Below are 123,967 nucleotides of genomic sequence, written 5' to 3' on the forward strand. Positions count from 1 at the left end.
GCTATCTGTGAATGATCATTTATAATCCTTTGATTCAAATCACAAAGTTACCTTCTTCTGTCATATATTTTTCTGTCTTTTGCTTCACTATGACTGTCATTTTGAAACATTTAATGAACTTGTGGTAAGTGGTCCACCTTCTGGAGCTATTACTCAGTCTCCTGTTATTACATTATCAACATACTCTTACATATGTCGTGGAACCACCAACATTATCAGTGCAGATCAAGCAATACTGTATGCTTTCAGTTGACAACCAAACTTATCGGTAATAAGTTCCATACATACACTCACAGTGGGCAATAACCTGCACTTCTTTCTTCATTCACATCTGCTATACAACGATGTTCTCTGTGCTTGTCAGAAACTCACTGTTAGTGTATCTATAACAAAGAACTGTATTTGTGTGTTTCAGCATAAGGTAGAGGTGATCAAAAATTCCGCTAAACTGGCAAAGCTGCCTGCCCAACAGGTTCTAAGACTGTGTCTCCTGAGATACACACAATACTGTCTCCTTTCAAAGAAAATGACCAAACAAATGACTCAGCCATATTTTGCCAATAAATAAACATTTATACTCAAGATGGGTAATATAAAATCTTTAATCTACTTCATCCACAGACATTAAGTCTGAATAATTGTACAAGGAATGCGGCACTCTCACATATGGGTCATAAGTCCATTTTGGAAACACACGTTTATACAAATTCATGAGAACAGTATCCTGTGATTTAAGCTGGCCATCGAAGACACACTTCATATGTCCATGAGTACCTGGAAATAACAAAAAGCTCGATTATCAAATAATATTTATTGTTTATAATATTTATGAAGATAAAAAACAAACTTTAAATTTAATTTCTTCATCAGATACTAAATGGAGGTGGTACGCATGGAGGATATAGAAAAATTTAAGTATTTACTCTTTGCTTGTAGACTAACTGACATTTTCCAATTGAAGTATTGGGTGCATCAAACAATTTTATAAGCAAATAGGTTAAACAACATAATTTCTACATAATAATTTATATCATTTTATAATACTGAGGCCCAATTACAATAATTATCACTAAAATATGTGGCTTTGGTCATCTAAACGCAGCTATGCACACAGCACGTATCTCTAGTCATGGGATTTTGGGGTCTACCCAGCGAGAAGACGACCAGATGTCCTCAACATTGTCATCATCAAGGGAATCAACCACAATAGTGTGGTCAGCATGCATGCAGCACTCTCCCTGGACCATGTGCCAGTCATCTTGATCACAAACACTAACATCCTGCCAGCAAATCACTGTGGCCTAGATCTCTGAGGAAATGGACATGTTCATGGCAAATTTCACACCAGTGGACGATCCCGCTGACAATGACCATATGAGGCTTGTGGCAGAATGTCTCACTGCTTTCCTCAGCCATCGCGCAGAAGACAACGCAATACGGCCCATTACCATTGAGTAAGTGCAGCTTCAACATCACTGCTGTAACAGCAAGAAAGCATATGGACAAGCCATCAATACTAACCAACTGCTGAAATAACTAACAGCCGACCATCTGCAGTCTTAAATCAGGTGCTGCTTAGCAGTGAATTTCCAACATGCTGGAAACATGCTGAGATAGTTGAACTTCCGAAGCCAGGCAAAGACACCAGCCTGGCAAGGAATTACTACCCCATCAGCCTACTACCAACACTGTCGAAAATCTTTGAGCAGCTATACCTGATGCACCTGCTGACTCGCCTAGAAGCAGAAGCCATACTCCCTGATGAGGAGTTTGGTTTTCATCGGCAATACTCATCAACAGACCAGCTACTGTGCCTAACAGAGGAAGTGTTCACAGCAGTTGACCGACATGAGTATTTGATGATCTTCTGCTCAATGTGTCACGTGCCTTTGATTGATTGTGGCCTGACTGTCTCCTGTACAAGCTACTCATGCTGCGAATACCTGTGTCGCACATGAGTCTCCTCCAGAGTTATCTTGGAGGAAAGTCGTTTCACGACGGGGCAGGGAATTTTCCATGGAGTACTGAAAACTTACAGGAGTATCTCAAGGGCTGGTCATCGGCTCAGTACTTTACTCCCTGTACACAAGCCGTGACTCCCTTACAACTTGGGCCATGAAGTGGAGGCTGGTTTACAACGATGAGAAGAGTCAGGTGCTGATCACTGCTCATTGGCACATCAGTCCAAACATGCCCACAGACTCGGTGAGGAGTGACCCTGTACCATGAGGTGCTACAGCAAAGTAATTTGGCGTCACATTAGACAGGAAGCTAACATGGCGACAACATGTTGAGAACATCACAGGAAAAGCACTGGGCAGAATGAGGTTGCTCTACCCAGTACTAAGCCCCACCACCATGCTGCCAGAACATGCCGGTCTCATGCTGTACAAAGTCACCATACGACCACTACTAGAATATGTGGCAGTTGTATGGGGCAATACAGGTGACAGCAACCACAAGAGACTTCGAACGTTCCAGGATAGAGCACTCCAGATGGCATTCTATCTTCCAAGGTACTTCCCCACCGAGAAGCTGCATCACATCACTGACATCAAGATGTTGAGAGACAGGACCTACGATGTGGCAGCCACCTCCTACAAAAGCACTGAGACATATGGGAGCTCAACTGCAAACCACACTGGCACATATCACCTTGACGGCCAGACATGCTGTGCAGATGATTCACCACAGTACAGCCAAATAAGTAACAGTTCCACGAAGCAGGAACAGTATAAACAATCAGTAGCTTCCACACTAACAAATAGCCACAACCAACAGGAACAAAAGCAAGAGGCTTTTATAAACTACAACAATTGCAAGAAGAAACAACCTGGCAGTTTCTTCCAACATAATGAGAATAATGAGAGAGAGAGAGAGAGAGAGAGAGAGAGAGAGAGAGAGAGAGAGAGAGAGAGAGAGAGGGGGGGGGGAGGGGGGGGGAGGGGGGGGGAGGGGGGGAGGGAGATATGGTAATGTGTCATGCACATAATGAATTGTGCATGACTTAGAGATCCGACTCTTCTTTCCTTCTTCCTCTTTTCTCTCCTCTGCACCCCTACATTTTTCCTATTCTGTTATAAGCTACAATGAAGAAAATTATATCCAGACATTATTTTACAAAGCTTGACACATTACCTGTAAAGACTGTTTCACTAATTGGGAACCAACAGCTTTCACTGTCTGTTGACATTTCATATTTTTGAAAGATGCTGATCAACAAATATGTTACTGACGTTTCTTGTTTTGGAAAAACAGAATGACAAAAGATTAAGGTTTAATGTCACAGACAAAATATGATCATTAGTAACAGAACGCAAATGCAGAACACACTGATGGGCAGAAATGTGACCAGACTTTTTCACAATGTAACATCCTGTCATTTCGCTTAAGCAATCTAGGGATATCAATGAATCTTGATGGTCAGATAGGTGGCGGGATTTTAACTTTGCTTCTCAAATACAAGTGCTGTGAGAAACAATGAACCCCTACCTCAGTTTTGAATTGAATTTTTATAAGGGAAAGGAATATTATACTAATGAATTTTTCAGAATGGAGACAAATAAGGAATGTGGTAACTATCTGGAAACGAACCCCCCCCCCCCCTTTCCGCATACACACAACAGTCACTGAAAGGGTATGAAGAAATGAAGAAAGAAAAGTTCTAAAGATGAAGCTTGGACAGCACTGAAGTTCTGTAACTTTCTTATTTCACAGGTAGGTGTGACAGAATACAAGCATTTCCAGTCCTAGTATATGTTTAATGTGCCACGCTCACCTTAGACTAATATCTCATTTATGAATTATTTTTCGTTTTCAGACTTACCTAGAGGCTCTTTGATATGTCCTCGCCGACCATATTTTGTATGAAGCTCGACAGGCTTAAACCAGTTTATATCTTCTCTGTTAAAAAACATATACCTCACGACTGCAGACCTCTTGTTCACCTTGATTGGATGTCCACTAAGGACAATTCTTTTCACAACAATCCTATCGGGATTTATGGACAACACACTACCAATTCCAACAAGCATCTGAAAAATATCATTACACATACACTGAAACAAATAATCAGATACAACTTTACTGTGTTTTCATATCCATATTTGTTAATGTGAGGGTGTACTTTTGCATAAGTATCTATGGAGCTAACACTTGGTTCAAGAATCATAAAAGAAGGTTGTATACATGGAAGAAGCCTAGAGAAACTGGAAGGTGTCAGATAGATTATATAATGGTAAGACGGAGATTTAGGAACCGGGTTTTAAATTGTAAGACATTTCCAGGGGCAGATGTGGACTCTGACCACAATCTATTGGTTATGAACTGTAGATTAAAACTGAAGAAACTGCAAAAAGGTGGGAATTTAACAAGATGGGACCTGGATAAACTAAAAGAACCAGAGGTTGTAGAGAGTTTCAGGGAGAGAATTAGGGAACGATTGACAAGAATGGGGAAAGAAATCCAGTAGAAGAAGAATGGGTAGCTTTGAGAGATGAAATAGTGAAAGCAGCAGAGGGTCAAGTAGGTAAAAAGACGAGGGCTAATAGAAATCCTTGGGTAACAGAAGAAATATTGAATTTAATTGATGAAAGGAGAAAATATAAAAATGCAGTAAATGAAGCAGGCAAAGAGGAATAAAAACATCTCAAAAATGAGATCAACAGGAAGTGCAAAATGGCTAAGCAGGGTTGGCTACAGGACAAATGTAAGGATGTAGAAGCATGTATCATGAGGGGTAAGATAGATACTGCCTACAGGAAAATTAAAGAGACCTTTGGAGAAAAAAGAACCACTTGCATGAATATCAAGAGCTCAGATGGAAACTCAGTTCTAAGCAAAGAAGGGAAAGCAGAAAGGTGGAAGGAATTTATAGAGGATCTACACAAGGGTGATGTTCTTGACGACAATATTATGAAAATTGAAGAGGAGGTAGAAGATGATATGGGAGATATGATACTAATTGAAGAGTTTGACAGAGCACTGAAAGACCTAAGTTGAAACAAGGCCCCGGGAGTAGACAACATTATATTAGAACTACTGATAGCCTTGGGAGAGCCAGCAATGACAAAACTCTATCATCTCATGAGCAAGATGTATGAGACAGGCGAATTACCCTCAGACTTCAAGAATAATATAATAATTCCAATCCCAAAGAAAGCAGGTGTTGACAGATGTGAAAATTACCGAACTATCAGTTTAATAAGTCACAGCTGCAAAATACTAACACGAATTCTTTACAGATGAATGGAAAAACTGGTAGAAGCCGACCGTCGTGAAAATCAGTTTGGATTCCGTAGAAATGTTGGAACACATGAGGCAATACTGACCCTACTACTTATCTTAGAGAATAGATAGAGGGAAGGCAAGCCTACCTTTCTAGCATTTGTAGACTTAGAGAAAGCTTTTGACAATGTTGACTGGAATACTCTCTTTCAAATCCTAAAGGTGGCAGGGGTAAAATACAGGGAGCAAAAGGCTATTTACAATTTGTACAGAAACCAGATGGCAGTTATAAGAGTTGAGGGGCATGAAAGGGAAGCAGTGGTTGGGAAGGGAGTGAGACAGGGTTGTAGCCTATCCCGATGTTATTCAATCTGTATATTGAGCAAGCAGTAAAGGAAACAAAAGAAAAATTCGGAGTAGGTATTAAAATCCATGGAGAAGAAATAAAAACTTTGAGGTTTTCCGATGACATTGTAATTCTGTCAGAGACAGCAAAGAACTTGGAAGAGCAGTTGAACGAAATGGACAGTGCCTTGAAAGGAGAATATAAGATGAGCATCAACAAAAGCAAAATGAGGATAATGGAATGTAGTCGAATTAAGTCGCGTGATACTGAGGGAATTAGATTAGGAAATGAGACGCTTAAAGTAGTAAAGGAGTTTTGCTATTTGGGGAGCAAAATAACTGATGATGATCGAAATAGAGAAGATATAAAATGTAGACTGGCAATGGCAAGGAAAGCGTTCCTGAAGAAGAGAAATTTGTTAACATTGAGTATTGATTTAAGTGTCAGGATGTCGTTTCTGAAAGTATTTGTATGGACTGTGGCCATGTATAGGAGTGAAACATGGACGATAAATAGTTTGGACAAGAAGAGAATAGAAGTTTTCGAAATGTGGTGCTACAGAAGAATGCTGAAGATTAGATGGGTAGATCACATAACTAATGAGGAGGTACTGAACAAAACTGGGGAGAAGAGGGGTTTGTGGCACAACTTGACTAGAAGAAGGGATCGGCTGGTAGGGCATATTCTGAGGCATCAAGGGATCACCAATTTAGTATTGGAGGGCAGCGTGGAGGGTAAAAATTGTAGAGGGAGACCAAGAGATGAATACACTACACAGATTCAAAAGGATGTAGGTTGCAGTAGGTACTGGGAGATGATGAAGCTTGCACAGGATAGAGTAGCATGGAGAGCTGCATCAAACCAGTCTCTGGACTGAAGACCCCAACAACAACAACAACAACAACAACAACAACAACCTATGGAGACAGATTTTAATTTATTACACGATACTCAAATTTCAAGTATAAAGCAATGGAAACAAAAGAAACTTATTTTCAATAGTATAACACACATTTAAATAAAACAATGAAAAGAACAATGTCATTCATATCAGTACAAACACAGAATATTAACATCCCATCTAAGAAATGAAACAAGAACAATAAAACACTCTACCTAAGAATAGAAACAAGAACAATATAACACCCAGTCTAAGAATAGAAACAAGAACAATCTCCATGGATTGAGGATTGATAAGTAGACTTCAGTTTAGGACATTGCTTCAGAAACTGGCCGGTATATATAAGGCTAGGAAGCATTGAATGGGAAAGAAATAATTTAAAAATTAGTGACATTGAGACCAGTTGATATGAACTGCTTTGAGGATGGCTGTGTGTTCACAGAATAAATCAGCATTTGTAAATATGTTCGCCTCATGTCACAAAACTGGAAGAGGAGAGGGGAAGGTGATACGCAGGAAGTTGGAATCTGATCCACCTGTTATGTTTTCGGCACCCAAGAATAACTAACATTTTCACTCTTTCATTCTATATCTAATGCAGATGCATTCGTAATAGGTAATGTATACAGGAGCGTAAAATTGATATTTGCATTAAGTCTCATTTAAACTTATAGTTATTTGTTTATATTTGTCTACCTGATTACTATGATGCATTTGATTTTACTTGCAGCCTGAGTTATTAAAAATTACAGCTAACCGAAGTTACGATAATGTCATACAACGGCAAAATACCGTGAGCAAAAAAGCCGTAGAGGAGGTATTGTTACTAATCATTCAAAAGCAGACATTTCTGACTTTCCAAGAACATATTTGGAATTATCTGAAATCAATTAACTTATGCAATAATTGACATAAAAAAAAAATCAGGATCCTCAAAATTTTAATCACCTATTTTGCTTAAATGAGTGTAGTATTGCCACTATAACTTTGCTGATGCATTTTTTTTCTGAATCAGACAATACCTCTTACTAATTAATTCAGTAATTAAGATTTGAAATAATTTAGGCTCATACAATACTTATTTAGAAATGGATGCCAACTAAACAGGGGATTTCAGATGACACGTAATAATAATGTTCCATGTAGTTTTATGAATTACTTACCTGAAACATTTTTCATAAACCATATGTGCAATATAGTAAAATCTAAACTAGCCAAATTTCAAAGCATTAAGTATTTTCATAAATCACATGTGCTTACATTTGTCTTTAAATAGCCACCCTTGGCCAAAATTGGCAGTCTGCACCTGGAGGTCATACCAATAATACATTATGTCAGTTCATGAAAAAGTCGGCAAATGGCCAGCACACTGATAACATCATTATGTCGTTCCATGTAAAACTCTGCTGCCACTATTTTTATGTGCAACAGATATGTCGCCTAATGTAAAGTGTCTCCAATTGTGAAATATCTTTGCTCCGTAACACCTTGTGTGAAACAGTAAATGTAATTTCAGAGTGCATATATCACATCACTATTAACTGGACAGTATTATTAATGCTGATGATCTTACTAAAAATTATTTGTGTGCACTGTTAATTTCAAGTGTCCATCTCTGTACATTATGCCATTGTGAACTTTAACCAATACTGTGATGCTGTTTAATGATTGCGTGATTCCTCTTCTGCATGTATATGCAAAGGAAGAGAGATGTGTCCTTTTACCTGTATAAACTGTGAATTGTAAAGCTGGAACTGGCCATCAACTATGGCATAGTGGCAAATAAAATACAATGAACCACCTTTAAAAATTATTTTTGGCCAATGTACATCTCTTGGCATTCTCCCTAAAAACATCAATTTCCAGGATTTTTTTTTTTCCAGTACAGCAAGATATGAAAATTCAAGTTTCATCAAAGTTGGGCGCAACATCAAACAATAGGTAAGCATTCTGTCACAGAGAGATGCCATAGCATGTGTCACAGTAATGTTAACGCTCCCAGATTATTTCACTCTGTTGTAATCTGTCCACAGTTATGACAGACGGTAACAGAGTGACATGTCAGAACTCAAACCTGGTCACCGTTATTTAGTTATCCATTAGTGAACCGATTATCAACTTAGAGAAACGTGGCACAAATTTTACTTATAAAAATGAATTCCTTAAGTTATGGATCTAGATGATGAAAACAGATCATGAAGCCAGAACAGATGAAGTGCTGAATGTTCGTTTACTCCAGCATATGTACTCTATGTCTGCCTCTCCATGATGAAAGGCACTGCTGAGTGAAATGAGAATAGATGTTTATTTTGCCCTCAGATGACTGATCAAGTATTCAGCAGCAAACAAACCAGATACATGGAAAATGTTGTTGAAGAGAGAGATGGTGTCAATGGTGACTAGCAAGCCATGTGCTGGGCTTCAGAAAGGATAAGGACTAAATGAGCCACAATATGGTTTGTGTACCTCACATACAGATGAAACTTTTGAGCAACTGGATGCAGATAATAATCAAACAAAATAGAGAATATTCAGTGGGTGCTTACAAGAAACCAACAACTGCATAGTTATGATTGTTAAGGTTATGGATACTTAAACTATGATAACAATATGGAGTATTTTGTCAACTTTTATTGTGATAGTTATGCACTATGTACATTACCAGAAACATTGCAGTGATTATCAGTGCAGCAATTGTAACACATGATTGTGAAAAATGGCAGTTATTTTAGAAACTGCTTCTCTTGGTCATTTAGAATATTATAAGTTGAATTTGGTTCCTAGAGTACTGAAATCTGAAACCTAACACTACATAATGAAGGAATTATCCGAATGGGATGGGAACTGGTAGACGTGAAATGATTACAACTCCACAAAAACTGGATGATTTATTCAAGACAAAGAGCTCACAAATTTGGAAAGTCAATAACACATTGGTCAATGTCTGGCCCTTATGCAAGCAGTTATTCATCTTAGCATCAGTTGATAAAGTTTTTGGGTATCCTCCTGATGGATACCATGCCAAATTCTGTCCAATTGGCACATCTGGGCATCAAAATCCCGAGCTTGTTGGAGGGCCCTGCCCATAATGTTCCAAACGTTCTCAGTTGGGGAGCTCTCTGGTGACCTTGGTGGTCAAACTAGGCTTTGGTAACCATAAAGACAAGCAGACAGGCATTACCTTGCTGAAATGTAAGCCCAGATTGGCTTGTCATGACAATCAATAAAAAATGGGGAGTGGAATATTGTTGATACAATGCTGTGCTGTAGGGGAGTCACAGATGACAACCAACGGGATCCCACTATGAAAAGAAATGCCACCCCAGACTCCTCATTGTCAGGTCATATGATGGGCAACTGTCAGGTTCGTACCCCAAAGCTATCTGGAGTGTCTCCAGACACATCTTTGCTGGTCACTGGGGACCAATTTGAAGCAGAACTCATCACTGAAAAGAATTCCTCTCCAGCCAATGAGATTCTCAGCTGAAGACTGGAATAGAAGGGAGAACCAATAGAGGTACTCAAGGTACCCTCCGCCACACACCGTCAGGTGGCTTGCGGAGTATGGATGTTGATGTAGATGTAGATGATATGCCTGAAGGTGCCCCAGACAGTGGTGGGGCATGTATCTGACTGCTGCTCACCGTACAACCTGACAACCAGGAGTGATGGTCTAGGATGCCATTTCATTTCATTTCACAGCATCACCCCTTTTGTTGTCATTCATGCCACCCTTGCAGCACAGCAGTATATCGACAATATTCGATGCCCCATTTTGTTGTCTTTTTATGTTTCAGCAAGACAATGCCCACCTGAACATAGCGAGTTTCTACTGTTTTTCTTCATGCCAAACCCTACCTTGGCCATACTGGTCATCAGATCTCTTCCCAATTGAGAACATTTGGAGCGTTATGGGCAGCAAACTCCAACTATCTCAGGATTTTTATGATCTAATGCACTAGTTGGACAGAATTTGGCATGATATCCCTCAGGAGAACACCCAACAAATCTATCAATTAATGCCCAGTCAAATAACTGCTTACATAAAGGCCAGTGGTGGACCAACACATTATGGACTTCATAAATTTTGAAGCTCTTTCTCTTGAATAAATCATCCCATTTTTCTGAAAGTGTACTCATTTGTCTGTCTGTTCCACGTACATCATATCTCTCAATTTCCATCCAACTTGGATAACTCCTTCGTAGTGCATCATTTTTATATCTTCGAGTGTACATTTCTATTAAAAAAAATTAAAATAAAAGTGTGCAATTTCAAGGTCTAAAATTATTAATCTGGTATTCAACGTAAAAATCAAGATTAAGAACATTGTGTCCAGAGCTTTGGTACCTTCATGTGAAACAAATTTGCAGTCTAAACCAAAAAGAATGGAGAGAGCTTTTTATAAATGCAAGAAGTATGGAACCGTCTATCATTAAAAAAAATCCAATTTTCACTATGCAATAATTAATGAATCTGTAACTGTGGGTGATACAATTCCTAACATCATACGTGACATATTACCACAGAAAGTTTCAGTTATCAACAAACGGGCTCCAAAAATCTAAAGCATGAATAGTTCACTGAAGTTCAGTAACCCCCAACAAAACAATTATGATTAATAACTCAATACTTAATTTCAAGTTGAAAAAATATGTTCACACAGTGCGAACCTGAACTCCATCAACAGAACCTGAACTCCATCAACAAAATTTCGGAGGTTGTTGAGGGATATTTTCTGACTCTCTTAATATAACGGAACTGTGGCCTCCAGGTATTGCTCCGAAAACATCTGCCCAACAGGCCAAATGTCAGCAGTATATGGTGTGTTTCTTATCTAGAAACAAACTTCTACCTTTTATTCACATCATTTGCTATTGTTGTATTTGGAGCCTATAAAAAAATACATATGAGTTACTCAAACCATTGTTTCCCGTTCATGGTAGATGGCACTATAATCGACAAATATCAAGTGTGCCTGTTTTTGTAATTACAAACCGAACATTTGATTCTACATTTCATTTATGTTGTAAATGTAAACCTTTGTGTTCTAATAGTTGATTTTTATGTTTGAAATTTACTTTAGTGTTGCAAATTTGACTGTACAATCCAGTATTGTCAGTCATTTTAATGTCTGTTTCGAAACACAGTTTAGTGTGATCCAGGAACAATGACGTGGATATAATAGTTTTCTGTTCCCATAATGATGCTTGATACTGGTGATTCCCCTTGCCTCTCACCATATAGATGTTTGATTTTGTCGAGTCAATTCACATTGCTGTTCCTGGTCACACTAAATGTAGTTTCTAACCAATCTCTGAAACAGCTAACCGTACTGTATAATCAAATTTACTGAAGTAAATTTCAAACATAAGCATTAACCATTAGAACACAAAGGTTTATATCTGCATCGTAAATGAAATGTAAAATAAAATGTGTCGGTTTGTAATAGTAAAAATTGGCACACTCGATATTTGTTGATTACTATGTGATCTACCACGAATGGGAAACAATGTTTTGAGTAAACTGTATATATTTTCTGATGTAGAATTTGAATATGCTATAAAAATAGGAAACACACCTGGCCCTTCCCACGAAGGAGGGGTATTAGGAGGTGGACAGCTGTAGCACACACATATGTCCTCTTTACTAATACTAACTTTTCATTTATAAATTTTTTTGTATGATGCATCATTTCTGAGATATTTAGTTGTCTCAAGTTAAAACAAACACTAAAATGTTACACTGTTGTTTCTTTCTTATAATTTCAATGTTGGTCTTTCTTACAAGGCATGAAAATTCAAAACTGTTGAGAGACCAAAGTTGTTGTCATGCTCTTTAGTACGAAGAATGATTTGATGCACCTCTCCATGCTACTCTATCCCGTGGAGGCCTCTTCATCTCTGAGTAATTACTGCAACTTACAACCCTCTGAATCTGCTTACTGTATTCATCTCTTGGTCTCCCTCTATGATTTTTACCCTCCACACTTTCCTCCAGTACTAAATTGGTGATCCCTTCATGTCTCAGAATGTGTCCTACCTAAGAATCCCTTCTTCTAGTCAGGCTGTGCAACAAAGTTCTTTTCCACCAATTCGATTCAGTAGCTTCTCATCAGTTGGGTAGATCAGGTAACTAATCTCCGGAATTCTTCTGTAGCACCACACTTCAAAAGCTTCTAATCTCTTCTTTCCTAAATTGTTTATCATCCATGTTTCACTTCCATACATGGATACCTTCAGAAGAGACTTCCTGACACCTAAATCTATACTTGATGTTAATAAATTTCTCTTCTTCAGAAATGATTTTCTTGAAATTGCCATATCCTCTCTACTTCATCCATCATCAGTCACTTTGCTCCCCAAATAGCAAAATTCATCTGCTGCTTTGTGTCTCATTTCCTAATCTAACTCCCTGAGCATCACCTGATTAATTCAACTTCATTCCATTATCCTCATTTTTACTTTTGTTGATGTTCATCTTATATCCTCCTTTCAAGACACTGTCCATTCCGTTCAACTGCTCTTCCAAGTCCTCTGCTGTCTCTGACAGAATTACAATGTCACTGGCAAACCTCGATGTTTTTACTTCTTCTCTCTGGATTTTAATTCCTACTCCTAATTTTTCTTTTGTTTCTTTTACTGCTTGCTCAGTATACAGATTGAATAACATCCAGGACAACCTATAAGTGTATCTCACTCCCTTCTCAACCACTGCTTCCCTTGCATGCCCCTTGACTCTTACGACTGCCAACTGGTTTCTGCATGAACTGTAAACAGCCTTTCACTCCCTGTATTTTACCGCTGCCACCAGTAGAATTTGAATGAAAGCATCCCAGACAACACTGTCAAAAGCTTTCTCTAAGTCTACAAATGCTCTAAATGTAAGTTTGCCTTTCCTTAACCTATCTTCCAAGATAAGTTACATAGTCAGTATTGCCTCTCATGTTCCTAATTTTCTCCAGCATGCAAACTGATCTTCACCAATGTCTGCTTCCACCAGTTTTTCCATTCTTCTGTAAAGAATTCATGTTAGTATTTTGCAACTGTCACTTATTTAATTGAAAGTTTGGTAATTTTCACTTCTGTCAGCACCAGCTTTCTTTGGTATTGGAATTATTACACTCTTCTTGAACTCTGAGGGTATTTCACCATCTCATACATCTTGCTCACCAGATGGAAGACTTTTGTCATGGCTGGCTCTCCTAAGGTGATCAGTAGTTCTAATGAAAGTCGTCTACTCCTGGGGCCTTGTTTTGACTTAGATCTTCCAGAGCTGTGTCAAATTCCTCACGCAGTATCATACCTCCCCATCTCCATTGACGTCCTCTTCCATTTCCATAAAGTTGCCCGCAAGTACATCTCCCTTGTATAGACCCTCTATATACTCCTTCAACCTTTCTGCTTTCCCTTCTTTGTTTAGGACTGGTTTAATTTTCTTTTTTCTAAATGTCTCTTTAATTTTCCCATAGGCAGTGTCTATCTTGCCACTAGTGATATATGCTTCTAAATCCTTATATTTGTTCTCTAGCCATTCCTGCTAAGCCATTTTGCACTTCCTGTCAATCTCATTTTTTAGACATTTGTATTTCCTTTCACCTGCATTATTTGCTGCAGTTTTATATTTTCTCCTTTTATCAATTAAATTCGATATCTCCTGTGTTGTCCAAGGATTTCTCTCTTCTTCTTACCTTGTGATCCTCTGCTGACTTCACTATTTCATCTCGCAAAGCTACCCATTCTTCTTCTACTGTATTCCTTTCCCCTGTCCTTGTCAATTGTCCCCTAATACTTCCTCTGAAACACACTACAACCTCTGGTTCTTTCAGTTTCTAGAGGTCCCACCTACTTAAATTCCCACCTTTTTGCAGTTTCTTCAGTTTTAATTTACATTTCATAAGCAATTAATTATGGTCACAGTCCACATCTGCTCCTGGAAATTTAGTACAATTTCCGCCAATATCCAAACAAAATTTAATAAGTAATTTAATTCTAAGTAAAATGTGACATTTTCTTAAACTTTATGATAGTATGCAAGGTACCTGGCACAGTTACTTATATACTTACTTGAGTTCCCTGTTTTGTTTCCTTAAAAGCAAGTACAGGACATGGCGGAAATATGATGGGTGCGTACATACTCGCAACCACAGTGGTATCTGGTTGGAAGAAGCGCTCATACTGGAACAAGACAGAATATTGCAAATATATGTGAATTTTAATGTATTTATTTTATGTGTAATGATGAGAGTCATAATGTCCTCTCTTGCATTTAACAAGTCATCTTTCATAATAATCTCTATGCTTAAAAGTACCACACAGCACACCAAAACTATAAACTGTCTGATAAGTGAGCAGTAAATGTCCAGCTCTGGGGAAGAGAACATGAGGGACATCCAGCACAAATTCAGGTGTATTGTACGGCATGTGTTGGAGAGACTGGTGCCACAGAAGATACTGACTGGGAAGAACCATTCAAGGTTCAATAACAATATTAGGATGCTACTACGCTACGAAAACAAAGAGAGAGCTGGCAAATAAAAGTTGAACAGAGTAAACAAAAATGTAAGGACAATTATGTGAGATTTCTGCAATGATTGCAACAACAAGATCTTACTTGCTCAGTTGTCAGAAACCCCTGAAAAGATTTGGTTCTATGAAAACACAGCAAAGGGAACAATATCACTTATCAAAATGCTCACTGAATATAATGGTGCTGAAATGGAAGATGATAAAATGAAGAGTGGAATATTAAATTCTGTCATCTAAAACTATTTTAATAATTAACTTCACAGTGCATTTCTTACATTCAAATATTGAACAAAGACAAAAATTACAGTACAGAAACAAGTGAGGAGGAGGTGGCTTCTATTGCGTCTCTCTCCCAAGAATAATCAACTGTCCTCCAGCGTTTTGGTGGACACTGATAATTTCAGTTTTGCAATGAGTACATGGAGCTAGACCAAACAAATACTGTTTATTACACATTTCATGCAACTCCCAGTGTCAAGGAAAAATGTCAATTTGTTTCTCACTACAAACACAATGTTTTCTGAAGTAGCATCTCATTTGCCCATTCAACAGAACGACTCCAAAATAGTCTAGTTGAGCAGAATCTGTTTAAGGTGACTCCACCTATAAAATACAAAAACAAAACAGTAAATCACTGAAATCAATTTCTTATAATATTATGGAACATCCATTGTGCTTGTATACAATGACTATAGTGTTGGCAGAACAATTCCTATGTAGGAATTAACATAATCTAGAATGAATCTTTCACTAGGCAGCAAGATATTTGCTGGTTTGAATCTTTCTGGTAGATTAAAACTCTTTGCGGAACCAGGACACAAATCCAGAACTTTGGCTTTCGGGGGAAATGCTCCTACAAACTGGTCACTACTCATGATCCGCCCTCACAGCTTCAATTCCATGACTACCTCTCTCCTACATTCCAAGCTTCAAAACTGCGCACACTCCACTGCTAAGTGGAAGACTCATTTACGACGCCTGTGCTATCCTGTCTTCTGGGAGTGCCGGTCCAGAAAAGTATGCAGAAGTGTTTCTGTTAAGTTTTGAAAATGCAAGAGAGGTACTGGCAGAATTGAACCTACAACAACAGGTGTTGGATTTTCGCTAGGTAGCCCAGATGCCAAGAGCATTCACTGTATAAGGCTAGGTCCCAGGTTAGTATACCCAGACCAGCACACCATTTTAACTTGCCAGAAAGCTTCAATCAGCACGAAATCATTTTAAGCACATTCTGGACATTTGTGCTGACACATTTGTTGATACTTTAAGGTGTATGTAAATTATTATCTCATCTGCTGTTTTAAAACAGGCTTTATTTTTCACTACCAATAGCGTTAATTGAATATCATTGAGTGCAAGTGCTTTGGAACTTGTAGCATGAAATTGGAGGGAGGAGATTAGTGTCTAACATCCTGTTGACACTGAGGTTGTTAGAGATGGAACACAAGCTCGGATTGTGGAAGGATGAAGGAGGAACGCAGCCATGCCTTTTCAAAGGAACCATTCCTGTATTTGCTTTTAGTGATTTAGAGAAATAACAGAAAACCTAAATCAGGATGGCCAGATACGGGTTTGAACCATTGTCCTCCTCAATGCAAATGCAGTGTGCTAACCATTGTGACACCTCACTCGGTAGCATGAAACCGTTTTGATGTGTGTCAAAACACTTAATGAGGTCCCAGGCATTTGTCACTTGTGATATTCAAATGAACACAACCAGCAGTGAAAATTAAGATCATTTTTTTTAAGCAGTGGCTGAGGTGGTGGTGTACCTACACCTTAAAAACTCAAGCAAAATCATTTATGTAAGTACCACTCACATCTAACAATTTAATCTGTTCACTCATGAGATCCAGAAGGCAGCAGGTAGCAGAACTCAAATTGAAGATGTCTTCCTTGATTGTCAGAAAGCCTCAGATACTGTTCCATACCACTGCCTCATAAACAAAATACAGTGAAACCCCACTTTTATGCTTTTCAGAGGACTTTAAAAAAATGGTGTAAAATGCGGGAAAATGTAAAATGTGGGAAATAACATTTTAAGCTGTAAAAGCTACGTATAGGATACCCACCTTGCACTTTATGTATGTGCGAGTAATAGGCATCAAAATACTCTTGTCAGGCACTTGTTTACTAATACAGGCTTATTATTATCTAATAAGAATTGCTGATATAATGGGAACTGATAAGTGGGAAGCAGAAACGTTTGATTCAATTTCATACGTCATAACCAATGTTTTTGGAATGCCTGCAGCTGTCATTCAGTATTGAAATAATGAAACACTGCAACACTTACATATTGTTTCATGCTTAGCACAGTGTGTTTCAAGACTTTTTTCTCGATATCAAGTGCAAATATTTACATAAGTATTTTTTGTGGTGTTTCCATGTGTGTTGTCCTGCGTCTCTTGAAGTGTAGTCGTCTTTTTGAGGTTACCCGGTACTGTGCCGCCTCAGTTATGTAGAAAACCACACACATGCAAATTATCACTCATTTTTTTCTGTGTAACATCACAAAAAACACATTTGTAAATATTCCACTTAACAACAAGAATAGATTCTCGGAACACATTTTGCTCAGCCTGAAAATATATGTAATTCGCGCTGTGTTTAAACCGAAAACATTTGAGCAATGCAAGCTGAATGAAGGTGTCAACATGCGCTACAAGTGGCCAAAAGATGAAGCTTGCTAAACATGGTTTGACAGAGATGTGATGATGATTGTAACAATCACAAAACTGTGCATGAACTGTACAGAGTGTTTGGAAATGGTTTTGATTGGTCATGATATCTTTATTTGAACAAACAGTTACTCCTATCAGCCACCACACAGAGTAGAGTTTGGTATTGGTACCAGTTTAAATCCGCTGAGTAGAGCATGCTGGTGTCAAGAAACTTGGCCATATAATGTATGTAAACATTACTTGATGTCCAACATCATGCCAATGACATTTTACGTAAATTTTTTCTCCACAAACATTTTTTCATAAAGTGTAAATCACGGGAAAATTATGTATTGAATATAATAGAGGGAAACATTCCACGTGGGAAAAATATATATAAAAACAGAGATGCTGTAACTTACCAAATGAGAAAGACTTGGTATGTTGATAGAGACAATAAAGACACACACAAACACACACACAAATTTCAAGCTTTGGCAACCCAAGGCTTCCCTCTCCTTCCCTCTTTCCTGATGAAACAACCTTGGGTTGCGAAAGCTTGAAATTTGTGTGTGTGTATGTGTGTTTTTTTATTGCCTCCATCAACATACCAACACTTTTTCGTTTGAAAATTATGTATTTGTTGACATAAAATTGGGTGCGAATTAACACTGTGGACACATGAAATTTGATGGGAGCAATAAAAATGTCATTAACTGCAGGAAAACATTAATTGCAGGAACGTAAAAGTGGGGTTATACTGTACGTACATATGTTATCACAACAGATATGTGACAGCGATGATGACCTCACAGCAAACAGAACTCAATTCGAGATAACCGAGAGACTGGTTCCGTATTAGATTTATGATATGATGGAGAGAAAATTGCTTAATGCCAGAGTATGTAAGTGCCAAACTGCAACTGCCACAGCCAAATTGTGACACCCAGCCAGTCCTAGGATATTTCTGGAGTTAATATGAGAGCAAACTCATCTAAAGTATGTGACAGAAATGATACAGTAAAGAGTTTGACAGCCTCGATGAGTTCTTAGGTAACATTTCTCTGCTCTGTAACAGAGTACACACTGCAATCTAGTGTGTGTTTTCCTAAAACTAAGTGCAATACAGAGACTCAGATCAGACATCTGCCTTTTGCAAGAAGAGCACTATAAACTGAGATATTAGTACGCCTCTTAGAATTTCAACTTGTCGCTTGTTACCATACAAACCATACAATGTGTAGCTTGGCGGCTATGGAGGAAAACAAAGCATGGACAGCACAGTTCATAGTATACAAGTAGTGAGAGCTAGAGACCAAGTTTCAAGTCCCATTCCAGCACACAATATTAATGTGCCGCAGGAATGAACTTTTTTTTCGTTCAACTTAAGAAGATCAAGCATGATAAAGCCTAATGATGAAGTATACTGTTGAGCAGGGTGCTGAATATTTACTACTCATTCCCCATTGCCAGATGCACCTACACAACATTAAATCAAATCCAGCAACTGTCAAGACTATTACATTCTTCTCTGCAATTTTAAATTTCTTTATATGTGTAATTTTAGTCAGCCTAAAATGACAAAAACTGACACAAAACATAACAGCACTTTCTTATACTGCTGTTGGGAGCAAATGGTTTTATCATACATGAAATAACAGAACTTATTACTCCAAAAATCTCACCTTGTGCTTGGTACCATTAGTGTGTTGGCTGAATATCGGACATGCTTTGAAACGACGGTAGCCACAATGGATTATGAGTTGCTCCTTTGACTTTATAGGTAACTGGCCACCCAGAGTATTTGGTCGCTTTAACACTACATTTAGCAGTGACATTTTTTGTTCATGTGGCAACAATCCAAAAATAGTCAATGGGTCAGAGGATTTATGGGATTCAACGAAATGCCGTGGAACATTCTTCACATGTACAGTTATGTACCATCCAACCTTCAACAGAAAGGAAATATGTTTAAATATTTCTCAACATGATCCTTTTTGCAAAAATACAAGAGAATATATACGACAGAATTCTTGCACTGGTACGTTTTCATTTGCTGAATGGTTATAGAACCATTTCTGAAGTAGGATTTATTTGCAAATATAAATATCTAAGACAGAAGCTATGATTGTGCATAAGGAGGGCTACATCATAATATATTTTAAATTACTTGAATTATGTAAAACAGATTAGAAAATTTGAATCAATGAAAAACTTACCATTGATATAATACTTCATGTAGCTGGAGAGATTTTAAAATTTTGTGCTGGTTTGGATTAACAACTGTAGATGAGCAAATTACAGTAAACCTTACAAATAGTGCAGCAAGATTCGTACTGAATTATTTTACACAGAAATGCTATCATCATCTCTCCCTATTTCACACTTTATTGCCCATAGAAACGAGATTACATTATTATATGGAGAAGTTCACTTCCTGAATTTTCCAAAATCAAGCAAATTCTCGAAGTAGTTAATTCCAGTTCAGTTTAAAAAAAGTAAATAATTATGAATAATGCCAACAATATGATTATGTTATCAATGCCTTGACTTGTTTACAACAATATTTAGTTTAGTCAGTCAGTTGTGTATTCTGTAGATTACATTCACAACTGTTGTGACGTGGAACATATTAACTGAACATATACTTTTAAAAAGAAAGAAAAATATTTACATGGCTATATGCTTTCTTTATAAATGAATTATTATGTATATTAATGAATTAATATATTGCATAAAAGAAGCACTGTCATGTATTTTATTTTCATGGACAGATTGTCTAAGAGTTTTACAACTGCATATTTCATCTTATTCAGTGATGAAGTTCCATTTGCTAAATGATAAGCACACCATTTTTCTTTTTAGTGTTGTTCTTCAAAATATCTTTATTACTTTCAAACTCAGATGTATTGTTGACAATATTCCATAAGACATAATTAAAATATGCAAAATATGTTAGCTTACAGATTTCCATATTCACAAAGTTGATGCTTATTTTACGGCAAAAGTAACCAAATCTTAGGTTTCAGCATGTTTACTATATGCTTTTTCCAGTTTAAGTTATCATCACAATGCACACTTAAGAATTTAGATATTTGCAGCCTTTTATTATTTCTTGTTGGTATACTCCGTTAATAGTAGGTGGGATATTCAAAAAAATACAAAAGCTGATATATTCAACTATAATTTAAAATTGTGTGCCTAGTAACATATTATAGATCATCTCATCATTTCAGTTTGTGAAATACGACAGTCTGCAACATTTCATACAAATACTAACATCATTTTATGTACTTGCAACAGAATCATCAAATGCTGAAACAATAAATACACCTAGCAGCAAAGCACTGTATTTGTAATGTCAGTAAACTAATCATTTTGATTTTCTAGCCGAACTTATATAATTATACTAAATGTATCTTTTTGATTTTCATTCACTTTCTGTTTTAAAAAAAATGCAACAAGTGAAGTACCCTTCTTATTAAACTTTTATCTTGCGACTGTCTTCATGTAATAGGGTATATATGTGGACATGAAAAAGAATTTCCAGTTTTTGCCAGATTGCCTGTTTAAAATTACACTTTTTCCCAGGTGTAAATGCATCATACCGTTGGTGATTTTTTCTCTGTTAAGTAACAGTACACGGATCCTGGAAGCTGTAAAACTTATCAGTCCTTTGAAAGGTGAAGGTTCTATACCTAGCACTTTAGGAAATGAAACCCAGAAAAAAACAATGTATTTTGGAAAGATCTTTGAAGCGTGGCAAAACTTAAACTGCACATTTTTATATTATGGAAGTATAAACTGAAGTTCCATCAAATGATATCGCTGGCTAATGACAGCAGATATTCAGAGCACAGTGTGCTGAATGATATTATTTTTTTCATTCTTTTCTTATCTATAAGCTACATGTACAGTGAATGAGTTACAGGTAAATTAAAGAGTTGTTTTATGGTAAGGATAATGTTTTGATACATCGTTAAATACCTGTATGACACAAAGTAAGAAATACACTCTTCAGTTTATTAATTCCTGTATCTTCACCCCTTTTGTTTCGAGAAGTGGTAGCGTACGGACATATGCTTGGATCCATCATCCCAGCATTGTTAAAAATGTGAATTTCAACTGTTCATTAAAAGTGTTATAAAAAGTAATTGGAAAAGCAAAATTTATTCTCATGGTTAAGAGGTCAACTCCTATCTGTTCGTCTTTTCACTCACCACCGAGATCCTGCATCAAGAGGTTCGGTGTAGACAAGAAGAATTTATGCAGTATCTGGAGGAGTGTTCCTTGACCTTGAATATATTGATATTAAAGGTCTGCTGATATTGGTTTCACTTAAAGGCTGATATTGGTTTCACTTAAAGTTCACCCAGGATTGTGCACAGATTCATAAATTACCTTCAAATTTCTTTCAACTATTCTTTCCAATCAATTTTTCCAATTATTCAAGCAATTATTAATCAGTTTCCATCATGCCACGTACCTATTCAACTGAAAACGTGATGTAGTCGGCTAATAGTAACATCGTTGTTAAGTAACGCGAACACACAAATAGGAAAAGTTAATGGGAAGGGCATAGCCAAGATTTTGACAAAGGGGATGGTGGTTCGATTTGTTAAAGACAATCTTACAGAAAGGCATGTTTTTAATTTATTCTGTAAATTTCCATAAAGAACAAAAACCAATTTATTCAAAAATGAACTCTGAGCTTTCACCAAGTGGGGATATAATCTTGTCACTTATGAGAACTGTATTTTGGCAAACCACTAAGAAGCAGTCATGTTCCAATCTTGCTTCACCCTCCAAGGTCATTTTGCACTCTTCTTTAAGTATGGTTTTGAGCTGAGGAAACAACCAGGGGCAGATGGGAACTAACTTTTTGGGAAACCTTCATTATTACTGAAAGGACTTTTGAAATAAAGAGATCTCTGTTTGACAGAGAAGGTAGAACAAATTTTGGTGGTGAAAATGCAAAGGATCTGGAATTATTCAACCTTACATTTTCCCAAATTTCCTAATTTACTTATGCATCTGCAACATCTTGCAAATGTAAGAAAGATCATTTTCTGCATGAAAGAAGGTCCCAGCAGACAAATGCAAAAGCCTAAGCCAGAAGTCCCCAAAGAGGAGCTCGGTTTGCCTTTGATGCAGCTCTTTTCATTTAAGCAGAATTGCTGATCTCTAATGGAACTGAAATATGTTATGAAGGAAAGGAATTCAGAAAGAACTGGCTTTGGCCTACAGCACCAAGCTGACCCTGCCACTTCCCCCTAAATTGAGAAGCAGCCTGCTGAAAAAACTCTTTTACAAATGAACAAACTATAGAATGTGCTGTCATCACATACCTCTTCCGCTCTTCACAAATCCTTCCCCATCCTTCTGGATTGGAATTGGTTTTCACAACTGAGTTACCACCTGTGATCAGATTGGATGGTACTTAGCAATATAAATGCAACCATGGCCGTTTGGGTGATAGTTTGTTGACCAATGCGATTTTTGGGTAATGCAGACAAATCAAAGTGTACTTTTATACACTGATTTTAATTTAATGTTATCTGTAATGATATTTATTGCTCTGCTGCCTCGTGAAATACTGAAACATTTCAGCCCAAAAGTCCTACCAGCCTCCAATTAATGACTCCAGTGTTCACATTAAACTGCTAATAGATAGGTAATTAGGCTATTGCAGTAGTGATACATATTTTTAACTTGCCAAAGCCAGTCCCTCTCTTCTTTCTTGGTACAAACTTATGCATAAACTATCGCTTAAATCTCTAGCTGGCCTTGCTGACTAATGGTAGCGTGTAGATATTCATCTATGTTACTACAAGCAACCAGCTCATGTATAATTTGATTTAGGTGATGGGGAGGGGGGTCTGGACCCACTGTACAGCTACAAGGAAAGCTAAGCTTTCACATATAATATTGGTCTTTTTTGCGTGTGTTCCCTTTCAGATACATCAAACACAAATGTGCCAGCAAAATTTTAAATAATGACATAAATGGCTGGTCTTATGGCCCCAAAATTTTTCTAAGTAGCTGGTCCTCAGCTTTAAGTTTTGAATGAAAGTCTAATGCTGTGTGTGATTTAAGAAACACATCACAGTTTCTTACACGTAACAATTTACCTTGCGTGAACGGAAATTTACTTTGAAAGTAACACTCAAGCCTCCATTCGCAATATTTTCCTCTGAGCTGTTAGAAATGTTAAAAGTTGGGACATCAAGATCATCAAAACAAGGCCCATGAGAAAGACGCATCAAAAGCAGTTCCTTGTTACTAAGTACTGCACAGTCTTTGACACATTTTGCTGTCAACAGACACTTGTGTGTGCACTGTGATTCATTGTTTGTTTCATTGCTGCAGTATTATTCTGCAGCAGTGGCTAGAGTAAAATTCTTTGTTGGCATATCAGCTTCTACCAATCAAAATTACAAAAATTTAACTGAAAACTAAAACTATGAAAAATTTCAGAAATTGTAAAAAATTCCTGGATTTTTCCCAGATTTCCCAGTTGTCTCAGGCTGTATGCACCCTGAGTAAGGATGCATTTCCTTGTCCTCTGTAATTTTAGTTATAACAATGACTTTATTTATGTTCATTTATATTTTTATTTAGAGCCAACTGGTCCATATTCCTTTACTAATTACGTATACAGAGTTTGTTTACCTTTCAGCTATTTTACTACACTGGGAAGCGACTGGTTTGGTAATGTGTCAATTTTGCACCATCACTACGCTATTATATACACATTTGCATTAACAAGCCGAGCCTTGCAATCTAAATTTCTTATTATATAGTCCAATTACTGTTTCTGCATAATGCAAAGCATCTGCTGTATTATACTTTATATCGTCATGGTCTGCCGTCACCAAGCATTTTGCTCTCCAATGATAACTCTGCGCCTGACTCAAAGACATCCAAAAATAGGAGGTAATGAAGCCATCTTCAGCCTAGCAGGAGTTTTAATACCAGTGAACATTAAAATTGTATTTATTCAAGCTTTTTAATGTGCTCCTGCTGAGGTCATTGTGATGTGTTCGGTATCCTAACAGTTAGCTTTTGGAATATTAAAGTTCAGTCATTTTGTTGTTGTTGTGTTCAGTCCTGAGACTGGTTTGATGTAACTCTCCATGCTACTCTACCCTGTGCAAGCTTCTTCATCTCCCAGTACCTACTGCAACCTACATCCTTCTGAACCTGCTTGGTGTATTCATCTCTTGGGCTCCCTCTACGATTTTTACCCTCCACACTGCCCTCCAATAATAAATTGGTGATCCCTTGACGCCTCAGAACATGTCCTAGCAACCGATCCCTTCTTCTAGTCAAGTTGTGCCACAAATTTCTCTTCTCCCCAATTTTGTTCAATACCTCCTCATTAGTTATGTGATCTACCCATCTAATCTTCAGCATTCTTCTGTAGCACCACATTTCGAAAGCTTCTATTCTCTTCTTGTCTAAACTATTTATCGTCAATGTTTCACTTCCATACATGGCTACACTCCATACAAATACTTTCAGAAACGACTTCCTAACACTTAAATCAATACTCTATGTTAACATATTTCTCTTCTTCAGAAACGCTTTCCTTCCCATTGCCAGTCTACATTTTATATCCTCTCTACTTCGACCATCATCTGTTATTTTGCTCCCCAAATAGCAAAACTCCTTTACTACTTTAAGTGTCTCATTTCCTAATCTAATACCCTCAACATCACCTGACTTAGTTCGACTACATTCCATTATCGTTTTGCTTTTGTTGACGTTCATCTTATATCCTCCCTTCAAGACACCATCCATTCCGTTCAAATGCTCTTCCAAGTCCTTTGCTGTCTCTGACAGAATTACAATGTCATCGGCGAACCTCAAAGTTTTTATTTCTTCTCCATGGATTTTAATACCTACACCGAATTTTTCTTTTGTTTCCTTCACTGCTTGCTCAATAAACAGATTGAATAACATCGGGGAGAGGCTACAACCCTGTCTTACTCCCTTCCCAACCACTGCTTCCCTTTCATGCCCCTCAACTCTTATAACTGCCATTTGGTTTCTGTACAAATTGTAAATAGCCTTTACCTCCCTGTATATTACCCCTGCCACCTTTAGGATTTGAAAGAGAGTATTCCAGTCAACATTGTCAAAAGCTTTCTCTAAGTCTACAAATGCTAGAAACGTAGGTTTGCCTTTCCTTAATCTAGCCTCCAAGATAAGCCGTTGAGTCAGTATTGCCTCACATGTTCCAATATTTCTACGGAATCCAAACTGATCTTCCTCCAGGTCAGCTTGTACTAGTTTTTCCATTCGTCTGTAAAGAATCCGAGTTAGTATTTTGCAGCCGTGACTTATTAAACTGATAGTTCGGTGATTTTCACATCTGTCAACACCTGCTTTCTTTGAGATTGGGATTATTATATTCTTCTTGAAGTCTGAGGGTTTTTCGCCTGTCTCATACATCTTGCTCACCAGATGGCCGTCAGTAGTTCTAATGGAATGTTGTCTACTCTGGGGGCCTTGTTTCGACTCAGGTCTTTCAGTGCTCTGTCGAACTCTTCACGCAGTATCATATCTCCCATTTCATATTCATCTACCTCCTCTTCCATTTCCATAATATTGTCCTCAAGTACATCGCCCTTGTATAGACCCTCTATATACTCCTTCCACCTTTCTGCTTTCCCTTCTTTGCTTAGAACTGGGTTTCCATCTGAGCTCTTGATATTCATACAAGTGGTTCTCTTAACTCCAAAGGTCTCCTTAATTTTCCTGTAGGCAATATCTATCTTACCCCTAGTGAGATAAGCCTCTACATCCTTACATTTATCCTCTAGCCATCCCTGCTTAGCCATTTTGCACTTCCTGTCGATCTCATTTTTGAGACGTTTGTATTCCTTTTTGCTTGCTTCATTTACTGCATTTTTATATTTTCTCCTTTCATGAATTAAATTCAATATGTCTTCTGCTACCCAAGGACTTCTACTAGCCCTCGTCTTTTTACCTACTTGATCCTCTGCTGCCTTCACTACTTCATCCCTCAAAGCTACCCATTCTTCTTCTACTGTATTTCTTTCCCCCATTCCTGCCATTTGTTCTCTTACCCTCTCCCTGAAACTCTGTACAACCTCTGGTTTAGTTAGTTTATCCAGGTCCCATCTCCTTAAATTCCCACCTTTATTTTATTACTACACATTCATTCTTTGAGGGATATATTACAGCTGCGCAAAGTCAGATAAAAAGCTATGGGTATGGTAAACTTTCTGATAAATGAAGATACCTTACTTAAGATCAATGATATCTTATCAATATTTAGGAAAAATCATACATTAAGTGAGGAAAAATGCTATGACATCAGTACCATGAAGTAATTTATTTCAGTAATATCTTTTCAACTTACCAGAGCTCCCTCCATATCATCTTCCTTCAAAAGCCTTTTTCGCATTCTTTCAAAATTTTCAAATTGGAAAATACGAGCATAGTCCTGAGGCAAATTCTCTTTCGGATCCCATGGTGATGTCCGAAATGACTGCAGGCCTCGATACTTTTGAAATCGTGTTCTTGCTGGTATGTCCTGCGGAGTGTCACGTTCATCAGGGAAAATTTTATCTTCTCGGGCTTCTAAAATTTTATGAAATGGATACATATAAATTTGAAGCTAAAAGTTATAGCTGCGTTATACACTGATAAAGCAAGATTTTTAAAAAAAAGGGGGTGGGGGGGGGGGGGGGGGGGGGAGGAGACAGTGGATGGGTGGCTGTATTTTTCTGTGAAACCAGAATTTTAGTTGCCATCTAAAATACAATGAAATTCATTATGAAAAAATTTGTCACATAGTAAACTGTGCTTGTAAATTATATTGATCACATCTGTTGTTTACACCATTATAGCCCTTGTCTAATGGTTGTGTTGCATCTGGTGACATAAAATGGATACTATTTTCTCATCCTACTTTCATTAGTTTTTGAGTAAAGGAGAGGTGTTATTTCCAACTCTAACTTCTAATACATCCCACTAAATTTGCAATCTCTTTGTTAATTTATTAGGTGTTACATAAGAAAAAACATTAGTTGCATTTTACATTGTTTCTTTGAGTTACAGATTGAGAAATATTAAGATAGTGACTTCTAACACTTTGCTGCCGGCCATGTAAACTGCGTCATTTCTTAGAATGCCAGCATTTTTTGCTAATATTGTACATTTGTTTTACAGAAAACTAGCCAACATTTTGTTGTGGTACTAACTTTTTATGAAAGCCAGCATCATCATCTTCCAGAAAATGTATATGCAGCTCCTTTGATCATTTCGTTTTTTTTTTTTTTTTCCTTATATTTTTAATGATTGTAAGGTTTTACAAAATATACAAAAGTTTACGGAAATGAATAACATGTTTTACTGACATTTTATTCCTCATAATCTGTGGTTTTACATCCATTAACAGAAAACTGGTATCCTAAGTCCATAAATATTCACACAAAATTTCGTCATCTGTAAGAGAGCATGAAGCCATGCCCATTTACTTATGTACTCAACGAGCAGACGCCACTTTCTACCTGCGTGGGTTCATACAGCGAATGTGATCTATCGGCCGTTTGAGGAACTAAATGTATGCGATCTGTCAGCTGTTTTGGACACTACATGTACCAAGTACGGCAATGAAGGCTGATCGAGCCCGTCAATAAACGTGATTTCACATTTAAAAGTAGGAGAAAGCAGATCATGTTAAATGATGTGATCGGCACTCCACAGAAATTCCCGCATCCCGTCAATTGACGTGATTGGAACTCAAGGTGTTAAACTCACAAATGATGAATCTACCACTATATCTTATTATTTAATTTCTTGAATATTAATTAGTACAACATCCCCACATTATTTCATTGCTTTTCTTTGAACTCCAAATACATGAATATTGATTTCGTTGTTTTTGACTCAAAAGGCACAAAGTAAATAATAAAATTAATAATAATAATAATAATAATAATAATAATAATAATAACCCACTATCCGACATGCTAAATAATACAAATTATGGATACAATATTACTGGAACATACGCACACAAAATCACACATTTGCTATACATGGATGATCTAAAACTACTGGCAGCAACAAATCAACAACTCAACCAATTACTAAAGATAACAGAAGTATTCAGCAATGATATAAATATGGCTTTTGAAACAGACAAATGTAAGAAAAATAGCATAGTCAAGGGAAAGACACTAAACAAGAAGATTACATATTGGATAACCACAACGACTGCATAGAAGCGATGGAAAAAACAGATGCCTATAAATATCTAGGATACAGACAAAAAATAGCAATAGATAATACAAATATTAAAGAAGAACTAAAAGAAAAATACAGACAAAGACTAACAAAAATACTGAAAACAGAATTGACAGCAAGAAACAAGACAAAAGCTATAAATACTTATGCTATAACAATATTGACCTACTCATTTGGAGTAGTGAAATGGAGTAACACAGACCTAGAAGCACTCAATACACTTACACGATCACAATGCCACAAATATAGAATACATCACATACATTCAGCAACAAAAAGATTCACATTAAGCAAAAAGGAAGGAGGAAGGGGATTTATCGACATAAAAAACCTACATTATGGACAGGTAGACAATTTAAGAAAATTCTTTATAGAACGAGCAGAAACTAGCAAAATACACAAAGTGATCACTCATATAAATACATCGGCTACACCACTACAATTTTATAACCACCTCTACAACCCTTTAGATCACATAACATCAACAGATACGAAGAAAGTAAATTGGAAAAAGAAAACACTACATGGCAAGCACCCGTATCATCTAACACAGCCACACATGGATCAAGACGCATCCAACACATGGCTAAGAAAAGGCAATATATACAGTGAGTTGGAAGGATTCATGATTGCAATACAGGATCAAACAATAAACACCAGATATTACAGCAAGCATATTATTAAAGATCCCAATACCACAACAGATAAATGCAGACTTTGCAAACAACAAATAGAAACAGTAGATCACATCACAAGCGGATGTACAATACTAGCAAATACAGAATACCCCAGAAGACATGACAATGTAGCAAAAATAATACAACAACAACTTGCCATACAACATAATCTAATAAAACAACACGTTCCCACATACAAGTATGCACCACAAAATGTACTGGAGAATAATGAATACAAATTATACTGGAACAGAACCATTATAACAGATAAAACAACACCACATAACAAACCTGACATCATACTCACCAATAAAAAGAAGAAATTAACACAGCTAATCGAAATATCCATACCCAATACAACAAATATACAGAAGAAAACAGGAGAAAAAATTGAAAAATACATCCAACTGGCTGAGGAAGTCAAGGACATGTGGCATCAGGATAAAGTTGACATTATACCGATTATACATCAACTACAGGAGTCATACCACACAATATCCACCAGTACATCAACGCAATACAGCTACATCCAAACTTATATATACAACTACAGAAATCTGTAATTATTGATACCTGTTCAATTACCCGAAAGTTCCTAAATGCAATGTAACATATACCGTACAGTTAAAAGGAAGTCACGCTTGATCAAGATCCGCGTCACTTTCCATTTTTAACCAGACATAACGTCTGAGAAAGAAAAGAAATAATAATGATAATCTGAAATGTTAAGGAACAGCTAACAACTTTGAAAATTTTTTCTCTAACCAAACTTCAGGCTTAACGTGTATGTGAAATGGAGAATCAAGTTCCTGAATAAATTAATCCTATACAACATGCCTATGTAGTTATTTTGTACAATCTGCTTTCTACAGTAAGTAGTGAAGAGCATCAGTTACATGGTGAACCACATCTTCACTCTGACCACTTCCTATTTCTGTCACCATACCACATATCACCAAAACTGCTTTCTAACTACCGCTTTGTATGAGTTATCTATTCAGCTCTTCTGTCACAAGCACTGTTATCCACTTGCCATATACAGAATAAATAATTCCCAACTGTTTGGAATCACATTCTGTCGCACACACTACTTAATTACTTTATGTTTTTCATGACATGCATCTCAACAATGGCAATTAAATAAACACTTCAATCTCACTTCTAGTTTCATGTTTTTATTACATAAATATAGCACTAAAAACACTGTAGCAGAATATTATCAAGGGTTTTCATGAAAAAATTGCTGTGGAATTGCAATGATGGCAGGCAGAGGTGACAGCACAGTAAACGTAGTTGCACTGCACAATAATACTTACAGCTGAATAAAGTAGAGAAATACACACCTTTTAATTTTTTTAATGTTTCTTTTTCTTCCTCCATGTCCATTTTTTCATCATATTTTTCAGCATCCTCTCCTGCTTCAGACACTGATACTGTTTCATACTCATCTTCATTTTCTTCATAATCATTCTCTGAACTCATTTCTGATTGAGCATCCATTGCTGGATTCTCACTGATATCACTTTCATCATCACTGTCAACTTCTGTAATTTAGGACCCCAAAATGGTTTACAATTTGGATTATACACAAAAACATTACTAACAGATAATAACAAATCACACAGTGAAAGAATACATTTGGGATGTCAAAAGGAAAAAGTGGAAGAATATCACACCTGCATCACAGTCCGGAATCCAAGCAGCTTGATAGTCAGACATGCCTTTTGGCACTCTCTTAACCAACCGCTGGGCCTTTTGCTCCTTCTCAGCTTCAGCTATTTCTTCTGCAGTGGGCCATGTTTGTTCTGCATCCAATGGATCTATAGGATTTTCACTCAGTAGTGACTCCTACAGTGTTATCGAAGATGTCAGAAACAGAGTGACAAAGAATTGTAAAAACTAAAACTACCACTGAATAATGAAGCAAACTTAGCAACAAACAAAACTTAGAATCTAGTTCTCACTAAACTATTTTGTAGGAATACTGATAACTACACCATCTATTTATGAAACGTATTTGTTTAACATCCATCTACTGTAACCACAAAATCCACATAAATATCAAAAATGGCACAGGTAGAAGGGAAAAACTCTTTTCTACACAAATTGTAGAGAGTTCTCACAGCACAAAATTCATCAGTTCGTAACTGACTATTTTGTGTTGCTACTGTCCCTGCCCCATTTGTGCTGGAAAACATGACCCACTTCTCTCTCTGGGCACAGCTCCCAATCTTAATCTTTCGGTTTTATAGCAAAGAAAGGTGGGGTCTGGGATATTTTTTTTTTTTTTTTGTTATATCTCACCTTCAGATCCACAAATATCCACAAATGAAACTCCTGCACTTTGCAGAACAGTATGGATCTGAGGATGAACTGTAGCAAAGACCGAATCCACTTATTCTAACGAAACATACCACGTGCCTTCCTCCAAGTGTTCTCTGAGGTATCATATCATTAATATGAAATTATGATTTTATGCTGACAAATAACAGATTCGTCTTCACATTCTCAAAGCAGTGGTCACTGCCTTTATTCCAGCGACATTGTGCTGCTGTTTAAGGCGAGGCCCCTGTGGGTATATTCTATGACCTTTCCAAGATCTTTGGTTATGTGAACCATCTATAGTCCTACATGGCTAAATCCAAACAGTCCCAGAATTACGTTGTGTATCTAACAGCTTCTTTGAGTAACAAAAATTTAAATTTCAGTGTTTCATATACTTAGTAACGGAACTTAAAAATTTAAAATGCTGTCATACTTTACTCACTGAGAGCTACAATCTAATGCTAAAGGTTTAACATAATAAGTTAAGAATTAAAGTTAGAAACTGTGTATATGTCTTGAGGCACCGTAACTCATCACACACAAATTACCTATCCACACTATGTTCATCCAATATTTGAGATTGAGAGCACTTTATGACTTCCAATAAACTTACACATAATTTCAAACCTTTCTGATACTTTCTCTCATTGACACCACCACAAAATAATTAAAGGAATAAGTTTATTGCTTACTACTTTGGCATCAAGCAGTACATTTTGCTTTAGTATTTCTTCACTATTAACTCTATTTGCAACACTTTTGTGACCCACATACACTGAGCTGACAAAAATCATGGGATACCCCCTAATATATCAGACCACCTTTTGCACAGCGTAATGCTGCATCTCGACATGGGAGGGGCTCAACGAGTTGTTGGAAGTCCCCTGCAGAAACAGTGGGCTATGCTGCCCATGTAGACACAGCCTATACTGCTATGGAGCCACCACCAATTTTCACACTGCCTTATAGACAACTTGGGTCCATGGCTTTGTGGGGTCTGTGCCACACTCAAACCCTACCATCAGCTCTTACCAACTGAAATCAAGACATGTGTGAGCAGGCCATGTTTTCCAGTCATCTGGGGTCCAACCGATATGGTCATGAGCCCAGGAGAGGTGCTGCAGGCTATGTTGTGCTGTTAGCAAAGGCACTTTTGTCAGCCATCGGAACTTCATTTCTACTTGAAACTGGAATTTCTTGTGATTTCTACTATTCAGCAATCTGACCACCAGACTCATCCACAGACTTTGCTAACTGCTGTAGCAGTGGCAATACTAGTCGAGTCACTGAAGTTACATATATTTCTGTTTCTGTCTTCTTTTGTGGAGGAATAAACTGTGCTGCTTACTCACGTCTTCTGTTATCTGTTGTACCTCCATCATGGATACAATAAATTACTGGTGGCAGAGGCTGGTTGCTCTATTGTCTTCTATTTTCTGGCACTACTTCACTATCTCCACAACTGTATTGCCAGAGCAGAAGTGGCACCCTCTAATTTTCCAGTACTGTGTCTGATCACCTCCGATGGAGGACTGCCATTCAATATTTTTATTTCTTTATTTTTTCCCTGTTTCAGGAGTGAACAGTGTTTAGCTTTAAGTTTGAGGGAGCTCTTTTTTGGTGGATATTCTTGTCACAACTTGTTGCTTATTCTTTTCTGGGCTTGGCCATTCCACATGAGAAACCTGTATCATTATGTGAGCTGCTTAAGTTTCAGTCGATGCAATTCGCACAACTGATGGACAAGGTGACATTGTTATTGGAGGACTGACAGCTCCTGCAGCAAGCCCTTCTTCAACGCATCGCCCAGGCTGACGTCAATGGCAGCAGACACTGATCGACTCCACCATTCCACAAATTTGACGTTGCTGCAGAGGAACAGGTCAAATACAAACTGCAGCTGTTTCAACACTTTGTACCCTACAACATTTCAGGTGATACAACAAAAAAAACCTAAAAATAGACATAAATTGCCATATCCTCAATGAAAATTCCTTGTGGAATTTATTTCTGAAAAGCAATTGATGGTCTCCACAACTCAAACAGATTAAAAACATTATACATCAAACACACAAGTAGATCACTAATAATTGCCGATGATTATTACATACATGTTCTTCTGTCTTTAAGAAAGGATAGGAAACAATATTATACAAAAATGCAGCAATTTATACATGTACCTGCTTAGATGGATCTGCTTCTTCCAGCAAACGTGTTTCTGACTCTGAATGTTTCTTATGGGCTACAGAAATGGGGTATGGGTCTGATGGAGCCTCAATTTTTTCCATCTGGAAATCACCCCAATTGGGAATATGAAGCAAACCATTTACTGACAGTGCATGACCACGCAGATATCCTGACACCTTCAATGTGCCATGGTCCCCCTCCTGAAATGGGGAGAACAATCACATAAAATTCATCTGTTTGTATTAATATGTTACTGAACTCAGGTAATGATCAAACTTTTATTGAACTTACAGAACAAACAGGAAGAAGTTAAGCTTTAATACAGTAGATTATGACAGAAGTATGAAGTTTGGGGAAATGGATTATCAGTTTGCAGTAAATACTCATTAATGGCCATGGTTTTAAACCTTTTCAATAACTTCCAAAATATTTTTCATTCTGGTTTTCATGGATGAAAATAAACAACTTCTAGAATGGTTGCAAACTAAGATTTTTTGACAAATGGCATAAACAAATGCATTCAAAAGCATTTCCTGCTTACTTTTATTTTTTTCTGTAAATTACAGAGTTGATATGTGGATGAATGGGTGTATAAAGTTTCTGGCTTTAGATTTCTATGAGGCTTCATGCAACCAAATTACTCTTTTCATTTCTAACATTAGAATAATTATGTTCCCGATTTGATGAAATTTGGACAACCCATATATTAAAAAGAAACATGCAGCAAACATTACTATCTTAACAAAGGCATATGATTATTTAAATTACTCGTGTTCCATCTTTGCTTGTATAACTGTAGTTAATTTAGAACACTGCTATAAGCTACAATCTAGTCCACTAGTATACACCACATTTAATATGAACCGCAATAATGATACAATTATTAGCAAACATGGGCCAAAAACTGGTATACATATACAGGTGTACCAATCCACATTAAACAACCAGACATATGGCAATGAATACATGAAAATAAACCGAGACATGTTGTTACCTGTGAATCTGCAACAAATTCTATTTCTTCCACCAGCATATGTGGCCGACGGTCACGATAAGTAACTGAGCGAAGCTTCTGGCTCCCAGCACGGCGTAATACATTCAGTGCCTCATCACACTTATCTAGTGCCATTATTTTCATATCTGGCAGCCAACGAGAGAAGATCTTTTGCAGATGGTTCTTCCTATCATGCTGTTTCTGAAGCAAACCACTAAAATATCTCAGAACAATTATTTAAACAACCATCTGCTAAACTGTATGTTTTAAAAATAAGTATAACAACAATGAAATGTAAAAATTGCACTATACTTGGAAACCATGGCTGTAATCAATAATATATTTATGGACTTTAATCTGAACTACTTTTCTCAAATTGATTTTTTGTGCAAGTTTCTAACTTTGTTAGATCCCAAGTTACAAGCAATATGTGAATATGTATTTATTAGTGTTTTGTTTAGTGTAAATGCAAACCAGTCTCTTTGTTCACAGCATAATTTAATTTAAACGATAAGAATTTGCAAGAGAGGAAAAGGAAAACATGGAGACACTTCTATTACAAGCTACAGACTAGAAAAAGTAAACAAAGAAGGAGAAGATGATGATAACATGTACATCAGTAAATAAGAAGTATAAAGGTATGAATTCTTACTGAATATATACCTAAGAAGAAAGAAAGATAATGTGGCATGTCAAGAGGCGTTACTGTCTCAAATCTCACCTTCAATGTCACAGATGTTACCTACATTATCATAACTCTTTTTGGGTGCTGAAGAACGTATGTGTGCACAAAAAACTATCTGCAAATTTTGGAACTGAAATGTTGAGAATGTTACCATGATAAGGGCACTCAGACATGTGCTTTCAAGATATACCCTCTTACATAACAGACTAAGCATTTACACTACAGTCTCTTGACTATTTCTGTCCCTTAACCAACTGGTGCACTACATGTCACTGCCAATGCTAATTCCCTCTACACTAACATCCACAAAGCCTATGGCCTTTCCACCAATGAACATCACCTTCCCAGTACCCGACTGACTCCAAAATTACAACCTCTTTCCTGCTCATCATGACCACCTATATGTTCACCCACAATTACTTCTATCTGAAGGCAGCACCAACAAACAGATCTGTGGTATAGGCATTGTCACCCGCATGGCACCATCTTATGCTAACCTAATCATGAGCCATCTAAAAGAATCCTTCCTAGAAACCCAGAATCCCAAAACATTGACCTAGTTCAGATTCACTGATGACATATTTATGATCTGGATTGAGAATGAGGAACACCTATTCAAATTAACCTCCATCTCATGGATGGCTTCATAAGTACCACCATCCACATCAAACCTATCAATAATGAACAATACTTCCACTGTGATAACAACTGCCCATTCCATACCAACAAGTGCCTCCACACAGTGTTGCCACCCATAGTTGCTGCATCTGCAGGGACGAGCAGTCCCTTTCCAATTATGCTGAGAGCTTTATTGAGGTCCTCACAGACTGAAATTACTCTCCACTTATTGTCCATAAACATATCTCTGGTGCCTTGTGTCTCCATCACCTACCATTTCTTACATGCCTAATGACCAGCCACAACGGGAGGTACTCCATGACTCATTACCACCCAGGAATAGGCCAACTGAATCATGTTCTCCACCAAGTTATCGATTACCTCTTGTTATATCCTGAAATGAGTCATATCATCCCAACACCTCCCAAAGCAGTATTCCACTGTCCATCCTTAACCCCCCCCCCCCCCCCCCCCCCCGCTCTAACCCAATGGCTTACATCTGCAGTAGACCTAGATGCAAGATCTGTTCCATACATTCATTCCTGTCAATGCATTTCTTTTCCCACCAAAGGCAGGGTCACCTGTAAATTCAACTATGTAGTCTACCAACTTGGCAGTATTCCACATGGGAATGACCACTAAAAAGTTATCTGTCTGCATGAATACTTATCACCAAACTGTGGTCAAGAAACAGCTGGACCATCCAGTTGCCAAGCATGCCACGCTACATTCGACTTCAAAAACTACTTTGCAGCCTGGTGCATCTGGATTCTCCCATCGAAATGAGCTTTATGCATTGCACAGGTAGGAGCTCTCCCTCATTCATGTAACCTTCCTGGTCTTAACCTTCCCTAGTCCCTGTCCCCAACCTACTTCTATGCCCTCCTGCTCCCACTCCAGACTCTCACAATCCTTCTACCCCCACCTCATATCACCTGTATAATTTTTTCCTTCTCTACTACAATCTTCCCCCTTTTTCCCTCAAACACAGCCTCACGAAGTTACATCTAGCACCCCTCCCACCTGCCCACTCTCAAAAGGCAGCATTGCAGCTTTTTCCACACACATACCCTGCTAACCGACTCCCTCACCATACCACACCATTCCTGTATCCTCATTATCAACTCCAGCTGATCTCACAACAGTCGGGCCATAACACCCAGACATCAGGGATAACAGAGGCTGTCGCCTTTTTTCTCTCTCTTTCTTTTTTTACAACAAAAAACTGCAGTCTTTCTTTAAATGTGCCTGCCTGCAGCTCAGCATTGCCTTTCTGTAGCGAGTGGCACTCTATCTGAATTCAACTGTTATTCCATACTATATTTTATGTAGTTTATTTGGAACATTTCATAGAAATGATTGAAGCATAAACCTCACTGCTCGCAACTGCTACAAATATTTCTGCTGGACAAGAAAATGAGTTGCTCTGACTTTTCTAAATGAAAACAATAGTATATGGAGCAGGATGGTTCTCATAGTAAACTTGTCCTTAGTGGTGATGCAACATTTTTGTGAATAGTACAATGAACAGACATAATATGTGAATTTATGGCACAGACATTTGTGGAAATTAATCCATTGTGTGTAAGCTCACAACAGGAACTAATGAACTGAGAAGCACCAATGTATTATGAACCATATGTTAGGCAAGCATGAGTTATTGAAAATGTTACTTTTTCTGAAATAAAGAAGGCATACTATATTCCAGAGTACTGGTTGTTATAAAGTTGATGAATGTAGAAATAAATGAGTGTTTATTAATTCAAACTGAAATCAGAAAATATAATTTTTCATATTGTATGTGCTCAATAATAATACTGTGATAATACACACTTCATCTCATGTCATCATCTTTTCCTTTCCCTGGTTGCTATATGTGTTATGGCAATGGTAGTCACAGTTGGTGGCTGCGTGCCCTTCCTCACGCCCCCCCCCCCCCCCCCCCCCACCCCTCCCAGGACTGAGTCGGTGTACCCCATCTGTCTGTGTCTAGAGTAATATCACATTCAAGTTTGAGAATGTTTGTCATGAAATACTGTATGTTTTATGCAGAAAGTTTTGGTTAGCAAAACTAAATTTTACGCAGACAACACTTATTAACTGTGTGGAGGGTAGGGGGGGGGGGGGGGGGGGTGGAGAATAGTACATCTAGAAAGATGCCTTCAATTTTGATCCCATGGTGGCATATGCCACCTGGGGGACAGTAGACGCCTTTAACAGGGAATGCTCACAGTCAGAAGGCTCAGTGTGGTGCAAATGTGTGCAGCAAGCAGGCAACCATGCCATGGGGATGCACTCGTGCTTCCTGCAGCCTACTGCGAGTTTGATGGCAGCCAAACTGTGGCCTTCTGAGTGGCAGGATGGTCCTTTCAAGAGAATTGTGACGCATGATGGACATGATGCATCATGCTGTCCAACAATGCTGGTAGCAGTGGACATGAGAACATTCTCATGCCCATAGGCGAGGCTTTGGACATCCACCCTGCACAGACACCTGAAAGGATCGTCATATTGTAAGGACAATGGTGGCAAATTGTACAGCTAGCACAGATAAGAGTGCTTGTGAACCCAGAAGTGTCAACACAGACTGTTGCGCACCACTTAGGTGCAGCGGGAGTACAGGCATGCAAACTTGTAGCTCACTTTCCAATCACTCAACAGCATTTACATGCATGGTTTGAATGGTGCCATCAGAGAATCACTTTGAAGATGGAATGCTGCACCATGGTCTTCAGCGATAAAATCAGATTCTGCCTGCACTCAAGTGATGGTCATTTGCACGTACAACATAGAGTGCAGCTGTCCACGACGTACTGACCGCATCCCATGTTTTATGGTTTGGTGTACAATAAGACACAGCTTATGATCTGGAATGCAATAAGATACAACAGTCATTCACCTTCAGTGTCTCTGGAGGGGATGTTAACTAGTGATCGGTCAGTGCAGAATGTTTTTAAGCCTTTTCTTTTGCCATCCTTGCAACAGGTAGGTGCAGTGTTCTTCCAAGAGGATAATGCTCATCCACACCCTTCCTGTGACACTCAACATGATCTGCACGATATGCAGCAAGTTCCCTGGCCAGTATGATTTCCGACTTGTCTCCAATTGAACGTATGTGGGATAGATGGGAAGAGAAGTGACTCATCAACCAACAACTCTTACAGGACTGCAGTGAACATGTCCAGTAGATGTCAAATAGCACATCCCAGGATGGAATTCACCGCACATATACAGATGGCAGAAGTATTGTGTGCACGAGACAGAAAAGGGCAAGGGATTGGCAGAGCTGTCATTTGTACTCGGGTGATTCATGGGAAAAGGTTTTCAGTGTGATTATGGCTGAATGACAGGAATTAACAGACTCTGAACGCAGAATGATAGTTGGACCTGGATGCATGGGATATTCAACTTCGGAAATCATAAGGGAATTCAATATTCCAAAATCCACAGTGTCAAGAGTGTGCCAAGAATACCAAATTTCAGACATTACCTCTACCATGGACAACACAATGGCTGACGGACTTCACTTAATGACCAAGAGCAGCAGCAGTTGCATAGGGTTGTCAATGCTAATAGACAAGCAATACTGCATGAAATGGCCGCAAAAATCAATGTGGGATGTATGACAAACATGTCTGGTAGGACAGTGTGGCAAAATTTGGCATTACTGAGCTATGGCAGCAGATGACCTATGCGAGTGGCTTTGCTAACAGCCTGACATCGCCTACAGCACCTCTCCTGGGCTTGTGATAATACAGGTTGGACTCTACATGACTGGAAAAGTGTGGCCTCATTGGCTGAGTTCAGATTTCAATCGGTAAGAGGCGATGGCAGGAATTAAGTGTGGTGCAGACCCCATGAAGCCATGCAACCACATTGTCAAGAAGGCCCTGTCGCATTGTGCAAGTTGGTGGTGGCTCCCTAATAGTGTGGGCTGTGATTACGTGGAACAGACTTGGTCCTCTGATCCAAATGAACTGATCATTGATTGGAAATGGTTATGTTCGCCTACTTGGAAATCAATTGCAGCCATTCATGAAATTCATGTTCCCAAACAACAATGGATTTTTTAAGGATGACAATGTGCTATGCCACCAGGCCACATTTGTTCACAATGGGTTTGAAGAACATTCTTGGCAATTTGAAGGATTTGTCCACCCAGACCACCCAACATGAATCACATTGAACATTTATGGGACGTAATAGAGGGGTCAGTTCACGCATAAAATCCTGCACTGGCAAAACTTTCTCAAATATGGATGGTTATAAAGGTAGTATGGCTCAATATTTCTGCTGGAGACTTCCAATGACTCATTGAGACAATTCCATGTTGATTTGCTGCACTACACTGGGAAAAAGTATTTATAGAAGATTATAACATTGGACAAGGAATTCTGCCCTATGCAAGACACCTTTTCAGTTTCTTTTTATCCAGACATGTTTCAGCACTTTTTGTGCTTTCTTCAGTGGGTTATTTTATTTTCTTACTGTAAAATTGTTGTTACATATTAACACTTAGAGAAACTTTTGGTACAAAATATTTACAATTGTGAATGAATAATTGTTGTAAAATATTATACATCATTTGTTTACAGTTCGCAGATGTGATTTGTATTAACAACCTGATGCATTATATGTTGTTTATTACATTATTTCTAAAGTTCTAGTTATAACTTAATTGGCAAAAGAGTGGATGTAACATTAGTTTATATACCTTACTTGAAGCTATTGGGTATTTATGTTGGTAGCTAGTGGCTCTGAGCACTATGTGACTCAACTTCTGGGGTCATCAGTCGCCTAGAACTTAGAACTAATTAAGCCTAACTAACCTAAAGACATCACACACATCCATGCCCGAGGCAGGATTCGAACCTGCGACCGTAGCGGTCGCTCGGCTCCAGACTGTAGCGCCTAGAACCGCACGGGCACTACAGCCGGCTTGGTAGCTAGTCTACCAAACAGTCTACAACTTGTCATGTGCAAACAGCAAAGCATAATTTTTATTTTGTGTGTGTGTGTGTGTGTGTGTGTTCAGGGCTATTTTATCTACTCTCTTTGCATCATACCTATTCTCCTGTGCAATTTGTTTTATTGTGTTCAGTTCTTGTGTGTAATCGTGTCTGTTCATGGGTGTTTTTGTTCAGTCTGAGTAGTAAATATCTGAAGCTTGTTTCTTTGTGAGTCATGCGATGATTGGATTGGTTATGAATAATGGTGCTGGTGATTGTGGGTTTCCTGCAGATTGTGAATTCATGTTTGTTGTTTCTCTTCTGTATGGCAAGATCTAAGAAATTAAACTTCTGTTTGTGTTTCAGTGGTGAACTGTATTTGTGGGTGGATGGAGTTTACGTTGTCATGAAGTTCTTTTATGCAGGTCTGTGGTTTGTCTATTAATCAAACTAAGTGATCTACATATCTGTCTAGTACCAATATATTATTTTGTACTGTTTTGGTATAACTATTTTGTCAAAGATTTGTTTTTCTATCTGCAGAAAATGTCAGCTATAAGGCCACTGATTGGGGATCCCATAGGTAGTCCATCTTGTTGAGAGAAAAATTTATTGTTGAATGTGAAGTAGTTTTGCTCTGTGATGAGCCTGAGTATGGCTGATATTTCTTGTATGTTGGAGGTTTCTTTGTATGATGTTGATGGTTTCTTCTGTTGGAATGTGTGTACATGGAAATTACGTCAAGTGAAATTAATGTTGCTGTGTTTGGTATGTATTCATTTCTTATTTTTTCTATTAAGTCACTTGAGTTCTTTAGACTTCTGTTTTCTCTGTATTTGTATATTGTCTACAGCAGAGTGTGTGCGTGTTTGGCTAAGTAGTATGTTGGTGCTTGGTAAAGTTTAACAATTGACGTATAGGTCTTCCAGGTTTGTGAACTTGAGACAATGATTTTAGGGTGGGGGCCTTGGAATTTTTCTGTATAATTCTTTTAATCTGTGTTTCTGCAAAAATCATTTCTATGTTTTACAGAGTGTTCTGTAAGTTACTTAGCTATCAGTCTGTTCGGTCACTTCTTAATTCTATGATGTTGTTGCTTTGAATGAATTCTAATGTTTTGTCAATGTATTCCTGTTTGTTTATGACTATGATCGAATTACCCTTGTCAGATTTTGTGATAATGGCTTTTTTCTGTGTCAATTTGTTCTGTAGTTTTCTGTAGGTTTTTTCTTCAGCAGTCCTTGTGTTTTCTTTTATCTCGCCATACACAAGAGAAACAACAAACATGAATTCACAATCTACAGTAAACCCACAATCACCAGCACCATTATTCATGACCAATCCAATCACCCCATAACTCACAAAGAAGCCAGCTTCAGATATTTACTACACAGACTGAACAAACCACCCATGAACAGACATGATTGCACACAAGAGCTGAACACAATAAAACAAATTGCACTGGAGAATGGGTATGATGCAAAGAGAGTAGATAAAATAAACCACAAAATACACAAAACAACACATAACCATGAAACACAAACACAACCAAATGCAACACAACAAATCAGCAGATAGTAAGCAACAAATGGCACATAATGACTTACAACAACAAAGACACACACAGGTTGGGTAATATACTAAAGAAACAAGGACTCAACATAGCATATAGAACCAATAACACAATACAAAGCAGGCTTGGAAGAAATACCACCAACACTGACAAATACAGCCAGTCTGGTAAATACCAACTTACTTGCAACTGCTGTCAGTCTCTACATGTGGGTCAAACATGCAGGAATTTCAGAACCAGGTATACAGAACATGTCAGAGCACTGAAAAGCAACAGCTCACACCCAACTTTCGCAGATCATCTGATAGCACTCAATCACAACCTAACAAACACTGACACTAACTTACAGATCCTTAAAACTAGTAGCAAGTTATACAAAAAATTAACTATGGAAAAAAACTATCACATCCAAAAATAAATAGCCCAAGGAAAGAAAGTATTAAATGAATACGCATCACTGTGCAATAAAACCCTCTTTGTCACACCTTAAGCATATAAATGACACCCACACCAAAACTACTCATGAAAAAAAAAGAACAAAACACACACACACACACACACACACACACACACACACACACACACACACACACACACACACACACACCACAAATGCCAAATACACTTCAAAACTTGCTCGTCTCACGCAGAAAAACACGTCACAAAACAAATGAATACTAGACAGCTACAACAACATGTAATGGCGGCATAAACTCTGCCCGTGTTTGAAAATTTGTAAGAAAGTGTGTTGTTAAACGACCATAAGTCACAAAAATCAGCACATTCGCCCCGCCAAAACATATGAGAAAACACTACGACATCATAGTCATAAGTTACACACAAAGAAACGTGATATATACTTGTTTCCATTCGTAAATGCATAAAAAACAGAGAAATAAAAATTACATTTTGCTGTTTGCAGATGACAAGTTGTACATTGTGTAGCAGGCTAGCTACCAACATAAATACCCAATAGCTTCATGTAAGGTATATAAACTAATGTTACATCCAATTAAGCTTTAACTACAACTTTAAAATATAATGTAATAAACAACATATAGTGCATCAGGTCGTTAATACATATCTCAACTGTGAACTGTAAACAAATGATGTATAATATTTTACAACAATTATTAATTCACAATTGTAAATATTTTGTACCAAAAGTTTCTCTAAATGTTAACATGTAACAACAATTTTACAGTAAGAAAATAAAATAACCCACTGAAAATAACACAAAAAGTGCTGAAAGATTTCTGGGTAAAATGAAACTGAAAAGGTGTCTTGTATAGGGCAGAATTCCTTGTCCTATTTTTATACCAAGTACGGACATAAGAAGAACTGGAATACCACAAGATGATTATAACATTGTTGATAAATAACAGAAAAATTGAATAATTTATAGAGTGTAACAGTTTGTAATACCACTATGATGTAATCACGATATATTTACTAATGGTGAAATTTACTGTACCAATCATCACAAAACCATATAGTAGTGTGTGGTTGAGACTGGGGACTCTTTTTTAGGCTGGTAGACACTGTTTTAAGTTTGTCTTTGTGGAGACTGATTTTTGTGTTGTTCCACTCGCACATATCTCAAATGAATGGAAGTTAAAACAAATATCAAGTTTAATAATTGCAAAGACAAAAGCAACACATCCTACAGTTGAGATAAGGACCTATCAATGGAACAGCTATTTGGTTAATTTAACATTGCTGTCACCATTGTTGGCATGTGGTGGTGTCACAGGTAACGAACCATAACAACCCACCAGCTTGTTGTCCTTATTCAGGGTGTATGTAAAGCCTGGGAACACTTTCAATTATTTATTGCACAAGAACTAAACAATGTACATATGTCATACATATTGCATTTTGAAGAGAATCAATGAAAGCGTTTTTTTTTAATATAAACATTCAATATGCGAAACATGAGTGACCTGGAATACGTGAATATGGTAATCAAATTCTTGCCATACCCGTCCCAGCATGGCATTGTTGACTGTGGCAGTCGCTTCCCATATTCTCTCGGAGCTCTGCTACATCACGTGGTAGAGGCGGTACATACACCAGATCTGGTGATCGGGGAGGCCATTTCATGAAACAGCTCGCTACGCACCTGAACTCACCAGGTTTGCGACTAGCGCTGACTATCGGCAAATTACCGAACTACGCTGTGGCAGTATACAGGGTGATTCAAAAAGAATACCACAACTTTAGGAATTTAAAACTCTGCATCGACAAAAGGCAGAGCTAAGCACTATCTGTCGGCGAATTAAGGGAGCTATAAAGTTTCATTTAGTTGTACATTTGTTCGCTTGAGGCGCTGTTGACCGCTCAACAGAAAGCTTTTTGTGTTATTGAGTACGGCAGAAGCGAATCGACGACAGTTGTTCAGCGTGCATTTCGAACGAAGTATGGTGTTAAACCTCCTGATAGGTGGTGTATTAAACGTTGGTATAAACAGTTTACAGAGAACATCAACTACCCGAGGCGATTGATCGGCCGCCAGGCAGCCCGTGACAGAGCACTTCATCACTGGCCTCCAAGAAGCCCTGATCTTACCCCCTGCGATTTTTTCTTATGGGGGTATGTTAAGGATATGGTGTTTCGGCCACCTCTCCCAGCCACCATTGATGATTTGAAACTGTTACGCCTGATATGCTACAGAGAGTGTGGAACGAGTTGGAGTATCGGGTTGATATTGCTCGTGTGTCTGGAGGGGGCCATATTGAACATCTCTGAACTTGTTTTTGAGTGAAAAAAAACCTTTTTAAATACTCTTTGTAATGATGTATAACAGAAGGTTATATTATGTTTCTTTCATTAAATACACATTTTTAAAGTTGTGGTATTCTTTTTGAATCACCCTGTACATGAAAAAAAACTTTCAGGGGTTGTCTTCAAACTGACATATGTATGATATATGTACAATGTTTGTGCAATAAATAATTGAAAGTGTTTCCAAACTCTATGTACCCTGTATTACGATACAAGTTTTTAATGAATTACACTCCCGGAAATTGAAATAAGAACACCATGAATTCATTGTCCCAGGAAGGGGAAACTTTATTGACACATTCCTGGGGTCAGATACATCACATGATCACACTGACAGATCCACAGGCACATAGACACAGGCAACAGAGCATGCACAATGTCGGCACTAGTACAGTGTATATCCACCTTTCGCAGCAATGCAGGGTGCTATTCTCCCATGGAGACGATCGTAGAGATGCTGGAATGTAGTCCTGTGGAACGGCTTGCCATGCCATTTCCACCTGGCGCCTCAGTTGGACCAGCGTTCGTGCTGGACGTGCAGACCGCGTGAGACGACGCTTCATCCAGTCCCAAACATGCTCAATGGGGGACAGATCCGGAGATCTTGCTGGCCAGGGTAGTTGACTTACACCTTCTAGAGCACATTGGGTGGCACGGGATACATGCGGACGTGCATTGTCCTGTTGGAACAGCAAGTTCCCTTGCCGGTCTAGGATGGTAGAACGATGGGTTCGATGACGGTTTGGATGTACCGTGCACTATTCAGTGTCCCCTCGACGATCACCAGTGGTGTACGGCCAGTGTAGGAGATCACTCCCCACACCATGATGCCGGGTGTTGGCCCTGTGTGCCTCGGTCGTATGCAGTCCTGATTGTGGCGCTCACCTGCACGGCGCCAAACACGCATACGACCATCATTGGCACCAAGGCAGAAGCGACTCTCATCGCTGAAGACGACACGTCTCCATTCGTCCCTCCATTCACGCCTGTCACGACACCACTGGAGGCGGGCTGTACGATGTTGGGGCGTGAGCGGAAGACGGCCTAACGGTGTGTGGGACCGTAGCCCAGCTTCATGGAGACGGTTGAGAATGGTCCTCGCCGATACCCCAGGAGCAACAGTGTCCCTAATTTGCTGGGAAGTGGCGGTGCGGCCCCTATGGCACTGCGTAGGATCCTACGGTCTTGGCGTGCATCCGTGCGTCGCTGCGGTCCGGTCCCAGGTCGACGGGCACGTGCACCTTCCGCCGACCACTGGCGACAACATCGATGTACTGTGGAGACCTCACGCCCCACGTGTTGAGCAATTCGGCGGTACGTCCACCCGGCCTCCCGCATGCCCACTATACGCCCTCGCTCAAAGTCCGTCAACTGCACATACGGGTCACGTCCACGCTGTCGCGGCATGCTACCAGTGTTAAAGACTGCGATGGAGCTCCGTATGCCACGGCAAACTGGCTGACACTGACGGCGGCGGTGCACAAATGCTGCGCAGCTAGCGCCATTCGACGGCCAACACCGCGGTTCCTGGTGTGTCTGCTGTGCCGTGCGTGTGATCATTGCTTGTACAGCCCTCTCGCAGTGTCCGGAGCAAGTATGGTGGGTCTGACATACCGGTGTCAATGTGTTCTTTTTTCCATTTCCAGGAGTGTAGATGGAATGAGAATTTTAAAAACACTTCAGTACACTAGTCTACACTTTGAATAGAATATTCAAATACAGCTGACTTTGAAGTTCTTGAGGAACATTCCTACAGCCATTCTTTCTGCATATGACAGCTTCATCTGCACAGATGATGAGTTGGCTGAAAAAATGATAAATTATGTGGCTGAAGAACTACTGCTGGATTCGGATGATGAACATGTCCACCAGCCAGATGACATTGATCAAATAGTTTGATAAACAGTTTTGAAGGATTCACAAATGCACTAAAGGACACACAATTAAAATCATTTTTGAAATATAAAATTAATGTGGCTGTAATTAAAAATCTCCCCAATATCCTTAGTACAGTTATGCCGAGTTCACGCCTGCCACTGTATTGAATGTATGATGTACCAGCAGGATACACTAATTGCAGGCAGTTGCAATAGACCCTTATTATTATATAGCCACGGGAATAGCCTGCATTGGTTTCTGTCAAAGTGAGGTTATCGAAGGTGTTATCAGCATTTATGCTCAAAAAGTTTCTAAGTTACTGTTTCTAAATGCTATACAAACTAGCTGTCAACACACATGCAATTAAATGGGGCCTCCACAGTTGTAAGACAAAGAGCTGTAATGGCATCAGTGAACTACCTTACAACAAACAACATACTCCTATCAGAAAAAGAGTAAAAGTTAAGAAACTAGAGGTAACTGTTTTCTGTTCTTTGTTTCTATGCATCATGAACCAGTCCTCTATAGGTAGGCCTACGTGGTTGCCTTTCCCTTATTTTATGTATTTTTACAGCATACTATTCTCACAATACACCCACTCTTTCTGGTTCTCAGCACAATTTTATTATCAGAATTAGTTTAAAATATTTTCACTACACATATTAACCTTCTTTTGCTGTGAGATTTCTATTATGTTTTGCATTTCTGTCATTCAATTTCTAATCTAAATAATTTCACATGTATTTTGGTTCTTGCTTCCCCATCACCAAGTATGGTTCACAATTAAAAGACACTATACGTATGATGCTTGTGAGGAAGTGCAGCAACACACTAATGAGGAAAAGGCTAGTTGGCTGGCTGGCTGGCTGGCTGGTTGGTTGGTTGGTTGGTTTAAAAGAAAGGGGAAGGGGCCAAACTACGAGGTCATCGGTCCCTTGTTCCAAAGGAAACAATGCCATAAGGGTGAGAATAGGACAATGAAACTTACAACACGAAACAGAATGAAAGGAAAAACCACAACAACGACTGAAGGGCAACAACAACAACTGAAGGGCAACAAACACTTAAATGCACAAAATGGGACAAGAAAACCACAAAGACACAAATACAGGTACAAGAGGGTAAAACAAGAAAGCAGGTTACAACGGCTGGCTGACCATGAGGGTAAAAAGGAAAAGCCAGCCACTCTGCAACACATTAAAAGCTCCACCCTGAAACCACAAGGGTGCACGACACACAGGGACAAAGGAAATGCGCTAAGACTTAGAGCAAATGATAAAACTCACCCTCATGAATAAAACTTAAGACTAAGCTGCTGTTGAGGCATTGTTGCCCAACACTGAAAGTAGGGTGCTGGGAAAGTTAAAATTCAACCGCAGAGTGGTTAAAAGTGGGCAGTCTAGCAAGAGATGGACGACCGTCATTTGTGAACCACAGAGGCATCAAGGTGGTGGTGCATACTGAGGTTATTCCATTCCATCTCCCAAAGCTGCAAAACCTTGTGGCATAATACTGAATGCAGGTCAGTTTCGGAGAAGTCGATCTCCGTAACGGTTTCCACATAGCCCGTTTGGCCAACCTGTCGACAAGTTCCTTGCCTGGGATTCCAACGTGACCTGGGGTACAGACAAACAGCACTGAATGACTGGACCATTCCAGGGCAGAGATGGACTCCCGGATGTTTGCTACCAAAGGACGGTGAGGGTAATACTGATCAATAGCTTGTAGGTTGCACAAGGAGTCAGTACACAGGAGAAATCACTCGCCTGGGCATGTGCGGATGTGATCAAGAGCACGAGATATGGCTGCCAGCTCTGCAGTGAAAACACTGCAGCCATCTGGCAAGGAATGCTCTTCTATATGTCCTCCATGAACATAGGCAAAGCCAACATGATCATCATCCATCAAGCCATCAGTGTAAACCACTTCATGGCCATGGTACATGTCGAGAATCGAGGGGAAGTGACAGTGCAGAGTCGCAGGGTTAACTGAGTCCTTAGGACCATGTGAAAGATAAAGGCGAAGCCGCGGACTAGGTGTACACCATGGAGGTGTTCGTGAATGAACCTTAAGTATAGCTGGTAAAGGCAAGGATTCCAGTTTGAAGAGAAGGGATCACACACGAACTGCACTTGTAAGCCCTGACCTGTGCCGGAGAAGGAGATGGTAATTCAGATGCGCAGGAGAACGTGTGTAACATAACTGGCCAGCAGCTGTGCGTGCCTAAACTGCAATGGAGGGACTCTGGCCTCCACCATGATGCTGGGCATCGGACTCATCCTTAAAGCTCCACAGTGGTGTACTGGGTCGAGTAAACGAAATGCTGAGGGTGCCACCAAACCATAAACCACACTCCCACAGTCAAGGCGGGATTGAACAAGGGCTCTGTAGAGCTGCAGCAGCGTAGAGCGATCTGCACCCCAGTTGGTGATGCTCAGGCAGCGGAGGGCACTGAGGTGCTGCCAGCACTTCTACTTAAGCTGACTGAGGTGGGGAAGGCAAGTCAATCGGGTGTCAAAAACCTTTCCTAAGAATCGATATATCTCCACTATGGTGAGTGGACCGTCATTAAGGTAAAGTTCTGGTTCGGGATGAATGATACGACGCTGACAGAAGTGCATAACACACGACTTTGCAACTGAAAACTGGAAACCATGGGCTAGAGCCCATGACAGTGCCTTGTGGATGGCTCCCTGTAGGCACTGCTCAGGAACACCGGTACTGGTAAAGCAGTATGAAATGCAGAGAAGTCGTCTGCATACAGAGAAGGTGAGACGGATGGCCCTACAGCTGCTGCTAGACCATTAATGGCCACTAAAAATAGAGATACACTCAATAAAGAGCCCTGCAGGACCCCATTCTCCTGGAAATGGGGGGAACTATGGGAGGCACCAACTTGGACACGGAAAGTACGAAGTGACAGGAAATTGTGGATAAAAATTTGGATCAGGCCGCGGAGATACCTCTTGTATAATGTGGCAAAGATATGATGTCGCCAGGTGGTGCCATACAGTTTTCGTAAATAAAAAAAGACTATAACCAGGTGTTGGTGTCTGGAAAAGGCTGTTCAGATGGCAGACTCGAGGGACACAAGATTATCAGTGGTAGAGCGACCCAGGCGAAAGCCACCCTGACATGGAGCCAGTAGGCCACCTGACTCTAGAACCAAATCCAACTGCCGACACACCGTACGTTCCAGCAGCTTACAAAGAACACTGGTGAGGCTAATGGGCTGATAGCTATACACATCAAGTGGGTTTTTACTGGGTTTACCACCGGAATGATGGTACTCTCCCGCCATTGTGATGGAAAGACACCATCACGCGAGATCCGGTTGAAGTTTACGAGGAGATGTCGCTTGTCATCAGACGAGAGATGTTCAATCATCTGACTGTGGATACAATCTGGCCCAGGAGCTGTGTTGGGCAATGTGCAAGGGCACTGAGGAGCTGCCACTCTGTAAATGGGGCATTATAGGGTTCACTGTGGCATGTAGTGAACGAGAGGACTTTCCTTTCCAACTGCCGTTTGAGGGTGCAAAAGGCTGGGGGGTAATTCTCCAATGCAGAGGCTCGAGCATAATGCTCAGCAATCATGTTTGTGTCGGTAGATAACATGCCGTTGAAGTTAATGCCAGGGACACCTGTTGCGGTCTGGTACCCAAAAAGACGTCTGATCTTCGTCCAGACTTGGGACGACCCAATGGTCGAGACATATCTCTCCCAACACTCCTGCTTTCATCTTTTGAAAAGCTGGCGAATGAGGGCATGGAGCCACTTAAAGGCTATGAGGTGCTCCAGGGAAGGGTGCTGCTTATGGCGTTGTAGAGCTCGCTGGCGCTCCTTAATTGCCTCAGCAACTTCCGGTGACCACCAAGGGACTATCATTTGCTGGGGCATCCTGAAGAGGGAGGGATCGCGTTTTCCACCACAATAACGATTGTTGTAGTCACCTGCTCAACCATCACATCAATGTTACCATGTGGGGGAAAGTCAACGGTGACTGCAGATGTGAAAGTATTCCAGTCTGCCTTGTTTAAAGCCCATCTGGACAGGCATTTGTGGGCCTGATGCCGGGGCAGTGACAGGAAGATGGGGAAGTAGTCACTACCACACAGGTCATCATGTGCTCTCTAGTGGATAGATGGGAGTATTCTTGGGCTGCAAATGGATAAATCAATGACGGAGTAACTACCACAAGCCACACTAAAATGTGTGGCGGCCCCAGTACTTAAGAGGCAGTTCGACATCTCTGCATTGGCCAGTAAGGGCAGTGTCACTCCTCAAGGGGTTATGGGCGTTAAAATCTCCCAAAAGTAGGAAAGGTTTAGTGAGTTGATCAATCAGTGCAGCTAATATATTCAGGGGTACTGCACCATCTGGAGGAAGATATATATTGCAGACAGACATTTCCTGTCATCCTTATTCTGACAGCCACAGCTTCAAGAGGGGTTTGAAGGGGCACAGTTTCATTAGAGGCTGAGTTTAGGACATACACCTGACACTTGTTTATAGTTGCTACGGTTCCTGCTATATCCCATATAGCCACGGAGAGCAGGGGTCCGCATTGCCAGGAACTAGGTTTCCTGGAGGGCAATGCAGAGAGCAGGTGTAAAGCTTAACAGTTGCCGTAGCTCAGCCAGGAGGTGGAAAAAATTACCACAATTCCACTGGAGGATGACATCATCATGAGACTGGGAAGGCATGGAACATTCAATGGAGTAGTTTATACCCCAGAGTCACCTGCTGCCACCGACTTATTGTCTGAGCAGTTTATAACCAATGTGTCTGAGGGTCTGGTGAGATCTAGGTCCTCAGCGGATGCCAAAATCTCCACCCCATCCTCAGACACAGAGCTTGTAGGTAGCGGTGGTGTGGGTGCCACTACAATTTCCTTGGTCTTAGGGGTTTTCTTTTTGGATTTCTCTCGCTGCTCCTTGGGTTTCCCTGGCTGGGAGGACTTCACTGGCTCAGTATCCGGGACTGAGGATGATCGTGAAGCCCTACGACCAGCTGCTTTTGGGCTCTTCAGCCACTGGCGGGTGTCAACTTTCCTACTAGCAGAATCCAGGGAAGGGAATGATCCAAGGGATCTCTTCCTAGCGAGAGAAGCCAAAGAAGACTTATGCTTCTCTGGCTTAGAAGGGGGGACGAATGTCGCCAATGGTTGGGGCGGTGTTGCTCCCGAAGTAGGTGGTGCAGGAGCTACAGGGAGGGAAATGCCCCACACCATCAAGGGGGCAGGTGTAGTCTTCCGGCTCTGAGGGGTGACTGGGGTTGGCAGAGCTGATGGTGCCAGAATTGTAGCAGCAGTGTAAGATGATGTCATACGCACAGGATGTTGGCGTTCAAATTTTCTCTTATTCTCAGTGTAGGTCAGTCGGTCCAGAGTTTTGTACTCCATGACTTTCCTTTCTTTCTGGAGAATCCTGCAGTCTGGCAAAAAAGGCAAATGGTGCCCTCTGCAGTTGACACAGATGGGAGGCGGGGCACATGGACTATTGGGATGTGATGGGCATCCACAATTTCGACATGTGATGCTGGAAGTACAGCGGGAAGACGTATGACTGAACTTCCAGCACTTAAAGCACCGCATCGGGGGAGGGATATAGGGCTTTACATCACAGCCGTAGACCATCATCCTGACCTTCTTGGGCAATGTATCACTCTTGAAGGCCAAGATGAAGGCACCGGTGGCAACCTGACTACCCCTCAGACCCCAGTGAACACGCTGGACGAAATATACACCTTGCCACTCTAAATTGGCATGCAGCTCATTGTCAGACTGCAAAAGAAGGTCCCTGTGAAATATGATACCCTGGCCCATACTTAAGCTCTTATGGGGCATGATTGTTACAGAAACATCCCCCGGTTTGTCACAAGTGAGTAACGCCCGTGACTGGACAGAGGATGCTGTTTTGATGAAGACTGACCCCAATCTCATCTTGGACAAGCCCTCCATCTCCCCAAACTTCTCCTCTAAATGCTCAACAAAAAACTGAGGTTTCATTGCCATGAAAGATTCCCCCCCAACAGCTCTTGAACATACAAGGTACCGGGACGAATAAGATCCGCTGCCATCCTTAGCCTGATGTTCCTCCCATGGTGTGGCCAGGGAGGGGAACGATTTGGAGTCATACTTCTCTGCGTTGAATTGAGCTCGTGAATGCTTAGAGTGTGCTGGTGTTTCACCACCAGCAAGAGATGATGGACTATGCTTCATCATGTGTGATCCGCCCTGATGCCACCCACTCCGACCAATGGCCCTCCCCACGGGCGCAACCCAGCCGCAGCAAAGGCCACCTGGCAGGATGGCCATTGCTGGGAGTCCCGATGCCCCAGGGGGATGGGCATCTACCCCTTGGCATACGTGGGGAGTTAACGGTGCAGGCATCAGCAGGGCGATCCCTGTGTAGTCAGGGGGCTACAACCAACAGGGTACATGGCGGCCCAACCACAATGGACTGGCTACTGTGCTGGATATCAGGTGGAAAGAAGTCCATGGTCATCATTGCATAGTTAATGGTGGAAACACACCCAGGGAGGTGTCCTCACTCAGGAGATGGAGAATGGGCAAGACTGCAATGCGACGGACAGAAAGTGGGCTAAAGATATCAATGCACGATGGACACAATGCGCCACGTAAGGCGCTGTTCCCCAATTGGTTTACTCTTCGGGAAAATTTTTAAGAATGGAGGTCAAACCCTACAGGGGACCATCAAAAAGGCCGAAACGTGTGAAACTCCTTTTAGTCGCCTCTTACAACAGTCAGGAATACCTCAGGCGTATTCTTACCCCAGGACCCGCAGGTGGACAGCATGTTAGTCACCACAAAAATGCAAATGAGCTTTTTCTTTTCTATGACAACAGAAGCCCTTTCATAGATCTTCACACATGAGAAGAGTTCACAAAATTTCATTGGACTGTTCTTCTTCATCCACCCTATAACCTGGATCTCACACCCGATTTCCGACTGTTTGGCCCAATGAAGAAAGCAATCCACAGGCAGTTAGTGGATGGTGACGTATGGCTGTCAAATTGAACAGAGACTATGTTGAAAAACAGGTCTTGAAGCCAAAAGATTGGGGAATAATATGATGTATTGGAATTTGGAATAAATCCAACCTGCTTTTAGAAAAAAAATGCCTGCATTACTTACTGAACACCTCTCATAATATTTATAACTTTTTTGACCATGAAGCAATGACAGGGTGTCCACACGGACAAGGAAAAAAAATTCCCGGATTCCCCAGCTAAAAATACAGTTTCTCCCAGATGAAAACACACTTTTTCCGTTTTATTGACAGTATATTTTCCCTCGGAACTGTAAAACTTATCAATCCTTCTGAATGGTGTTTTTATACACGGGCAAAGAATTTCCCGGCACTTTAGAAAATGAAACTCAGGGAAGAAAACCCCTTTTGGAAAGTTCTTTGATGTGCAGGAACATGTACGCTGCATATTTTCGTATTACAAAAGTATAAATTCGAATTCCACCGAACACCGCATGTTACTTTCCGAACCACTGTAATCGATATTGTGATGTGCTTTTGTAAGCCAGTCATAGCTCATGTCACGTGATCTCGCCAGTCCATGACAGCGGATATTCAGACCCCAGCACACATGATGTAATCAGCTAATAACAACAACATTGTTAAATAGTGCGGAAACAGGAAAAGTTAATGTTTTAAATTAATATACATAGTGTTGCTACAAGAAAAGCAAAGCTTTCACATATAACATTTGTCTCTAAGGTTAATAAGCTGCAAGAGAAGCTAAGCTTTCACATATAATGTTGATCTTTTTTGCGCGTGTTACACTTTAAGATATATCACACAAATGTGCCAGTAAAATTTTTAGCCGAATCCAGTGAATTGTCCTTAAAGTTTTCCACAAGTAAATTAGCTACCGCAGAGGAGATTCTCATAGCACTACATCAATTTGCTCATAACAACAACATGAATGTGTGATCTTCTGGGCTCGAAATACTTCTAAATGGCTTGCCATCAAACGCTCTGTGATTTAAGAAGTTCATCGTACATTTTCGCACATAGTTCACCTTGTGTAAAAGGAAATTTACTTTTTTCAAACCATCATTCGCAATATTTTCCTGCGATCTGTTAGAAATAGGTTCGTTTCAGTATTTGTCAGAGAGTGGCAGATAACAGGCGCCACCGCGCTTTGGCAGGTGCTATGACGCAGGAAGCCCGTATGTTCGTACGTGTAAAACATTAAAAAGAGCTTACATTATGTCATAAAAGAAAAAAAGACATCAGAGGATCCCCCAAAAGCATCGGAATTTCATGAACCATACTAAAATGGCACATTCAAAGTGCATACTTAAGGAGCACATTCGTATATCCAGATTCCCAATGAAGTAGGCCTCAACCTGATATTAAGCTTTTCAGTATGGGTTTCGTCATGTAAATTTTCTTGGAGTACCAGTACTATATCGACTCATTTTTGATTCTTTATTATGCTGTAATGCCACACGTGCTAGAAGATGAAAACGTGCACTTGAAATGGAGCTAGCAATTGAAATTAGCCAATAGTGTGGAACCAAACACTTCGTTTCAAACATATTGACTGGCTCAGCATAAAAGGTTAATAAAAACCAAATTTCTTTAGCAAACCGACAAAAATAACTACATTGTTCTACAAGGCAATTAATGCACAACTGTCAGAAAAGTGGAAAAAATAAATAAAATCTGAAACTAATAACATATATCAGCCATCCGTAATTATGTGAATGTATTTTAATTCACTTGATAGCTCTCGGCCACAGAAATCCGTTTTGTTTTCATTTGACGTAAGAGCAGTAAACAAAGATGAAAGAGCAAAATCACTAAATGTAAACATGGGTTACATGGAGACTACACACTTCCCCATTGTAACTCCAACTGCTCTGCGCATCAGCCGCCGACCTACGATATTTCCGAACCGGGGCAATACTTAGACCCCCGCCCCTCCTCCCTCGAGCGTTTGAGATACGACGTCGGAACTTTAAAAAAATCGAGTTTTCAAAAATATGTTCATTTTGTAGCGGACATCTTTCTGAAGATGTCTGATGCATATGTCCGAGGAAATGTATGACATGTTATTTGCTCTTAAGTGTGCCAGAGTGCAGTGCCACCTCTCTTCACACAGCATTCTTCTATCGCACGTCACTGTATTTCGCTCCCTGGAATTGAAGCATGTATATTTATATTTTGTACTGGATGCTATCAAACTATAATCAGGACAGTGGAAATTAAAATGTCCTGTGGTGCCTCTCCTGCTCCCAGTCGTCCGGTTCGACATCCTGCCCTCTTTTTTTTAAAAAAAAGAAGAAGAAGAAGAAGAAGAAGAAGAAGAAGAAGAAAGAAAAAAAAACCTTGCAATTAATACTGGATGGAATTATTTGTAATCGGGAGAACAAGAACTCCAGAAAATTTGCACTCTTTATTGCCTGTTAACTAAGAACTTTCTGTTTTAAGTGACATAAAATTAAATATAGGATACATAAAACCAGTAAAGACAAGAGACGAGCAAGACAGTACACATTTATTCAATCCTTAGCTCCTAGCATTGTTTTCTCTCTAATATTGCTACAGCTTTACATGGTGTGCTTTCCTTTCTGCAAAAGAATCTATTACCTCATCAAAGTTAGTCAAACATTTAGCTACATGAAAAATTGAAATATCGTTCTCCAATACTGAGTAAGCTATTAATACAAATAGTATCCAAGACTGGTGTGGTTTCTCGATCTGATTACGCCTATTTTGTCAGTGTCTGCTTTATAAAACAAAATAGGGCTTTCTAACACTGCAGAAATTGTAACACACACCAAATAAACGAGACTGTTTTTGTAACATGACAGAATATAATTCATGAAGACCAGCATAAAATGCCTATTAGGCCTACTACAAGCAAAAAGCTTTATATTAGAAAATAGTTTCACATTTCATGCATACGCTCCAGTTTCTCGAGCATGAGATAAAAAAGCAGTAGTACAACATTTTTATGTAAATTTGGAATTGTCAATATCTTCCCTAATTTGTGTGACGTCCCTGTTTCTTCTCCTTCCTCTTTCTAATAAACAATTTTGTCATGACTAATTCTGGAACTATTCTTGCCTTTGTCAAAACTTATACGCCGATTAACTTCACTAACTGTGCCAGAATCACCGGTTTAGTTATCCCTGATCTGGTTAGGCATTTATATTTTCGTGCAAACCTACTTCCAGAATAGAACTTAAGCGGCTGCTAGACGGGGACCATACAACTGGCCTTTACTAGTGTAGCGATCTGGCCAAAAATTTTCTGACAAAATTTCATTTTCTTGGATACACCGAGAAGATAGTACGTAATCTTTCTTACCTGTTATTCCTGTTAGTCGTTTATTTCCACTCTGGTAGTGTGACTCTATGGATTTCGCTAGTAATTATAACAATGCTTATCATTTGCAAACCCAATCAACAATATCATCAGACAGCGATTGGCGTTCACTCGTTCGGCTTTACTCCGCTCAGCTCGTATAGTCCGGTCCCTTTTGCCTGCAGGAAAGTTTAGTTCTAGATGCGAGGAGGATTCCCCTGTCAGACATCACGTACACTATGCACGCATTAAAAAAATCAGCTTATGATTCATTCAGAAATCAACGTACAGAGGGTGTTCAGAAACCAACAGGGATGCGTTTCAAAATCATATGAGTAATCGATAGTCCAACGTGGGCCGGATGCTAGGCGCTTTGTGAAACAAGGTTTTTTCTCCTGAAGAATATGAATTTGGCGCTCCCCCCACAATTGTCTCCCGGGTCAGATACCTCGGTTAGCCGACCCCCCCCCCCCCCCCACCTTCCTCTCAGATATCCGTGCCTGATGCGCATGCTGCGCGAATCTGGCAGCTTGGACGCAGCAGTAAAATTTTTCCCGGTTGCATCTAGCTGCTTGCTGCGACTGCTTACACAGCCAACAGGCACATTTCTGTAGCCAGAAGGGGGAGAAGGTACAACTGTACCTCATACGCCACTCAACTGCGCATGGATACAAGCCCACTCGTAACTGCTAAAACACATTTAATGTAGACAGTTGTGGCGTCACGCTCATTGGAAGCAATTTGTTGTCATGAAGCATTACATAGTCTTCCTAAAGCCTTTGTCACATTTTGCTGTTGGCAAACAGCTGTGTTTTGTTATTGTACATGGCACATTTCCTTTGCAACTTATGTTTTATTTTCATATTTTTTTCTCATTCTCGTTTTATTGTTGCAGTACTATTCTGCAGTAGCAGGATACAGTAATATCCTTTGTTAGAGTATCGATTCTTACCAGTCAAAATTTAAAAAAATTTAACTAAAACAACGTAAATTCCCGGAATTCTAAAAAATTCCCGGGTTTTTCCAGGTTTTCTCCCGGATGAATAAATTCCCGGGTTTTCCCCCGGATCTCCCGGTTGTCCCGGGTCGTATACACCCTGAATGAAGGAACAGGATGAAAATTTCAAAATAGAAACATAGGTGCAAGGGCAACATATACTGGTATTATGTTTCCCATAACACACTGCATTTCTACTCAAAACTAAGCAAACCATATGACAAATATTAAATGGAATGTACAACTAGCTGGCATCGATTTTGGGTTACAGATAGTGAAAATTATGAAAGTGAATAAAATAGCAGAAAGGAGAATAATGACTTCTTACATATCAGACTTAGAAATAACTTATAAGAAAGGAAACAATTTTTTTTAATCTTTAAGATGGAAGGTTATACAGGACAGACAAAAGAAGGGAGACATCAACAATAAATTGGTGCAGGCGAAGAAAACTTTCTTTAAAAAAGTGGATCTGTTGGCATCATCAGATATTGACACAAAATTAAAGAATAAGTTTCTAGAACAAAATTCCAAAAGTATTGTCTTGTATGGGTGTGAAACATAGACTGTGGGAAAAATCAGAAAAAATGAAACCGGAAATATTTGGAATGTGGAAGTACAGAGGGATTTTAACAATGAAAGTGATGGATAATGAAATGAAATTGTACTAAAAATATAAATGAAGGGAGCTGCCTATGGAAAACAATTACCAGAAGAACACAAGGGCTAGCGACAAAAATCTTCTAACCAATCGAGAAAGAGTGGTCATGGTGCTAAAACGAGCAGTCAAGGGGACAATTTGTAGAGACAGAAAAACAAGTTTATGTGTTGATTTCATCACAATTTCTATGAAAATTATTCAGTACAGTATCAGTAAATACCTTAATTGGTACATTGTCTAGATGTGTTACAGCAACAACTGGTGTCGGCAATCCTTGAGCCATTGCAGCTGTGAGTAGTACTTCTCCTGTTGTATCTAAGCCTTCAGCTTCATCAGCTGATAGGAGAAACAATACTGTATCCGATACTTTCAAGGCATCCAATACACCATACAAGTCACCATGTCTTGGGCATACTATAGTAAACCGCTGTTTCAGTCGAGGAATGCTAGAGACAGGACAAAAACAATACAATTACTTTTTTATGTATGTCACTTGAACTTTTCTAGCAGTAGTGAAAATAATTGTACATTATTCTGGGACAAAAAGGTGTGTACAGCTGCAACACTTGATACAAGATGTAGATACTGACATAAAACACTTAAATAACTATTAAAAGAAAAAAAATATGAATATTTGCTGGGCATCAAGAGGTGGCAGGAAATACTGCTAGTGCCACAACCATCTACATTAATAAAAGTGAGATAAGCTATTGCCTTTATTGAGGAATCATTTCAGTATTCAGGAAGCAAAATGAAAGAAGGAAAAACAGAGTTTCATATTCTGTCGACAAGGCCATTAGAGAGTGAGGAAAAGCTTGGATTCGACAAAGATGGAGAACAACTTCATCCATGTTCCGTCAAGCGAGCCCATCTCACCATTCAACATTAACAAATTTATGACAATCATGATAAACCTCTTGATACTTGGCTGGAGATTTGAACACTCCTCATCTGAATTAAAGTCTGAGTGCCTTCAACATCACACCACCTAACTTTGTCATGTAATGCAGTTTGACAAAACTGTGGGGAAAAAATGCTACCTAAATCAGGCTTCAAACATATTATGGACAAATTTTTGGGTAATCACACTAGATATTCTGATTCAACCTTAAAGTAATATTGTATTTGGGAAAATTAAGTACAGCCACTATCATCACAAGAAGTGGAATGAAGCTGTCTCATGTAACTTGAGATGTCATCTAGACAGATATCTATAAATGGAGCATGTTTATTGGAATCTGTGGTGGAGTGAGACACTGACAAGTTACAGGTCTGGACAAAAATGTGGAACCACCATAAACACAACATATTAACATGCCAAATATGGCATAGGAAAAACTTTGACATTCAAAACAACTCCCAGTCATCTTGGAATGGATAAATACAGATCCTAGATGTAAAAGGTGATTATTCAAGTTTATGACAGGTGATCACATTAATGTGAATGGACAGTGAATGTTCCCTTTGAGAAAGGTGAAGGAAGATCGCCATGCAATTGTGGATTGTTTTATGGTATGTAGCTTGCTCATAACGGCCACAGTGAGCCATTTTTTGTTCCAAGTCTCCCAAAGCTAGACATTAATACGTAGCAATTTCAGTTGATGAGGAATGTGGATAGTGATCAGTCACCCCTCTCTCCAATGTAGACCACAAATGCTCAACAATACTGATACCTGGTGACTGGTGGCCAGAGGAGATGCAAAAATTCATCCTTGTGCTCACAAAACCAGTCCTGGACAATGCAAGCTATGTGAACAAGGGCCATATCTTGGAAAGCAGCATTGCCACTGGAGAGAAAATATTGTACTATGGGATGGATATTATGAGCCAAAATGACCACATAATCCTTGGCGGTAATGTATCTTCAGAGTATCCATGGGACCCATGGAATACCACAATATGGCCACCCAAATCATCAACCAATCCCCACCATGGTTCATTCCTGGGGCAAATGTGGTCAGAAGATGGAAACAGTGTGCAATAAGACTCATCCAAACAAATTACTTTCTTCCATTGCTCCACAGACCAGATTTAAAGGCTTTTGGAAGCATGTTTTCCAGTTACGGTCATTTGCACCACTGACGAGTGCTTTTGGGATTCCAGCTCAATTTGCAAACCCCTGCTTAATAATCTCTCTTTATTTTTTTATGTTGAAGGTATTTGTGAGTGTGACATTCACTTCTGCAGTGACTTTGGCAGCTGTTGTCCTCTATTTTTTTGTAACAATGCTTTTCAATGACTGTCTGTCATGATTGTTCAACACACAATTTCGTCCATGTTGTGACATAGTAGATGATTATTTTTTCCACTTTCTCTGTACGCAATATAAATCTTCAATATGGTGTCTCTTGAAACTCCAAACACATTAGCTACTTTGGTTATGGAAGCACCTACCATGTGAGCACCAACAAATTACCCACATCTGAGGTCACATAGCTCTGACATAATATAACTCATAACTACACATGGCACTGTTCTGACCGTGCCTAACTCTTGCAACTTATTGAGGACATTGCATAGCTACCATTCATGATAAAATATAACAGCACAATCTGCAGGCTTGGCTAGCATCCACATTTGTGTTCAACCATACATTTCTCATGGTGTTCCCGAATTTGTCTCCAATCCCTGTAACTTCCATTAACCAAAAGAGAAACACAGTTGATATCGTACATTACCTCAATAACACACTTGTACAGCATCACTTTCAAGATAAACACTGGTTTGGATTTGTCAGACTGTTGCACAATGTGGCCCCACCTCAGGATAACAACCAAACAAACAGCAAAGGATACTAAGCTAAGTGACAACTGCCAGTCACTAAGCACACATTATAATGTCAGATAAAATATACCTTTTAAACAACTACATACTCTCGGTTCAAAATAATTTGGTTCCGTAGCTTGACGTGTTGTGTTATGACCACCATACCCTTCAAAGTGTTCATTTCATGAGATAGTTGACACGTAATTAGTGATGAAGCTTACCCACATGATACAAGAATAAACACTCTTTCCTCAACTGCTACTATATGAGTAATTGTTTGCTGAGATATCTGTCCGGCTCTCTGTAGCTTGAATGACTCATTTTCTCAAATGTTTCTACTCTAGAGTGGTAAATTTCTTCAAATTAGGTTGATGCGTGTTATAAACCCTTTCTCCCTATATTTGTTCAGCTTTCCTGGCACTACATCCTGTTGCACAATACAGTAGCATATGCAAATACTTGCATGTCTAAAAGTTCATTTCATGAGCAAAATGCTCCATCTATTACTACATGTTAAAGGTGTTGAACTCCACCATGGGCACATAAAACTCGTCATGTATTTATTTTCAAGGAGGAACCACCAGTATTGATGTGGCAGGAAGTTATTTGCTATAAAACATGAGCACTTTGTAAACAAATAGCCCACACGCCCCGCTCATAATAACAAAAATACTCATTTGTGACCGTATGTTTCTTACAGCTATAAGGTCACTATTAGCTGTATGATGTGACTCTATAGGTTTAGGATATCCTTTATACAGATTTCATCTTTGCACTGGTTATATTATTATTAGTTGTTGTGATTTAAAGTAATTATAAGTATCAATAACAAGTTGATTAAAATTTCAGTAACACCAGTCGAATATAGCAATATCATGGCCCTCTAAAAGTCAGTACTGGTTTTTTATGTGTCTGTAGTTGTAGTACTAAGAGAAAAGCATCAGAGTAGCTTTATACTTTGATTTACATATAAGTATCCCACATAATTTAACCAAAAGTATTTGTAGTGAGATATTTTTTTCTCTGTGAGTAAGTTATTCCTAAAGCTTAAAACATGGTAGTCAGCTAGAAGAAATTTGTGTACACAGTACATGAGGCAGAGGCTCACCATACAAAACCAAAATTTCTGCACTATTATGCTTGACATACAGGATTTGATGGTGTTTTAAAGCAGTAAAATGTACCCCTGACAATCACTAGGTCATTGTGACATACTTTCAGGTCTCCAGCAATGTCTAGCAGTTATGAAGTGTACTGGAATGAAGTTTTCTTTATGTCTTTACTTTGTCTACAGATGTAATGTTTACAGGAGATGCATCAGTGCATTCATGGGGAACTCATTTATATAGCTTCTTGGTGTCTTAGGATTGTGTAATGACACACTTAATTGTATTAACAGTAAAATTTAATTAAGAATACTATTAAATAATGTAACAGAATTGTTTGCCTGTAATTCCTTTCACGATGGGAAATATTTAGTACTGCCAACAGACACACAGGTGGTTTCATCCTGGGGTCTTAGTGACCTGTCCTTCCTTTTTAATTTTCCCCATTCTGTTCTTCTCTCCTTCCTTACTAGTTCCAAAAGTAGGATAGTGTTGTGTACTTTAATTTTTATGTATTTTTATTATAACTGTCATACTCACAAGGTCAACTCTATCTCTCTTGAGTGACTTGAACCATTACTGCTCACAGACTGTTGTTGTCAATGGAAGCTAATGTGCATACACTCCATTCACTTAAGAAATATACCTGATCGTACACAGTTCAGTCACATAACTGTGACCGCCGCCTATGTTTGACAACAAAATGCAATAACCACTCACAGACAGCTGCTGGCAGTCGTAGCAGTGAAGGGTACATAAAATGTGTTGGGGTATGTGGAAAAAAGTAAAGTCATTGTTGTAATGTGGAAACGGAGTGATTTATTTGACGTCCAAAAGGGCATATTATTGGGTTTCGGGCCAAGGGTGAAAAAATTTCCAAAAGAGGTAAGTTTGTAAGCTATTCACATGCTACCGTGGTTGAAGTATATCATGCATGACACAATGGCGTTATCCAAAACTGGCTATGAGGCAACTGTTGTGCACAACAGGGCATAGATGATACGGGGCAACAACAGGTGCAGTGATGTGAATAGGCAAATAGATATGCGACTGTTGAGCAACTGACTGCCAAGACAAACCATGAGGATACCAACAGTCTCTTCTCCTCAATGACTACTCGGCGAATGTTGCTACGTACAGGCCTCCACAGCAGGCACCTGGTTCATGCACTCACGCTAACTGCTGTTCACTGGCAATGAAGGCTGGTATTTGCATGCCAGTACCACAACTGGACATCTATTGAGTGGTTGGGTTGGAGTTGATTTGAGGAAAGAGACCAAACAGTGAGGTCATTGGTCTTATCGAATTAGGGAAGGATGGGCAAGGAAGCTGGCTATGCCCAGACAAAGGAACCATCCCAGCATTTGCCTGAAGTGATTTAGTAAAATCATGGAAAACCTAAATCAGGATGACCGAACATGGGATTGAACTGTCCTCCTGAATGTGAGTCCACTGCGCCACCTCATTCGGTCCACGTCTTTTCAGTTTACAAGGTCTGTTCAAAAAATTCCAGAACATTCGTAGTTTCGCACCAATGATGTGTTGGAGCGAAATGCGGTTGGCATCCATGCACACACCTGTATTTTACATGAAATTGCCAAAAATTTCATTGTTTTATGTCTATATAATGTAAATGTAAAGATTAAAAAATTACTCACCAAGCGGTGGCTGAACACACACACACACACACACACACACACACACAAAAATAACGTTATATCAGGCAAGCTTTTAGAGCAAGTGGCTCCTTCTTCAGGCAGAAAGATTGAAGGGGAAGGAAGAGGGATGCAAGAAAATGACTAGTGAGGTCTAGGAAAAGGAGTAGATTTCAGAACCACACAACAGGGAGACTTTCAGACAAGATGGGAAGGAAAGACTGGTTGTTGGGGGCTGCACTGGACGAGATTTGAAAACTTGAGAGCTTAAACGTGGAAGACGGGTTAATATGCAGGACAGAGATTATTGCGAAAACATCGTGAATGAGTTAATAAGAGTGAAAAGCTGAGTCCATTGTACATAACAGAGTTGGGGGAGGGGGTGGGGGTGGGAAGAGAGAGAGAGAGAGAGAGAGAGAGAGAGAGAGAGAGAGAGAGGTAAATTAAGGCCAGGTGGGTGGCAAGAACCAAGAACATGTTATAGCGGAGTTCTGAGAACTGGTGTCTGGGGGAAGAATCCCGATGGTGCGTGTGGCGAAAACAGGTACCGAGGTCATGATTGTCATGTTGTAGAGCATGTGCTGCAACAGGATATTGTGTGTTACCAGCATACACCCTCTGCCTATGCCCATTCATCCTAACTTCATCCTAATTCATTTTGATGTAAAAGGCCAAAAATTGTTTACATAACAGATGGTATACGACATGTGTCCTTTCACAAGCAGCTCTCTCTTTGATAGTATACATTTTGCCAGTTACAGGCCTCGTATAGCTGGTAGTAGGAGAGTGCATAGAGCAAATCTTGCAGTGGGGGGACGGTCTCAGTGGGAGATGAGTGTAAAGGAGCATAGCATCTGACAAGAATATTGCAGAGAGTGGGAGGTGATGAAAAGCTATTCTAGGTGGGGTGGGCAAAATCTCAGACAGAATGGACCTCATTTCGGGGCACGTTTTTAGGAAGTAATGGCCTTGTTGGAGTAGCCGGCCAGGATAATACTGAGTGACCAGTGATGTGCTCCGCAGCTGTTTTTGGGAGGGGTCAGCAACACCAGGACTGAATGTGATGGCCAGCAAAATCTTGCCTTTGAACTAGGCTGATAGGGTAATTACATCCAGTGAAGGCTGAGATGAGAATAGTGGTGTACTGCTGTAAAGAATCGTCATCCGAACAAATATGTTTGCCTCAAATGCCAAGGCTGTATGGGAGGGAATGCTAGACATGAAAAGGACGTGTGTTCTGCTATCACTTGGTGAGTGGATTTTTATCCATCCAATTAAATTATACTGACAAAGATTGGTTGTTTTCATTGTTGTATGTCTGTTAGTTATTGTTCAGTGCTGTGTTGAGTAGAACATTGTGTCACACAATTTGCGAATTTCGAGATGGCAGGGTTAGAGGAGCAATGTGTCTGCATTAAATTTTGCATGAAACTCAAGGAAGCCTTTACAGAGATACACCGAATGCTGCAGGAAGCCAACAGTGATGAGTGTTTAAGGCATACTCGGTGTTACGAATTGTTCACACAGTTTAAAAATGACTGGATGCACGTTAAAAGATGGGACATCCCTCGAAGTCTACTGACAACGCTCATGTCGGAAACATCAACAAATTTGTGCACACCAATGAAATACTGGCTGTCCAAGCGATTGCAGAAGAATGTAACATTTCAGTTGGATCATATCATGAAATCCTGACACAGCATCTTGGAATGCATCTTGTTGCTCCCTAGCTCGTCCCATGGCTCACCACAAAGACCTTTGCCTTGTAATCTGTGAAGAGATTTTGGATCACACAACTGAGAACGAGATGTTCATTAAGAGAATCATAACTGGCGATGAGACATGGGTCTAAGGTTATGATGTAGAGACCAAGGTACAATCTACACACTGGGTCGGGGAAGGTTATCCAAGACAAAAAAGCAGCTTGTCAGGTCAGGTCAAATGTCAATGATGTGCTGATAATTGTCAGTTGATGGTACTATTGGGACATGTTGCAATGGTTGCAAGAAAATGTGAGAAGGAAACTGCCTGAAATGTGGAGAGACAATTCATGGCTTTTGCATCAGGATAAGGCACTTGCACACTCATCCCTTTTGGTGCACAACTATTGCACAAAAAACAAAATCCTACATACGCACCAGACCTCATCCCGGTAGACTTATTTTTCATTTCCAAAGTAGAAAACTCCGTTGAAAGGACAAAGATTTGCAGTGATAGATGAGATAAAAAAAAATCTCCAAACGGAACTTTGCACCAGCCAGCAAGAGGAGTACCAAGACTGCTTCCAGAAATGGAAACGGCGTTGGGAGTGTTGTATCAATTGTGGAGGGGAGTATTTTGAAGGACGCCATGAACAATAAGTAAATAGTAAGAGGAGAAAAGTTTTGTGGAAAAAGTTCTGGAATTTTCTGAATAGACCTCCTATGCTCCATCAGGCAGATGGCCGTGGGCGTGTAGTGTGAAATGTCTAAAAGCAAACACCCTGTGTGCATGAGGGTTTGGGGAATGTTTTTGTGGCGTTTCTTGAGCAATCTGGTCATTGTGGAATGCTCAATGGATTAACGCAACTATGAATCTCTCTTTAGGGACTATGTCCTTTTGTTTTTCCTCTGCACGATGGTATCTACCAGCAAGACAATGTGACATGTCACACAGCTTGCAGTGTATTTGTGTGGTTTAAAAAGCACCAGGCTAGGTTTACCATACTTCCCTAGCCACCAAACTCCCCGAATTTAAACCAAACTGAGAATCTGTGGAGCCCCCTCGATCAGACTGTTCACGCCATGGATCCTCAACTGTGAAACCTTGCACAGGTGGCCAAAGCACTGGAGTCGGCAGGGCTACACGTCCCTGTTGGTACCTACCAGAACCTCACTGAGTCTCTTCCAGCAAGTCCCGCAATGGTCCGCACTCCCAAAGGTTTTTGCCGGGTGGTCACATTAATGTCACTGAATAGTGTACTTTCCTGAACGAGTATTGTGTAGTTGGATCCTTTACCAAAACAAATGCATGTAGGTGACACCATAAACATGTTTGCTTATCTCTGGTGCATTATGGTGTTCTTAAAATAATTATAAATAGCAATGGAACCTATATCTCACTATGTAATCACATTTGAAGAATTTAACAAAAAGTGGTTAACCTAACAAACAACAACCGTAGAAAGAATTGGAATGAGGATACACTCAATCTGACGGTCATTGTGCTATTCTGTTTCTGACCAAGTCTTATCAGACCAATTTATACACATGCACACACATTCATATTAACTACTTAAAAGTTCTATGCAACATAAAACCAACCTTATATGAACATTGCCTGTGGAACTGTTGTTGATCACAGCATCAGAATCAGCTTGCTTAAGAAGCTCAAGCACACCTAATGGATCAATTTTTTCTGATAAAGGGACGACTGATAGTAGGAGAGGGTGATTATTGCCGACACCAGATGAAAAACGTTTTTTAAGAAGCATTTCTTCACGTTTCTTTTGCCGTAACTGCATGGCTTGATTGCGTCTTTCTTCTCTGTGCAATTCGCGTGAAGCTTTTTTAGTGGTTGCTTTTGCAGAGACACGTCCTGTAAATATACAGAATTACACACAGTTTAAATGGCAGTATTTATTAAAAAAATGAGAGGATGACTACTGATACTGAAATGTTCCCATTTTATGGTAAATTAAACAAATGCACATTTTTATCATGTCACATATTTAACAACTCCTATTATTGAAACAAATAGTGAAGAAAACCACTACATAAGTATCAGAGCATACAAAAAAACACAAATGTGGGAGGCCCTTTAAAAAGTGGTGTATTTGAAACCAGGAGTCCACCCTTCTCCCCCCCCCCCCCCCCCACCAGTAGAGGGGAGAAAAAAAAAGTACTGTGATGACTTGTATGACACATTATTTTTGTGGTTAAGTATTTCACACAAGTACAACATAACTGATAGCCAAATCAGAGCCAGGAAATAATTATAAGAAAATAGAAATAAAAAAAAGTGCAGTTGTGTCAAGTACGTTTCATTTAATGATGCAAGTAGTGAATTGGAGATAATTTACCATGAACAAACTCTTGAGACTAGGCATGGAAAGATGGAGACATGACAAATATCTTAGAAACAACAAACAATACTAAAATGAAAAAGAACACTTTATATCATTTCCAACAGGTATTATGTCCACATTCCCTGAAACTTCAAAACCCTTTTAAGTCAGAAATTTTGGATACATCAGAGGCCGATGAGACTACAACAGAAGTGAGAACGTGCACTAACTGTAGAAAGAGCACCATTAGCTATGGCAAAATGTGTTCTGCCAGTTGAGACAACAAAAGAAATTAGAGGAAGATGAATGAGACAGTAAAAAGCTGTATTGCCTTAGAGACCACGGCTTCTGGTCTACATCTATATCTGTACTCTACAAGCCATGGTGAAGTGCATGAGAGAGGGTATGTCCCACTGTACCAGTTACTTGGGTTTCTTCCTTTTTCATTCACAGATGGAGTGTGGGAAGAATAATTGTTTAAATGACTCTGTGTGTGCTGTAATTAGTATAATCTTGTCCTTGCGATCCATATGTGAGCAATACATAGAAGGTTGTAGTATATTCCTAGAGTCATCAATTACAGCCAGTTCTGGAAATTTTGAAAGCAGACTTTCTCGGGATAGTTTACACCTATTTTCAAGAGTATGCCAGTTAAGTTTCTTCACAATCTCTGTGACTTTCTCTCATGGATCAAATAAACCTGTGAACATTTGTACTGCCCTTCACTGCATGTGTTCAGTAACCCCAGTTAGTCCTAACTGGGGTGGGTCCCACACCCCTGAGCAATAGTCTATAATGGGTCGCATGAGTGATTTGTATCAATTTCCTTCGTAGACTGACTGCATTTCCCCAGTATTCTACCAATAAACTGAAGTCTTCAACCCATTTTACATACAACTGAGCCTATGTGGTCTTTCCACTTCATGTATTTGTGATTAGGCTGATTCCAACTTTCTTTCTTTCTTTCTTTTTTTTTAGTGGACAATTTCACATTTCTGATCATTTAAAGCAAGTTCCCAATCTTTGCACGACCTTTAATTCTTATCAAGATCTGACTCAATATTTATGCAGCTTTTTTTGGACCGTAATCCATTACAGATAACTGCATCATTTGCAAAAAATCAGGGGTTGCTATTAATATTGTCCACAAGGTAATTAATATACAACATGACAATATGAACAGAAAGGGTCACACCTGAAGTTACTTCTACATCTGACAACGTCTTTCCATCCAAGATAACCTGTGTGTCCTCCCTGAAAAAAAAAAAATCCTCAACCCACTCACAAATTTTGACTGATACGCCATATGGTAGTACTTCTGACAATAAATGTGGATATGGTATTGAGTTAAAATGCTTTTTGGATGTTGTGGGTTGGCAGGAGAGCCAACACCGTGTTATTAGAGGAAGCCGAAAGGCACGCGTTTTAGCTCACGCAGGCTGGCGAGAGGTAGTATCAATAGTAACTGGTACTGGCACCTTGCTAGGTCGTAGCAAATGACGTAGCTGAAGGCTATGCTAACTATCGTCTCGGCAAATGAGAGCGTATTCTGTCAGTGAACCATTGCTAGCAAAGTCGATTGTACAACTGGGGCGAGTGCTAGGAAGTCTCTCTAGACCTGCCGTGTGGCGGCGCTCGGTCTGCAATCACTGATAGTGGCGACACGCGGGTCCGACGTATACTAACGGACCATGGCCGATTTAAAGGCTACCACCTAGCAAGTGTGGTGTCTGGCGGTGACACCACATTGGATATAAAGAAATAATGCATCTACCTGACTGCCTTGATCCAAAGTTTTCATTATGTCATGATCACTTCTACCATTATTCTTGTAAATGGGTGTGACATGAGAGAGGCCTACAACAGATTATGGTCGGAAGAGCAACTAACTCGCCTGCAAATTCACTATAGAATCTGACAGGCTTTCACTGGGCCCTGAGCTTTGTTCAATTTTAATTAGTTTAGCTGTTACTCAACACCACTGAAGACTAATACTTATTTCATTCATCTTTCCAGTTTATGAGGATTAAATTCGGACAATTCTGAAAGATTTTCCTTTTTAAAGGAACGTTTGAAAATAGAGGTCAGCATTTCCCCTAAGATTAAGGAATTTTAAAACAGTTAACAGAATTGTCAATGTTTATTACTATAAATTATGAATAAAGGTTTGATATGTATTAAGGCAAACACAGAGAACTCAGTTATTGTTAGTGACTTTGTTGCTAAAAATATTTACTGTGGTTATTTATTTATTTATTTGTGTGGTTCACATGCAGTTTAAATTACAGACATATGACATTAGTAATATTATGGTTGGTTGGTTGGTTTAAAAGGGGGGGAAAGGGACCAAACTGCAAGGTCATCAGTCCCTTGTTCCCAGTAAAACAATTTTCAGAGAGAAAGAAGAAAACAAAGAACACATACAGCACAATAACAGCAGAAAGCAAGAACCAGAAGAATGACAGAAGGACAACAAACACTACAATGGACAAAACAGGACAAGAAAACTACAGAGAGATGGAAGAAACAGGGAGAACTGACTAAAAACAAGAAAGCAGATTACCATGGCTGGCTGACCATAGGAATAAAAAAGGAGACGCCATTCACTCTGCAACACATTAAAACCTCCACCCTAAAAGCCCTAGGGCAGAGGACACAGAGGGACAAAGGACATGCACTAAAACTCAGATCACCCTCACAAATAAAATGTAAAACTAAAGCTACTGTTGAGGCATTGTCAACCAACACTGAAGTTAAAAACTGTCACAGAGTGTCTAAAAGTGGGTAGTCCGGCAAGAGGTGGACGACTGTCATTTGGGAGCCACCGCGATACTGAGGTGGGTCCTCGGGACGGAGGAGGTAACCATGTGTGAGCCACGTATAGCCAATGCGGAGCCGACAAAGGACAACTGATTCCCTGCGAGAAACCTGCAGGGAAGACTTCCACACATTCACAGTCTCTTTAATGACATACAGTTTGTTGTGCATACTGTTATGTCACTCCATCTCCCAAAGCAGAAAAACCTTGCGGAGTAAGACAGAATGCAGGTCAGTTTCGGAGATGCCCATCTCCAGGGGCAGTTTCCGCGTAGCCTGTTGGGCCAGACTGTCAGCAAGTTCATTGCCGGGGATTCCGACGTGTCCTAGGGTCCACACAAACACCACTGAACGACTGGACCATTCCAGGGCAGGGATGGACTCCCGAAGATTTGCTACCAAAGGATGGCGAGGGTAGCACTGGTCAATACCTTGTAAGCTGCTCAGGGTGTCAGAACAGAGAAGAAACGACTCAGCAGAAAAGGAACAGTTGTACTGAAGTGCACGGGGATATGGCCTCAAGCTCTGCAGTGAATACACTGCAGCCAGTGGGCAAGGAATGCTGTTCAATATGGCCTCTGTGGACGTAGGCAAAGCCATCGAGCTGTTGGTGTAAACAACTTCAGAGCCTCGGAACATGTCAAGAATCAAGAGGAAGTGACAGCCGAGTGCGGTGGGGATAATGTAGTCCTTAGGGTCATGCAAAAGGTCCAGACAAAGCTTCGGCCAGTGTACAATATGGAGATGTGAGAGGGGAGACACTCTTTGATTGCCTCCGTGACTTCCTGTGACCACCAAGGGACTCTCTTTCGCAGGGGGCATCCTAGGGAACGAGGGATCGCTTTTTCTGCCGCAGAAATTATTGTTGAAGTGACCTGCTCAATCACAACATGGATGGCACCATGTGGGGGAGATTCAAAGGTGACAACAGAGGTGAAAGCTACCCAGTCTGCCTTGTTTAAAGCCCATCTGGGTAGGCATCCATGGGCATGACGCCAGGGGAGTGACAGAAAGATGGGGAAGTGGTCACTGCCATACACACCATCATGTGATCTCCAGTGGATAGACGGGAGGAGTCCTGGGCTGCAAAACGATAAATCAATGGCTGAGTAACTACCATGAGCCACACTGAAATGTATGGCAGCCCCAGTATTTAAGAGGCAGAGATTGAGTTGGGATGTCAGTAAATTTTCGACATCTCTGCCATGGCCAGTAAGCATGGTGCTAAACCATAAGAGGTTATGGCTGTTAAAATCTCCCAAAAGTAGGAAAGGTTTATGGAGTTGATCAATCAGTGCAGCCAATACATTCAGGGGTACCGCACCATCTGGAGATATATATGTTGCAGTCAGTTATTTCCTGCGTCGTCCATATCCTGTCAGCCTCAGCGTCAAGAGGCACCTAACACTCTATTACAGTTGCTACGGATCTTGTAACATCCCCTGTAGCTGCGAAGGGCAGGGGTCTGCATTGCCAGGAACCAGCTTTCCTGGAGGACACTGCAGAAAGCAGGCGTAAAGCTTAACAGTTGCCGTAGCTCAGCCAGGTGGAGGAAAATACTGCCACAAATCCACTGGAGGATGATGTGATCGTGAGACTGGGAAGGCAAGAAACACTCAATGAGGCAGTCTAAGCCTCGGAGTCAACTGCTACCACTGACTTATTTCCTGAACAGGCTATGTCCATTGTGTCTCAGGGTATGGCAAGATCTAGGTCCTCAGCAGACGCCATAATCTTCATCTAATCCTCAGACGCAGAGCTTGTAGGCAGTGGTGGTGAGGGTGCCACCGCAATTCCCTTGGTCTTGGGGGTCTTCTTCCTGGATTTCTCTCATTGATCCTTAGGTTTCTCTGGCTGGGTGGACTTCACTGATTCAGTCTCTGGGACTGAGGATGATCGTGAAGCCCTGTGACCAGCTGCTTTTGGGCTCTTCAGCCACTGCCAGGTGTCATCTTTCTCACTAGCAGAAACCTGGGAAGGGAGGGACCCATGGGACCCATTCGGAGCGAGAGGAGCTGAAGAAGACTTACACTTCTCCGGCTGAGAAGTGGGGACTGGTGACCCCGATGGTTGGGGTGACAGTGCTCCTGAGGTAGGTGACGCGGGAGCATCAGGGAGACAAGGAACCCCCCCCATAAACGGGGCAGGTGTAGTCTTCCGCTTCTGACAGCCAACTGGAACTCATGGAACTGATGGGGCTACAACTGTTCTCGTAGCGACAGAATAAGAGGAGATCATAGCCACGGGATGTAGGCACTCACTGTAGGTTACTCGGTCCAAGGTCTTTTATTCCATGATTTTGCTTTCTCACTGTAAAGTCCTGCAAGTATGGTGAGCAAGGGGAATGATGCTCTCTGCAATTGACACAGATGGGAGGTGGGGCACATGGAGTATTGGAATGGAATGGACGTCCACAATCTTGACATGTGATGCTGGAAGTACAGTGGGAAGGTATATGGCCAAACTTCCAGCACTTAAAGCACCACATTTGGGTAGGGATGTATGGCTTCACATCAAAGCGTTAGACCATCACCTTGACCTTCTTGGGTAATGTGTCACCCTCGAAGGTCAAGATGAAGGCACCGGTGGCAACCTGGTTATCCCTTGGACCCCGATGGACGCGCCAGATGAAATGAATTCCTCATCGCTCTACGTTGGCATGCAGCTCGTCGTCAGACTGCAAAAGAAGGCCCCTGTGGAAGATAATACTCTGGACCATATGAGGCGTGATGGTAATGGAATCATCCCCCAACTTGTCAAAAGCAAGTAATGCCTGTGACTGGGCAGAGGATGCCGTTTTTATCAAGATTGACCCTGACCGCATTTTGGACAAGCCCTCCAGCTCCCCAAACTTGTCCTCTAAATGCTCTACAAAAAACTGAGGCTTCATCAAGATAAAGGAGTCCCCATCAGCTCTCATACTTATGAGGTACCGGGGCAAATAAGGTTCGCTGGCATCCTTAGCCTGGCATTCCTCCCATGGTGTGGCCAGGGAGGGGAACGATTTAGGATCATACTTCCTTGCATTGTACTGAGACTTGGAATGCTTAGAGACTGCTGGCATTTGAGCACCAGCACCAGTGGCCCTCTCAACTAGTGCCACCCAGCCGCGGCAAAGGCCACCTGGCACAATGGACATTGCCAGGAGTACCGATGCCCCAGGGTGACAGGCATCTACTCCTTGACATACATAGTGAGTTAATGGCACAGGCACCAGCAGAGTGATCCCTTTGTAGTCAGGGGGCTCCAACCAACACGGTACATGGCAGCCCCACAACGGACTGGCTACCATGCTGGATATGAGGTGCAAAGAATTCCATGGTCATCGTTGATGCAGAAAACGACACTGCATAGTGGGTGGAGGAAAACGCGCTCACGAAGGTGTCCTCACTCAAGAGATGCAGGATGAGCGGGACTGCAATGTCACGACAAGAAAGTGGGCTAAAGATCTCTATGCATGATGGACACGATGCAATTGTGAAAAATGCAGGTCAAACCCTACAGGGGACATCACTTACAGGCCAAAAGGTGTGAGACTCCTTTTAGTCACCTCTTACAAAAGGCAGGAATACCTCGGGCCTATTCTAACCCTCGGGCCCACAGGGGGAGTAATACTATGTATAACAGGAATATGAAAATACAAAACTACATATAAAACTAACTAAATGTCAATACCTAGCTTCCTAATCCATATAAGAGTCGTATCATCATTTTTCACGAGGTTGCTCCAACTCCTTAGTAGGAATGCAAGGAGCATTCATTTCTAATGTGCTTGACTGACTGGTACAGAGCCCCACAGTCACAAACCGGAGACTCTGTAGCACCCCATTTGTAAAGAGAGTCTGCACATCGGCCATGCTCAGTGCGGGCTCTTTTCAATTTGACCCACAGTTTCCTGTTGATTTCTATGCCAGCAGTACCACAGTTATACTTTCAAAATCACTCACTTGGCAGCACTATTTTCAAGATGTTTTTATATGAAAGTGTAATCTTCAGGATTTTCAGTAAGTTGACAGCTCTGGTCCCACAGGTCTCTCACTCCAGTATTACTGGCATGTAGCCATTCTTCTTGTTGTAACGCTGGGTTTCATCGTAAACTTGGTATGTTTTCCTGTGTGAATAATCCAGATTCTCCTGGAGCTTGCAGTATTCCTTAAGCAATGCATCACTTCTGTGGATTGTGGGTGGATAGATGTTGCTCAGTAGAGGAAGCCAATAAATTGGTGTTTGACAGATTGCCCCAGTTATTAACCACATAGTGTGGTTCAACTGGATGTCAAAGTTGGTGTGGCAGCTGTTTAGCCACAACGGGGCACAATACTTGGCTGCTGAGAAGACCGGCGCAATGAATGATATACGCAAGGTATCTGCTGAAGATCTCCATCATTCCACACAATTTTTTAATAATATTGTTAAGAGTTTTTACCTTGGCAGCACTATTTTCAAGATTTTTTTTTATATGAAAGTGTGTGGTCAAAGGTGACATCAAGGTATTTAGGGTACTTGTTATGGCAAAGAGTGTTTCCACTAAGTTTTAGTCTGACCTCCACGATAGATTGTTTGTCAGATGGAATGTACATACTTCAGTTTTACTCGTACTGGGTTTATGGCTCTGAGCACTATGCGACTTAACTTCTGAGGTCATCAGTCGCCTAGAACTTAGAACTAATTAAACCCAACTAACCTAAGGACATCACACACATCCATGCCCGAGGCAGGATTCGAACCTGCGACCGTAGCGGTCACGCGGTTCCAGACTGAAGCGCCTTTAACCGCACGGCCATACTGGGTTTATGTCGCCACTTTCTAAAATAGGTGCTCGCAATGGCCAGATCTTATACGAGAATTGTCCCCACTCATTCAAGATCCAAGCAACGGCAATATCGTCCTCAGAGCAGAATTTTGTTGACCTGGTATTGGGAGAACAGAGATATGTAGGTTGAATAATGGAGGGTCTGAGACGGAGCACTGTGGTAGACATTACTTAATTTCCTCTCCTTGTTCACATTTTCTCCCAAGTAAACACAGAAATATCTATTGTTTATCATGGCTTGTTTTTAGTAATTTGTACATCATCCCTTCTCTCCAGACTGTGTCATATGGTGCGGTTGGATCTATGAATGTAACAGATGTTTTCATGTTTTCTTGGAAACCAGCCTCCCTGAAAGTTGTTAGGGCCAGTACCTGGTCACGGCAACTTCTCTGTGGCCTGAAACCTGCTTGCTCAGCTGGGATAACTTCCAGAATGAATCTGCCAATTCTATTACGAGGGCTATGCCGAAAGTTTTTAGCAGCCCGTAAACCGCAAGGCGGAGAACAATGGGGTTGTTTTCATTCGAAAGAGCAATGTTTTTCGACCTTGGGACGTGGGCGCACAGCCCCTGGCTAGCGGTGATCCCCCCACAGCGCGGTAAGAAAGCACAAGCAGTGCCGAGTCAGAGACGGTGCAGGATGGAGCTGTCATGCCGCGACTTTCGTGCCGTGATTTTTGGCGATTATAAAAAGTGTTTAAGTGCCAAAGAATGCCATTCTTCTTTACTGCATGTTTTTGGTGAAGCTTCCCCTTGTAGGGTCACAGTTGGAAATTGATTTCGCAAGTTTTCAAGGGGTCAGCAGTCAATTGAAGATGAACCTCGTCCCCGTCGGGCAGCAACAGCTGTGACTCCTGAAAACACTGATGCTGTGAGGAAAGTGATCAAAGAAGATCCACAGCTTACATTTTGCAACATTGAAGGGACCCTAAATATTGGATCAACAGCAGCACAGACCATCGTTCATAGTCACTTAGGCCTTACTAAGAGATGTGCCCGTTGGGTGCCACATTCCCTGACAGAAAGCCAAAAGGAGGTGAGAGTGGACTGGTGTCATTTCATGCTCGAAAAATTCAGTGGAGGGAAGTCCCAAGACACCTACAATATCGTCACAGGTGATGAAACGTGGGTCTACCATTATGACCCTGAAACGAAGAGACAGTCTTCTGTGTGGTGCTTTCCAGGGGAGGAACCACCCACAAAAGTTCGACGAAGTCGGAGCTCTGGAAAAAAGATGGTGGCAACTTTCTTCACAAAAATCGGGCATCTCACATCTGTGACCTTGGACACATGTCCTACAGTCAATGCTGAATGGTATGTGAATGATTGTCTTCCAAAAGTCATTGCCACATGGAAGTCACAGCATCCAAAGTCCAAGAGTGGGCACCTTCTGCTGCATCACGACAATGCATCTGCGCACAGGGCTGCCAGAATGATGGACTTTCTGGAGAAGGAAAAAGTGCAAGTGTTATCCCATCCCCCCTATTCACCTGACCTGGCCCCCTGTGACTTCTTTCTGTTCCCTAAGACTAAGGAAAAAATTCAAGGGCAGCAGTTTTCATAAGATGCGCAAGAGTGCACTAAGTGACATCCCAAAAGAAGCTTGGACTGACAGATTTTATAAGTGGTTTCAAAGAATGGAAAAATGTATACATGCTAATGGAGAGTATTTTGGAAAGTTGTAAACATTTTTTTGAAAATAAATTTTTTTCACACATTCTGCTAAAAACTTTCGGTAAAGCCTTCGTATAGATGAGCCTCTCTTAGAGTTTATAAGTACAGTTCAAAAGGGAAATCGGTCTGAAACTGTGAGGGTGTCAGGTGGTTTACCTGGTTTCAAAATTGTCAGTATATTTGTTCTCGTTAGCTCGTTAGCAGTGATCCACTATCTAGGATGTTGGAGAATAAGCGGACCAGCCATTTTTTCCCACCATTACCCATGTTTATCAGAAATTCCATGTGTATATTATTCAGACCAGGTGCTTTACCATGTTTAATTTGTTTCAAGGCCTCGTCCATTTCAGTCAGTGTCAATGGAGAAAAGAAATTTGATTCGTTTGGGCACTGAGCTTTTAGAGGTGCGAGTTGTTCTTTTATTTTGGAGGTACGTTGTCTGTCACGGAATGATCTAGATGTTGCAACTATATGGTCAGCGATTTGGCTACCTGAAGTACCAGGTTTCTGCCCGGATTTATTGGATGCTCCACCAAGGTTACGCAGAAGTCTGCATGCCTTTCTACTTGAATCTCTGAAGTTTATTTACATTTTCTACCACCTCACACTATCATATTCAGTTGGCAGCATCAAGACTTTGGAGGAGGTCATCTGCAATATTGCTATCACCAGTTTTGTTATACTGTTCATAAAGTTGTTCACAATGCCCATTCCAGTCTGGTATTTATTCCTTTCTGTATCCATGAGGGATCAACTACTTAGCAGTAGTAAGAACAGCCCCGACGAATCAAGGGTAGTTTTTAGGTCCTGGTGGAATAAAACAGATATATTCATCTAGGTTGTCAGCAAAACTCTGCCAATCAGTCCTGTGGAAGTTCCATCTGGGTTGTGGTACAGATCTCGCACTGATAGGACATCATGTCAAAGCAAAATGAAGTGTAGAGTGCTATTGACACGCAATTTCAAATTGATTCCATATTTCTAAGTTTCCAAAAGGCTTTCGACACTGTACCACACAAGCGACTTGTAGTGAAATTGTGTTCTTATGGAATACTGTCTCAGTTATGTGACTGGATTCATGATTTCCTGCCAGAGAGGTCACAGTTCGTAGTAACTGATGGACAGTCATCGAGTAAAACAGAACTGATTTCTGCCTTTCCCCAAGGTAGTGTTATAGACCCTCTGCTGCCCTTATCTGTATAAGCGATTTAGGAGACAATATGAGCAGCTGTCTTAGGTTGTTTGCAAATGATGTCATTTATCGTCTAGTAAATTCATTAGAAGATGAAAACAAATTGCAAAATGATTTATAAAAGATATCCGAATGGTGCAAAAATTGGCAATTGACCCTAAATAATGAAAAGTGTGAGGTCATCCACATGAGTGCTAAAAGGAATTCATTAAATTTCAGTTACATGATTAATCAGTCTAATCTAAACGCCAAAAATTTAACTAAATACCTAGGAATTACAATTACAAACAATTTAAATTGAAAATAACATGTAGAATATGTTGCTGGGAAGGCAAAACAAAGACTGCATATTGTGGCAGAACACTCAGAAAAAGTAACAGATCTACTAAAGAGACTTTATGAATGCATGGTGTCTGTCCCTTTGAAAAACAGACACCATGCAGATCCCACAGCTGTGAAACACTATATGTAAATCGAAGGGGGATCACTGCTTTCAGATGCAGCGGGACATTAAGCGGAATCAGCAGCGCCAAGTGAAAATGTGTACCGGACTGGGATTCGAACCCGGTATCTCTTGCTTACCAGACAGGTGCGGTAACCACTGCACCATCCGGGACACAGTTTTATTGCAACTGCACAGAATATCTCAGTGTGCCTCATGGCTAATCCATACTCCCACCAAACACCACACTTCACAAAATTACTCAACAAGCAGACACCGAACAATGTGTTAGCATGGAACAATAACACTCTAGAAAACTAACTGAACTTCATGGTCTGGAAACCAATGTTGCTACCACATTGATTGGCTGACACTACCAGACTCCACCTTGTAACTTTTCAGAAGTGGCTGTGGACAGGCATGAGGATGAACACAAACAAGTCTTCAATTAATCCATCCACCTCATGCAGCCATGAGTTTGTGTGTTTCCGTCTTCACATAATGTCCAGGCACAATAGCGGCAAGCATAGCAATGACCAGAAGCCCAGTGATGCGAGTTGCTCATACAGTGGTATGCTGACTCGGCACTGTTATTTGATGGCATCAATGTGGTATCCAGCAGGGCAGCAACATCTTATACTTTGTAGCAGGTTGTGGCATCCCAGTGACGTGGCGATGGTGTTGGCCAGACTCGAAGTCTGGACCACTGCTGAAGAGCAGGAGTGAGCAGCTGGTGATGTGGCTGCTCAGGCTGTACTGGTATGCAGAGATTTATGCATTATGGCCCAGTGGCATCTGAGTTATAGTGAAGACTCCAGACTTGCAGAAGCAGACTCATAGCAATGATCGACATGCAGCAGGTGTCGAGTGTGGCCCTGCCGTGCCATGCCAATCATGATGTACTCTGCTGGTCCGGGGTAAAATGCAGCACTGACTTCATGGAAAGGTGAGATCCGCTACTGCAGAGAAGTCTGGAATATAGGTTGATGAACAGCATCTATCTGTTGACAGGTCGATGTCTGTCAAACTGCAGAAGCTTCCTGGAGGCCAATCAACATCCCAGGTCATCAGCATGTGGAAGTGTGATGACAAGAGAAGTGGGCACACAGCATGAGGGTTCTTCAGTCAGCACAGTCAGCAGGATACTGGCCACGGCTGCTGGTGTTCAGATATGGCACTTTCATTGGCTGTGGCTTAAGCTGTTACAGTTCACTGTAGAAGCAAATTATGTTGAAAAGTAGACAGCAATTACAGCGTGACTCAACGGACTCAAGTTCTGGTGCACCACATATGCTTTTTTATTTGTAGTCTACTATTGCTATTCGAGTTCACATATTGTAATTTTGCAATTTGGAGATAGTGAGTGACTCTGTGGACACTAGAAAATGGAGTGCCAAGTGGAGAAATTGGAACATTTCTGACATTCTTGAGGTCAATAGAGAGGCAAGATCAATGGAGTCCACCAAAAACATTTGCGCCATGTATGGGGATAATGCCTTTGGACAGAGCGCAGCAACAAAATGGTTTTGACAAAACAGTTTTGACATTAGTGACTCTCCACGTTGAGGAAGACCTTCAGGGTCTGATGGAGATGATTTAAATGGGTATCTGAACTACAGAATCAGAAAATTTGATCAATTGTGATCATTTCACTATCATGAGACATTTGCATGCAATGGGAAAGATTAAAAAATCTGGTGTTTGGGTACCACATGCTCCAAGCTAAAACCACAAAAATCAGCGATAGGCCATACACGCAACTCTGCTTGTCATCAATTAGCTCGTGAACAAGACCGGGCATTCCTATCCTATATAGTTACTGGTGACGAGAAACGGTGTCTTTATGCTAACATAAGGAATAGAAAGGAATGGTTGATCCCAAACAAAGCAGCAACTACCCGTGCTAAGACCCGCGCGCATCCACAAAAGATAATGTTATGCGTCTGGTGAAACATGAATGATGTGGTGTACTATGAATTGATTTCCCAAGCTGTAACCATCAACACTGACATTCAATGCCAATAACTGAGACGTCTTGCAGACACAGTCCAGAACAACAACCAGGAAGACTGTGTGAGGTGATGCTTTTCCTCAATAACACCCAACCACATTCTGCTAGACTTATAAATATCACTATACAGGAGTTGGGTTCGGATGACCTTTTGCACCTACCCTACTCACCTGATCTTGTGCTCTCAGTTTCTCACCTTTTCCACTCTCTATCCAACAGCCTTCAGGGAACTTCTTTCCAGACGATTGCTCCAAATATGGCACAATGAGTTCTTCTCCTCAAAACCACAAGATTTCTAGTCACAGAATCGAAAAGTTATCCCAGCATTGGTAGATTATTGTAAATATTGAAGGAGAATATACTACTGATGATTTAAGTCTCTGTTATGTGTATATGTGTGTTCTGTTTACTAAACCTATGAAAAAACACTATGAACTTATGCACCAACCCAATACAACAAGATGATATTACATGTGTAACTATGTTACTCTATAAAAACATAGTCTTCTGTACACAGTACATAGCAGAAAATACTTCCTGCCAAAGAGACTAACGTAAACCTAAAGGTGGATTTCAATATCATAATTACAGTGGAAACGGCACCAGGTTTTAACAAAAGTAGAAAGACCTTCCTACATTTTTACAAACTGCAGTGATGCTGATCAAATTTTGTACAAACATGGCATATGGTTTAAAAACGGATACTTGTTCTACAGCCCCATAGCTAACAGGCTCATCTGACTTTGTCAAGTTGAATGTGAAATGTTGACTGTCCAGTGAGGCAAAGCAATTGCTTTGCATATGAAGAATAACTGTGAAGGATCTACATCAAATGGTACTAGTACAGAAGTGTCAAAACAGAATGATGAAGTAGTTCTTGGGTTCAACAATACTATGGGTGAAGAGGACCCTCAGTCACCACATTTTCCCCTGCCGAGGAGCTCTTGCAGTTATTATGAGATAGCAAGGTAGTTTAAGTCATCTGCTAACTGGATACTCTGCAAATACAACTGTACCTCTTAACCCATCAAAATGACATTTTTCCACTGTTCACGATGCCTATGATCTGACAAGTCTGTGAACAATGAGCAACTGCCAGTGTGACAATGAAGGATGTAGCCCAACAGTCACTGTGGTGTGAGCAATGTAACAAATTTTATAGAATCTTCATCTATCATCATACATACAACACTAAAACAGATAACTGTTCATTCACATTTCTTAAAGTTTGGGGAGAAGAGATAAGTACCTAGAGGTTTGCTGATGAGATTGTAATTCTGTCAGAGGCAGCAAAACACTTGGAAGAGCAGTTGCACTGATTGGACAGCGTGTTGAAAGTGTGACAAAGCGAGCTGGGATATTTTTACTCCCCCTCTTGTTTTGCCATCTGCCTACTTGAAATTCTTTTTTTCACTTTTAACTAATTACCATTAACACACATGAATATAATCTGCTTATTCATAAAGGAAAAAGTTTGGACCTCAGTTTTAAAGAATATAACACCAGATCTAACTTTGTGCTTAGTTTGATGTATGTAACTGATTTTCTAATTATTCATTTTGACTATTCCTAGTTAGTATCTTTCATTATAGGGCAAAATCGGCAATTGTTTCATAACTTAAATTCTACTGTTGACATACAAACAAATATAAATTCTATAGGCTACTAATTATAAACATTTGGAAGATGAATTACTAGTAATCTTTAAGTATTTATTTGGCTCTATTTGAAAACACGTTAGCAAAGCCAGCCCTTAATTAATTACAAAGTAATTAACAGTTTTATCAAAAGTACTGCTTGCGTAAATACATACGAGGGTAATCTCAAAAGAAAGGTCTCCTCTTTTTTTTAAAAAGTACATAGACCTGTTTATTTCTACAATGGTTTACATCAGTTTACAGCATGAGCATTTAGCTACTTTTCAACATAATCACCATTTCTGTTGATGCATTTTTGTAGGCGCTGTGGCAGTTTTTGTCTGCCCATGTCATACCAGCTCGCCACCATGCTGTTCAGAAAGCGATGAACCTCTTCTTTCACCTCGTCATTGGAGCTGAATCGCTGGGACCACAATTAACGCTGACAAGTACTGTGAGACTCTGAAAAAACTCAAACGGGCAATTCAGAACCAGAGAAGAGGAATGTTGAGCAAGGGCATACACATTTTCTATGACAACGCTCACCCACACACCGCTCAGCAATTTGTTGCCCTCCTGCAACAGTTTCAGTGGTACATAATGACCCACCCACCATATAGTTCTGTCTTGGTGCCCAGTGACTATCACCTGTTCCCTAGGTTAAAAGAACATTTGGCCAGAAAGTGATTCTGCTCTGACGTCGAGGTGAAAGAAGAGGTTCATAACTTTCTGAACAGCATGGCGGTGAGCTGGTATCACATGGGCTTGCAAAAACTGCCAAAGCATCTACAAAAATGCATCGACAGAAATGGTGATTATGTCGAAAAATAGCTAAATATTCAAGCTGTAAACAGATGTAAACCATTGTAGAAATAAACAGGTCTATGTACTTATAAAGAATAGGAGACCTCACTTTTGGGATTACCCTCGTATGTTAATTTCATGATTTAAACAAATAATTCAGCCTAAACCTTGCAGTAGAAGAAACTGTTTAAAAAAGAAGTGAATTTTTTGATGCATTCAGTTAATCTAACAAGTTAAGTTTTAATTGTAATTTCAGTAAATTAAACTTTGAACAATGTGTAGTTTCAGCACCTATTATTGTGAGGATGTACAAGGGCCAGATTTTTGGTCCCGAGACAGCCAGTCCACTGCCGAGTTTTGGACGAGAAACTTGTGTTGATTAGAACAACAATGCTTCAACTAATTGTGAAATAAGTGTTACACAATTAGGCCATGTGTTAAAACAATGACAGTGTCTGATCCATACTTATGTTTCTATTCTTCAAGAACTGTGAACTTTGTGGTTAGGTTTTTACTGCGCGTAGATGTTCAATAGTAAACTATTGTAGCAGTGTGTGGATGTTTGCCTGAAACCTATTAATGAGGCTTATCAAAGGTTAAAACAATAGTCACTGGCCACATTTAACTGTGTAATATTGGGGGGGGGGGGGGGGGGGGGCGAACAGTGAAAGTAAAAGACTGTGAAACACAACTGTGCATCTGTCAGCTACATCATTTGCAGTAGACAGTAATGCACTTCCACTCCCTGTTTTTTTTTTTTTTTTTTTTTTTTCAGCCAGGACATTGACACCGAGGACAACAAATGAAGAAATAAAAGAAAGCACAGGGAACGTCGTCACCAAAGGAGGAGACAAGATGAACATCAATAAAAGTGACACAAAGATAATGGAATGTAGTCAAATTAAATCAGGTGATACTAGATGAGTTTTGTTATTTTCACAGCAAAATAACTCATGATGGCCGAAGTAGTGACAATATAAAATGCAGAACTGGCAATGACATTTCTAAAGAAGGGAAATTTATTAACATCGAATACAGACTTAAGTGTTAGATAGTCTTTTCCGAAGGTATTTGTATGAAATGTGGCCATATGTGGAGGTGAAACACGTACAATAAACAGTTTAGACAAGAAGAGAATAGAAGCTTTTGATTCTGTGACATCAAGGGATCAAGGAATCACCAATTTAATATTGTAGTTGCAGGGGAGGGGGAGAGAGAGAGAGAGAGAGAGAGAGAGAGAGAGAGAGAGAGAGAGAGAGAGAGAGAGAGTGTGTGTGTGTGTGTGGTGTGTGTGTGTGTGTGTGTGTGGAAGGGATAGAAATTGTAGAGGGTGACGAAGAGATGAATAAGGGACGTAGATTCAGAAGGATGTAGTTTGCAGTAATTATTCAGAGATGAAGAGTCTTGCACAGGATAGAGTAGCACCAAATAAGTCTTTGGACTGAAAACAACAACTACCACCACCACAACAACAACAACAAAATGAAAAAAAAAAAAAAAAAATATTTTCTGTGTGTTAGTATTTGTAAAACCCTCGACAATGCAAGCATATAAGACTGCCATTAATATAAAATAGATTTTTTGTCCACTCTTAAATGTATGATGCCCCTGGAGCCGGGGCATCATCCTTTGCATCCCATTTTCCTGCAGGTAGGTGCACCTGTGATATTTGATGTACATAATAAGAGAGACGATCTGGGAAACCTAAGTCATTGTGTTAACAGTCAGATCATACTTTGTGTTACCAGATTAATACTTGGAGAAAAAAAAATCTGAAATTTGATACTTATTGTTTCTTTCATTTACTAATTCGAAATTTATGCATGAATTGATTGGAAATAATATGCATCATTACTAACAACCAATGATATATTGTATGTAAGGACGTCAGGTATTTATGATTTTAAAAATATTCATTTCTCACATAGGGCCTATTTATCTATAAGTTGTAGAACACTGCAAAAAATCATATAGATTCATATGTTATAATAATAGTCTACTGGGTTGTATAATTCTGTGTTTACATGACGTACTGTAGCCCAAGAGCTGACCATGCTATGAACTTCTTTTGTAAGGCATTCACTACATCGATACGAGAAACCTTACTGTACTTCTGATACCAAATCTAAACCAATGAACACCATACGCTGAATAATAGTGGCACACTAGTACCCTCAATTACAACGTCACGCTCACATTTTCCTCAGTACAAATCCATTATACAAGTCGCAAGGCGTTTAATTATCTTGCTGTAGTACGAAAACATTTACCTACCCTTAAGAGCATCGTGAATAGCTCCTTTACTCCGATGACGACCATGTTTATGGGATTTATTTTGTTGCTTAAGTACACCAGGTCGATGACGCTCTTGAACGGAATTCATTTTAACTTTGTGCCAAACACAATTTTCCTTCTGCTATTTCACCACGATGCAACACTGCTCACCACTAACAAATAAACAAACACACGTGCTCAACCCTGTTCAAAGATGTCACATCTGCGCAGACAGATCGTTGCGAGTGGACAGAAGATTTGCACCAACCTGAGGTTTGTGCAAACCTGGAGGTTGTAGTTGGAGGTTTGAGCGAAACTTCTCAAATCTGTGGGCTCAAACCACATCTGCGTAGACAAGATGGAGCGTGTGGACAGGAGATAGCCGCAAATCTGGCGCGAATCAGCTGTTTGCTCAGTCTAATGTTTGTATTTGTGCGCACAGGGTATTAAAATGGCTGATACTCGTCAGTGTTCTCGAGAGTTGTTAGTGAATTCCTCGAAATATATAGAAACCACCCATGTTTATGGGACATTAAAAGTAAAGAATATAGTAACCGAGACTAAAAGACAGTACCATACAATGCTCTAATTGAAAAATTGCGGGCAGTTGACGCCTCGGCAAACAGAGAAACAGTAATGAGAACAAAAAATCGTTGCGAACTGTTTACCGTTAAGAGTTATCCAAAGTTAAGAAATCTAGATCTGGTGTAGGAGTAGATCAAGTATACCAACCAATGTTATGGTATTTTGATCTGCTTGGCTTTCTTAAGGTTCGCCCTGCAAATCTCGCAGTAAATTTACGTGAGAAAACTGCTTTCGCTTTAGCAGCCACTGTCTACACCATTTTTACCGCTTTCTCTGTTTCCTGCGGTTGGTCTGAATGTTTTTTGCAACACAAGTTGCGAACACAGACCACAACAGAACTTCCTCAATTTCTGTTTCAAAATAGCTGAATTAAATCTTTGACGTGTATGGGGAGCGTAGTCGCTTGCCACTGATATTTCTTTTTTACACCGATAGATGGCGGGCGAGTAGTAGATTGGGGTTGGTGTCGTGTGAACACACCACATTTGCAGCGATCTTTTGCATGTACAGACATCTGCGCCGATGTCTGCGCAGACAGATCGTTGTGTGTGGACTGGGCTTAATTTATTAATCAAAATGTAGGACAACAGTTTGTGAGGAAGGTAGATTTATCACAGGTAAAGATAGTATTGATAATTTTTTTCGGCTACAAAACGAATAATTTTTAAAGCAGAATATTCGCTCGATTGGTGTTGCACAGTCTATGGATTTACGTCAGTCTAATCTTTGATTGCTCGTAAAGCGCTCGTATTTCAAACACAGGCTGGGAAGAACTTCTTGTTGCCCCTGTTTTGTGTTGCGCATTTTGCGCTCGAAAAGGTAAAGTAGATTTTGCTTCGTCCTGTCATCTGGCTGTGAAAAATTTATAAGTTTGAATTCCTGCAGTCATTAATTCAAAATGCAATGTCTTTGCCAATTTCTTCTTGGTTCAATAGAAATTATTTCGAGGAGCTTGAAATAGTTTTTACCCTGTTTGTAACAAACAACACTAGATTCCTCAGTAAAATTACGATACCGTTCTGCGAACACTCTTATCTTTCTGAATGGTTGAAATTCAATGCCGGAAACTGTATACTCTACTTGTTCCTTTGAAAACTGGGCACTTATGCCGTTTAGGGGGGGTACATGCGCAGATCACGAGAAGAGTATCTATTTTTGAAGTGTTAATCATTCGCTTTATTTTGTCGATCCCTGTACAAACGCAACCACATATAACGTGGAGTCAGTCTGGCAAAACGCTAAAGAAAAAAAATAAATAAAAGGCGTTTCGGAACTCACCGTGCTATGCTGAATAACTACCTGGCGGAATTTCTCTGGCGTCAACGTTTTGGGGAAAATCCATTCCACAATTTCATTGAGTATGTTCGAAAAATGTATCCTAATGCTGCTAATTAACTTGAGGTAGCTCTTTTTACCTAATCTGTGATTCGAGCTTTAATGTATATCTGTGCAAAATAAACAAATATGATTTTTTGAGAAAATTTTGTTATTAATTCCATCTTATTTGCAAAAAAAAAAAAAAAAAAATGTTTTTGAAATTCCGTGCTTACATATGCAATAGGGGCCTACTTCATTTTTGATAAAAAAAATTTGAGACAATTAACTGATCTCTTTTTTTCATCCATGTGAAAATAAGTACTTTTTGGCGACGAGCACATCAGATATGACTGTAACACTCAATTTTTGAAATAAAATTCTTTTGGTATTCCGTACATATATATATCATCAGAAATACAAGTTTCCTTCAGAAATAGGTACTTTTCTCGTGATCAGCGCATGTACCCCCTAAACTGCATAAGTGCCAAAAACTGGTGGTCATTTTTTCATTTGATGCACATTGGGTAGGTTTTATGCAACCCACATACATTTTCGGAAGAAGGGGACATGTATAATGCTGTTTCCTCATGTTGTTGCATTTTATTTCATTCACTGTATGTGGATTGTTGCCATCTAGGTCCATACTCTGCATACCACTGTGATGTGCACATTAGATGGTACTTTACCAGTTATCAGGGCTTCGTCTCATTCCATTCATGTTTAGACCATGGGAAGATTGACTATTTAAATGCCTCCATGCGTGCTGCAAATCATCTAATCTTGACTGCGTGCTGCAAATCATCTAATCTTGGGGACTAGTGTAGCAGGGGATACAACCCGTCGGCTTTGGACAATGACTTCACAAGTCGCCAAACGAGAAGCGATTCTTCTTAGTGTTGTAGCTCCCTTCAGTAGCTGATAAGTGTTTTTTGGCTTTTTTTAAAAAAAATCTCACGAGATAGAATAAACAGATCCACTTTATTAAGCAATCAGTAAAAAAACGAAACTGAAACATAACAGCAAAAGCGAAAATGGTAAACTGCTCTCTGGCGACTTGTGACGTCATTGTCCAAAGCCGACGGGTTGTATCCCCTGCTACACTAGACCCTAATCTTGACATCACAATCCGTATGTGAGTGATAGTAAGGGGGTGGTAGTACATAGCTAGAGTCGCCATTTAAAAGCTGTAGGATAGTTTATCTCTATCTTCAAGTATCTGCCAGTTGTATTTAGTATGGCTACCACACACTAGAGCAATTTTCCAAGATGGATTGCATTCCTCTAGTATTCTACCAATAAACTGAAGTCGCCCCCCTGCTGTTTCTGTGATTGAGCCTATGTGATCTTTCCATTTTGGGTCTGTATAAAGTGTTTGTAGGAGTCAACCGATTCCAGTTGTCACTCGTTAACACTGTATTCCAAGGATACAAAGTTTTTATTTGTTTGTTTATGAAGTCCACAGTTTTATATTTTTGGATATTTAAAGCAAGTTACCAATCTCTGAACCACTTTCAAATCTTATCAAGATGTAATTGATGCGCAGCAAACCACTTTTTTCCTTCTGCTTTTCTTTCATTACAATTTACCCACATTTTAGGCTTATATTACACAATCAGCTGGTAAATCCAGCCATGTGAAACTATGAATTGTGTATGACCTACTCCCCCCATAGCTCAGTGGACAGTAAATATTATTTCTGTATGGAGAACCTGTGCTCAATTCCTGGTACTGCTAGCAATTTTCTATATTCAGCTGTCTCTTACCTGAATGACCGGCTTGTCTCAATGCTGTATGGAGGACGTGGGTTAAATTCTTAGTGCCACTATAGATTTTTTGTTTGTCTGGGTATTGGATGCAGGTCTTATAATCACCCTCAGAAGGCTAGCTGATGTCGTTTGACTAAGAAGAAGCAGCATTAGTTATTTAGTTAATCATTCATTCAATTATGTTGGATTTTTCATTGTAATGCAATGAAAATAAATAGCTCCAGTATTCATACACACAGAATATAAGAGTGTGCTTACAAGTGTAGGAGAGGTGACCAGCCACAGTCTTACTGAAGGAACCACCACAGCCTGAAATGATTTAGGAAATCACAGCAAACTTAAATCTGGATGTCTGAACAGAGCAAACTCCATCCTCTCATATATGAAGTCAGTGGCTTAGCAATTGTACTGTGTTGTTAGGTTGGCCCCACTGTTTAGTGTTGTCCTGATCATACACACTTTGCACCAAAGATGTTATAAGTGAACACAGTGCTGTCTCAACTACTACAAATATGTACACCTCCATGTGCTCTCTTCAGTCCATCTGGAAACCAATCAGCTTCCCCTCTGACAAGTTAGATGTTAAGCTCAGAAGAATAACAAGACATTGCTACCATACGCTATAGATCATAGTACATTTTCTTGAAAGAAAATCACATTGTGATTATGATTTGTAATGTGACAGGGTGCTGCAGTTGTTTCCTTTCATTATTACTTAAGTCAGACCAGTCAGTAATGAATCTAATGATATTGAATGTGAATAGCAACCTGACATATTGTGTGTCCACGTATAGCATATCACTAGCGGAATTCATATGCGCTGCATTACCAGATTCAGTTTAGCATCTCAGTATTGTAGATCGACGGTGGAGGAAGGTGGAGTCATGATTTATGCTAGAAATAATTTAGTTTTTAAAGCCTTAGAAATAATCAATTCTTGTATTCCGCAATACTTTGAAGTGTGTTTCATAGAACAGACAGCAAATATATTGCACTGTCTGCATTAATCCAAGTTATGATGTGAAGTTCCTTCAGACGTGCATGCATGCCTTACCATTTGGCTATTTGAGCATGACTCACAGCCAGACCAAACCTCCATATTTTATCAACCATGTGTCTACATCCTGTACTCTACATCCATTATGTATATTACTGAATAGGGGAGACATTTTACTTGAAAGTCACTTTCCTGTTGTCAGTGGACTTATATGATATTGCAGTACCTGTGTTATTCCGGATAACGATGTAAAGTTCCTTCGGACATGCATGCATTGGGAATAACACAGGCACTGAAATATCATATTTATCAGCCGACACTGGGCAAGTGACTTTCATGTAAAGTGTCTTCCCTGTATGGAAATATACATAAGAGATATGTGAGTACAGGATATAGACATGTGATTATTGACATACGGAAGTTTGGGTCGTGCTCAGATAGCCAAATGATAAGGCAACCACTCATGTTACGCAGAAAACTCAGGTTTGAGCCCCAGTCTGGCACAAATTGTCATTTCATTATACAGCTAATGGGTGTCCATATTTGTAACTGCGAATACATTTCATGGACAGCAAATAGTACATCAATTGTCATATTATCAATTATTAGGATATCTGTGGAGAATCTGGTAATCTTTCTCAGAGCGAAGCAGTCTTATCAAAGCATTTAAATCATATTACTAGGTGACTTTAATGTACATTTATTGATTGAAAGTAGTAACAGAGTAGAACTGGAACAATTTCAGACCATGATGCCATAATTCTTGCTGGCCCTCAGTTCAGTCTTAAGATAAATAACCAAAACCTGTCTGGAAAACAGAGAGATTAATAAATAAAGAAACAGTGGAGACATACACACAGAAACGACAGCTAGCTGACTGGCCTAAAGTACACTGATCAGCCAGAACATTGTGACCACTGATGAACTATCGATGTAAAACTGTCCAGGCGATAGCAGTGTCGCCTGGCAAGGAATGACTGCTAGTCAGTCAAATGCACAGTGCATGTAGTATCAGTGATTATGCTGTCTGTGTGTAGAATGGGGGAGGTACATGATCTGTTTGAATTGTGACGGCCCAGAGGCTTGGAATGAGCAGTTTGGAAACTGCAAAATGTGTGCAGTGTTCAAGGAGTGCTGTGGTGGATATTTTCAACACTTGGTGAAGCCAGGGGGAAACCATGTCCAGATGTCGTGCTGTTGGGCAGCCAACCCCATTAGAGATGTCGTGAACTGTAGGCTGGGCAGACTGCTAAAACAGGACAAGCGGAAAACTGTGACGGAACTAACATCAGACTTCAGTGCTGAGTAGAGTGCAAGTGTGTCTGAACACACAGTGCACCGAACACTCCTAACGATGGGCTTCTGCAGCCGATGACCCATTCATGTTCCAATGTTAACACCATGACATTGTCAACTATGACTGAAATGGGCACATGACCATCAGTACTGAACATTGGCGCAATGGCAGATCATTGCATGGTCTGCTAAATCCCAATACCTTCTTCATCATGCCGATGGAGGATGCGAATCCATAGTCTTCCAGTGGAGCAGCTCCTTGACACCTGTACTGTAGGATGGAGACAAGATGCTGGTGGGTCCACAATGCTCTGGGGAACATTCACATGGACATCCATGAGTCCAGTGGAGCTCATTGAAGGCACCGTGATGGCCAAGGAGTATCGTACACTGGTAGCAGACCATATGCATCCCTTCATAACGATCATGTTTCCTGACAGCAGTGGCATTTTCGAGCAAGAAAATGCACCATGTCACAAGTCCAGGAATGTAATGGAGTTGACCAAGGAATACAGTGGCAAGTTTCAGTTGACATGTTGGTCCCCCTATTCGCCAGATCTGAATCTGATCGAACAAATCTAGAATGGAACTGAATGTGGTGCCAGAGCTCATTGGTCCCCTCTGTGGAATTTATGGGAATCAGGTGACTTGTGTGTGCATATGTGATGCCAACTCCCTCCAGGGATCTACCAACGCCTCATTACTTCCATTCGATGATGTGTTGCTGCTGTTATCCATTCCAGAGCGAAGCATACTGCCTAATAAGTAGGTGGTCATAATGTTCTGATCAGTGTATATATTGCAGCAGATCTTATCTTCAGATTTAATGGATTTGTTAATCAAGCTACAAATATTTTGAGGAAGTGTTTCCAAAGAAAAGAGTTGGTGAAAACCAGTGTAACATTACATTTAAGCCAGGAATTGCTAAGGGCATAAAAATCTCATGTAAAACAAAAAGGAAATTCTATGCATCAATTAAAATGTTAACAATTCTGAAATGATGGGACAATGTAAAGTGTACGCCAAACTGTTAAGAAAGGTGATACAAAAATCTGAAAGTATGTACTTGAAAGAGGAAGTTAATAAATCTGGCAACAAAACTAAGACCATATGGAAATATGTGCAAAATGAGATGGGGGAATGGCTCAGCTGCCAAAGAAATGATAGGTTAAGAAATGGATGCAACAAAGAGAATGATTCTAAAATTATGGCTAATATTTTCAGCAGTCACTCTGTGGGAACTATAATCCACAATTGAATACTAACATTAAAAATACAAGGTCTGTTCAAAAATTCTGCTTTTCTACACTTACCTTTTGCTTATTGTGCATGGTCTCCTTGAAAATACTCTCCTCCACAATTGATACACAACTCCAAATGCCGTTTCTATTTCCGGAAGCAGTCTTGGTACTCCTCTTGCTGGACTGTGCAAAGCAGTGTCTGCGAATTTTCTTTTATCTCATATGTCATTGTAAATCTTTGTCTTTTCAACAAGGTTTTCTACTTTGGAAATAAAAAAAGAAGTTTACAGGGCTAAGGTCTGGATAGTATGAAGGGTGAGGCAGCACAGCGATTTTATTTTTTGTGTAATAATCATGCACCAACTGGAATGAATGTGCAAGTACATTGTCCTGATGCAAAAGCCACGAATTGTGTCGCCACATTTCAGGCCGTTTCCTTCTCACATTTTCTTGCAGGCATCGCAACATGTCCCGATAGTACCATTGATTAACAGTTTGTCCCTGTGGCACGAATTCATGATGAACTGATCTTTCAAAGTTAAAGAAAATTATCAGCACGGTTTTGACATTTGACTTTACCTGATGATTTATTTTCCCACTGAAAACATTAACCATACAGGGAAACTCTAGAACAAACAGCTGGATCACAAAGGGAATAAGGGTTTCATGCCAGAAGAAAAGACATACTTCATGAAATATGTAACTCAAAAAATTCCTCACCTGTAGTACGCGCATACTATAAAAAATACTCCAAAATATTAAGAAAACTAATTAAAGCAGCAAAAATAATGCATAATGATGAAATAATTTATAATTCAGCTAATAAATCGAAGGCTTTGCGGAGTGGTATAAAAAAAGCTGGTTGGCACTGAGGAGGTCATTCTGTTCAAGATACCTCATTGTGTTTGAGATCAGAGTATGTTATAAGATTCTACAACTAATCGATGTCAAGGATATTGGACGGTAGTTTGGTGGATCACTTCTACTATCCTTCTTGTAGACAGGTGTGACTTGTACCTTTTTCCAAGAACTGGGCATGGTTTTTTTGTTTGAGAGATCAACAATTGATTATAGTGAGAAGAGGGACTAGCTCATCTGCAAATTCAGTATAGAATCTGACAGGGATTGCATGGGGGCCTGGAGCTTTGTTTAATTTTAACGATTTCAGCTGTTTCTCAACACCACTGGCATGAATACATATTTCAGTCATTTTTCAGTGGTACAAGGATTAAATTGAGGCAATTCTCCTGGGTTTCCCTATGGGAAGGAACATTTGAAAACAGAGTTAAGCATTTCAGCTTTTGCTCTGCTACCATCAGTTTCAGTTCCTGTCTCATTCACTAGGAACTGGACACTAACCTTGGTGCCACTAACAGCCTTTACATACGACCAAATTTTTTTTTTATTTTGTGAAATGACATTTGACAATATTTTGCTATGGTAGTCATTGAAGGCATCATGAATTGCTCTCTTGTTTCATTCTCTCTATAGCCCTAAACTTTGTTTTACACCTGTTATGTGGTAATCTCTGTTTTCTTTAGAAGTTGTTTTACAGTGACTGTATACCATGGAGGTTCCCTCCTATTGTGAATTGTTCTACTGGGACATATCTATCCAGTGTGGGTCAACTAATCTTTTAAACTTGAGGCAGAGTTCCTCTACATGCTCCTGACCTGTGCTGAAAGTTTCAAGTTCCTCATTGAGATGTGACACTACTGACTGTTTATCTAGTTTACTGAACAAATACACACATCAAAAGAACTTTTACATCACCCCAGTTCCCAGAATTCCTGAAGAAATCTTTTGAAGGACTTCCTTCAGAATAATGACATCACTCGACTAGAGTGGCCAACATGTTCTCCAGACATGAACCGAATCAAACATGCCTGGGATAGATTGAAAAGGGCTGTTTATGGACTACATGACCCACCAACCACTCTGGGGGGATCTACGCTGAATCACCATTGAGAAATGGGACAATCTGGACCAACAGTGCCTTGATGAACTTGTGGATGGTATGCCACGACAAATACAGGCATGCATCAATGCAAGACAACGTGCTACTGGGTACTAGAGGTACCAATGTGTACAGCAATCTGGACCACCATCTCTGAAGGTCTCACTGTTTTGTGATACAACATACAATGTGTGGGTTTCTTGAGCAATAAAAAGGGTGGAAATTATTTGTTTATGTTGATCTCTATGCCAGTTTTCTGTACAGGTTCTGGAACTCTCAGAACCAATGTGACACAAAACTTTTTTTTTATGTGTGTATATTATTCTGTTAGTTTTAGTTATATTATTTTACTTGTTTTAGTTGTCTTTTGTACTTTGATGATCATTGTTGCCACAACCACGTGATGGTCACTGGTATCAGATTCAACGTGGATATCCTCGAAGAGATCAGGCCCATTTGTTGTCAATAGATCCAATATATTTCCATCATGAGTAGGGTTGCTAACTATTTGTTCTAGGTAGTTTTCAGAGAAAGCATTTAGTAAAGTTTCACAGGATGTCTTATCACACCTGCCACTAACGACACTCTAATTTTCTCAATTAATTGTTGCATGATTAAAGTCTCCACCAATGATTAAGAGTATGATTGGGGAACTTACGTAGAAGTAAACTAAGGTTTTCTCTGAAGTTTTCAGTTAGATCAGGAGACGAGTCTGGCGGTCAATAGGATCCAATTATCATTTTATGCCCACCCATGATATTGAGTCTTGGCCAAACAATCTCACATGCAACTTCAATTTCTGTATTGGGGGATTTGAGTTTTTTGTCTGCTGCGACAAATACACCACCTCCATTTCCCATTTACCTATCCTTTCTGTGTTTTACACACTAAGTGCACCTGACACCCTTTCCTGACCTTTGCTGCCATTTCCCTAAGGGATAACATCATTTTCCACTCTTTTGAACTTACAGCACTTAATAGACAACCACCCTTTTCTGTTTGCCTCGTCCTGACACCGGACCAAACAGGTTTCCCCAGAGCGATGAACTGATCCCACTGGCTCAGTTTCAGTGAAAGACTTGTTGGCTAGGGGGAGCAGTACAACACCTTGAATCATTCTTGATCGTCTTCCACACTGTATAGGACACCTGGATCTACCATTGACATGCCATCCGCAATCAAGTGGACACATAATGATAGATCCCGTATTTTCAGAGGAGAGGATAGTACTTGAGGTAGACGACTCTTGAGAGCTCTTCCAACACACTGATTCGCAAGAACTGCCAATCATTTGCCAGTAGTTTGGGTGGTTTCCAGATGCTTACGAACATCAACCAACTCATCCTGTGTTTGAGAACATCATGCACAATGGGTCTGCATTTTGGGTGGTGCAGTATATTACAAGGCAGTGAACAAATAACTTTAAATTAGGCCCACTGATTATCTTTTAATCTGTTGAGCTAAAAAGTTAATAATCCACTACAAGAATTGAAGCCGATACACTAATTGTGTGTGTGTGTGTGTGTGTGTGTGTGTGTGTGTGTGTGTGTGTGTCACCTATTTTAACGAAGACCTGGCCAATATCTTTACTTGTGACAGTCGTTTTGTTGTGCGTATCTGCAACTCTGCATCTCCACTGTATGGTGAGTGGAAAGTTTCCTTTTCATTATATTGTAGCAAATAAAAAAGCCTGTGTTAAAAATTACTAGTTTCCTAAAATGATTTGATGTTAACTATAATTGTTAACAAACTTGAAAACAGAGTTAATCTATGATAAATGTATATAATACATAGGGCTACTCCTATATAAGGAAAAACTAGATGTAACACAATATGTTAGAAATCTGCTACAGTAACTAAATCACAATCACTAATTTACTACAGACTGCTCATAGATTATGCAAAGGACAATGGTAGCTTCCAAAAATTCTCAAAAATGCACCTTTATTTGTGTTGATATACAGTATTGTTTTAGGAATACCCTTTATGTCTTCACCATTTACCCCATGAAGTTGGTGCTAAGGTAAGCATTTGCAGTTTTTCTTTAACCCAACGCCTGCTCAGTTTCTCTAAAAGTTGTTGCATTAAACTATTACAGTCTGTGCGCTCAGCACTTCCATGTTCTTCAGACATATTTTCCAGTGGGACATTTAGTACTTCTGATGTTGTTTGTTGGATTTTTAACACCAAACAGTGGGACTTGGAATGAATGTACTTGGTGTGCCTGTCTTGCGTACTTTTGGTAACAGTAAATGGTGAAAATTCAAGTTATTCACAGCCATCATTAAGTTAAGTTGTTCAAGGATTGTACATGGATCTGATGTATATTCTGGGTCTTCCAATCCACATTCATCCATCCTGGGCAAGCTATATAATGAAGGAGATAAAATGGCCTTCTGGCATGTTATACAAAGCTTAGTTACCTGGGATAAGTTAAGGAAATTTATATTCCTTTGGCATGTTTAAAGAAACAACTTTCAAACAGTTCTTAGTAGTCCTTTTACCATACTTATTAAAAAGATCATAGCAAATCACAGCGAATTATTTTAGGAGTTGCATAATGTGCTTTTACCAGTTTAAATTTTCATCAATATGGGCACCTAAAATTTTTAAAATTTTCACCCTGTTTATTATTTCCTCTTTGTGCACTACAGTTGTTATTGGTGTAGTACCCCCTGATGTGCAAAACTGAATATTTTTTAGATTAGATTAATTATTCATTCCATATACCACAAAAGAGGGGATCCTCCTGGGTGTGGAACATGTCAGATAAACACATTACAAAAATGTTTATTTATTTATTTATTTATTTACTTATTTAGCCATCCATGGACATTTCAAAATGTATGGATGTTGTCAGTTGCGTACATTCATATATTTACACAGTTTGTTGTTACATGTAGTTAAACATTGTGACATATAAGTTATTTACAATCATATTTGCTCCTTATCAAAATATTGTGAAACAAAAGCCATTTACAATTATTTTGTACTAAGGAATTCACTTGTAGTGTGAAAGCAGTGTTCCTGCAAAAACAATTTAAGACTTTTCCTAACGTGGTACATGTTATCTGCTCTTTTTATTTTCTGCGCAGTTTGTTATATAGTTTTACACCTTCACACAAGAAGCTATTTTGAGTCTTATGTTTATTCTTCCTGTCTAGGTGAAGACAGTGACTTGTTCTTGTACTATAGTTATGAAAAATGCTATTTGTGCTATAATTTTCTATATTTTTCTTGATGTGCACTATGGTGTGGCATATAAATTCACAAGGAACAGTTAGAATTCGTAACATTTTGAAAAGTTCTCTGCAGTGGGCCCACTTACTGCTTTTTGTTATGATTCTTACTACTCTATTTTGCATTTTAAATACTGTTTGTAAATTCTGAGCTCTGTTTCCTCAGAAAATAATACCATAACTAAAATATACAGTTCACAAACATTCACTACTGCATGCGGATACAAGGACTCTTAAGTGCATGACTTGTTGTGGATATCTTTTTCGAGAGTTTCATAGCATCTTCATTCCACTTCATTTGGCTGTCAATGTGCAACCCTAAGAATTTTGTTGTAGGTACATCATCTATAGAGATGTTACATAGTTTTAAATTTAAGGGACTCTGTTTTCTGTTCATTCTAAAGCATATTGTATTTGTTTTCTTTGTGTTGAGAGCTACTTTGTTTTCCTGAGACCATTTGTGAACATCCCTCAGCACTTTAGTAGAATTTTCCAACATTTGTGGTGGTGTCTTACTGGTGATTACTATGATGCTGTCATCCGCAAACAATATCTTCTCTCCATGGCTGAGATGTTGCGGGAAATCATTTGTATACACCAGAAATAATGCATGGCCTAGTACACTTCCTTGAGGGACCCCAATATTGATATATTGTGGATCAGATATATGTTTCTCAATGTACTGTGGCACCGACGAGGTCGACACCAGTATCGATCTGAGTATCGTCTTTGAACTAAGCTAAACATTATCTCTGTGCAGTTCCACCATCCAGTTCTGTGTAATCCCTGCTTGTGTAAAGAGGTGAATAAATGAACTACTGTAAAATGGGAGTGTTGTTTGATGTAACCGACCCGACCATCCTCCTCACTGGTGACCCCGAATTGTAACGTCTTCCGTTTTCGCCGTTTTACTGTGTCTGCAGCCTCCGTGTCGGTTATTTTCGCGTGTATTACATCAACACAACATTCGAACAATGACTTTGGCCCAACGCCTTACGCCAGATTTTGTGATCGACATGCATTGTGTTGTGGGTGATGTCCACCCGCCAGGTCTGCAACACGATGCCTCTCACTCGACAATTACGCCGATTTCGCCGGACGTTTTCGAGCCTGTAACAATAAGTGAGGTTAGGAGTGTGCGTGACTCCGGCTATCAAATGCCTTTGTTCCCTCCACATGTGCCCTCCCTCATCGACTGTGCAGTTACCTCTTACGGATCTCCGTGCAGTGCGGGACCAATGCCAATTTCTGCAAATGCTTTGTTGGACAACCTACCACTGCCAGGACAATGATTTGCTATGCTGCTATCCGTGCCGTACCATGCGGATACCTCTCACGTGGACAGAACTGCTTCGTTCACAGGTCAACCTCCTCAGCATCCGACCACACCCACACCTGCCTTGGTTCAGCATCAGCACATGCCTTCCTACTTCGATACCTTGGACTGCAACACGAACAATAACTTGTTATCTGTGCCTGACCTCCACCTCCGCCCCACTGCTATGCCTCAGTGTTTTGTGCCACGACATTCACCTTATCCACACACTGTTTTGAGTGGTGTGGCTATGAACTGTGAACATTTGCACATTCCATCCTATGTTCGACATCATTTCCCACACTGTGCTTCTGGACAGCCCGCACCTCTGCAGCCTCCCTGCAACACAGGTGGCCCTGGCTCTGATCAAACGTCGAGCTTTCCGCGGACTAAAACTTTGAATTTTTTCTCACCTGTCGCCCACGTGCCGGCTCTAGTCAAGCTTCCACTACCGTTCTCGGCACATCTCGGTGCCTCACCCGCGTCATTCTTCCGCTACGCGTCAATTCGAGCACACCCGCAACGTGTTGTGCTTCCGAAACTGCAATCGACACATTACGGTGTCTCGCCCACATCAGCCTTCCGCGTTTCAACATATTGCACTCGACCACAACGTGTCACCTTCACGCTGTCACCCGAACAGCTGTCGTTGCCACATCCCCTGGAGACACACTCTCCTGGAATACTACAGCAACAACAGCTTGATTCAGGCAGTGCCCCGACGAACTCAACTCAACCTGTTCTTCCGAACATTCTACAACGCTTACCGACGCTGCCGCTGTTTAATCCTGACAGAGCAACAACCTGGTTCAAAATTGTGGATGAAGTGTTCGACCATTCCAAACTTGACGAGTCAACCAGGTTTCTGTGCCTCATCACCCACCTGCATGACCAGGAGGACTTGATTGCTGACCTGGTTGATGCCCGGGACTCTACCTGGTACACTCTAGCCAAAGAGACAGTTCTACATTGGCTTACATGCTCAACTGAGGCAGCAATGCAGCAAGTGCTCCACGTCGAGCAACTAGGCAAAGACAAACCTTCCCAGCTCTGGAGACGACTACGTGCCCTGGCCAGCGCCGATCTATTCTCTGACACAGCTCTCCTCGCCATCTGGTCAGATAAACTATCTCCCTACATCTGCTTTGCTCTGGCTCAAAGGCCTCCTGAACCTGTTGAGAAAAGAATGATGATTGCTGACAAGCTACATGATGCATCACTGCTCCATTCGCCAGCCACTGCCTACCTGACAAGTCTCAGGTTCAGGCTGATCGCTCTGCGGCCGGACGCGGCTCAGACCATACTGTGTCGACTGTTCCGCTCGCAACGGGAAGCAGTAAACAAGCAACTGGAACGTCACCAGCTCTTTCTGTGGTCACGCCCCCTCCCGCAACAAAACCTGCTGCGGCCTCCGAACCTCAGCCACTGCCACTGGCAATGAACTTTCCGCAGGAAATGCAACTGAACAACCTGTACTGTTACTTCTACATGGTTTGGTGAGGCAGCTAGAAACTGCAGACCACCCTGCTACTTCCCAAACGTCAAACGCAGGTAGGTTTGGGTGCCGCCTCCTGCGCATAGCATGACAGGCACCTCCCAGTGCTCCATTCTGTCCGGGAACGACCGGATAATTGTGGATGACTTTACATTAAAGACATTTCATCGGGATACCTTTTCCTAGTGGACACAGGCGCAGATGTTTCACTGCTGCCTACGTCCTTAGCATCATCAAACATTCGCCCTCATCATACTTCACTGCAAGCTGTGAATTCCTCTAAACTACAATGCTCGGGTTCAACCTCACACGTCGTCTCACTCTCCGCAACCTGCAAACTCGAGTGGACTTTTTTAGTGTGCGAAATTGATGAACCTATGCTAGGCATTGACTTCTTGCGACACCACAAACTTTCACTGGACCTAGTGCGAAACACCATGTTTCATCACCCATCCAAAACTCACTTCCCCTGTGCTCCGTCGAGCAAACCTCCCCCGTGACACGTTGGTCCGGTCTCATCTCATCCGTACATGCTCGTCTCTGTCAACGACGTTAGAAGAAACAACACACAAGTGCCTTGTCGAGCTTGGAAACGTTGCTCGCCTATGCAAGGAAAACTTTGAACTCGCTCTTCAGCTCCACGAAACTCAGCTCCAGCTCTCCGACGCAGCAAAGGAATTATGGACACTGCAGCAAGGACAAAGCAAGGTCAGTAAGTGCGCTGAATCTGCTTGTAGTCCCAGCAATTGAGCCTCCATGTGCTTACTTCCCACTACCCCTCGCATCTGTGCTATCAAGTCTACCATAACGTGTACTGACATTTCCACAGGATCACACCCCCCTAACACGGCAGCATTTGACACTCAGCCGGACCCGAATGCGCATGCGCGACGAGTGTCACGTGTTCCTGAACTGACAGCTCCTACCCCTCCCCTCGCGGACAGCACCTCAAACTATGCAATTCGGCTCCTGTGTGCCGCCATGTGACCGCTACTAACAACACAAACAGTGCACTCATGCCTAGCACTTCGCCTGTGACCGTGCTGCCTCAGGCCGCACCCTTGGACAATGGACTCACTAACACTTCATGAGCTCTACCCAGCTCACCCGACCACAGTGCCACTGCTTCGGGCCAGTGGCCATCTTGTCACATTGACTCCTGGGATAATTCGCTCCTGTCAGATCTGCCGAGTGGCTCCGAAAACCACGACCACGCCTCGTCTGACCTGCCCGCCACACATTGTAAACAAACCGCCTCCCGTGCCGCCAGCAACATTTCCGTCATCACCAACAGCACAGTTCACAAGCTTTGCCTCATGCCAGGCCCCCAATCTTCAGTAAACCATGTCGACTTTGTTCTGAGTGCCTCTCCGACTTTAAAAAGCAGATTTCTGAACTTCTAAGCTCTGGTGTCATTGAACCCTCTGCCAGTAGCTGGTCTATGCCCATTCATATGACACCCAAGAAAGATGGATCCTGGCGAATGTGTGGAGACTACCATCGACTAAACGCACGATCAATTATGGACGTCTACCCCATACCCAACATTGCCAACTTTACCAGTTCCGTCGCAGGTGTGACCACGTTCTCGGTCATTGATTGCAAACAGGCCTAACACCAGATCCCCATGGCACCTGAAGACATCGAGAAGACAGCAATCACCACCCCAATCGGGTTATTTCAGTTTCGATTCATGCCCTTCAGTCTGAAAAACTCAACCCAAACCTGCCAATGATTTATCAACGAAGTGCTATTCGACCTAAAATTCTGCTTTGCATATCTTGATGACATTCTTGTGTTCAGCTCCTCCGCTGAGGTCAACATTTGACATGTGCAAACTGTTATGAACACTCTCATGGCAGCAGGTTTCGAGACCAACCAAGACAAACTGCAGCTGCATCAACCCGCTGTCACTTTTCTTGGTTTTCGGGTCTCTGCCGACTGCATTTCACAGCCCCTGAGAAAGTACAAACAATACTAAACCTACCCAGACTTTCGACATTCAAAGAGCTCTGGCGCTTTCTGGGGGCGGTTAATTATTTTCGCCGTCATCTACCTCGAGCTGCGGAGATTCAAGTTCCAGTGATGGACGACTTGGCAGACACCAAGACTTCTGGATCTCGGCCCGTTCCATGGACCCCTGCTATGACTGCCTCTTTCACTGCCCTCAAAAATCTTCTTGCCGAGGCCTGCACCATCGCTCATCCTAATCCCAATGCGCAGCTGTTCATCACCACAGACACGAGCGATACTGCCATCGGCACTGTCCGTAGCCAGACAGTCTATTGCCAAATTTCGCCTCTGCATTTCTTTTCGCGCAAGCTCACCAATGCACAACGGAAATATTCCGCATTTGACAGGGAGTTGCTCGCGGTCTATGAAGCGATCAAGCATTTTGAGACTGACGTTGAGGGACACCCTTTCTATGTTTTAACAGACCACAAACCCCTGGCTGCAGCCATTACAAACCCACCAGCTGAGCTGCCTCCTTGCTGCTTCAGATACATGGTCTTCATATTTCAGTTCACCACCAATGGCAGGCACATAAAGGGTGCTGACAATATAGTTGCTGATATCCTTTCACGAGTCGACACCGTTCATTTGCTGTTAGACCTCTCTGAACTGCCTAACCCTCAACTCGCCGATGAGGACACGCAAAACCTGATTTTCAGACTCTACCTCTTCACTACACATCGTCCACACCACCTACCCTGGCATTTCTGGTGAGATCTGGTGCAATGACAGTACGGGCACGTTACGCCCCCTCATCCCAACCACGCTCCGTCGAGCTGTCTTCAATGCACTACATAATTTAGCCTACCCCGGTGTTCGTGCATCCACCTGCCTCGTAGCGGAGTGCTTTGTGTGGACAAATGTCAACAAGGACTGCCAGCAATGGGCACGCTCCTCCGTCACATGCCAACGCTGCAAAGTACAGAAGCACACTTCACCCCCCTTGGTGCCTTTTCGATCCCTCCTGGGCGTTTCCAGCATATTCATATTGACATTCTCCGCCCTCTGCCCCCCCCCCCCCTAACGGCTTTTGTTATGTTCTTTGTCTATCGACCGAACAACTTGCTGTGTCGAGGCTGTGCCGCTCCCAAATATCATGGCAGAAACTGTTGTTCGAGCTTTCGTCAGGTCATGGGTATCACGTTTCGAATGTCCAGCTATCATCATGAGTGACCAGGGCAGACAATTTGAGTCGGCCCTGTTCAACGAGATTTGCAACATTTGCGGCATCCGGCGCATCCATACCACAGCATATCACCCGCAAAGTAACGGGCTAGTTGAGCGCTGGCATCGCACTTTCAAGGCGGCTCTTCGATGCCACGACTCAATATGGACGGAGGTCCTTCCTTTTGTGCTACTTGGCATTCGTGCGATCTATAAGGAAGACCTCAAAGGCACAATAGCCCCAGTTTGTATATGGCCAGAACATTGTTCTCCCTGGCGAGCTTGTGAGCCCTTCTGCTTCTCTCCCTCAGTCTGACTTACTGCATCAGATGCCACTTCATCGACCTCCACATCCCTCCACCCACCATCCATTCCCACCCTAAGGTCCGCTTCCCAACATCTCTGAACAATTGCGAGTACATCATGCTCTGAGATGACACTGTCCGTGCTCCCCTCCAACCTCCATATACCGGCCTGTACCGAGTTCTCCGGCGCTCAGCCAACACCTATGTCGAACCAGCTGCTATCCCCTTTCAGGCCACGACCACGCCACTCACTGTCGTGGCTCACGACGCTCTGACCAGTCCCTCCACGTCGGACTTAAACACTCGGTCGAGTGACTGCCACCTCCAATCGTCGCTCTCTTCTCTGACCTCACCCTCTACTCTGGTCTCTCACTCTCCATCGAGTGATCACATGCTCCCCACATTGAGCTTACCTACGATCATGCCCTTGCTGCCGGGCCCTTCGCCGGTCCCTTCGACCTCTCCACCGTCGCCTGCCTCGCCCTGTCAAGGTTTCTCACACCCCCTATCTTGAACGTGCCCTCACTCGAGGTGTTTGTGCCTCTCCCCCCAGACATAATCCACGACATCTCTATAATACTACTTGATGACACACTGTTCGTTGTGTGTTTCCCTTCATCTGGTGCTCATGACACAACCTCTGCCATTGCCTGCCACCTGGTGAATGTGTTCCCCTCTCGCCCGATCTCGACCTGGACATGCTTCGTGTGTTCGCCATGCCCACAGGAGACATTGTCGTTATCACTCCGTTCCTCCCGCAAACTGCCAACCTACCTGTCGCCGCACACTCAGCATGCCCAGTACGATGCCCAGCGTGCTTCGATGACTTCCAGGTTCGGTGCCCAGACCTTCCTTCATGACATCTACCCACACAGCCTCCTGACGACACTGTCGAGCTGACCGTGGTCCGGCTCCCGCGGACCACCCTGCCGACACCAAGCCTTGCTTGTGTAAAGAGGTGAATAAATGAACTACTATAAAATGGGAGTGTTGTTTGGTGTAACCAACCCGAGCATCCTCCTCAGTACTTTGATCCACTGGAGACATGTGGGATCTCTACTGACTGTACTCTGGTTTCTAGAAAAACTTGAGTTTCATTAATTTTAATGATCCTCAGTCAATAAACAGTAAAATTATGTACATTAAAATTATTACAGGTTGAATAGTTACATCTGCTTTCATTAAATCCACCATTCACACAGTAGCTAATTACTTTGCTATTACAACCAAGTATTGTCAAAAGTTAAAGTAAGTTATTCATTTCAATGATCCTCAGTTAAGAAAAGTCAAATTATGTACAAGATTTAAAATTAAACTTCTTCTATATACAGACTGAAGACTTACGTCGGCTTTCCATACATCCATCATTCACACAGTAGGTAGTTACTTGGCTGTTACAACCAAGTAATGTAAAAAATTAAAGTGTAATAAATTTTAATTAAAATGTTCTATTGCACTTGTTGAGAAATTCGTGGATGGAATAGAAGGAGTTGGCCACCAAAAATTCTTTTAAATTATGTTTAAATTGTGCCTTGTCTGAACCTAAACTCTTAATGGTTGCTGGTAACTTATTGAAAATACGTGTTGCTGAATACTGGACTCCTTTCTGGGCAAGAGTAAGTGATTTTATGTATATTGTTCTTAATCCTAGCATTGATACTGTGTACTAAGCAGTTAGTTGGAAAAAGATATGTATTATTTACAACAAACTTCATTAAGGAATAAATATACTGAGAAGCTGTGGTTAGTATGCCCAGTTCTTTGAATAGGTTTCGACATGGTGTTCTTGGGTTTACACTACACATTACTCTTATTATATGCTTCTGTACTCTAAAAAATTTTTCTCAGTTTGTGGAGTTACCCAAAAATATGATACCATATGACATAATGGAATGAAAATAAGCAAAATATGCCAGTTTTTTTACATTTATATCTCCTATGTCAAACATCATTTTCATTGCAAACACAGACTTGTTTAGGCACTTTAGCAGTTTGTTAGTATGTCGCTCCCAACTGAATTTATTATCAAGTTTCAGTCCCAAAAATTTTACACTCTCAACTTCTCTTATTTCCATGTCATCATATTTTATACACACACTAGATGAAATATCTTGGAAGTTCTGAACTGCATATATTGGGTCTTTTCAAAGTTTAATGTCAATAAAAATTTGATTAGCTGCCTTTTCTAAATTTATATTTGATTTAGTATTTATTGCAATGTTCGTGTCATCTGCAAATAAGACAAACTTGGCATCTGGTAATGTAACAGATGACAGGTCATTAATATACACAAGAAAAAGTAGTGGACCTGGTATGGAACCTAGGGGAACAGCACATATAATTTCTTCCTAGTCAGATGATGTCTGATTGCCTACTGCTGACGTGTTACATAATGACACCCTTTGTTTTCTATTAGTAAGATATGACTGAAACCACTTTGCAGCACTACCAGTGATGCAATAATATTTTAATTTACTTAAAAGGATGCCGTGATTCACACAGTCAAAAGCCTTTGACAGGTCGCAGAATATGCCAGTTGCCTCTAATTTGTTGTCTAATGAATTAAGGACATTTTCACTGTAAGTGTAAATAGCCTTCTCAATATCAGAACCCTTAAGAAACCCAAAGTGTGACTCTGACAGTATGTTATTTTCAGTAAGGTGCATACATAGATGCTTGAACATAACCTTTTCAAAGATTTTTGAAAAAGGTGACAAAAGTAAGATCGCTCTGTAATGTGACATCATTTCTGTGTCCCCTTTCTTGTGGAGAGGTATAACTTCAGCATATTTAAGCCAGTATGGGGATGTTCTTGTGATAAGTGATTGATTACACAAATAACTTAAGGTACGGTTTAGCTCACATGAACACTCTTTTATTAACTTTTGTTGATATGTTACATAACCACTGGAATGCTTTGATTTCAAGAACTTTATGATGGATTCTATTTCTTTGAGTGAAGTAAATGTCAATTCCGTTTTACTGAGGCTGCTTGTGTGCACTGGTCTCAGATATTCCATTACATTATTTACTGAATGGGGTTGTCAGACCCCATGCTATCAGTAACAGAGACAAAATACTTGTTTAAATGGTTTGCTATGCAACATGCATTTGTTACTAGGGTTTCATTTATTTTTAGAGCTATTTGTTCCTCCTCATTTCTGGTCCTACCTGTCTCTGACTGAACTATATCACTTATTGTTTTTATTTTATTGCTGGATGTATTTATCTTCTTCTCATAATGCAGGTGTTTAGATTTCTAGATAACCTTCTTCAATGTTTTGCAGTAATTTTGTAATGAGCTATAATGTTAGTATCAAAGGTGTCCCTACATATCAGATAGAGTTTCCTTTTTGTCTCAAATGATATCTTTATCCCTTGGTGATCCGTGGTTTCTTAGACTTTTGCTTAATTTGAGTTACCTTCAGGGGAAAACAATTTTCAAATAAGATGCTAACTTTATTAATGAACGTTTTGTATTTTCCATTTGTGTCTTGGATGCTGTAAGCATCCATCCAATTAATTTCTTTGAGCAATCTCCTAAATTTCCCAGTGTCTGACTGTTTTATTGGCCTTTTGTACTCAGTTCTGATAGATGTTTTACCCTGACAATTTTCAAAATTTAACATTAGGTGTTGCATGTTGTGGTCAGATAGCCCATTTACGACCGGTTTTGTAATGTGGCTTAGTTGCCTAGAATTGTCTATAAAGATATTATCAATGGCAGTCTTAGAACATTTGTAAGCCCTAGTTGGGAAATTTACAGTAGAAATTAAATTGAATGACAATGTAACTGATTTCAGTAACTGTTCACTAACAGTGTTTTTCAGGACATCTATATTAAAATCACCAGTAACCACTAGTTCTTTGTTTTTTAATTTTAGATGAGACAATAATTCTTCAAGACCGTTTATGAACTGGTTGAAATTTCCTAAAGGTGCTCTGTATATGGCTACTATTATAAAGGACCTATTATGAAATTCTATCTCTGTTGCACATACTTCTAAGTGCTGCTCTAAGCAAAATTTATTATTGTCAATATTCTTAAATTTAAATCTGTTTTTTAACAAATGAGGCAACTCCTCCTTTCTTCATATTTTTGTCTACAGAAGTAAGAGGCTAACTTAAATTCTGTAAGGTTTAACAAATCTATGCCAGTGGTCACATGATGTTTAGAGAGGCATATTATATCAACTGGGCTCGATGACTTTAATTCATCAATGCACATAAGTAGTTCATTAATTTTACTTCTAAGCCCTCGAATTTTTTGATGCACTAAAGATAGTTGGCATTTCACATTTACTGAGATGAAATTGGGTGGAAATAAAATTTCTGCTGATTGCTGTAACTTTTTAACCAACAGCTGTGTTCGCCGATCCCATGTGCCAGGATTATGCTGTTTGATTTCTTTCTCAAACTGAAAGTTTCTTTCAAGCTTTACTTCTCTCAGAACTTGACTTTGTTCTGTCCTACCTATCCTAAAAAAGGTGCTGCTCCAACACCTTTGACCACTGGTATATTACCATTCATGGCATATGTTGTATCTTTTTGAAACTGAGAGTGAGGTCATTTACAGAAAACCAGTCAATGCTATTGTTATGAACATTGCTTACCATTACTTCTTTTTCTACATGTATACTTGGATTGATTACAATACTAGTGTCATGTGCAAAAGAAACTAATTCTGCTTGTTGTGTATTAAATGGATTGTTTACATATATGAGGAACAATAGTGGACCTAAGACTTAGCCTTGGGGAAACCTCTATGTGATTTCTTCCCAGTCAGAATTATGTCCCCAGGCTATATTGGTGGAATTAAAAAGTACAACTTTCTGCATTCTGGCAGATGTTTTCCATTGATTTGCCATGCCATCAATTCCATAAAACCTCAGTTTGACTAGAAGAATACCGTGACTCACACAGTCAAACGCCTTATAGTTCGTATAAAATACCAACTACCACTGATTTGTTTTTGAACGCTTGTAAAATTTGGTGAGTGAACATGTAACTGGCATTCTCAGTAGAGCAACTTCTCTTATCTGCTGAAGATCTAATTTTTTTTCTCAGGTCGGATACTAGTCTAGAATACGCGATTTTCTCAAAAATTTTGGAAAACGATGTTAGTAGTGAAACAGGGCAGTAGTTATTGACATCTCTCCCATCACCTGTCTTAAAGAGAGGTTTGACAGCAGCATATTTCAATCTCCCTGGAAAATTGCCTTGAGTTAGAAATGCAGTACATATTTGAGATAAGCTAGAGCTAAGTGTATGGGAACAAATCTTAAGTACTCCATTAGAAACACCATCAAAACCAGATGAGCTTTTATTCTTGAGAGAATATATCATTTCCTTGATTTTAGAAGACGGAGTTGGTGATACATTTGCATGACTGAATTTTATGAGAGTTACTTTTTCAGCATACTGCTGTGATTTTTCTCTTGAACTTTTTGTCCCTATACTTCCTACTACATTTAAGAAATGATCGTTAAATGTATTTGCTACCAGTGACTCATCATTTATAGCCCTTCCATTCATTTCAATAATTACATTATCCTGTTCTGCGGCTGGTTGTCGTGTCTCATATCACTATAATCAATATAGCCTTAAGTTTGTTGTCTGAATTATTGATTTATGAATTCCATGCATGTTTCTTGACTTTTTAATAACCTTTCTTACTACTTTTGGATAGTTTTTGTAGTGTGAAACTATTGTATGATCTCTGCTTGTTCTTGCCAAAAGGTACATTTCCCTTTTCCTTCCACAAGATACTTTAATCCTTCTTGTTATCCATGATTTTTTGTGTAGTTGTTTAATGTTCTTTCAGATTATCTTATGTGGAAAGATGTTTTCAGATAAAAATTTATCATGGAACAGATTAAATTTTACATTAGCATTTGCTTCATTATGAATTTCATCCCAAATTATCTCTTGTAAACTATTCTTAAAAACATTTGTCCTGGAGTCATTAATTATTGTAACATATTTCCACTAAAGCATATCCATACTGTAAGGCACTATGTTATTTATCCAAACTAACTGTGCATCATGATCAGAGAGAGCATTTGTTACACAGTATACTGTCATTTCCTTACTCTGAGCTTCACTAAAGGAAACATTATCAGTTAAGATCCTACTGACTATATCCACCCATGTTGGAAAGTAAATCACTAAAATCAAATTATAGGATCCAAATAAGGTTTCTGGATCAGTTTTCCTATCAGTTTTCCTATCAGGGTTCTTCACAAAATCTACATTCAAGTCACCGTAGACTAACTGCTTGATGCTATCTGACAGATAGTATAGTAATGTTAATTGTATAGATTAAAAAATGTACTCGCCAAGCAGCAGCAGCAGCAGCAGAACATGTATATAAAAGAAGGTTATATGAAGCAAGCTTTCAGAGCTAGCAGCTCCTTCTTCATGTAGAAGAGCTGAAGGGAAAGGAAGAGGGTTAAAGGAAAAGCACTGGAGAACTTTCAAAAAAGTCATCCAGAACCTCTAGTCAGGGGAGACTTATGGGACAGAATGAGAAGGAAAGACCATTATTGTCAAAAATTGTTTTTGTTGTTAGATAGTATAGTAAGGATTCCACATTCCTCACCATTTCAAAATTTCCCAATAGGAACTGTATGCAGTTACAGTTAAAAGTCTATTATTTATCAATATTAGTTCACAAACAAAAACTTCTGTGTGCTGATCACTACAAAATCGACTTGCCTCAGTGTCTTTGAACTTGTGTTCTGTCTTAGTGTACGTAACAATTCCCCCTTTTCCCATGTTAGTTCTGCATGAGTAAGCAGCTAGAGTGAATTCTTTTATATGTAATTTATCTAACCCCTGCCTTCAAATGTCCCTAAATAGAGACTTTGATGAGAAAAACAATCACTGTCAGTATTTTCACAGAAACTTCTTAGCTTCAGTAATTCAATATCAGCTTGATTCAGACTTGACATGTCTAGTAAATCAACCACTTTGTTATGACTATTTTTCTTCTGACACCTCTCTGCTGACACTATGCCTATAGATCATTTGTTTTCCATGATGCTTTCTAAATTGATTTTATGTGTTTCAGAAAAAGACTGGATGATTCAAACTTTTCCTGACACTCCAAACAGTCAAAGATGTATTATGAAGAATATGCAAGGCAAAACAAGAAATAGCTAATGAATGTTGTAGGTGATCTCTAACATTTATATCAGGAAACAAGTAGGATTTAAACCGTACATACTAGAAATGTCCATATAGCATGCTCCAAGTAAGAACAATTATAAAACTGTTGCCAGTTCACAGCAATACATTTTTGTTACAAGCTAACATACATGTTTTACTTTCAAATTACTTACCAAAAGGAAATGTGCTGAGAGACACAGACAGGCATGTTTAAAGCAAGAAATAAAAGCATGAAAACTCACCCAGGGGACTCACCACTCTCTGATGAGTTCGTGCTTGGCTACCATGGGTCCCCAACCATTGCAGCACCTCCACCCTTTCTGTTCTCCATGTCTATGTACTCTTTTTCCCCTCGATTGAGGAATATGTCTTGGATAGTTTTGGGAAAGTATTCCGAAGTTTCAATAGCTTGCTTGGTATTGGAACAGTCCCTCATCTATTTTCTTTCTTTCTTTCTTTCTTCATTATCCATATCCTCCCCTTCATCCACTTTGGCATTTGAGGTTTTTCTTTGTTTCTTTTTCCTCCCTGTGTACACCTGAAGGCTGGTCCATGCATTCGACGCATAACAGGTGACTGGGTAATGCATAATTCCCAGCCCTGGATTGACAGGTATGGTTTGCACATACCCGCTGGTACAGGCCAGGCCCAAGGAGTGATGATTGCCTGAAGTGTTAGCTTCCTAAATGCCTATTGGTCCCTCCGTCAGAAGTTCAGGAGGTGCGATCTTAAGTGTGAACAATTACTTAAGGCAGGTGAGCCCTCTGAGGGTGCCCTCAGTTGGAAGGACCATGCCATCAGAGACACTGGCAGCCATGGGTGATTTTGTTGCAATGAACCAATCATCTCTATCTCCATCTCAGTCTACATCTACTAAACGTAAATGGAATGAGTCTTTGTGAAATCCTGCTCTCGGTTACATAATGGGACTTTGCTTCTGTAGATTGTGATTTTCAAGCCCAACAAGTGCTTACAGATTTGCCCCTCCATGACTATCCTGTTTGTGTCAGGGCCCATCATACACTGAACTCTTTAGCATGGTGTAGCGTGGTGTAGTATTTACACTCAGCTGCTTGATGATCTGACCGAGGGAGAAATCCAAACTTATATCTCTGATCAGGGAATCACTGCGGTTCATTGGCTAATGAAAAAGGTTGATGCAAACTTAGTGCTTACAAGCACTCTTTTTCTCACACTTGTTTGGGTATTGCTACCATCAAAGATTAAGGCAGACTCTGAAGTCATCACAGAATGACCATACATCCCAATCCTAATGCATTGCCACCAGTGCCAACATAACAGTCACATTTGTTTGTCCTGTCAAAACATGACCAAATGTGTTACTTGTAGTAGAGATGCTCACGAGGGCCATTGCCGCCTCCTTTTACCTGCTGTATCAATTGCAATGGCGAACATGCCAACTCAACCCTGAATGTCCCACGTATCTCGATGAGTGGGTCATCCAGGAGATCTGGATGAGGAAAAGGAGCCCTACCCTGTCGCTCACAAGTTGTTGGCTAGTGGAAATCCCTACATATTACCATCCAGCACTTATAGTACAGTTCTTGCTATGCCTTGCTCCATAAAGGACATTACTACACAGACTTGTGACCTCCAATTCAGTACTGCAGTTGTGAAATTGCCCAGTTTCATGGTAGCATCCTTGTCTTCTTTTACAGCTGTACAACAAGCCACCAAAGCTTCGCACTAGGTGGTGAAATCACCTACTACACGACCTGCATGCTGGAAAGGACAAAAGGAATACTCCCATGAAGACTTTTTACGACCCTCCAGCCAACAAACATCTGAATCTTCATCTGCCAACTGTAAAGGTTGTAAGAAATCGAACAAAGGCAAACGGTTTTCTCCTTCCCTAACTAAAAGGTGTCGCCGCATGATACCCTCACCTGGCTGACCTCTATTTCTCTGGTGCACTCCACCTACCATTTATCAGCCCTGGAATCTGCAGCCTGACCCAGGGAGAATGCTGATGCCTCTGTAGATTTCATGAAACAGAACCCTCCACCCTCTGCACCCTGTAGCTGTGAGTCTTTGAAGGGTATCACTCAGCAGCCACCTAAGTGACTACCCTTCATTTGTTCACTCCTCCCCATTCTCTGTTATGACTCTTCTCCACTGGAATGCTCTTGGCATTAGATCCAGCAAGGAGTACCCACTGCTGCTCTTGAAATTGTAGTGTCTGGTTGTTTTCTGCCTCCAGGAAATGAAATTGTGTTCTCGCAACTGCTTTGATGTCTCGCATTTCCTTCCAGCCCACTTTGACCTTCACCTTTGAGGATGGCATTCCATCTCATGGGGGGGGGGGGGGGGGAGGGTAATCATCTGCTCATCCAGGATGACATCCATAGCCAAACCAGCTCACTGAACACCCGGTTGCAAGCTGTCGCAATCTAATCAATCAACTCAACCTCCTCTGTCTCAACAGTGGAGCACCACATTACTTTCAGACTTCATGCACACCTGTACCTATCTGGACTTCTCGTTCTGCACTGTCCAGCTTGCTATAGTCTCAAGTGGTCCATTCTCTCTGACATGTAGTTGAGCCACCACTTCCCATGCACTTTCCTTTTGCTAACACCTACTCCACCTGCGTGCAAACCCAACTGGCAGCTATCTAACGCCAACTGGAAGCTTTGCTCCTCCCTGATGACCTTCAATGAACAACATTTCCCCAATTGTGATGACAGGATAGAGTACCTTACAAATGTTGTCCTTACCCCCACAGAATGTTACGTACCTCACACTTCATCTTAACCATGCCATGTTCCAGCGTAGGTGGACTGAGGCATGCCTAGAGACATTTCATGCACAGAGACATGCTCTCCATGTTTTTAACTGTCATCCTATCATGGTGAACTGTACTCGTTGTACATAGTAGCATGTGCAGCGTTGTTGCATTCTTTGAGATGGCAAAAGAGCTAGCTGTATTTCATTTCCTACTTCTTTTAACAGTTTCACTCCCTGTTCCGTCATGTGGGGAAACCTCCGTCAGCTGTCTGAGACCAAGTTACATTCTCTGATTTCCAGCCTGTCCATAACAGATGATTTTATTGTGGACCATATTGCCATCTCCCACACCTTGGGTCACTATTTGGTGGAGATTTTGAGCTCCAACCACTATCACCCAGCCTTCCACCCTCAGAAACGAGTGGGAGAGGCTCGGGTGTTATCGTAATCCTCTCAGAATCATGAATGCTACAATGTTGCCTTTACTATGAAGGAGCAAGACCAAGCTCTGACTTCATCCTGATTGTTCACCATGCAGCCGCACAATGTTCACATTCAGATATTGCAGCACCTTTCTTTTGTGGGCAAGCAGTTTCTCCCTTGTTTGTAGAGTTACATTTGAGCAGATGGCACGTGTCCCAGATGCTGGCATGAAGCCACTATCATACCCATGCCTAAGCCCAGTAAGGGCAAACACCTTCCTTCTAGCTACTGCCCATTTCTCTCACCAGCTGTGTTTGCAAGGTGATGGAATGTATGATTTTTGGCTAGCCAATATGAAGGCTTGAGTTTCACAATCTACTAACCACTATATACTGTGGACTTTGAGCATGCTGTTCAACAGTTGACCATCTTGTCACTTTTTCAACTCATGTCATGAATGGTTTTCTGCAGAAATACCAGACTCTGACCATTTTTGTGATTTGGATAAAGTGTGTGACACCTGCTGAAGGATTGGTATCCTTCGTACACTATACATGTGGGGCTTCTGATGCCACCTGCCTCATTTCCTTCAGGGATTTTTAAAAGACAGAGTTTTCAAGGTATGTTTGGGTTTGGTCTTGTCGGACACCTTTATCTAAGAGAACGGGGTGCCTCAGGACTCCATCCTGAGCATCACCTATTTGCTGTAGCCATTGACTGCATAATGGAATGTCTCCTGCCAGGCATCTCCGACTCCCCTTTCATTAACAACTTTGCAATCAATTGTAGTTCTCCACAGACTTGTCTCCTTAAGTGGCATCTTCAGCGATGTCTTAGCCGTCTTTACTCATGGAGCACCAACGCCAACTTCCACTTCTCCACTGACAAAACCACTTGTATAAATTTCTGGCAGTGCAAAGGGTCTCTTACACAGTCTTCACATTTGGCCTGTTGCTCTTCTGTTTGCTGAAACTGCCAAATTCCTGGGGCTCACGCTTGATGGGAAACTTTCGTGGTTCTTCCATGTGTCTTACCTGGCAGAACACTGTATCTGATCCCTCACTATCCTGTGTGTCCTAAGCGGTACTTGCTGGGGACTGGATTGGACCACAATCCTCCGTTTATACTGATCCCTTGTCCGTTCAAAACTAGACTATGGGTGCTTAATGTATCCCTTTGCATTTCTGTGCCTCTTACGCTGTCTTAACACAATCCACCACCATGGAATATGTTTGGCCACTGCTGCTTTTTACCCTAGCTTAGCAGAGTGTCTCTGTGCAGAAGCTACTGAACTACCACTTTCATGCTTGTGTGATGTCCTCCTCAGCAGATGTGCATGCTGTGTTTCTGACATACCTGACAACCCATCCTATGGCCTCCTTTTTGATGACTCCCTTGACTGCCAATATGGAGTTCTGTGTTACCTTCTGGAGTTTGCTTTTGGCTACTGCTCCAGTAGCTTAACTTCACACTACCTGCCGTGTTCTCTGTGGGTGTCATCCTTTCACTGCCTTGTCTTTGTGTAGCAGCCCATTATTCATTGTGGACTTCATATGCTTCCTAACGACACTACTCTGGATTTGATCTAATGCTGTAAGTTTCTCTACTTCTGCACTACCTTTGTGTATGCTGATGGCTCTAAGACTGATTGTGATGTTGAGTGTGCCTTCGTCATTGGTACCGACCACTTTTGCTATCAGTTCCCCTCTATCAGGCCACCCAGTACATCAGGTGACACAAGCTTTTTAATTGTGTCGTGCACTCAGATTCTCTCAGTGCCCTCCACAGCCTCTGTGTGCTGTAATCGATCCATCCCTTAGTGCAACAGCTTAAAGAAAGCTTCCACTTGCTTGCTGTTGAAGAAGACACCCTGATGTTAACGTGGGCTCCTGTTCACGCTGGTCTGATATGAAAAGAGGCTGCTGTAAAGGTTGCAATCCTCCTACCTTGGCCTGCTAGTTCCTCCATTACTTCGGATGATCTTCGTGTTCCCATCTGTTGGCATATGGTGTCACTTTGGTGTCACCACTGGTCTTCGTTTCACAGGAACAGCTGGACCAACCTCCTCTCGGCCTTCTCACTGAGAGATCATTTTAGCTAGGTTTTTTTTTTGTGTTAGTGTTATAGCCCCTTTGCTGTTCCTTATCTATATAAAAGATTTAGGGACAATCTGAGCAGCTGCCTTATGTTGTTTGCAGATGACACTGTCGTTCATTAACTAGTAAAGTCATCAGAAGCTCAAAACAAATCGCAAAATGATTTAGAAAAGATATCTGTAGGGTGAAAAAATTGGCAATTGACCCTAAATAATGAAAAGTGTGAGATCATCCACATGAGTGCTGAAAGGAATCCATTAAACATTGGTTACACAATAAACCAATCAAATCTAAAGGGCAAAAATTCAACTAATTACCTGGGAATTACAGTTACAAACAACTTAAATTGGAAGAAACATACAGAAAATGTTGTGGGAAAGGCTAACTAAAGACGGCGTGTTATTGGCAGGACACTTAGAAAATGTAACAGATCTACTAAAGAGACTGCCTACACTACACTTGTCCATGCTCTTTTAGAATACTGCTGCATGATGTGGGATTCTCACTGTCATAGTGGCCCCATTCAGGAGTGCAGAGCAAAACATCACCAGTGGATATAAACAATAACAAGCTTTCTAAATAACCACAGAAATACTTCTTCAGGCAACATATGACAGTGTTCCACCAATCAGAACTCATGTTACTCATGTAACAATCCGCCGACTCGGTCTTATGAGCATGCCAGACAGTCAGACCGGCAGTGTTACCTACCACTAGGGATAGCTCCGGCCAGTACTTATGCCGGCTCAAGCATAGTATACACTCGCCGAGCATTCGGTAGCATGTTGTATCTTGTAATTGGTTGAGTAGATTTTGGTCATTATTGACTTTCATTGTCTTGTTTTCTTATCTGGTTTTGCCACCACAAGAATTGTGGGATTTTCTTTTTGTTTTTGCATTTGACTAGTAGTGCAGGCCAAGAAGGATTTTTTTTTAAAATTATAATAAAGTGTGTTCAAACTAGACTGTTAGTTTTTTCCTGCTGACTGCAGCACACTATAGTTATTGCTGACGAGGATAAAACTTTCATTTTTGAATTAAATGGTCTCTCAGAGGAACTTCTTCAGTCCTTGGTGGAAACTCAGCAGCAGATTCAGGCAGCACTCACAAGGTCAGAACTTCACCCTCCCTCCACAGCAGTGCAAGAGGTAGTTCATAGAGTTGATTCTATCACAGGTAAATTGAACACTTTGCACGTGGCTCCACTGACGTTTCCGGCTTTCGAGAGGTCTGTCGAACCATGGTCATATTATGTTGAATGGTTGGAACAACATTTAGTGGCACATTGGATTCACTTTTTTTTTTTTTTTTTTTTTTTTTTTTTTTTTTTTTTTTTTTTTTTTTTTTTTTTAGCAACAGTCGGTCCACAGGTGTATAATTTAATTCAACAATTGAAGCCATGACATCGGCCAGGATGCCCCTACTCCTATGGATGTTTGTGGTGCTGTGCATTCTTTTTCCAGGGGGAGAAATGTCATAGCAACCCCTTATCAGTTAGAGGGTCTGCACAACCAACAAGCAAGATGGGCTACTAACCTCTCTTCAAGAGCGCACAGCGAAACTTTGTCAGTGGTTATAAACATTAACGGGCTTTCTGAATAAACATGGTACTACTGTGCCAGACAACATATGACAGTGTTCCACCAATTGCAACTCGTGTGACTCTTGTAGCACTTCACTGACTAAGCCTTATAAGCACGCCTAGACAATCAGACCAGCAGTGTTTATCTCTTGCTAGGGACAGCTCCGGCCAGTACCTACTCTGGCTCTAGCATAGTATACACTCACTGAGCTTCCAGTAGAAAGTTGTATCTTGCAATTGGTAGAGTAGCTTTTGGTCATTGTTTTCTTTCATTGTATTGTTTTCTCATCTGGTTTTGCCACCACAAGAATTGTGGGGTTTTCTTGTTGTTCTTGCATTTGACAATTAGTGCATGCCAAGAAGGCTTTTTTAAAGTGTGTTCAAACTAGACTGTCATTTTTTTCCTGCTGACTGCAGGACACTATATTACCAAATACGATTGATGGAGTACATCTAGAAAGTTCGATGAAGGGCAGCAAGTTTTGTATTATCATAAAAGAGGGGAGAGAGTGTCACTGAAATGATACAGGATTTGGGATGGACATCATAAAACAAAGGCGTTTTTCATGGCAGCAGAATCTTCTAACAAAATTTCAATCACCAGCTTTCTCGCCCGAATGCAAAAATTTTTGTTGGTGCCGACCTACATCAGAAGAAATGATCGCCATAATAAAATAAGGGAAATCGGAGCTTTTGTGGAAAGATACAGGTGTTTGTTTTTTCCGTGTGCTGTTTGAGATTGGAATAATAGAGAATTATTGTGAAGGTGGTTCAATGAACCCCCAGACAGGCACTTAAATGTGATTAGCAGAGTATCCATGTAGATGTAGATGCAGATATTGCATATTGGGCACTGTCTTTTTAGCCATCACTATTTGTTAAGGGATGATTCCCCACCACTTTGTGCTCATTGTCATCAACCTTTGATGGTCCACCAATTCCTGACTGAATGCCTTTTTGTTAACTGCTTGCATTCCGATGTATGTTCGCCATCTGAGTTTTGACGTTTTAGTGGATGGCGGGCTTTAGATTGCCTTTTTATTTTTATCTGTTGTAGCAATATGGTGAAGGACATTTAATCTTTGGTTTGGGACCTCCGCTGTCACTGCATCATATCTGGTGGACTTTTCTCCAGTGGGAAGCCCTTGTTTTTAGCTCTCTTTCCTTCCATCAATTGGGCTTAACATTTAGTCACTTTCAACTTCTTTTACTTATTAGTGTTTTAATTGCAACTTTTTTTACTTATTAGAGTTTTAAGGTTATGACTTGGGTGCTTATGACCTCAGTTGTTATTGCGCCCTTAAAAAAAAAAAGGTTTTTCAGATATCTCTCTCACGCGCGCTCGCGCCCCCCCCCCCCCCCCCCCCCCCCCCCCACACACACACACACACACACACACACACACCCTTTGTTGTCTGTGAGTGGAGCAGCTAGACTGAATTTTTCATTGTTGTTTAGCAATTATAAACAACAATTATTGCTACTTTTTGAAAATGTATGAGCTTTAGCAAGAATGGAAAACTGTCCTTTTGATTTCTTTTTATGTTGGAAAGTTTAGTAATAGGCTTTGTGTGAACAAAAATTAAGATGGTGAAATTTGTGATGTTGGTGACAAAATTCCTGATATTTAGAAAAATCCAGTTATGTAAATATTTGTATGCATAATTCCAGAATTTTAATAATTTTACATTATAGTTGATTCTTTTAATTTTCCAATGACACCAAATTGAATAAAACTGATTCATAGATAAAAAAATTATAGTGGTTACAAACTGGTAAGCCACCTTCTCTCTCGATGCCAGATTGTGAAAATGACCCATGTTCCAAATTATCCTCCTAACTGTAGTTTTGAACAAAAAATTGTAGAAAATTTATTTTAAACCTTTTTCATTACTTATTTTCTTACTCTTAAATTTTCACAAATATATGTGATATGAGAGCAAATGCCACCTTCTGTTTTCATGTGAAACAGGCCAGAGGCAAATGAGGAATTAGTCTAGGAATCACAGGAGCCACAATTAGGAATGTCCACTGACATAAGCGACTTTGACAAAGGGCATACTGTTGAGGATCAGTGCCTGGGAACAAGCATCTTAGAAACGATGGAACCTGTTGCTGTTTGTGTACTGCTATCATGAGCATCTGTGGAAAGTGGTTGAAGGATATTGGAACCATAAGTAAGTTATAAAGTGTTGGACATGCATGTCTCATTATAGAATTTGCAGGTCAGAAACTTATCCCCTCTACAAAGCAGGGTATATAGCAATATGTGGCAGATATGATGACAAAGTACAGTTCTGGTGCAGGCATGTTTCAAAGCACACTGTTCAACGCACATTGTTGAATATGGGGCTCCACAGCAGACGATTCCAAAATTTTCCCATGTTGACCCAATGGCATTGTCATTTATGATTGCAGTGGACACAGAATACATGAGATTAGACTGTAGAATGTGTCAGCTGTGAGATGACTCACATTTATTGTTGCATCTGGTCAGTAATTATGCTCATATATACAATCATCCATGTGAATGATTTCTTGAAACATGCACTTCTCCATGGACAGAGGCTGGTGACAACAGTGTTATGTTATGAATGACAGTCACCTGGGCATCCATGGGACCTGTGGCAGTAATTGAAGGGACCAAGAGAATTGTAGACTATGGAAACATTGTTTCAGGCCACCCACATTCCTTCATACTTGCTGTCTTGCCCAGTGGCAATGCAATCTTCCAGCAGGGTAAATGTCTATGTCTCAAGGCCAGAATGTCTCAAGGCCAGAATGACTTGATGAGTGTGATCATGAACTCTCATCTTGTCCATTAAATGCACCTGATTTGAACACTATAGAACACATCTGGGATGCTATCGGGTGCCAGCTTCACATCCACAAACCACTGGCCAAACTGCGTGACCTGTGCATAGACATCTGGTGTCACTTACCTATGGAAACATACAAAGAATCCTGCAAGCCTTTGGTAAACCAGTTATGTTAGTCAAGACCACGTATTGGACCAAGTATAAATCCTTCTGGGACTTCATGGTTAATGTTATTCCCGTCTGAGCTTAGTCTTTTTCTCACCAACTGCGACTTGGTCGCATATACAAACAGTGATCCAATATTGTCAAATGTTTTTCATTCCAGTCTTTGATCACAATATGAATTCCTTAGATGATGTCATCATCTAAATAATTCATATTGTGATCAAAGACTGGAATAAATACACATTTGATAGTATTGGATCACTGTATACGCGACCATGTCGCAGTTTGTGAAACTAGTACCATGTCTGGCTTACGACAGAGTCAATAGGCTCTGTAAACTGAAGCAAAAAATCAGAACTGAGGTAGTCATCGTCTAAAGAATTCATATTGTGATCAAAGACTGGAATAAAAAACTTAAGTTTTTTTCTCCTCGTATCATTTGTTAATATGGCCTTATGTTTCCTGTTGCTAGGATATGACCTCATCCATGCAAGAAGTCTGACTTTCACAACATAATGTTTGAGTTTTGCAAATGGAATGTTATGAATTAGACAGTCAAAGTCCATAGCAAGTTACATAAATGCAAACAGAATAATTTCTCTTATTTTGTTCCAACCAAACTGAGTTTATGAGACAGTATATTGCTTTCTCTGTTGAGAATCCTTTATGGAAGCCCAGCTGAGCAGTTATTAGAAGTTTATTGTCAGAAGAGTGATCAGTATTCCATTATAAGCTACCTTCTGAAATATTTTTGAAATGTGGAATCAATAATTTATTCGTTTGGCTATGTCCATGCTTATAAACTGTTTTTACTATTGCTTATTTCAATATTTTGGAAAATACCTTTGCTCATAGACTTATTACAAAGGTAACTCAATATAGGTGCTACCAAGTCAGCACAAGATTTTAGTTGAAATGCCATCATACTCTGGAGATTTACTGCTGTTTAGTGACCTAATTATTTTTGTGATCTCTCTAAGAGCGGAGTTGGTAAAACTGATGTCTGTCAGTAGCGTATGTAACACTTGTGTTCCACAGAAAGTAAGTGCTCAAAAAATTTCTTTTTTGACTTTCTTTTAAAAAGTAAAGATTTATTATGATTTCTATGTTTACTCAACAAAAAACTATTGATAACACAGGTTTTCTCTCTTGACTTCTTTTTATATTTTAAAAATTTTATTGTGAGTTCCTTGTGATGACATAAAACTGAAATACTTGCTAAATAAAACAGGTTTTTCTCATTCTAGAAAATTTTATTAGTTTTATCGACCTTCAAAATAAACAAGGTGCCCCATCAAAATACCAGAATTCTCAAAGTTTTCTGTCAGGTGGAAATATAGTGAGTCTGATTAGATTAATGGTTCATTTTTTTCTCTTTGTCTTGGACTACAAGTATTATTATGAACAGTGCAT

The 123,967-nt window shown here is 40.4% G+C and overlaps 1 protein-coding gene across 1 annotated transcript; it reads right to left on the reverse strand.

Moving 5' to 3' along the window:
* Nucleotides 1-584: 584 nt before the first annotated feature.
* On the reverse strand, nt 585-87,085 carry LOC126473296 (pre-rRNA-processing protein TSR1 homolog). The gene is made up of 12 exons (XM_050100264.1): nt 86,862-87,085; nt 68,457-68,730; nt 59,848-60,073; nt 35,129-35,329; nt 34,128-34,334; nt 31,299-31,470; nt 30,966-31,166; nt 27,054-27,274; nt 19,348-19,611; nt 14,538-14,648; nt 3,827-4,034; nt 585-774 (listed from the first exon to the last, which is right to left on the reverse strand). Exons 1-12 carry the CDS (start codon nt 86,968-86,970, stop codon nt 602-604), a joined length of 2,367 nt encoding a protein of 788 aa, XP_049956221.1. The 5' UTR covers nt 86,971-87,085; the 3' UTR covers nt 585-601.
* Between the last annotated feature and the right edge of the window lie 36,882 nt (nt 87,086-123,967).

This window comes from Schistocerca serialis, chromosome 4 (assembly GCF_023864345.2).
Source record: "Schistocerca serialis cubense isolate TAMUIC-IGC-003099 chromosome 4, iqSchSeri2.2, whole genome shotgun sequence".
NCBI lineage: Eukaryota > Metazoa > Arthropoda > Insecta > Orthoptera > Acrididae > Schistocerca > Schistocerca serialis.

What these genes read in the sequence shown, in the direction of transcription:
- LOC126473296 (XM_050100264.1), bottom strand. Translation starts at nt 86,970, where the DNA reads ATGAATTCCGTTCAAGAGCGTCATCGACCTGGTGTACTTAAGCAACAA. An exon ending in ACAGGCAATGTTCATATAAG is followed by an intron (nt 60,074 to 68,456) that starts GTTGGTTTTATG and finishes TCCTGTCTCTAG; the next exon opens with CATTCCTCGACTGAAACAGC. An exon ending in ATGATATGGAGGGAGCTCTG is followed by an intron (nt 19,612 to 27,053) that starts GTAAGTTGAAAA and finishes TTTCTGTTGAAG; the next exon opens with GTTGGATGGTACATAACTGT.